The sequence below is a fragment of the Thalassophryne amazonica genome, chromosome 9 (genome assembly GCF_902500255.1).
Source record: "Thalassophryne amazonica chromosome 9, fThaAma1.1, whole genome shotgun sequence".
NCBI classification, from domain to species: domain Eukaryota; kingdom Metazoa; phylum Chordata; class Actinopteri; order Batrachoidiformes; family Batrachoididae; genus Thalassophryne; species Thalassophryne amazonica.
In genome coordinates this window covers 62,887,201-63,031,379 of record NC_047111.1, presented here as the reverse complement: position 1 = coordinate 63,031,379, position 144,179 = coordinate 62,887,201, and the positions used below count along the sequence as shown (strand labels likewise).

General features: G+C 40.0%; 2 protein-coding genes across 4 annotated transcripts; one reads left to right on the top strand and one right to left on the bottom strand.

The window, feature by feature from the left end:
• Positions 1 to 23,120: 23,120 nt before the first annotated feature.
• On the bottom strand, positions 23,121 to 36,459 carry smyd4 (SET and MYND domain containing 4). The gene is made up of 10 exons (XM_034178206.1): positions 36,302 to 36,459; positions 35,640 to 35,784; positions 34,064 to 34,153; positions 30,627 to 31,623; positions 28,623 to 28,889; positions 27,256 to 27,431; positions 27,040 to 27,184; positions 26,001 to 26,117; positions 23,415 to 23,538; positions 23,121 to 23,278 (listed from the first exon to the last, which is right to left on the bottom strand). Exons 1-10 carry the CDS (start codon positions 36,433 to 36,435, stop codon positions 23,155 to 23,157), a joined length of 2,319 nt encoding a protein of 772 aa, XP_034034097.1. The 5' UTR covers positions 36,436 to 36,459; the 3' UTR covers positions 23,121 to 23,154.
• Positions 36,460 to 36,980: 521 nt separating this feature from the next.
• LOC117517262 (replication protein A 70 kDa DNA-binding subunit-like) lies at positions 36,981 to 120,867 on the top strand. Of its 3 annotated transcripts, none has more exons than XM_034178209.1 (17): positions 36,981 to 37,097; positions 37,229 to 37,276; positions 51,462 to 51,540; positions 56,332 to 56,425; positions 56,522 to 56,613; positions 56,912 to 57,007; positions 68,349 to 68,478; positions 76,540 to 76,642; positions 76,765 to 76,833; positions 83,460 to 83,652; positions 93,029 to 93,165; positions 93,746 to 93,894; positions 96,120 to 96,249; positions 110,908 to 111,084; positions 111,210 to 111,317; positions 111,916 to 112,002; positions 120,190 to 120,867. In XM_034178209.1, exons 1-17 carry the CDS (start codon positions 37,065 to 37,067, stop codon positions 120,298 to 120,300), a joined length of 1,836 nt encoding a protein of 611 aa, XP_034034100.1. In that variant the 5' UTR covers positions 36,981 to 37,064; the 3' UTR covers positions 120,301 to 120,867. The 3 variants fall into 3 exon arrangements, with proteins under 3 accessions (XP_034034100.1, XP_034034099.1, XP_034034098.1); XM_034178208.1 differs by having other exon boundaries at positions 68,346 to 68,478; XM_034178207.1 differs by having other exon boundaries at positions 56,912 to 57,022.
• The last annotated feature ends 23,312 nt before the right edge of the window (positions 120,868 to 144,179 follow it).

Genomic DNA, 144,179 nt, shown 5'->3' with positions numbered 1-144,179 from the left:
AAAAAAGAAAACAACCAAAGCAAATCACAGTAACCCCTGAGACGATGGTGATAGTGTTTAGGCTTTGGCTGGAAACACTTCTTTTGACCTTTGACCCCAATGAAATGGATTCATTGGGGTCAAAGGGGGGGGGGGGTGCTTGAGCCTATCCCAGCAGTCATAGAGCATGAGTCAGGGTACACCCTGGACAGGACGCTGCTCTATTGCAGGACCACAGGACCACGGCGTACCCAGAAAGTATTCACAGCACTTCACTTTTACCACATTTTGTTATGTTACAGCTTTTCTCAAAATGGATGAAATTATTATTTTTTCCTGATTCTACAGACAATAGTCCATAATGACAACTTTTTTTTTAATTTGCAAATTTGTTAAAAATTTAAAAAACTAAGAAATCACACGTACACAAGTATTCACAGCCTTTACCATGAAGTTCAAAATTGAACTCGGGTGCATCCTGTTTCCACTGATCATCCTTGAGATGTTTCTACAGCTTAATTGGAGTCCACCTGGGTTCATACAGTTCATTGAGCATGATTTGGAAAAGCAGATCTACAACCCCAATTCCAATGAAGTTGGGACATTGTGTAAAATGTAAATAAAAACAGAATACAACAATTTGCAAATCCTCTTCAGTATATATTCAAATGAATACACCACAGACAAGATATTCAATGTTCAAACTGATAAATGTGATTGTTTTGTGCAAATATTTGCTCATGTTGAAATGGATGCCTGCAACACATTTCAAAAAAGCTGGGACAGTGGTATGTTTACCACTGTGTTACATCACCTTTCCTTAAAACAACAGTCAATAAGCGCAACAGTCTAGGGCCTCCGTTGTCGTATTTTGAGCTTCATAATCCGCCACACATTGGCATTGTCTTGCTGAAATAAGCAGGGACGTCCCTGAAAAAGACGTTGCCTGGATGGCAGTATGTGTTGCTCCAAAACCTGGATGTACCTTTCAACATTGATGGTGCCATCACAGATGTGTAAGTTGCTCATGCCATGGGCACTAACATACCTCCATACCATCACAGATGTGGCTTTTGAACTTTGCACTGGTAACAATGTGGATGGTCTTTTTCCTCTTTTGTCCAGAGGACACAACTTCCATGATTTCCAAAAACAATTTGAAATGTGGACTCATCAGACCACAGCACACTTTTCCACTTTGCGTCTGTCCATTTCAAATGAGCTCGGCCCAGAGAACGCAACGGTGTTTCTGGATGTTGTTGATGTATGGGTTTTGCTTTGCATGAAAATTCAGTAAGGTAAATGTTATATATTATATTCCAGTTCTAAGGTGGAACTATGCTAGTATACTAAGGTATATCTAAATATCTAAAAAGGAAGAGTAAAATAGAAGAGTAGAAAAGAGTACAGTAGAACCACTTAGGTAGAGTGTTAGAGTTTTAACTTGCACTTGTAGATGTAGCAATGAACTGTGTTAACTGACAGTGGTTTTCTGAAGTGTTCCTGAGCCCACGCGGTAAGATCCTTTACACAATGTTGGTTTTTAATGTAGTGCCGCCTGAAGGATTAAAGGTCACAGGCATTCAGTGTTGGTTTTCGGCCTTGCCACTTACAGTACGTGCAGAAAGTTCTCTAGATTCTCTGAATCTTCTGATTATATTATGGACTGTAGATGATGGAATCCCTAATTCCTTGCAATTGAACATTGTTCTCAAACTGTTGGACTATTTTTTCATGCAGTTGCTCACAAAGTGGTGATCCACGCCCCATCTTTGCTTGTGAATGGCTGAGCCTTTTGGGGTGGTCCTTTTATACACAATCTTGACACTCACCTGTTTCCAGTTATGTGTTCTTTAGCATTCATCAACTCCCAGTCTTTTGTTGCCCCATCCCAACTTTGTTGAAACGTGTTGCAGGCATCCATTTCAAAATGAACAAATATTTGCACAAAAACAACAAAGTTTATCACTTTAAACATTAAATATCTTGTCTTTGTGGTGTATTCAATTGAATATAGGTTGAAGAGGATTTGCAAATCATTGCATTCTGTTTTTATTTACATTTTGCACAACATCCCAACTTCACTGGAATTGGGGTTGTACATATCTGTATAATATAAAAATATAGCCAGCAACACTCAAGTGTCCTTCTTAATAAACGTTTTAATGACTCACGGCAAGATGACAGGATCAGGATCACAGACGCGTTTCGACTAGGTCTTCATCAGTGTGACACACTGATGAAGACCTAGTCGTCTTGCCGTGAGTCATTAAAACTTTTATTAAGAAGGACACTTGAGTGTTGCTGACTTAGTTTTTGAGCCGTGCACCTCCACTCCTGGTCCCTGTGAGTGCTCGTTTTTTTCTTTGCTTTGGTTGTACATATCTGTCCCACATACATAAGGTCCCACAGTTGACAGTGCATGTCAGAGCACAAACCAACATGAAGTCAAAGGAATTGTCTGTAGACTTCCAAGACAAGATTGTCTCAAGGCACAAATCTGGGGAAGGATACAGAAACATTTCTGCTGCTTTGGAGGTCTCAATGAGCACAGTGGCTTCCATCATCTGTAAATGGAAGAAGTTGGGATTCACCAGGACTCTTCCTAGAGTTGGCCACCCGTCTAAACTGAGCAATCGGGGGAGAAGGGCCTTAATCAGGGAGGTGACCAAAAACCTGATGGTCACTCTGTCAGAGCTCCAGCATTCCTCTATGGAGAGAGGAAACCTTCCAGATGGACAACCATCTCTGCAAAAATCCATCAATCAGGCCTTTATGGTAGAGGTGCCAGACGTAAGCCACTCCTTAGTAAAAGGCACATGACAGCCCACCAGGAGTTTGCCAAAAGGCACCTGAAGGACTCTCAGACCATGAGAAACAAAACTATCTGGTCTGATGAGACAAAGAATGGCAGGCATCCCAACAGTGAAGCATGGTGGTGGCAGTATCATGTTGTGGGGATGTTTTTCAGGATTGATGGAGGGCTGAATAAAGCAATGTACAGAGACATCCTGGATGAAAACCTGCTCCAAAGTGCTTTTGACCTCAGACAGGGGTGACAGTTCATCTTTCAGCAGGACAACAACCCTAAGCACACAGCCAAGATATGAAAGGAGTGTCTTCACGACAACTCTATGAATGTCCTTGAGTGGCCCAGCCAGAGCCCAGACCTGAATCTAATTTAACATCACTGGAGACATCTGAAAATGTCTGTGCACCAACGCTCTCCATCCATCTTGATGGCACTTAAGAGGTGCTGCAAAGAGGAACGGGCAAAACTGCCCAAAGATAGGTGCGCCAAGCTTGTGGCTTGAATACTTATGTACATGTGATTTCTTAGTTGTTGTTTTGTTTTTTGTTGTTTTTTTATAAATTTGAAAAAAATTTAAAAAATCTTTTTTCATTTTGTCATTATTTGGTGTTGCGACTGGAATTTTGAGGGAAAAATGAATTAACTGTAACATAAAATGTGGAAAAAGTGAAGTGCTGTGAATACTTTCCGGATCCACTGAATAGACAAACAAGCACATTCACAACTGCACGCACACCTACGGTCAATTTTAAAGTTTCCAATTCACCTCACCTGCATGTCTTTGGATGTGGAACAAAGCCGAAGCACCTGGAAGTAACCCACGCAAACATGAGGAGAACATGAAACTCCACACAGAAAGGCCCCAAGTGGGAAGCGATCCCACCACCTTCTTGCTGTGAGGCAACAGTGTGTACCACTAAATCACCAATGAAATACACATATGCTGTTTTTAGTAACCACTGAGGCTGGAGAACAGAGTTATATGACACAGAGGACTGTCGTTTCCATTTACAAGACTGAAACTTTTTTTTTTCTGAAAATGACTGCAAATGCCTGTTTTAACCTTTAACCCAAATTAAATCACCTCAGTAACTACCAAAGCTAGACCACAGAGTATGGCCTTAATGTCATAGATGCCAAGTTTGTGTTTGATCCAATTTAACTTTTTTTAATTCGTGCAAATGTTCCATTAAAGAGATCAACTTATGTAAATACCTATTCTTCAAATTATGGTGATGTAATTCATAAGCAAAATTATTAATGTGACAACAAACTCACAACTATACAACCAGCTCAAAAATCTGCTTGGGGTGCGGATTGCAATAAAGCGGGTAGCTGACTGTTTAAAAAATGCCTGGTTCAAACATTAATATCTGTTTAGCTGCTAAGTGGACCTGCTTGATTATGGCAAACATCATAATCATTAAAGGTATAGTCAGTGATGCCGGTAACGCGGTAACAGGTAACAGTGATGCCGGTAACCGGCAACTTAGTAATGCGTTAACAGTCAGATCCCAACCAGTCAGATTACAGTAACACGTTACTGTAATCTGACCCCTATTTTTAGTAACGAGTAATCTAACGTGTTAATCTTCCCAAATCAATAATCAAATTAAAGATACTTCTCCAAGTCACTGTGCGTTACTATTATTTTTGCATTGTGGGTCGATTGCAGCAATAAACTTGTTCCGTGGGCAGGGGGTCGGGGGTCGACTGAACTGCCCACTTTAAGCATGCTGTGAGCTTTTCATCTGCGGTTTTCTGCAGCAGCTACGACTCGTCCTCACCTCTTAAAGCGCGGTGACAACAGCACACCTGCACTGAGCTTTACAAAGACATTTTATACTTTTTTCTCCTTTATTTAGAATTCTGAGCTGAGCCACTGTATCTGCTCATTAAAAACAGCTGATCCTCCGCGACGCGTCAACAACTAATGTATTTTCCACTCAAATGCACCTAAACTCTCTTTCTGAGGACCACATGATGTGAAAACGCAATAAAACTTTCTTACCTGTACATCTGGTCATGTTTTCTGCATAAATAAATGTTATCCATTCTTTGTGCTCAAACACCAAAGCAGGGGCGAATCCAGATGGAAAGGGGGCATGGGGCAAGGATGTGCCCCCCCAACACCCCTAGATTAAAGGTCCAGTTTTGAAGCCTTTTTTTTTTTTACTACAACTACTAATACTACTTATAATAATAATAATTTTGACAAGTAAAATGTTTAGAGAGAACTTAAATGTTAGAAAAATGTTAGAAAGAATTTAATAGTTGCATTATAAACAATGTAGGTTAGAAAGTTTTACTGTTACAGTGCTGTCAACAGTTAAATATGAGGTCAAGAACGAGGTCTTTATTGTACTTTTTATAAAACAAGTATTTGTTTTCATTGAAGTCAAGAAAGGGTGACTAAAGTGAGTTTTGGCAAAACAGGTATCATTGTCATGTTGAGGTGGCAGAGGGTTGTTGTTGGCAGCTGGGGAAAGTAACTAAAAAAGTAACTAGTAATCTAACTTATACTCAACAAAAATATAAACGCAACACTTTTGGTTTTGCTCCCATTTTGTATGAGATGAACTCAAAGATCTAAAACTTTTTCCACATACACAATATCACCATTTCCCTCAAATATTGTTCACAAACCAGTCTAAATCTGTGATAGTGAGCACTTCTCCTTTGCTGAGATAATCCATCCCACCTCACAGGTGTGCCATACCAAGATGCTGATTAGACACCATGATTAGTGCACAGGTGTGCCTTAGACTGCCCACAATAAAAGGCCACTCTGAAAGGTGCAGTTTTATCACACGGCACAATGCCACAGATGTCGCAAGATTTGAGGGAGCATGCTATTGGCATGCTGACAGCAGGAATGTCAACCAGAGCTGTTGCTTGTGTATTGAATGTTCATGTCTCTACCATAAGCCGTCTCCAAAGGCGTTTCAGAGAATTTGGCAGTACATCCAACCAGTCTCACAACCGCAGACCACGTGTAACCACACCAGCCCAGGACCTCCACATCCAGCATGTTCACCTCCAAGATCATCTGAGACCAGCCACTCGGACAGCTGCTGAAACAATCGGTTTGCATAACCAAAGAATTTCTGCACAAACTGTCAGAAACCGTCTCAGGGAAGCTCATCTGCATGCTCGTCGTCCTCATCGGGGTCTTGACCTGACTCCAGTTCGTCGTCGTAACCGACTTGAGTGGGCAAATGCTCACATTCGCTGGTGTTTGGCACGTTGGAGAGGTGTTCTCTTCACGGATGATGCAAAGGAGATGTGTTGCACTGCATGAGGCAAATGGTGGTCACACCAGATACTGACTGGTATCCCCCCATGAAACAAAACTGCACCTTTCAGAGTGGCCTTTTATTGTGGACAGTCTAAGGCACACCTGTGCACTAATCATGGTGTCTAATCAGCATCTTGGTATGGCACACCTGTGAGGTGGGATGGATTATCTCAGCAAATGAGAAGTGCTCACTATCACAGATTTAGACTGGTTTGTGAACAATATTTGAGGGAAATGGTGATATTGTGTATGTGGAAAAAGTTTTAGATCTTTGAGTTCATCTCATACAAAATGGGAGCAAAACCAAAAGTGTTGCGTTTATATTTTTGTTGAGTGTATTTACTTTTACAATTGAGTAATCAGTAAAGTAACTAAGTTACTTTTTCAAGGAGTAATCAGTAATCAGTAATTGGATTACTTTTTCAAAGTAACTGTGGCAACACTGGGTATAGTGCCATTGGGTTTTTTTAAGATTTAAGTCATACAAATAATTTTCTTTGGCACCACTATAATTTTATTCCTTAGCATTTAGATAAGGGATTCATAATGTGATATTGCTAATAAGACCAAAATTCATGCTGTCTTGAAACAATTTAGAATTTTAACCCCTGAGGAGGAGACGTTCAAGGGATCAGATGCTGTGACCAACATTTCGGAGATTTGGAAGTGATTTAAAAGAAATCTTATGGATATTAAAAATGGGTCACAGGTAAGCTTAAAACCTCATATATGCGCACATGCACTTCCTCCTGTAGTTAGTCTGCATGCTGGCAATGAAGAAAAAGACCATATTTACTGTGGAATTTTCCCCCAGGTAAATATGTCCTCTATTAAAATTATCTGTAATTTTGCAACATGTTACAAAAATAAACCTACATTATAATGCTTGGATTTCTGTAGAAACTAAATTTTAGCTTTAAAATAAAATTTCACTTGAAGGAATTTGAGCAGTGAAAATAATGTAGGCCCATATTTTTTTCTTAAAGAAATTGCAGGATGGAAACAATTGCTTTGGGCCAGTAGCAGTAGTCAGGAGGAGGAGTTCACATCACTGTTTACTTACAGCAGTGCACAGACTTCTGAGAGACTGTAATAATAAATAATTGTTTAATTATTCTGTTAAGAATGTTTAATGCTGGTTCTTGTGGTGAGCTTGTTGAAGTTATGTAGATAAGTATAGTGAACAAACATATAAATACAACATTTTTGTTTTTGCTCCCATTTTTCATGAGCTGAACTCAAAGATCTAAAACATTTTCTATGTACACAAAAGACCTATTTCTCTCAAATATTGTTCACAAATCTGCCTAAATCTGTGTTAGTGAGCACTTCACCATTGCCAAGATAATCCATCCCACCTCACAGGCGTGGCATATCAAGATGCTGGTTAGACCACATGATTAGTGCACAGGTGTGCCTTTGGCTGGCCACAATAAAAGGCCACTCTGAAATGTCCAGTTTTATCACACAGCACAATGCACATCCATTCCACCTCACAGGTGGGATGGATGTGCGTATTTATTTATTTATTCATTTTTGGTAATATTTCCCATTATATGCGTCACTTAATAACATAAAATAGAAAAAAGTGCAAGTAAAAAAAAAAATCCCCCCTCATTTTGGGTCCACTCTATGGGGTTGTTGAGCATTTGTCTTTATTGCCTATGTGGCAGGCTGACTCTGTCCAGCCTAACCATAAATGTGTAAAAGGGGGGGAAGACCCACAGGATGAATGGAGCTCAATCATTCCACCCATCTCTTCACAAACAAGGCAAACAGACTAACTTTGGTTTGGGTGTTTGATTAATGGATATTTTCACATGGTGGTGGTTTTCATACTAGGTACTGTTTCAACAACTATGACACCATCATCATAGTAAATGTCACCAAGCTACCATTCATTCAATCATTCTAATTTTCTGCTGATTACCTGGGTCTGGGTTACGGTGGCAATCGACCAAAGCTCATCACATACTTCACTATCTTCGACCTCTCCCTGGGGGATCCCAAGGTGTTCCCAAGATGTCTTGAAAATATAATCCCTCTAGCATATCCTGGGTCTTCTCTGGTGCCTCCCCCTGGTTGAATGTGCCTGAAACACCTCCCTAGGGAGATAACCAGGGTGCATATTCACCAGATGCCCAAACCACCTCAGCTGGCTCCTTTCAATGCACTATGGCTGCTCAAAGTCCCTTCTTGATATTCAAGCTTCTCACCCTGTCCATGGGCGTAAGCCCAGATAGCGAACAGAGGAACCCCATTACATTTCCATCACTTGCATCCTCAACCTTATTCTTAAAAATCAGGACCATCGGTGCGGATAGAAACATAAACTGACTTGTAAATCTAGAGCATTCTGTGTGCGCTCTTTCTTCAACACAACAGTCTGGTTAAAAGCATCCACAGGACCTCAGACACAGACAATCTGTCTGTCAATCTCACACTATTTGACCATCACTCATGAACAAGACACCAAAATACTTGAATTCCTCCACTTGGTCAATAACTTTCCCCTGACTCAGAGGGGACGATCCACCCTTTTCCAACAGAGAACCATGGTCTCTGGTTTGGAGGTGCAATGTTTTTACAGGCAAAAAAACAAACAAAAAAACACGGACCCTAGAGGGCGCTCATGTAAAGCCCAACCTCGAGAATAGCAGAAGATGGTATTAGCAGTGGCCATCTACACCCAGCACGCACAAACATGTGCACACCAGAGGTTGCCGATTTGATTTATTGCACATGGCAAAAGTATCACTGCAAAAAGGAAAGCAGCAAATCAATCATTTTATCTCTATTAAGTTATTTTTGGAATTGTTGGAAGCCAAAATCATAACTGAAATTAAAACTCAAAGCTGAGAGAGACATGTGATGATCAAACTCCAGGTCTCTGCATGAGAAAAGGTGGAAGTTAACAAGAAGTAGCCTGCGAGATAACCAGCTGTCCAGTCTCACTGAAGAATTGTGCAATCTTTACAGAAATGAGCTCAGTGGGAAAGGCTGCATGTGATTTGTGGTGGGAAAAATCATCAAGCACTCACACATGCCTTGTGCTTGCTGGTGTTGATGTGGTAGTTTATAAGAATATCTACAATATAATTAGACCACTTGTCAACAGGAGGTTGCAGTAATTATCAGCACTGCTCAAGTGTCCTTGACCCAGACGATGAATCAGTAGCTTCCGTGGAGCTGATTCCGCACTGTGAAGGAGGACAGCAAAGTGAAAAGTTCCCTAGAGACCCATAAAATATCACATTACATTAGAGCGAGGGATAACTGATGAACGAGAAGCAGGAGCAGGGATCAGAGCAAATGTCTTCATCAAACATTCACATTTCATCACTGAGCTGAAAATACTTTGCCATTATGTCTGAGAGCAGAACAGGACATTTGCAGAGAAGAACAGTGGATAGATGAATGAGGAGGAAGAGATTATCTTACATTTATTATGGTGGAGCAAATTAAGAAAGGGAGGCCATTATTTTTATGTGCAGAGTACAGTCAGAGGCACATTGGTCTATTATTAGCTCTCACCCTGGGGCTGAGAGACAAGACAGATCTACAGTTTTATGTGAACCCGTGTTAGAACTTTACATCTGACTCCTCCAAACCACGTGGTTCACTGAGAAAGAATAAAAAAGAACAAAAAACAAGAAAATATATGCTACATATTTATTCATCGTCAACTTAATAAACCGTTATGACAGTTATAAGAAAAAAGCCGCTGGGCTTTCACAGGGGACAGAAGAAGAAATGTGCCGACAGCACAGAATATAAAGTGAGTAAGTAAATAAATAAATTTCCCCAAGGGTAACTTTCTGCTCAATATTTTTATTAGCTTTGTGATTTTTGGAACCGTGTCATGAGGGATACATTGTTCCCCGGAGTGGGATGAATAATGGCAGCAATATTCAGCAGTCACATCTGGGAGTATAATAAAAAGAGAGTCATGGAGGGGAAAGCATTCCTCCGCAATGCCCTTCTACATGGAGGATAATGTGACAATGTGTTGACAGAAATATGTCAAACGAAAACCTTGTCAGGTCTGAGAGCATGAGTTGGTGGAGAGTATCACCACATCCTCCAAACTACAGAACCACCTTCTGTCCTGAATGATAGCCACCCAAACAGACAGCTGGTCCATCCCCACCTATCTGCTACACCCCAGTGAAACCTGAGCATCCCACTGGCCTTCTTCAGTCATTGGGTTCCTCAACACTGAGGCCCTTGTATGTTGGATCATTCCAAGAGAAATGACACATCGATAAAATGTGCCCTCACAATGAAAGTGATACTCCTCAACTGAGTCTCCCTACGTAATATCTCTTTTACACAAATTCACTCCAGGGGTACCCAAGGATCCTCCAAAAGACCAAGAACCAAAGACATTCTGTCATTGCCTTTGGTCATTGGTTAGCGTTCAATACTTACAACCATATAATAGGACTGGAAGCACTAGAACCCTGGCTGCTTGAACCTCCTGCAAATATATTGGGATCTTCAAATAGCGCTGTCTAGAGACCTCATGCCTCAATAAGCTCTTCCCAGTGATCTTTCCATTTTAAAAGACATACAGTTACCAGTACATCCAGCAAGTATTCACAGTGCTTCATTTTTTCTGCATTTTATGTTACAGCCTTATTCCAAAATGGAGTAGATTAATTTTTCCTCAGAATTCTACACACAACACCCCATAATAACATGAAAACAGTTTTTTGTTAATTTGTCCAAGTTTATTAAAAACTAGAAGCACTCAGAGAGTGCACCCTCCACCAAGGCCATGGGGTCACTGACGCCATAACATCTACACGCCGTGGAATCATTGAACCTAAAAAAGTCTAACAATGGTGTTTGCTCAGTAGTAAAAAAAAAGTTTCATCTGCTGTGACTGGGTAGCATGTATCCTTAGCGCTTGGCATCACAGTTTATTGCCACTTGCACCTTTCCCAGAAGCTATTGTCATCTGAGCACTGATATTGATATTACATGTGCTTATAGACAAAAACAAATAAGAGACAAAATTCAATTTATTATTCAACTCAACTGCAAATATATGAATTTTTTAACATTTATGAAACACTTCTCTAAACAAGGCCATAGGGTCATTGACCCTAAAGAGATTCCCTCCTTGGCACAGTGATCTATTTCTTTTTGTGTCTTTCTCTAAAATTGTACATAATAATCATTAGATTATTAATATATAAACAAAAATAAATTTAAGAAATATTACAATTTGAAAACAAATGCACCCGAACGTGATGACAGCTGCAACTGCTTAATGCTAACTTTTAACATTGAAAATGCTATAGACATGCTAACGCGTTAGCATCGGGATCTGGATTGTGATCCGGATCACCACTAAAATTTAATCACTTGTTCCTCTTGTCATTTCCAACCACTCCACAAAATTTCATCAAAATCCGTTCAAACAAACGCGACCGAAAACATAACCTCCTGGGCGGAGGTAATAAAAGGCGAAGAAATCACATGAACATCAGTATTCACAGCCTTTGCTCAATACTTTATTCATGCACCTTTGGCACCAATTGCAGCCTCAAGTCTTCTTGAATATGATGTCACAAGCTTGGCACACCTATGTTTGAGCAGTTTTGCCCATTCCTCTTTGCAGCACCTCTTAAGCTCCTTCAGGTTGAATGGGGGAGCGTCGGTGCACAGCCATTTTTCAGATCTCTTCAGACATGTTCAATCAGATTCAGGTCTGGGCTCTGGCTGGGCCACTCAAGGACATTCACAGACTTGTCCTGAAGCCACTCCTTTGATATCTTGGCCCCAGTCTGAGGTCAAGAGTTTGTGCTCTGACTGTCAACTGTGGGACCTTACATGTAGACAGAGGTGGATTGGCCATTGAGAGTACCGGTACTTTTCTTGGTGGGCCGATCAATAAATGGGCTGATGGTTGCCCGGTGTAACAGTATAGCTTCCCCCTGGGTGGGGAAGATATCTCCACCCCACCCTGGAAATAGAACACACAGTAGTGTGCATGCACACACACACACACACACACACACACACACACACACACACACACACACACACACACACACACACACACACACACACACACACACACACACACACACACACACACAATAATATGCAAAGAAACATAATAAAAATGAGGGGCCTATAATGTCTGCCACCTTTCTGAAATCTCTTTTGTACAAACTTGGTCATAAATATAAAGTGTTGCAGATAGGAATCAACAGAACCTTGACCTTGATCCTTTTGTGTACTGAAAGGTACCTTACTAGGGCTGCTTATATGTTAACTTGTAAACTGTGTGCTGCACAGCGAGTTAAAGGTGAAAAATGCAATGATTACAAACGAACAAAACACATATTGACAAACATATCTTGCAAAACTTCATTTTGGCAAGATATTGGGGTGGGGGGGAAGATATCCTAGGACACCCCCCCACCCCGGGGGGGAAGATATCCACAGGTTACACATTTTTTTTTAATTTTCATGGTAATAAAACAAACTTTCTTTTGCTTTGCTTTTATTTATCATTATGTTGTATGGGGATTAATTTTGGCATGTTGGTGTTGCTGTAGGACAGGAGGTGCGAGGTACATGCCCCCACCTATACATGTGTGGTTAAAGCGGGAACGCGCAAAAAAGGAGCCAGCCATTTTGCTGCGCTCGAACGGTTTTCAGTTGTTCCGTGTTTTAATGTTCAACACGCCTTCACAAACCCTCATCGGGGGTGTGATTTCTTTCTTTTTTTAAAATACATTTGCCATAATCTCAAAAAAAAAAAACTTTTTCACATTGTCATTATGGGGTATTGTGTGTAGAATTTTGAGGAAAAAAATAATTTATTCCATTTTGGAATAAGGCTGTAACATAACAAAATGTGGAAAAAGTGAAGCCTTGTGAATGCTTTCTGGATGCACTGTACACTTCTGTTGGCTGTATCCAGCAAGTAATTGAAAGTGTGAATCTTAGCCTTAATCCAGGAAAACTGAAAACCCAGATTTACCAGTTCCAATAAAAATGACACTTATTTAAATACAAGTTTGGAAAACTTCAGGATTGATAGACAAGAATAAGCTGGAAGAAATGTTAAATGTGTCCTGCCAAACTCAAGTGCAAAGACAGAAAATGCTCAAGGTTGGAATGCCAATCATACACGGTTAAAGCTGCTTAGCCATAACATATGTGTGACAGCATTCCAGCAAAGAGCGATTGCCAGAGGGTTCACCAGCCAGACCAACCCTCACCTTGTCCATCAGCATGCACAGTTCTCATGCACGTGTCAAACATAATAATCACCTCTGTGCAACTAAAATGACATCAGATGGAATGCGATTCCATTTTTAAAGCCTCTCTAATCATACAAATGGTTCAATTTTGACCTAGACATGTAAGGGGGAAAAAATGCAGATATTTCTAATTTTGCTCCGGTGAAAGTGGAAAACCCCTTGCTGTTTTTCAAAATGTCATCTGATTTTAATACCCCGCTGTTTTCTTGAGTGACTATGATTTACTGTTTGTGCGTAATAACCTTGCCTGTATGAGAGAATGATGGTGATTTTATTTTTTCATGAGCCTGCATTATCATTGTCAGCATCATGTATCAGGTGTCCTTCCTCTTAGAGAGATGGGCTGAAAGACAAAGCAATGACTAAATGTTCAAGTCCACTTACATAAAGGTAACTGCAGCTGTTCGAGAACTTGAGAGGCTAAGAGTGAAAAGTGAGGGTCTTGTGTAAAAGGGTTATTAAGGCCAATAAAGGAGAGTCAGAGACCCATCAAAGGAGGCCAGCATAGGAGATTTCAATATAATGACAGGAGCTATGAAATTATTACCTCCATTGAAGAGGTCAGATTTTATTATTATTCATCTATCTGTCTGCAGGATATCTCAAACGGACATGAACAGACTTTAGAGCAACTTGGTGGTAAAGTAAACTTTGGATCAAAGAAGACTTGATTGCTGTATTTCCCGGAGTATAAGTCACACCAGAGAATAAATTGCAGTTTTTTTCTGCATTTGGAACTCACTTTGTAACAGAGTATTTCTCTGGGTAAGAGTTTAGCAATGGACAGGACCTCAGTGAAGCACATGTGCACACAACAGTTTGTGCTGTTACTTAACATAAGGACTTTTAAACTCCAAAAATAAGCAAGATGGACAAATAAAAATGTGCTGGACAACATTAGATGTTATTTGACACAGTTCAGACAAAAATTGTGAGATGGACAAGTGTCACTGGCCCACAACCTTGCTTTGTTCAAGGTCAAATTAATCAGGATCTAAATAAAGTGATCAGGATAAAAGACTCAGGATCAAACATTACATTTCAATCAAGATTATGGAGAAGATCTAGATCTACATCAAAATGTAATCAAATCTCCTTTGATCTGAGACCTATCTTGCTGCAGAATTTCATGTTAAACTGTCTATGACTTTTTGAGGTTGTTATAGTTAGGGGTCCGGATGGGACAGTACTTGGTGATGGATTTAAACGCTGGGAGCAAGGAACAGAACTGGTTGTGAACAAAAAGAGATTTATTTAAAACAGAGGTGAGGGCTTGCACCTGTAACACTGAAGCCTTTAACAACAAGCAGTTCACTGTAGGCTTAAAACAGGAATGTTCAATGTTCTGGAAATAATATCCACAGTCTAGGAAATAGGGTTTGCTGTTCAGAAATCGTTCACAGTTCATGAGTATCTTCAGAGGTCAGAGGTCAAGTGCTGTGCGTCTGGACGCAGTTCCAGTTAAGCAGGACTTGACTTTAGAAACAACTTGGAAAGTTCTTAGTGGTTCAATATCAGAGCTCATATAGTTTTAGGAAAACAGTTCTTGGAACCAGTTCTTAGTCAAGCACAGTCACTGACAGGAACAGTAAGAGTGGGATCTCACAGAACATGAAGGAACTTAACTGAAGTGTGGCAGAGCTACACGCTCTGTAGGTGAGAGCCGAAGAATTCCACAGTGACGTGGTGCAGATGGTCGTGGAGCCAGGAGCATATCTGACATGAAAGCCACGCAGGAAAGTGTCTAGAAGCACCAGAGAAATCAACAAGCTCTAATACGGGAATTAGAGTTGGCAAGCTTACCTTGAAATGAGCTGCGGAAAGCTACCATGTCTGAGCACATGGAAGTGGCAGGAAAGATGAGGTCAAGGTCATGGAATCTCATGCAGGATGCGATGCAAGAATCTGGCTTCATGGCATGAAAAAACAAGAATCCGACAGTGAATAAGCTGAAAGCCTGGGTTTAAGTAACCCCCTGCTGATGAGCCACTCATGCACATCAGGTGTGTGGCGGCGTTGAGCAGCAGGTGTTCCTCGGAACTGCAGCGCGCCATCTGGGGGAAAAACTCACAAACTACACAAAGTTAAAAACAGACAGAAAAGGGAGGCAGACAAAGGCAGACCATGACAGAGGTATCCTGATGATATCAATTTCAGTATATTTTAACAATTATTGTAGTTATGGTACTCTATTGCACAGTTCTTCAACATTTAAATGCCTGAAACTCAATTTTCCAGGTCACTTATTGTGTAACTAGCTAGTGCCAAGTGTCATGTCCAAAAACAAGAAGGGCGGATATAATTCTGTTTCCAATAAACAGCATTAACAACACAAATGAAGCAGAGCAGAGAAGAGCCAAAAAAATCAAGATCAAAGATCACAAACAAGATCCACATAAATGGTAAAAGGATGAAAGATTGTCTATCCATATATGTACTTTGGTCAAGATAAAGAAAATAATGTAGATTTGGTAGAGAATGGTCCATTATAGTGGACAAAGGTTGTGGAATGTGGTTTGGGCTTAGATTAGATTAGATTAGATTAAACTTTATTGTCCACCTCAGTGGAAACTTGTCTTTGGTTCACCACAAAAAAAGTTTAGACAATCACAAAACATAACAGTTAATATACAATAGATAAAATTACAATAAATAATGGTTTCATAAAAATTCATCCAATTTCATGTGCTGCATAACTTCACTAGCACCTGTTCAGTAGACTGACTGCATTAGGCACAAATGCAGTCAGTCTATACACCTACACACCTATACACCTTCTTTGTTGCAAAAGGCATTCTGTAACGGCGCCCAGAGGGCATCAGTTCAAACTCCTCAAACAAAGGATGGTCCTTGTCACTGATGATGGATTTCGTCATTCTCTGCAAAGCTGCCTGGTAAAGAACATCCAGTGACTTTTGCTCCTGTCCAATCACCTTCACTGCATTTTTAACAATTTTGCTCAGTTTGTTCTTGTTTACAACTGTGAGATGCCCAAACCATACAGTTATATTGAACACAAGAACACTTTCAATGAGACTAACATAGACTTTCTGAAGAGTCTGTGAGCTCACACCAAAGCCAATGAGTTTCCGAATCAGTAATAGTCTCTGGTTGGCTTTCTTATAAATCTCGTCCACATTTTGTGAAAAACTGAGCTTGTTATCTATGAGGGTACCTAAGTACTTAAAACTGCTCACAACCTCAACTGGCTGGTCAGAGACAGACAAGGACTGAGTAGGACCAGAGTCACTCAGGATTAGCTCCTTAATCTTATTTACATTGATAATCAGTGAATGCTGCCTACACCACTGTTCAGCCATATGCACTTGAGCCTCATAGCTGCAGGTAGCATTCTTTTTAAAAAGACCCACAATCGCCATGTCATAAGCATATTAAAAAAATAAATAAATAAAACTATGAGGCACTTGTAGCTATCAAATTTTGAAACATAAACAGTGCTTTCATTTTTGTTTGCAATTTTGGTTGACCATCTTCTACAGTGCATGATTTTAGTGTCAAGTTACTCCAAAGAAGACAAAACTATTTCTTTCTACATCAACTTATGAAAAGCTGAAAGCTTAATATTCTGTGGGGAAATTAGTTCTATTCTGACAGGTTTATCTTTTCAGTGGGACTAATACTGCCAGAGGTGGACACTCTAGTGTTTGCCTTGGTCTTGATATAATTATGTTCTGGATTATACAACCCCCATTCCAAAGAAGTTGGGATGTTGTGTAAAATGTAAATTAAAACAGAATACAGTGATTTGCAAATCCTCTTCAACCTATATTCAATTAAATACACAATTAAATTGTGTACAATTCAATTAAAGACAAGATATTTAATGTTTAAACTGATAAACTTGATTGTTTTTGTGCAAATATTTGCTCATTTTGAAATGGATGCCTGCAACACATTTCAAAAAAGCTGGAACAGTGGTATGTTTACTACTGTGTTACATCACCTTTCCTTCTAACAACACTCAACAAGCATTTGGGAACTGAAGACACTAATTGTTGAAGCTTTGTAGGTGGAATTCTTTCCCATTCTTGCTTGATGTACAACTTCAGTTGTTCAACAGTCCGGGTTCTCCATTGTCGTATTTTGCGCTTCATAATGCATCCACCCTCCAAAACCTGGATGAACATTTCAGCACTGATGGTGCCATCACAGATGTGCAAGTTGCCCATGCCATGGGCACTAACACACCCCCATACCATCACAGATGCTGGCTTTTGAACTTTGCGCTGGTAGCAATCTGGATGGTTGTTTTCCTCTTTTCTCCAGAGGACACGACGTCTATGACTTCCAAAAACAATTTGAAATGTGGACTCATCAGACCACAGCACACTTTTCCACTTTGGGTCTGTCCATTTCAAATGAGCTCGGGCCCAGAAAAGGTGGTGGCGTTTCTGGATGTTGTTGATGAATGGCTTTCGCTTTGAATGGTAGAGTTTTAACTTGCACTTGTAGATTTAGCGACAAACTGTGTTAACTGACAATGGTTTTCTGAAGTGTTCCTGAGCCCACCGCGGTAAGATCCTTTCCATAGGTGTCAAACTGATTCCAGAAAGGGCCAAGAGGGTGCAGGTTTTCTTTGTAACCACCGACTCCACCAGGTGATTTCATTGATGAACTCATTCCATCTGCTCAAAGTTGTTAATCAGTGAAATCACCTGGTGGAGTTGGTGGTTGCAAAGAAAACCTGCACCCTCTTGGCCCTTTCTGGAATCAGTTTGACACCTATGCACAATATCGGTTTTTAATGCAGTGCCGCCTGAAGGATCGAAGGTCACGGGCATTCAATGTTGGTTTTTGGCCTTGCCACTTACGTGTAGAAAGTTCTCCAGATTCTCTGAATCTTCTGATTATTTTATGGACTGTAGATGATGGAATCCCTAAATTCCTTGCAATTGAACGTTGAGAAACATTGTTCTTAACTGTTGGACTATTTTTCACGCAGTTGTTCACAAAGTGGTGATCACAAAGTGGCCTTGCCACTTACGTGTAGAAAGTTCTCCGGATTCTCTGAATCTTCTGATTATTTTATGGACTGCAGATGATGGAATCCCTAAATTCCTTGCAATTGAACGTTGAGAAACATTGTTCTTAAACTGTTGGACTATTTTTCACGCAGTTGTTCACAAAGTGGTGATCCTCACCCCATCTTTGCTTGTGAACGGCTGAGCCTTTTTGAGATGCTCCTTTTATACCCAATCATGACACTCACCTGTTTCCAAATAGGTGTTCTTTGAGCATTCATCAACTTTCCCCAAGTCTTTTGTTGCCCCGTCCCAACATTTTTGAAATGTGTTTGGCATCCATTTCAAAATGAGCAGATATTTGCACAAAAACAATAAAGTTTATCAGTTTGAACATTAAATATCTTGTCTTTGTGGTGTATTCAATTGAATATAGGTTGAAGAGGATTTGCAAATCATTGTATTCTGTTTTTATTTATATTTTACACAACATCCCAACCTCATTGGAATTGGGGTTGTAAGTTGTTGTTTTTTTTTTTTGGGGGGGGGGGGGGGGGGGGTTACTAGTTTGAAAAGTCCTCCGACTTATACTCTGGTGTGAGATTATGTGCTGAAAAATCACACATTCCTTACTAAGTATAATTATAACTGTTTCTGTAGGACTTTCTCAGGAATCAAAGCACTAAACAAAAGAAACTAATAATTAAAGAATAAATGTCAGTAATAAAGAATACGCAATAACAATGCACAGCAAGTCCCTTTGGCTGCGCCCTTGTTTTCACTCGAGATCCAAGGTGGATCTGCATGTTGAATTGGCATGTTTTACGCCGAATGCCCTTCCTGACGCAACTCATTGCATGGAGAAATGTAGGAGGGGTGGGATTTGAACCTTGAACCTTCTGCACTGAAATCAAGCGCACCACCCCTACGCTACAATGCACAAAATTCCCAAATTAGAGAGGTGATAATTCTGGAAAGAAGTGATTTCTGCCACCTGATTCTGTTTTTTTTTTTTTTTTTTGTTCTGTTTGAGATGGGGCTCCATCCAGAAGTGGCAGTGGGTGTGTTTTTCTGCAGGCTTCCTGTCCTGTACACCAGACTTCCCAAAATTTCCCATATATTTGTATTGTCAAGTGTGTCTGTAGCATAGCCCAAGCAGAGGTTCACCCCTTTGAGTCTGGTCTGCTTGAGGTTTCTTCCTCAGATCATCAGAGGGAGTTTTATTTTACCACTGTCACCTGTGTGCTTGCTCTGGGGGTTGGTGAGGTTAGACCTTACTTGTGTGAAGCACCTTTAAGCAGCTCTTTTGTGATTTGGCGCTATATAAATGAAATGAAATGAAAATTTATACTCCGTTGTGACCTACACCAGCTGTTCCACATTTGGATATTTAAAGCTTGAAAGGCTTGTCATAAGACATGATGTGATATACTGTATACAGCAGCAATCTACAAGATGCCAAGAGATGTTTGTGGTGAAATACTCGAGTTTAAAAATTCATTGTTTACGACAGGACATCATCATGGCTTCAGGCCATTTTCTTTCTTTTTTTAACTGAGCTGCAGGTGTTTAACATTAATGAATTATTTTAAATGCCTTCTGTAGATTAGACAGTCAAATTCTACTGGGCCTGAAATCTGGTGAAAAAACCTTACATATTCTCCATATTATTTACAATTACATAACTGACTGGCTTCACTTGAATGTTTTTGTTTTTTAAATGTATGTTTTGCTATCATGTGTTAAGTATTACTTTACGTAACGTACAATATTTAAAAACTTTTAATTTTATAGTAATTTTCTCTGTTTTAAGATGCGCTTTGTATTTTTTATTGTTCTGATTTTGCAAAGCAACACATAAAACTACCACAAATAAAATTATTATTATTACTTTTATAAAGGGCACAACTTGTGTTATTTCATTTAGGTTCTAAAACCACAAACCTGAAAGTAATTTAGCAGTCCCTGAAAATAAAAATGTCAACTGTACAAAAAAAAAGTGTATTTAAAAAAACATATTTTGGACAAAAACTCAGTTTGTATTTAAAAATTCTAAAGAGATTTCTCATTGATTTTGGAAAAGCCTGTCCCTGTAAAATGTATGAGTGAATGAACAGACAGATAAATGTGAACATCCCTTGCAGCTTAACACAATAACTCAAAAAACAAACAAACAAACAAACAAAAACAAAAAACAAACAAAAAAAAAAAAAAAAACTAAAAACCACATGCTACAATCTTGTCTCCATATTAAAATTGTCACATAATGAGGATAAAGGTTGGTTAAGTTGGATGCACCACATTAACAAAAGCAAAAACAAAAACTATTCCAGAGGTCCTAACCAATTATTATTACAAATAATAATAATATAATTATAATCATTAATATAATAATAATAATAATAATCATTTTGGTCTATATAAATGGTCAAGCTTCCAATTTTAAATTTTGAAAGCAGAACTGCCAATACTGTATTTTCCCAAATCCCAAGGTGGTCGTGCTTTTATATCAGCAACACAGCTGTTTTTTGTTTGTTCCAAACACAGTATCACAACACAAAATATGCTTCAGTGAATATCTCTTAATTTTCCGACCTTGTTTGGTCCCACTGCTGCGTCAGCCTTAAGCAACAATCGTAAAGACATCATTCTGTGCAGCCTTTCAGATTTACTGTCGGTTCCATGGGGTGTGTCTCCAGCTGGTACGAGTTTGTCTCGACCTTCACATTCTGCATGTATTTACATCTGTCAGGTTGGATGCCCTCCAGATACCAGAGATGTCTACAAACTGGCAGATACCTCATGACTTCTAGCTGTGATTGAGACTTTAAGGTCTTTGCTCAGCAGGACTATGAAAACCAGTGAACTTTAAAATTGGACCTGACACTGACATTTACAGTGTACCTTTTTTTCTAGTAGTATATCTGGTACAGCTGTACCATCTATAACCTTGAAGATTAAGTCCAAAACAGGGCCCAACGTCATCAGTACTGGTGCATATCCCTGATTCCATAGCATAAAGTGGATGAAAGTCTACAACTCCCTCTGGATGGGATAACAGTCATAGTCCTACACAGGCCCTGAGTCCCATCACATTGATGCTTATCTCCGCATTCTATAGCATGAACGGATGGTAAACTAACCCATCACAGGTTATTTCCCCAGCCAAAAATGGTACCCATTTACAACTGGGTGGATTGAGACAATGTAGGGTCATGTCCAAAAGGCACAGACTGGTAGTGAGATTGGGAACTGAGCCAAGGCCTACATATTGTCAGTCCAACTTATCACAATGAGCTACCTTCTTTAGGTTACTAACTGGAGAGAGGAATAAAAAGTATTTACAAACCTCAAAAGGCCAAAAGTAGACTTTCAATTTTAAGGTGCAGAGGATGTAAATACTATCAATTCACAAGCGGTACATCCTACTTCCCAAGCAACTGTTCATGAAATTGAATTTGTCAGTAGATAACTGCTGCCACCTAAAGGTCAGAGAGCTTCATTTATATACAAGTAATAGAGAGAGACAGATTGTAAAGACTGAGTTGTTAATGTGCAACAATGAAATGCTCTAAAGACAACAAGGAAAATATTCAAATAAAATATTAAATGGTAAATGGACTGCATTTACGATATATAGGTCGTATATAGCGCTTTTCCATCTGCATCAGACGCTCAAAGCGCTTTACAAATAATTGCCTCACATTCACCCCGATGTGAGGGTGCTGCCATACAAGGTGCTCACTACACACCGGGAGCAACTGGGGATTAAAAATCTTGCCCAAGGGGCCTTAGTGATATTCCAGTCAGGATCTTCTGGTCTCAAGCCCAACACCTTAACCACTAGGCCATCACCTCCCCTAAATAAAACATACACATTTAGAGAAGCAACTAAGAAACACCTGATTAGTTGCTTCAAAATCAAAACTGACCAATGACATATGACTTTGAAATAATGGATGGATACATTCTCACATTGGAAGGACAGAGATATGACCAACTGGGACCATATGGAAGTTTCACACACCTGCATGTTGATTCTTATACATTATATGTGTTTATATAGGACAAGAGAAAAAGGACATTATTGTCACTGTACATAGATGAATACATACAATAAAATTTGTCCTTTGCATTTATCCCATCCCAATTACAGGTAGACACAGTCCAACCAGTAGGAGCATTAGGCAGCCACAGTCCAGCACCTGGGGACCAACTCTGGATGTAGAGATGCTGCCTTGGTCAGGGACAGAGAGGGAGCAGACCCCAAATAAGAATGTTTTTATAGTTGAAGGAAACCGGAGTGCTCAGATGAAACCCACATAGACACGGAGAGAACATGCAAACTTCACACAGAATGGACCAGGTGGAAAGGAAACCAAGGACCTTCTTGCTGTGAGCCAACAGTGCTACCCATTAAGCCACTGTAGACATTAGATCTTACATGGAATTTGACATAGGTTTTATGATGGACAACTCTTCCTGACACAGCTCCAGTTCTACATGGAAAAATGTGTGTGGCTGCTGGTGCTCCTAAGCAGTCTCAAGTACTAATCAGCACCTCTTCTCCTTCTGAGTTCTGACAGGATCAGGTGTGCACAGAGTGGCACCATTGCACATATCAGTGCTTATCCATAGTATATTCATTTTGTATTATGCAAAACAGACATTTGCAAAAGAAGATAAAATGGCAGTAATCAGAAAATGGCACAGTCCATACATTTTAATTCCAATTTTCCAAATTGACAAACTTACACATTTTATGGAAAACTGTCTTACTATTGCAGTTATATAAGACTACCCTTGCAGACAGTCCTCCATGGCCTGCAGCTCATGGAATTCAAGACAGTGAGGACCACAGTGAAGGCAGAGGAGCCGTTTGGCCTTAGGGATAACTGACAGAGCCTGGCTTCTGGCACCACTGTCATGGAAGAGAAGAAAAAGACAAAAAAAAGTAATAAAACCATTTTGACATTGGATGCTGAAAAGCAGCATGCTCTGAAGTGTCTCCTCAGGCCACACTGCAGATAGCAACCATGCACACCCGACTTACTCACCCATTGAAATGTAACTGAGCTAATTTGAAGAGCTGGCGACCCAATTCAATACTGTCTTCTCCGTACTGGGAGCAAATAGCTACAGCGCTACGCTCCAGTTGGGATGCGGCGTTATTCCAGTCCCCTTTAGCACAGAGGAAATAAGGCAGTGAGAGTGCTGCTAAGATTAAGGCTATGCCCACAACTTTAATCACTCTGCATGGGAAGTAGTAAAGATAAAAAAAAGTCATAGATAAGAAAACCAGCAATAACTGAAAAATGCTTTCACTGATCTGAAATGGAACGTAGTGTACTTACCCTTTAAAATGTTAATCATGTCACCCAAATATTACTAAAGGTGGCCACCCAACACTGAACTTGTTCAACAGATCTTACGACTCCCCTTTACAACTCCACCAAGTTTTAAAACTATTATCCCGAGGTTGAGTGTGAGACCACATAATGTTAACAGAACATCTGTATAAATGTTTTTTTCTCTGAATATTATAGATACGGATCATGAATATGTTTTAAAGTAGGAAACAAACTTGAATTAGGTTTTCAGGAGGACTGATATTCAGTTTGCTTTACGTTTGCTTTATAGTCAGTTAACCTTGAAATTCAGTTCACTTCTCAAATATCTTCGTATTGAGTTTCGTTTTGATTCAGTTTGGTTAGCACTGGTACCACAGTCTCTTATACAAAGAGAATGGTAGCGTGTTTTTGAAAACATGGCTGTGATTGGTCCATCTGACACGTCGGCCGCTAATGGCTATCACGCGCTCTGTGATTGGCGGTGGCGGAACCACCGAAAATGTAAGTTGGTTCCACTCTTCCAGAGACTGTGGTACCAGTGCTTCGTTGTAAACAAAGGCTGCAGTCAATCAGAGAGCGGAGTGTCTCAGCCAATCAGCAAAATCTCAGAATCCTGACTAAAAGTCACGTGACCAAATAACCCAATACCGACTCCTTTGCATTGGCTGGAGGAGTGGAACCAACTTACAGTTTGGTTAGCATTAATTTGCTTTATAGTTAGCTTTGTTCTCTGTTAGCTATCTATTCAGTTGTATATTTAGTTCACATTATGTTCAGGTCATTCTAGAGTCATTTCTTTTTAAATTAAGTTCACAGTTAATTGTAGATTTAGTTAGCTTTATGTTCAATTCACTTTAGATTGTTAGTTTAGAATTAATTGGCTTTTTAGTAGTTAGCTTCATTTTCTGTTAGCTATCTATTCAGTTGTATATTCAGTTAGCATTATATTCAGGTCATCCTAGATTCATTTATTTTTCAAATAAGTTCACGGTTAATTGTAGATTTAGTTAGCTTTATGTTCAATTAACTTTAGCTTGTTAGTTTAGAATTAATTGGCTTTTTAGTAGTTAGCTTCATTTTCTGTTAGCTATCTATTCAGTTGTATATTCAGTTAGCATTATATTCAGGTCATCCTAGACAAATTTATTTTTCAAAGACGTTCACGGTTAATGTAGATTTAATTAGCTTTATGTTCAATTAACTTTAGATTGTTAGTTTAGAATTAATTGGCTTTTAAATAGTTATCTTCATTTTCTGTCAGCCTCATTCTGCACCAATTTTATTTTATTTTTTGCCATTTTGTAATGACATTGTTTTTTGTTTGTTTTTGTTGTTGTTTTTACAGTAGATTAGTTTGACATGAGCATTAATGGGAATTCCATTTTATCTGTGAGTCTGACCATAATCAAACATATGAGAGTGCCATCACCGCAATCATTTGTATCAACTTTTCTGTTCGTGTCATATTCTGTGAGCTTTACACCCAGTTTCAGAAAGATTTATATTAATTTATCTTTACAGTCAGTTATCTTTTCATTAAGTTAGCATTATTCAGTAAACTTTAGATTGATGAGATCGGGTTTCTTTTAGATAATTTTTGCTTTTTGCTTTGTTCTAGTCTGCTATCTTTATATTAGAAAAATTAGAAAAGAAGCCCCAGAGCAAGAAGGTTATGAGTTCTATTCCACCAAAGCTGGTTACTTTCTGTGTGGAATTTGAATGTTCTCCTTGTATCTGTTTGGGTTCATTCATGACACTCCTGTTTCCTCCCACCATTAAAACATGAACATTACATGGATCGATCAACAAAGTTTGGCAGTAGAACTAACACTCCTGGTCCTGAAAAAATATATCCTTATAGGAATATGATGTCAACATACAACTCCAGATGCTCTCCTCACTCTGATCTAATCAGGCTGAGTGTTCTACTGTATGCCTGACCTGAATAAGCTCTCTTTCTTGACATTATTGAAGAATTGGGTTTCTTTCCAGAAATTAAAGCATCTAACATTTAGTTACATGAGATGTTAATAGATGCTAAACAACACAGTAACAGTCAGGTCTACTGGGGGTCCATATCTAGTCATTGTGCCTCGCTTTCTGTAAACCTATTAAGATACTGTAAGCTTTTAATGAAAAAAGACATCAAACAAACAAATCAGGGACAAACACAGCCTGTCTCAAGCTGGTAAAAGTAAAAAAAAAAAATACCATAGTGGATTGCAGCTCATGACACAACAAAGCCGTTTAAACCTGTGAATGCCCCACATGAAAATATTTGTCCATTCTTACCCACTGTTGCATAAGCTCTGGCCATCGCATCTGACAGCTCCCCCTGCAATGGATGTGTCTCTGCGAGGATCAGGCCAGTCTGAGACTGTGTCTTTTTCAGAATCCTCATTGCTTCATCTGAGGGCAGGCAGAGCATAGGCACATAGGCGATTTTTTTGTATACAAAAGACAATGTTAGGGCTATGTGCACAGACTGCAGCAGCATTTAAAGGAAAGTTAATTTTTATGCTTTTTTTTGTTTGTTTTCCAACCCTAGTCATATTAAAACATTGTCAGCAAACAAGCCTTGAAGTGCTCTACTCACTTCGAATGATTGCTTTGTTTGTGTGAAATTGTTTTTCAAAAATTAGCTTAGGAAATGAATCCATGAAAATGAACCAGGAATTAAAAATACACAGTACATTGCTGACGGAACCTAAGACAACAATACCGGTAGCGGTCATTGTTAATCTGGGATCAACCGATTCAGTAAGGACATTTGATTTCTGATCTGTATGTTTGGTTTGGCAAATTTTATGGCAAATGCCATTCTTGACACAATCATTTATCAATTATCTAGGCTTGGGACCAGCACAAAGAATGCATTCGCCATTTGGCTGAGTTTACAACCTACTTTTTCAAAGAAATCTTCAACGCATTAGTCGTACAAAATACACACAGAAATATGGCCAACCTGCTGAATTTTTTTCCAATGTATCAGTTTATATCAACCCTGTGCCCGTCTTATAATACAGTTCCATTTTGTATACCACTGATCATCAATACACTTAGTCAACAATCATAAAATACAGGAACCTACACTATGCAATAATAAAGTTCAGATAAGCATTTTGAATTGATATGGAGGTCTACTAAAGGCGCCGTACTGATACCCATGTATTTCCTTTTCAGGCATTTTTTGAAAATGAGATTTCTCTCAGTCAGAGGTGTGGAGAGGACTGAGAGGCCTAACTGTAACAATGGTTTAAGATAACTACGAATGTGAAAAAGAGAACTTGTTCTTTATACACACACAAGAATTTCTTTTTTTAACAGCCACCTGGTCTTTCTTGTTCCATGAGTTCCACAGCTGTCTGAAGATCAGCCCTGATCTCCTGTAACCTGTGGTACACTTCAGCATACGACATCCGAAGACTGCAGGACTGCGGACAAATAAATTCTGTCCCTCTGTCCTTGTTGCTTTTCTGAAAATTCACAGAATGAATGTAGAATTCGAAATAAAACTGAAATTACAAGTTCAGTAATGAAGACCTACTTTGAGAGGCCCTTTACACTTTCCACACAGGATTCCAGAATCATCTGTCCCGTCCTCGACCACCTCCTCTTGCTGCTGCTCCTGCATCACGCAAGCCTCACATGTACACAGAAAATAGTACTGTTCCTCCAAGAGTCGCCTGCGTTCCCAGAACTCCATTCTACTGCTATGAGGCCCTGAAGGAGGGGTAGAGAAAAGTAACAAAAGTAAATCAGAAGACAACTGCTAGATTATACAACAATAATGCAAACTGGACAAATTACAAAGCCATTTATTTCAATGGTGCACTAGAGATAGGTCTGGGAGCATACGCTTGATTTGCGCTTTGGCATATCTACCACACTATGGGTGGCAACCATGACCATAAGTAGTGGGGTGAAGGCGCCAATAAGTCCATTCCCGAATCCCAAAAGTAGCCATCCATTTGCCAGCCGGGTGATACGTGGACTTTTCTAATCAATGGAGTTGTCAGCACTGAGACACCTGCACACTGGATCATGCCCAGAGAAGGGCCCATAATGCAAGTGGTATGCCTCATCTGAGTTTCCCTAATTAACCACTGTTTGACACACAGTCATTCCAGTGGTTATCACGAATCCTCTGAATAGACGTAGCACCTACAGACATATAGTAAGACATGAAGCACCAGAAACCTAAAAGCCTACACCTTCTTCTATTGCAAAGGTATCTGCACCTCTGTCCACGGACCTCATGACTCTCATCTCAAAGACAAATGTCACAGCAAAGATAACTCACTCTCTTGGCAAGTTGGACACTTTCACTGCATACATGTAGAATTCTGATGGCTGAGTCCAGGAAGTCATGTAATAACTGGAGCTTGGATCCAGAGCAATTGCAAACCCAGACACCCCAGCTCTTCACTCTGCTTTTCAAATGCTACAATAAGGCCATCCACTGATTCCACTGATGACACTTTCCTCACCTACAAAGGTGCCTAAGTCATTGGACTCAATTTTACTCAACTCCCAGTCCATACAAGTACTGCGAAGTGTAGCAGCCAAAATACATCCCTGACAAACTCCAGAATTCACTGAAAGGGGGAAAAACAAAACTTGCAATAGCTTAATATAAAATGCAATGTTTTAGGGATGAGTACCAATAATTCACAACAAATTCACAAACAGTTTTTGGCCAAATAATCATTACATTCATTAACAACAAGATACAAGGAAATATGTTCTCTTATTTAACACTATATTATAGTATATCAATACATTCCCAGAATGTGTAACCAAAAATATCCTATTTCCAAGTATTATATGGTGAGCTCTGTTCTGCTGTGAACCACAATGTCTTAAAATAATGATAATAATAAAACAAATAATAATAAAAACTGTAGTTTTTACCATAGCAATGTAGAATCTCTTGTCCAGGAGAAATTACTCTGGCAGCTCTGACAGTCACTGTAACACCACAAGTAGATCGACTGTCCTCAGCTCCACTTTCACTAAAGTCAGCAGACAGCTCTGGGCCCCATGAACCAGGACTGGTTCCAGTGCTAAATACCAGGCTGGTGTTAGGACAGCAGGAGTGATTCAGGAGGCTAAGAGTCGGGAATATTGCTGTAGCAATCCGTACTTCACGGCTGGACTGCACCGAGGAGTCTGTTGCTCCTGTAAAAAAAGCAAGAAGGTTCAGAAACATCCTCAAGAACACTGACATCTAACTATGCAACTATTAAATCTGATAAAGTTGGCATAACTTAAAAACATGAGACAAATGATTGCCTCAATTTTCATAAACTTACCACCTCAAAACTAGCAATATATGAGAATGTCAATATTAGTTGTACATATAGAGTATATTTTGATTGCAGCTAAAGTAAATTATTCAGATTAATATAACTTAATTTTAAGTACAAAATTGTATTCAATAAGCAGAACTGCAGATCGAACATGGAGTAAGCACACTGTTCCTAAATGGGGTTGGGACTTGAGTATATTGAGGGTGAGTGTCTTTTTTCAAATTCACTTTGAAAAGTCAAGTCTTCCAAAACATGATTTTGGATCGCCACAACTCTGGATCCAGCTGAACCATCTTGAAAAGATTCATGATATCTCGAGACTTTACATCTTTGAGGAAGGATGACCAAATTAACAAGCAGTAATTAACAAATTTTGTTCTAAATGTGAATCAGAGTCTCAGTGTCACAATGTAAGAACTAACAGAGTTGGAGGCATCAGACTGAAATGCACCATAATCCATCCTAAATAAAAGCATTCTATCACCAATGCTGTCAACCAAGCAGGAAGCAACTAATCGAAGATGAACACAACAATTGACTACAAAAGGCCTGCCTTTGTCTTGGTGTTCAATTGTGAACTTTTTATCTTATGTACCATTAAAAGAGGCAGTCATGTTTGTGTATGTAACTGGTTAAGTACATAAGTAAACTCTGGACAAGTCCTGAGGCCTATTAGGTTGGTGTTTACAAAACTCCTTGTGGATGGGACACCAATACATGGCTAGTTACTTTCCCAAGCAAGGCTAGTACCCATTTACAGCTGTGTGGATCAAAGCCCGGTCTCTACGTTGGGAGCCCAGACTCCTACACCACACAGCCATTTGCACTGCAAACTGATGACCTCCTGAAAATCTGACAGTAAAAAAAAAAATTGTCTCATAAAAATTATTTTTAAATAACTTCGTATGGTAATAAAGTGGGCACTCTAATTGACTTCACACGTATGATATTGTTTGATAAACTGGAATTGAGTTGAGCTAACCAAGGTGTATGTAAACTTCTGTCTGCAACTCTACATGCTCCCTGACTGGCCCAGCCTAGTTATTACCCTGCACATTGGCAAAAGTGCCAATAGCAGGGTATTGTTTTCACTGGTGTGTGTGTGTGTGTGTGTGTGTGTGTGGAAAAGATCTCAAAAACAGATGGATGGATATCCTTCAAACTTGGTGGGGATATTAGTCAAAAAGATATCGAGAGGCGATTAGATTTTGTTGTAGTTTGACCAAAGATCAATGTCAAGGACAACACGGTCCTTTTTTGTATATCTCTATAACCAAGAAGCCTGGAAGGCTCAACCTTGGTGGGAATATTAATTGGATAGATATCGACAGACGATTAGATTTTGGAGTAGTTTGGTCAAAAAGAAAAAGACCTTTTTTGTATCTCTCTACAACCAAGAAACCTATGTGGATGATCTAATGAATATATTAATCAGCAAACTATTTGTGATTGATTGGTATGAATGACTTCATAATGAAATCAGACAGATGGCATATGCTGATGTCTTACATAGTCAACAACACCATGTATATTGACTTGTACATTTACATTGTGGCATGTAGAGCGCACAGGGTATAGCACCAGCCCTCTGAAACCTTTCATTTACCTGTGTGTTGGACGGTGAGGACAGCCTGGGCGTTACACCTCAGCTGCAGCAGATGTTTCAGAACGGTACTTCCCACTGGCCACAAGTCGGGACTCCAACCCGAGACACCTCCCTCCTCGTCTGGTCCCTGTGATTGGCTGGATTCTGACTGTCGACATGATGCAGGCGGAGGACTTGCCTTGCTGAGTTTTCGATAGAGTGTTGCTATGGTAACCGCATACAGGAAACGCAGACTTGGACTGTGACGATTGAAATGATGCAGTAAGCGGCACACGCTGAGGTATGAGTCACCAAACTGTAAAGCAGAAGGTTCAATTTTTTTTCTCTGACGCTGAGAGGAATCACTGCAGTCGTCGCTTTGTCCTGAACTGTCCCCGTCTCTAATGAGCTCCCTGGACTTTTGTATGTTTTTTAGCCCTGCCTTCAGTGTTACCCTCAGAGCGAGGTGGGCCATTACACCCATCACAATCAGATCTGCTCCAAGTGGACACTCCCAGCAGTGATGTTCATCCCAGGCTTCTTTCCGACAGAGGGTTGAACAGTAACAGCTGTAGCCACACCCCTCACATGGCACAGGACACAATGTTTCAATCAAACATCTGTGACAGTGTCTGTGCTGTGTTCCAAACACTCCTTTCTCTTTGTCACACCTCATTTCATTCCCTTTCACTTCTGCAATCCCGGGTATTAGGACGCAGCCGTACGGCCTGTCATGAAGGATCACCTCACCAGCTGCTATTTTCTCTGTAGCCACCAGATGTCGGCCTTGCTCTAGGTTGAACTTAATGGAGGCTCGAGGACAAACCCCGAATGCAGAATGTGATACGCTTGTAGTTTTCATGCTGCTTGGACTTTTATGGCACTTGGTTGTAGAGTGGTCTTGATCCAGGTTAGGAGTTTGATGGCTTAGACACTGTCTGCGACGGCTCTGGAGTTTATGTAAGAGATGTGAGGGGTAGCCAGTCCTCAGAGCCTGGTCAATGTCATCAAGGGATTGCTGAGAACACACACAGAAAACAAAAGCAGACAGAGAAAAATACACTGAAATGATAAATATGTCACTTTTGCCAAATTAAATGATAAAATTCTTCAGACAAATGGATCATTAATGTCTCATGATCTGACGCAAGCCCTTTGTGCCGCAGCAGTTTGATGTGAAGAAGTTGTACTAGTCCAGTAATTCTTCTCGGGTGACCAAAGCAGAGCCGATATTCATCTGCATGTTGACTTGGCAAACCAGATGTCTTTCCTCATGCAACTCCAGATGTACATGAAGAATGTGCACAGGTGGTTTTGAACTGGCAACCTTCTGTTTTAGAAGTAACACTAACCACTTGTATTTCAATACCATCTGCAACTGCTGAAAAAAATAAAGAAAAGCTAATGAGATTGCATGACCAAGCCCAGCACTGTCTAAGATTCTTTGCCCACTTACTTGAAAAATCAAAACCATAACCGGTGTCACCAACCGAACGACCCCACCCCTAAAAAATCAGTCTGCCCTTCCTTTACTGCACATGTGTCATTTCGGAGCTCAGGATCATCATTTCTAAGCGTCAGTTGCGATCCACAGATTATCACCTCATTTCTGCTTAAAACTGCACTCCAGACCAGTCATCATCTGTCTCAGCGACAAATATCTGAAGCTTTTGTGCAACAATCATTTCCACATAAATTCAGCATTATTTCGTAGTAAAAGACGGCAGACGTCTGCTGCGCCTATGTCATTTTGGTGTGTCAGTAGTGAAATGAGGCAATTATCGCCTCGTTTCTGCTTAAAACTCACTTTATATACACATATATATACATACATGCAACGAAATTTGTTTATCCAAATTACAGTTAGACACAATCCAACCAATAGGAGCAGTGGGCAGCCACAGTCCGGCGCCCGGGGACCAACTCCAGATGTAGAGATGCTGCCTTGGTCAGGGGCAGAGAAAGAAACAGACCTTAAATAAGCATGTCTGTGATTGTGGGAGGAAACCCAGACAGACACGGGGAGAACATGCAAACTCCACACAGAAAGTGTGGAAATTGATGCAACAACGTTCTTGCTGTGATGCATCAGTGCTAACCACTAAGCCACCGTGCTACCATTCAGCAAATAAATTCCTCTTAAACATTCATTTTCAATACCTGCTTGAATTTGAGTTCAAGGGTCACGGGGAGGCTGGAGTCGATCCCAGCAGCCATACATTTACTAAAAATAAATATAATCATGCAGCTACTCCAATGCTCTATTTTCTAGTTTACCGCAGTCCAGCATTTAGGGTCTCGAATTGGTTCAAAATGCTGCTGCCAGACTTTTGACAGGAAGCAGAAAGTTTGACCACATTACACCTATTTTGGCATCTCTTCACTGGCTTCCTGTCCCTGTGAGATCAGATTTTAAGTTCTGCTACTAACCTATAAAATTGTTCACAGACTGGCACCTCCCTACTTAGCTGACCTAATTCAACGCTACATACCGGCCCGGGCTTTGTGTTCTCAGGGTGTAGGACTACTTTGTGTCCCTAGGGTGAATATGAAGTCTGCAGGTCACAGAGCTTTTTCTTATCATGCCCCTGTTCTGTGGAATGATCTCCCTGCCTCAATAAAACAGTCAGATTCTGTGGAGACTTTCAAGTCCAGACTTAAGATGCATTTATTTTCCCTTTTGTATGGCTAGCATACTGGCATAGTATGTTACTATGCTTTTTACTCTTTTAATTAATTTTATTAGGAAACGGAGCGGGCTACGGCCTCATCTTTATCTAAATTCTGGGTCTTTTAGTGAACATTTCCTCTATATTGGTTTGTGAATTGTTTTGTAATTTGTGTTGGTAGCATGGCCCAAGCAGAGGGTCACCCCTTTGAGTCTGATCTGCTTGAGGTTACTTCCTCAGAGGGAGTTTTTCTTACTACTATCTCGTGGGTGCTTGCTCTTGGGGTTGGTAAGGTTAGACCTTACTTGTGTGAAGCACCTTGAGGCAACTTTGTTGTGATTTGGTGCTATATAAATGAAAATAAATTGAAATTGAAAAAAATAAGCAAACTTGCAAATGCCATTAAACGGCTTGGTAGCGGTAACCAGGGTAAAACTGAAAACCTACTTATTACTTATGAAGTAATTTATTTTGGCTTCTCCCATTTTTCCTTAGGGTTGCTACATCAGATGTGGGAGAGAGCTACATGTTGATTTGGCACAAGTTTTACACCCAATGCTTTTCCTGACACAACTCCAAATGTAAATGGCGAATGGGATGCTCCTGTTTTATAGGCTAGTGCACTGGCCTCTTGCAACACCGTGCTGCACCGATGCAATGCCATCAATACAAGTAATGAAATGCCTCAATATCACAAAGAGTACCTTAGAATAGCTTTCTTATCAGGATGTGACAGTATGAAAATTACATCACTACATTATTTAATTGCTGAACACTGAGAACTCTCACCTGGTAGTACTGCAGATGGTAGAGGGCAGCAGAACGGTTTGCATAACACAGAGACAGCTGCTCTGACTTTGGGGGAGCAAAACATATGCCCTATGATGGCAAGAGACAAAGAAGACAGATGTTGATGTGATAAATGCATACTGAATACAAAATACACAGTACAAAAATCTTTGTACACTGTACACCAGAGGTGCCCAACCTTTTTTGAACCAAGATATACTTTTAAAGTTGATAGTGTACCGAGATCTACCAAGCCATATCAAAAGCCATAGCGTAGCATTATTGTGCACCAATATAATAACACAGTTTTCTGGCACCAAGACCAAGTTTAATAATATATTATTGAAGTAAACGTGCGTGGTGCAAAGAATACACACAAGTAGGCCTAGGACTGGCCCGTAACAACACAACAACAAACAACCCAAATAATATAATGCCTAATTCAAGTTGGAAATGTTGTACTCCATAGTGGGACTTCTGGCACTGACAGTTGTTCTCTCATAGTCCTGACAGTAGGAGCTGAGTGTCAGTCGTAGGCAGGCTGCAAGGTGGTCATCAGTCATGATGGATCAGTATTTTGACTTGATGATTTTCATATATGAAAAGGCAGACTCACACAAATATGCTGATCTAAAAAGTGTAGTCAAATTCTGTGCAGTTTGTCTGAGGTTGGGGTACTTCTCTTTCTGCATTAGATTCCAGAATTGGACGTTCATGTCAGGTGTTGCTCTGGATTTGAGTTCAATGTCATTTTTCAGTGTGAGGATCTCAGTCTCAATAGCACAGCTGTCCAGGTTGATGCCATGTTGGATGTTACACAACCCACATCTATATTTTCCCCAAAGTGAAAACAGAGAAAACTGATAACAGGCTCAATAGAAGCAAAGTCAGTAAAGCACCTGTGATATTCTGACAAGATGCTCTGCACTTGATCATCATAACGTGCACTCTCAAGCTCCGCACAGTCTTTGCCCTGATGCTTAAGTTCTGTGTCCATGTGTGGAAAGTTCCGCAGGTCATGCTGCTGCAATCTGTTTGATAACAGGTGTAATTTGCTGTTAAACATGTTCATGGAGCTGATCATGTTGATTATGTGTTTGCCCTTTCCCTGCAGCTCTAGATTCAAGTTTTTGAGCTTGTCAGTCAGATTGGTAAGAAAGGCGAAATCCAAGAGCCTGTCTCCTCCAGCTGTGCATGAAATAATCACTTCTGCAGACTGTATTTTTATATTTAGAGAGTACCAAGCCATTGGCTTCATTGGTGCACTGCTACATAGAAAATGGACTAAAGTGAAATGTCTATTGGCAAGTTAACAGATTTGAGCAAATGCTTCACAGTGCACCAGTGAAGTCATTGCACCGATCTGCTGCGTGTCAGGAATAAATTCTTGGTTTAAGTTGGAAGGACATAAGGCAGAAGATCCAAGGTTAGTGTTAATTTGTTTTGAGGGCACTGAGCAAACAAAACGGGACACACTGAACAAAATAAAAAGCTCTGTATCAATGTGAATGGACAACTTCACAGTCTTCTTTTTTTTCTTGTACTGTGTCTTGCATAGAGCTAAATAAGCGTTCACCTGTGAGTAATGCAGAGCGGCTGCAGTGTAGTTTCCGGACTTGAAGCTGGTGTTGCCTCTCTGCCTGTATTTGATGGCTTGTTCTGTGTCCTTCTGTATAGAGTATTCTGATGAGAGGCACTGCATGAAGTCCACATCCTGCTGTCTATAAATACATATTGTCTTAAAAAATATTTATCCACAATCGGCAATGCAACAAGCAAGTGTATAGTTTAATGGCAGTGGCTACAGGCACAGAAGACAATATGCCTCTGATTGGCTGATCGCTGTCACATGACAATCCTCATGCCATCTGATTTGTCAACCTTAACCCTAACTGGAGTCCCAACCTACTGCAGATCCAAAGGACTTGAAATTAATTTCTTGCAGCTGTTTACTTCTCATACTGTACCTGTAGACACTTGGCCATTAAATATCACTCTCAGTACCTTTTTTAAAGAATAATGTACTCAAGGCACTGGCTGTGACACGATTTCATGGAATAACTTGGCAAAGTGGATTGCAACAAAGATTTATGAAAATGTAAAATGGAATTAAACAACTAGTCCACATCCAGTGGTTGTGTAAAAGGATTTCTCCACTGACCGACTGATCGTTACTCCAACGTCATTTAAATGCTTTTAACCCATGTTGTGCATTCAGAACATTAACAATCTACTCACGCTGTCACAGTTAAGACGAATTTGAAAACATCATCGATAACATTTAAAGACACAAAATGTTCCCTCAGCTCGGAATCGAGTGTGATCCATTTCTGTGCGACGTGATCCTGCCAGGAAGCACAAGGTAGATCCATCACAAACAAGAAAAAGAAGGGGAAAAAAAACAAAGACAAAACATCCTGATCCGGTGTAACAAAAAACTCTGATACCCTTCAGATTATGAGACTGCATCATGAATTTGAAAATGAAAAATAGGTTTTTATGTTTTCTTGCTTTGTCTTTTGCGTGGGTGTCTTGAAAGCGCAAAACAAATAGTCAACAGCTTTATCTAAATGGCTATGGATTATTATTTTGATGATAGTTATATTATAGTTGTAAAATGTGAGGGGTAACAGAATTTAGCACAACACCTCTTGCAGGGCAGCGCTTACCGGGTCTTTCAAGATAAAATCCCTGTCGAAATTGAAGTAATTCAATAAACATATCGTATTATATTATTAATACGCTTATATAATATATACGTTGTATTTGCTTTTTCAAAAAAAATGATAGCAACAAATCGTTAATGGTGCTTAATTATTGTGTTACTCGACGCATTCTAACTGTAATTATTCTCTTATTTTGAAATCTATTACAAGCATATCCGGTGTACCCGATTGAAGCAAGTGGGTGTAGTCTCTCGCGATATGATGATCTGAGCGTTTGCCACAACAACGCACCAGAAATCACGAAAACATCCGCTTGCTTTTTGGTAAACTTTACCATGGATGTAAAACTCACACAAGGGGCAGTTGAAGTGAGTTTAAAGAATGCTTTGCTCTGTATATCATATAATTATAATGATAATTCTCTTAATGCTTTTGCTTCGAAATGTGTAGGCCACAGCTTTTTCTGAGGTAAATAAATGATTGTGTGTTACATTTATAGGCCTTGCTTGGTGGATCAGTGGTAACAAATCCTGTGCTACAACTTCTGGTAAGTGCTTTACACGGTATATAGGGATAGATTGATTGAATTTATTTTGTAAAATAATGCACAAAATACATATGTACAGACGGTTGCCCAGTTCCGGATCACCTTTTTTACGGAGCCATAATGCATCTGAATGTCCTTTATTGTGTATTGTTGTATTGGGTATTTGGATGTTATTTAGCTGAAAAAGTCTGGGTGGGGTAGCGCTTCTACTTAAAGTGTGAAGCCACATTATGTGTGGTGCAGATATTTGCCAGAAATGGATCACTTTTGCCAGTTCCGGATCACGACACTCTGTCACTTTGAGGTCATTCCTGGCATCTGGCTGGAGCCCTTCTAATGCAGAATGATACACACTGTACCCGAGAATGTGTTTTGAACACAAAATGATAGAAATTATACTTATTTAAATGAGACTTTACTTAGTTTCGAAAGGCGCCGAGCAAAAAATGAAGTGTGGAGGTGAGATTTCTCCCGAATTAAAAAGTAAAAGCCCCCACATTCATGCCCATTTGTGATGTTGAGATGAGCCCCAAAGTCCACAAGGCTCACAACTACAGACACGAGGCTGCTGCTTCAGTGATCCGCAACCGGCAAATTTTCGCGTCTGAGATAAATGCGCGCAGCAATTAAACAGCAAGACAACACACTGACATTTTCTGCCAAAGTAAGTAAGTATTTTCCCACTCTAGAACCAAAAACACTGAATGTCTAACTCACCTTTGCTACGTCTTAGAGATCGTTACTTTAAAACTTGCAGGAATGAGTGAATGAGAAAAAGCGCACACACCGCAGACACCGGGATGTTTTGATTCTTCTGCTGATCACAAGGACGGCTGGATCCGGTCGAGCTTGTGGTCGTTTGTAGACAAAACATCAATCTTTCCATTGGTACCAAGTATTAGCTTATTCGTGCTGATTACGAGAAACGGCGGTGCAAAAACGACAGCAGTGATCCGGAACTGGCAATGATCCGGAACTGGGCAAGTGACTGTAATTGTCCATTAAAATACACAGATAGCACAAGAAGAATTTAATTCATTTATTGTCATTGCACAAGAAGCACAATGAAATTCAAAAACGGCAGCCCTCGAAGACAGAGCAAAGATTAAAGTGCAGTAAATGCATAAAATAGATAAAAACAATTAGAAAAAGACTGATAAAAACATATTGCACATTAAGTTACTCTGCAGTGTTCAGGGCAGCAACAGCTCTAGCATAAAAACTGTTCTTTAGTCTGTTTGTTCTGAATAAACACAGAGACCAGATAGACAGGAGACGGAGACAAGAAGAAGAGTGTCTCTCCCTTATTTAGCAGGTGTAGGGGAAAAACTACAGAGGATCTTCAGACAGCACAAAATCCCAGTTTACTTTAAACCAGTCAACACCTTGAGACAGAAATTAGTTCACCCTAAGGACAGGATCCCTAGTTACAAACAGAGCAATGTAGTGTATCATATCAGATGTCAGGAAAACTGTAATGAACACTACATAGGTGAGACGAAGCAACTTTTACACAAGAGGCTATACCAGCACCGCAGAGAGGTCGCCAGTGGACCTCAGTCTGCAGTTCATCTCCACCTGAAAGACACTAACCACACGTTTGAGGACAAGGAAGTTAAAATCTTAGCCAGAGAGAAGAAATGGTTTGAGAGAGGTGTCAAGGAAGCATTCTTTGTAAAATAGTTGAAACCCAGCCTTAACCGCGGAGCGGGTCTCAGACACGCTTTGTCCCCTGTTTACAATGTGGTACTCAGGTCAAAGCAGTTTCAGTGTTTTGTTCATGGTAATGAGTCATTCACGTCATCAGGAGAGAGTCGTCAAGGGAGCCATCAGGGGAGGCTTCCGTCCTGTCATTAGGAGAGTGCTAACTAGAGCACAATAGGTGCTAATTAGAGCTATTGTTTAGTCACTAGCCTATAGCAGTCAGCCTCTCGGTAGGTGGGGTCTGGTTAGGTTAAAAAAAAACTCCAGCTTTTGTTGGCTTCTGGTTTATTCTTCTCTACAAGAGTCAAGACAGAAGTCAGACTGCCAGAGCAAGAATTTTAGCTGAGGAAGCTTCTGTGATTTGAAGCGAAACGTCCTCACGTCAAGCAACCCAGTCCAGTCGAAGCTTCAAGCTTCTCTACTCTGTTTGTTCTGCTCTTTATTGCCCTGAAATGCCTCCTTGAGGGTAAAAGTTCAAAAAGATGGTGACCGCGATGTGAGGGGTCCCTAATGATACTATGGGCTCTCCAAAGGCAGCGGGTCTTGTAGATCTCCTCCAGAGATGGAAGATAGCAGCCAGTCAGTCTCTGGGCAGTGTTTATAACCCTCTGGAGCGGCTTCCTCTCTGCTGCAGTGCAGCTGGAGAACCACAGCCAAATGCCGTGGCTCAGCACCGAGTCCACCGAGCAGTGGCAGAAAGACACCAAGAGCTCAGTTCTCAGGCTGTTCTTCCTGAGCACCCTCAGGAAATAAAGTCTCTGCTGTGCCTTCTTCAGGACTGAGGTGGAGTTTACAGTCCAGGTCAGGTCTTCACTGATGTAAGTGCCCAGGAACCTGAAGTCTGACACCATCTCCGCCTTGTCCCTGTTGTTGGGCTGTATATCTGATTTACACCTCATAAAGTCCACAATCAGTTCTTTAGACTTGGATGTATTAAGGATGAGATTGTTGGTGGTGCGCCAGACAGACAGTTTCTCCACCTCCGCTCTGTAGGCAGTCTCATCTCCGGAGCATATGACACCCACCACTGTTGTGTCTTCCGCATACTGTATGATGGTATTGTTCGGGTGGGTGGGGGTACAGTCGTGGGTGTAGAGGGTGTAGTGCAGGGGGCTTAGCACACAGCCCTGTGGAGAGTTGGTGCTGGTGCTCAGTGCTGAGGACAGTTGGGATCCTACTCTCACCCTCTGAGGGTGGTCTGTCAGATACTCCATAATCCAACAGCAGATGTTACGGAAGAGACCCAAGTCCCCCCGCTTAGTCGCCAGTCTGCTCAGGATGATGGTATTAAAGGCTGAGCTAAAGTCCAGGAAGAGCAGCCTCGCTTAGCTCCCTGTGTGCTCTGTGTGTTAGAGTGGTGTGGAGAATGGTGGCGATGGCGTCCTCCATAGACCTATTTGCTCTGTAGGCAAACTGGTGGGGGTCAAGTGTGGGGGGGCAAACATGAAGTAATATGATCACGAACCAGTTTTTCAAAGCACTTTATAACGATGGGGGTTAGTGCCACTGGCCTGTGGTCATTGAGACCCTTTATATTATTCCTTTTTGGCAGTGGGATAATAGTGGAGGACTTTAAGCAGGGTGGGATGGAGCACTGGGTGAGGGACTGGTTAAAGATACTGGTGAAGACCCCAGCTAGCTGGTCAGCACAGTCCCTCAATACCCTCCCCGTCACACCGGCAGGTCCGGCAGCTTTCTGGGGGTTCATGGTCCTCAAGGTTCTCCTCGCTTCCTCCACCTGCACAGTGAAAGACTGACTGTGGAGGGATGAGGGCTGCAGTGTGGACCTTGATAGTGAGTCAGCCTCGAAATGGGCAAAGAAGTGGTTAAGCTCCTCTGCTAGTAACGCATCCCTGGACGGTGCCATGGTGCTGGTGGATCTGAAGTTGGTAATGTGCTGGACCCCTTGCCACACCTGCAGGGTGTTGTTACGACTGAAGTCCTCTTCAATCCTCTGCTTGTACTTTGCCTTGGCCTTCCTGATGCCTCCCTTCAGAGCAGCACGAGCACAGCTGTACATATCCCTGTCCCTAAACCTGAAAGCGATGTTTCTCTCCCTCAGCAGTTCCTTGATCTCCCTGTTCACCCAGGGCTTCTGGTTGGGAAACACCCGGATGTGTCTGTCCACAGTGATGGTATTTACACAGTGTTGGATATAGCCGAGTACTGCTAAAGTAAACACCTCCAGGTCCTGGTGGCAGAAAATGTCCCAGTTGGTGCTTAAAAAACAGTTCTGCAACTGCTGAGTTAGCATCATCAGGCCAAGATTTCACAGTCTTTGTTATGGGGGAGCTTGCTTTCTCACTGGTTTATATGCTGGAATAAGAAGCAGCAACATGTGGTCAGAAGAGCCCAGATGAGGCAACATAACAAAGGTCTAAATGGATAATTATGACAAATTATATAAAATAAAAAACACAAAGTAATGCAGAACATAAAGTAACAATGATACAAATATTTAACCTAAATAACAGTTACTAAAAATTAGGGATGTCCCGATCCGATCACGTGATCAGAAATCGGGCCTGATCACGTGGTTTCAGACTTGATCGAAATCGGACGTTGCATCCTGATCAGGAATCTGATATAGATTTTATCCTCATTATTTTGATCAGCGCTATTTCAGGCTCATTATTGCAGATTAATGGGCCTTTCATGCGTCAGAAGCGTCACTTAGCTCGGCTTTTGACGTGACGTTTCTGACTGGAGCGTGCATTGCCGCATGTTGGCAGGCTGACACGGTCAAAGTTCAACCCAATCTTTTTTTTTTTTTTTTTATTGAACAAAAGAAAAAACATAAATTCAACCTGACAGAGGTGGGGGGAGTTCCACGCGCAAAGTTTCTTTCGCAGAACTGCTGTTTATGTGTTTATGCGCTCAGCCTGACGATTCGATGGAATGACAAGAGAATGATGGACACTTTCCCACCGAAACTCTTGCTCAGTCATCCTTCAGTGCACAGCAGGACCCGGTGCTGTCCAAGTCCTCAGGATGACGAGCTGTCATCTGATTAACAAAAAGAAAAAAACTAACTGTCCTGTGATCGTTAGTCTGCAAAACGGAGCGAGAGATGGTCTGCGCACGAGCGACGTGCGCACTCATCACATTTAGGAGCGCGTCTTAAAGAGCTTCCGTCTTCATTCACGTTCACTGCGCTGCTCTGAACTTGTTGAACACTGATAAAGCATCAGAGGGGTACACTGAGGACTGTCAGGACGCAAATGTAAGTTTTTTTGTTTGTTTTTTTTTACTTTTACTTTTCAAGTTGACTTTTGAACTTTCGACGCTCTGAGCTGTGACGTAGCTTCGCGCTGTCCAATAGGAACGACACGTCGGGCCAAAACACGGAAGACTAGTGGCAGAAACCACTGATCTGTACAAATGGTAAATGGACTGCATTTATAAAGTGCTTTTCCATCTGTATCAGACCAATGCGCTTTACAATTATGCCTCACATTCACCCAGATGTCAGGGTGCTGCCATACAAGGCGCTCACTACACACCGGGAGCAATAGGGGATTAAAGACCTTGCCCAAGGGCCCTTAGTGATTTTCCAGTCAGGCGGGGATTTGAACCACAGATCAGTGCAGAAACCACGTGTCTGAAGAAAAATTCTTGGAAATGTTTTTTGTTGTTGTTTGTTACCTCAAAATTTCTGATTACAGTTTAAAAAAGTTTAGAATACTTGTAATTAAAATAGCTAAATCAATAAATGGTTCTTTAAAAACCTTTCATCTATAAATTAAAACCACCTGTTATTTCAGATTACATAATTTCTTGTTTAACATAAGGAACCTTTGTCATTTATTTTTAGACAAATAAAATAACATGGAAATTTGTACATTTTTTAAGTCTGGTAGATTATTACTTGATTGCACTTCTCCTAGCTTGAACACTGTTTAAGTGATAAATAATAAAATAAGGTGATTAAAATGAAATTATTATATACTTAGCATTTGTTCATTGTTCATTCAGTTTTTTAAAGTATCGGATCGGGACTCGGTATCGGCAGATACTCAAAATCAGATGACTCGGAATCGGATCGGGGCCAAAAAAACCTGATCGGGACATCCCTACTAAAATATTGATAGAATAAATAATACTAAGTAACAATACTGTTATCTAAGCAATAAAAATAACAAACGTGTTGACAAAATGAAGAACAAACAGTAAAACAATAAAATAAAGATAAATACACTAAAATAGAATAAAAGGGTTACATGACTGTTGATAAAACTAATCATATTAAAACATTTCACCCCTTTTTACAAAGCACATTTGGACTCAGTTGACTGGATATGACTAGGTAACTCATTCCAGGCAATGATACCGGTGTATTTAAAAGTAGAGTGCTTTGATTAGAGAGTGGCGTCAACTCAGAACATGGCGCTATTTTGGGTCTAACTGCGCTGAACTACTGAATGGACCTTTTATGTTTTCAACATTTTTTTTAATCATTTAACCACATACAGCAACACATCCAGGTACAGGTGCTATCAAAATAAATATAAAAATAGTTAAGCTATCAAATTTACATACATTTACAATGTTTGATGATTTATGTAATTAATTTAATGCCTGATTTATGCAGCTGCTGCTCTTTAATTCTGTGTCATGCAATGACGTGTGTGACAGTTTTAAAGTTCCCTGTCTCTGGATTATGCTTTATTCTGGACTAATTTGACCCTCAGCAGGCTTTTCTTTCTACACTCATCACCTCCAAATCAAAGGTAAGCTGTACATTTTCCTCTTTTACCGACTTTGTGCTGTAAATGTGATGCAGACTTTTCTGATCCATTTATCAGCATGCGCTCTGTAAAAACTGTTATAATATGATGGCAGATGAAGGATTAAAAGCAGAAAAGTGTCAAATCACAGTCTTTTGTGTTTGATCTAACAGGTGCACATCCAGGCTATGGGTCCCAGTCTGAACACCATTTGAAAAAACTAAACGGTCTGACTTTTAATCACAGAAATGATTCCTCTCCCACTTTCCACAAATCGGCGAGTGTCAGAGCTGAACTTTAATTTGTACCTCTGCACATCCAGATCCAGACTGCTCTGAGTTTTTAATGGAAATACATTGTCTAAGTGATTGGTCAAGTTCAACACCGAGGTACTTAACGCAACCAGTCTACGTTTAGAGCCAAAAAGAATAGATTTGGTTTTACCAAGATGTAATGATAGCTTATTTTTAATTAGCCAGTCATTGACCAATTCAAGTTCACATGATAAAGGCTGCTGTATATCCACAGTATTTTTGCCAGTTGAATGCTCCGACCAATTCTGATACTGATCAGCCTTGTGTGCCGATCACCGATACTGATCTCAAGGATTGGCTGTAAATTTTTCAATTTAGTTATGATGATTCTACTGGCTACATGATCTGGAAAAAAGGAACCATAAAATCACCTTAATTTAGACAAAAACATGTTTTTACTTACTTCTTCAAGAGAATACGGTACATACAAAAAACTTACAGGCACAATGCAGCAACTATTAAGTCAAAAGGACAACTGAAAACCACCTAAATTTATCTGCTATCTGTAACACAAGCTTTAACAGATTGAAAACATCAAGGCTCTCAAAAAGTGCAGAAACTCAAATAAATAAAAGGCGATATATCTCACAACATTGCATAAATGAAACAAGAGCAAGCCAAGGTTTCTGACACCCGCGAATCCGGATTAGGATCACCTCCAAAATTCAGTGGCGTCTTCCATGCCCTGATATCTCTGTGGTGCAAATTTGGTTAGAATCCTTGAAGTATTTTTTTTTTTTTTAAGTAATCCTTCAAAATCTATATGAAGTGAAATCTTGATCCACAACCGGATCACCTCCAAAATTTTATGGAGTCTTTCATGGCCTAATATCTATCTGTGATGAAAATGTTGTCTAAATCCGTGTAGTAGTTTTGACGTAATCCTGCTAACAGACAGACAAATAAATAAAGGCAGATGATTTTATTACATTCTTGGCCGACGTAATAATGTCAAGTAAAAACGGATATATTCAAAGTCAAATGCAGATTGCATTCAAATAAACTATCATAAGTTACTAAAGCGGAAATACCTGTGCATGGCTTACTGTTTTGTGTATGAGTAAACTCTGTTGTACATTGTCAAAGAAAAAAACAAATGTTTACTTTTCTTACGTCCCGGTAGCACATAGTGTGGCTCCAAGTGAGAGAACAGTCGGCAGAACCCGGTGTCTTCCATCACTGAGAAAGGCTGGTCATCTAACCCGATGAATTCAACTATTTTTCAAGTTATTTGCTCAGCCTTCTGACTGTCACGCTCATAAGGGCGAGTGTTGCTAAGCATGGGCTGCGTTAACTGCCGTCTGAGCGTTGCTGCTCTGGTTGTCTTCTTTTCCTTCTGTGCCGTGAGCCGCCAAAACTCACCCTACTCCGACAAGTGTTTGTTCTTTTCTGTCTGATTTAAATTTGTTGCATTGAAGCATTTTATCGTACTTCCCCCATGAGGATGGAAACTTTCCATCACTCTCACAGACAGTATAAATGTTCCACACAGCAGGCATGTTTGTTGTGGTTTGCTGTCACGCCTGTGCAGTGTGAAGGAAACGGGGGACACTACACTGCACACAGGGCCTCTACTGGCTGCAAAGTATGAGCTACAGGCGATCAGTTTTTGTGATCAGCAATGAAAGTCATTGATCAACATACGCCAATCACATACTTTTTCATGGAAATTGACCGATAATGATTGGTGGCTGGTAGATCGGAGCACCAGTAGTTATAAACAAACATCCTGTCACTGTATGATTTCAGCAATGTAAACAGTTAGAAGTGCCCACATTATTAACCCTTAATTCTATTTGTACATAGTGCTATATACCAATAGAAGTTTACGGCACGAATACGGCTAGATAAGCAGGGGCGTACATAACTTTTTCAGTGGGTTACTCAGGTGAATACCAGGAGATGGTGTTTGGTACTCAGTCCATATCAGAATCAGAATCTGAATCGCCTTTATTGTCATTGTAATTTGCATTACAACCAGATTTGAGTGCATCTCCAAAAAGGTGCTTTCTGTGGTGCGAGTAATTTTTATCCAAATAAAAGATAGTGAAATTTAACAGTAACTTATTCAGAGTATATGTACAACTAATATAAACATAAGTTAAAATAAAATAAAATGAAATGTGGACTAATTAATGTAAAACGAGAATTATATACAACTGTGGAATCATATTGCACGGGAATATTGCACATGGTTTACAGATATTGCACAAGAAACTTGAAGGTGCGGATTAGAGTGATTTGTTTTTGTTCAGCGCAGTGATCGCTCTGGGAAGAAAGCTGTCCCTAAGTATGTTTGTCCTAGTTTTGATTGACCTATACCGTCGGCCAAAGGGTGGTAGGTCAAACAGGTGGTTGCTGGGGTGGAATGTGTCTTTGCTGATGCTGGCAGCTCTGCTGAGGTAGTGAGAGCTGGCAATGTCTTCCAGGCTGGGCAGAGAGCAGCCAGTGATCCCCTGGGCCGTTTTGTTCACCCTCTGCAGCGCTGTCCTGTCTGCTGCTGAGCATCCCCCGTACCACACTGTGATGCAGTACATCAGGATGCTCTTGATGGTGGCTCTGTAGAACAGCACCAGCAGCTTCTCCTCCAGATTGTTTCTCCTGAGCACCCTCAGGAAGTGGAGTTGCTGCTGGGCTTTCTTCACCACCACTGTGGTGTTGGCAGTCCAGGAGAGGCTGTCCGAGAGCTGCACTCCCAGGAACCTGGTGGAGCTGACCCTTTCCACACAGTCCCCTTGGATGTAGAGCAGGGCTGGTTCAGCCCTGTTCTTCCTGAAGTCCAGGATTATTTCGTTTGTTTTTGTGGTGTTCGGTCTCATCCCCCCGAGATGAGCCCAATCACGGTGGTATTGTCCGCAAACTTTATGATGGTGTTTGTGGGATGGGTCGGAGAGCAGTCGTGCGTGTAAAGGGTGAACAGGAGGGGGCTCAGTTTCATGGACTGTGGGTGGTTTGTGAGGAAGTCCTTGATCCACTCGCAGATGGGGTGGAGATGCCCAGATGTGTCAGTTTCTGTACCAGGATCTCCGGGATGATGTGGTTGAAGGCTGAGCTGAAGTCCAGGAAGAGCATCCTCACATAGCTCCCCTGGTGCTCCAGGTGGCTCAGCGCGGTGTGGAGAGCTGTGGTGATAGCATCCTCTGTGGAGCGGTTTGCCCTGTAGGCAAACTGGTGGGGGTCCAGAGTGGGAGGCAGACAGGCTCTGATGTGCTGAGAGACCAGTCTTTCAAAGCACTTCATGACCACAGGCATAAGTGCAACAGGCCTGTAGTCATTTATGCTCTCCACTGCTGACTTCTTTGGGACTGGAATGATGGTGGAGGATTTGAGGCAGGGTGGAATGATGGCCTGCGACAGGTACAGGTTGAAGATGCAGGTGAACGCACACGCAGGTGAAAGCACACTGAAAGCACACGCTTTCAGTACCTTTCCAGGTACACCACCCGGGCCAGCCGCCTTTCTGGGGTTCACCGACTTCAGCACACGTCTCACTTCATGTTCCTGAAGTGTTACCGTGCTAGTGCTGGAGGGTGGTGGATGTGGAGCTACTTCTGGTCTGTCTGCTTCGAAGCGGGCAGGGAAGCATATGTGGTAAGCATATGTAGCGTGGTCTTAATAAGTGCAGTCTTCCTCAGTGTTGCCTCCACTGTCCTCTGCTTCAGCTTCCTACATGGTAGATGATGAAGATGCAAGATGAAACTCAACCCTTTTATTTCCTTTTTATTATGTAATTTTTTTAATGTGTTGATTTTCATTTTGTGACGAAAATCAGCACCTCCAAATCTGAGGCCATGGTTCTCGACCGGAAAAAGGTGCTTTGCCCTCTTCAGGTCGGTGGAGTGTCCTTGCCTCAAGTGGAGGAGTTTAAGTATCTCGGGGTCTTGTTCACGAGTGAGGGACGGATGGAGCGTTAGATCGATAGACGGATCAGTGCAGCATCTGCAGTGATGCGGTTGCTGTATCGGACCGTCGTGGTGAAGAGAGAGCTGAGTAGGGGGGCAAAGCTCTCAATTTACCGATCGATCTACGTTCCGATCCTCATCTATGGTCATGAGATTTGGCTCATGACCGAAAGAACGAGAACGCGAGTACAAGCAGCCGAGATGAGTTTCATCTGCAGGGTGGCTGGGCGCTCCCTTAGAGATAGGGTGAGGAGCTCGGTCACTCGGGAGGAGCTCGGAGTCGAGCCGCTGCTCCTCCACGTCGAAAGGAGTCAGCTGAGGTGACTCTGGCATCTTTTCTGGATGCCCCCTGGACGCCTCACTGGAGAGGTGTTCCGGGCATGTCCCATTGGGAGGAGGCCCCGGGGAAGATCCAGGACTCGCTGGAGGGACTACGTCTCTCAGCTGGCTTGGGAATGCCTTGGGGTTCCCCCGGAGGAGCTGGGGGAGGTGTGTGTGGATCGGGAGGTCTGGGCGGCTTTGCTTGAGCTGCTGCCTCCGCGACCCGACTCCGGATAAAGTGGAAGAAAATGGATGGATGGATTTTTAAATGTTAATTTCAATTTATTTATTTATTTATTTTCATTTATGTAGCGCCAAATCACAACAAAGTTGCCTCAAGGTGCTTCACACAAGTAAGGTCTAACCTTACCCACCCCCAGAGCAAGCACACAGGAGACAGTGGTAAGGAAAAACTACCTCTGAGGAAGAAACCTCAAGCAGACCAGACTCAAAGGGGTGACCCTCTGCTTGGGCCACACTACAGACACAAATTACAAAACGATTCACAAAACGAATATACAGGAAATATTGCCAGTGCACAGGACATGGTGGTTTTAGAAACAGACACCACACCCATCTCTGGATGGAGCCGCACCTCAAACAGAGAGGAAAAAAAAACAGAATCAGGCATCAGAAAGACAACAAATACAATATAATTTGTCAGCATTAAGCAACAAGAAGAACAAAAGAAATACTAAGGTGATCGCCGGCCACTAGCCCTAAGCTTCACTAAAAGACCCAGAATTTAGATACAGTTGAGGCCGCGACCCACTCCGTTTCCTATTAGAAAGAATTGAAAAGAGTAAAAAGCATAGCAACATACTATGCCAGTATGCTAGCCATACAAAGGGAAAATAAGTGCTTCTTAAGTCTGTAAATAAATGGTAAATGGACTGCATTTATATAGCGCTTTTCCATCTGCATCAGATGCTCAAAGCGCTTTACAATTATGCCTCACATTCACCACCATGTCAGGGTGCTGCCATACAAGGCGCTCACTACACACAGGGAGCAGTAGGGGATTAAAGGCCTTGCCCAAGGGCCCTTAGTGATTTTCCAGTCAGGCGGGATTTAAACCCATGATCTTCTGGACTCAAGCCCAACACCTTAACCACTAGACCATCACCTCCCCTAATCACTGTCCGCACTGACAATCCCTCCCAGAAATTGTCAAATCAAAATGGACTTTTATGGATTGTCTAAATTTTTGGGGTCCACAACTTGACCGCGAGTAAAACCAAACTGCAACTTACATGTGCGCAAGTTAACAGGGCTCACCTAGTAATGCAAATTGGCTCTCTGTCTGATGATTGTGGCAGCCGATGATGCGATAATAATTTGTCGTGACAGCATTTGAATGCTAAAAATAGATGCAGGTATAAATAGAATGGATAGTGGCATACCGCTAAGATGGCCATTTCTGGGTTCGTGACATCACATGAAAACACTCTATTCACAATGTTTTTCTGCTCAGCACCAAGTAGTACTGCAGCCTGTTTTTAATAACAGTAATTGCAGTTAATGGTTGGCAGAGGTGGTGGCCAAGTGGTTAGTACTCTTGGTTTCAGTGTGGAAGGTTCCCGGTTCAAACTCCACTCCTGCCACATTTCTCCATGTAATGTGGAGTTGTATCAGGAATGGCGTCCAGCGTAAATCTTGTCAATCAACAAATCAACATGCAGATCCACCTTGGATCTGCTGTGGCAACCCTGAGTGACAACAAGGGAGCAGTCGTAGGGACTCACAGTTAATGGTTAAAGGAGATGTTACATGTAATTTAACATCCCGGTTAGCAATATAACATCACAGTATTCATGATTGCAAGTCTATCTGCGCATATGCCGTAATAATTTCTGGTTGCTGATGTATTTTATTGCTAAATATCTCTCTCACTCAGCGAGTCAGCAGGTGCATTTCTGGAAAATGTCTTACTCAGCATTTCTTGGCGTGTGACATACATTTTAACAAATGGAGAAACCTCCTGATAACTGACAGAGTGAAACGAACGCTTCTTCGTCATCTGCATGACACTGTTTTTACAGGATGCCTGAACATGCAGATGTTTTTCTTAAATTGGAAAAAGTCAGAATAAGTTATTTTCAGGAGATAATGAACTTTCTGTCTAGCGTGCCAGAATCGTGAGAGAAATGCACGTGTGGACCTGGACATTATTCTCCTGCTGGCAGTTGCACGTGATCCCTACATAACTTCTTTGATGTGTGGACTTTACATATTTCATTTTGGAAATCATTCTACAAGTGGGTAATTGCCCTGTTCAGTTTTTTTCCTTTTGTATTTTGTTCTCCTCAGTGGAGCTGGTAGGCTTCGTTAATTTTATTTCATTTTGAGAGAGTCTGTTGGATTTTGGATTTCAATGTTTAGGAGTCTGTTTTCTGTACCAAAGCAGCACACTGTTTTAACCCCGTTATGGCTACTACCGTGAACCTGCATGCGGAAATCGCCGCCATTTTTCATGCTGCCTGATCACACAGATGTATTTCTTAGATTTTTCACAGTTATATCTATATATCTATATATATGACAACACTTATAAGTGTGCACAAAGCTGAACCTCTAGCAAAGACTGTTTTTGACAGGCTTGATGGATGTGCACGCTCACCAAGTCTTCTCACAGTGGAGAATGGCTGCTGCTTTTACCTTGACTGCATCAAAATGAACAGTTATCACTTAAAACAAATCATCATAACACGACATCACACTTATGTAAACTTTGCAATTAATCTGCGGTTGCATTCTTAATGTTAGCAGCTACATTACTTTCAAAAGCGTGCAGGAACGTTTCCTCAAAGATACATAAACGCTGTCAGAAATACGAGGAAAAATGTAGTCACGAGTGCTCTGTTTTCAGCAGTTTTCGTAGTTGTTTGTTGCAAATGCCGTATGCTTTGAGACCAGTCATGGAAGTGTACAAAGTAATCACTGGCGTATCATCGTATGGTCACTAACAGCCAAAATCTAAGTTATGATTTCTGTACGACATGTCCTTTAAGAAGTTATCACATGTAATTGAAATGTAGCGTAGCTCAAGTTCTACGAGGAAGACTCAGTTTTCAAGTGTTGATTCAGGTTTGCCTAATTAGTAACAGCCATTGTCAGGGAGTGAGATGACCGCCATACTTTATTAACAAAGTACATCCTTGTACCTCTTGTCTCTGTGCATTTGCTTACACAAATCTTGTTCTTTGCATGTTTTCAGGCCATTCGTAAGCTCAGTAATGACTCCAGTCCACCCAGATACCGACTCTTTATGAGTGATGGCGTGCATTCTCAGTCTTGTAAGTATCTGAGTTTTGGTTTTACTTGTACACATAAAAGTGTTAGGCTCCATCTGTAGCACTGAACCAAATACAGCTAAACCCTGTTAACTCGCGTATGTGTAACTCACGGTTTGGCTTTACTCACGGTTGATTTGTGGACCCTGAAAATTTAGACTACTGTATAAAGACTACTGTATGTTTTTGGTCAACCTCATTAACTTCTGGTTTCAGATAACTCGCAGTTTGATTTTTGTGGACCCCAACTTGCACGAGTTAATGAGGTTCACCTGTAGTGGTATTGCCATTGTTCACACAGTATGTGCAGGTGAAACTTGGAAATGCTGGACAATGTCAGAAGCACCAACAATTTAGTTCCCCTTGCCATCTTGCAGGTGTGTTATGGGATCATATTGCCTTCACAATACAAGTCGGTCATGCGAGTTTCTAATTAAGCACTCTTTGATACCAAGTCATTCCAGCACTACCTCAGGATCATCCAAAGAGACCTAGTACCAAAGACATCCAGTCATCACAATTGCATCCAAGTTTCATAATTGTACTGTAAGAAAGGAAGTACTAGCACTAGCATGAGACTTGGGCTTGCTTTGTTCCACAAAGGTGTCCACATTAACTATCTCTGTACAGTGACATCATGACTTCATAAGCTCTTTCTAGGTGTCATTTAATTTCAAAAGTTGAGGACCCAGCAACATGATTTCCCTGAAGAGATAAGCGAATGCCTCTCCAGTTTGACACTTTCCCAGCAGACACAGTTCTGATGGCTGAATCCAGGAAGTTATTAAAAGTCTGGATCTTTACCTTGATCAAGGACAATTGCAAATGCAGGCACTCTGATTCCTCACTCAGCTTCTCAAGTGCTGTGACTAGACGATTAGACACAAAAATGATGTCTAATTTGTCTAATTGTGATTAGACATAAAACCCACAGTTCAAATTGGATAAGGATTTTAAGCCACGGACCGGATCATTTTTCAGATCTGCAAAAAAAACAAAAAACAAAACTACTTCGCTTTTCATTTTCAGGCATGAGAATGACAAATCGGGCCTTATTTTGGCCTCCATAAACATTAGAAAACAAAAAAAAAAACACTTTATACATTCATATAATCTGTAGATGGAAATCATCTGAAAACACAGATACTGATTTGCAAGAGTTATTTATAGGTGAACTTCCGTAACTCGTGCAAATTGAGGTCCACAAACTCAAACTGTCAGTTATTTGAAACCCAGAGTTAATGAGGTTGACCATAAACGTACAGTAGTCTTTATACAGTAGTCTAACTTTTTGGGAGGTCCACAAATCGACTGTGAGTAAAATCGAAACGTGAGTTATGCATACGTGAGTTATTGGGGTTCATCTGTATTACCAATAGAACATGTGATTGCACAAAGTCTTCTGGCCATAGCTGTGGAATGTCAGCCAGCTTGGCTGTGCATGCTCGAGTCAGTGGGCTCAGACATTCAGTCAAAACCATTCTAGGTTTCAAAGTCAGCATGGTTCAAACTACATTACTTTATTGTTAAATATTACAAATAGTAAGTTGTTATTATTATTACTTTTATTGTTATGTGAAATAATATTTTTCAAATTAGTAGGATGTGGTTAATATTGTTATGCGCAAAAAATGTCTTTAAAACATCTTCAAAAGTGAATGTGAGGCATTATTGTAAAGCCCTTTGAGCGTCTGATGCAGATGGAAAAGCGTTATATAAATGCAATCTATTTACCATTTAAAAGTGGGCCTTTTAAGGGGTTTTTGGGGGCCTTTCCTGTTGTTCTATCCTCCGACAGTAGATGAAAGTTTAGGGTTCAGGTAACAATTGCAGTGATTGGGAGTGAACTGGGACAATAAATATGTGACCTGACCTACTTGGACTGAACAAGTATTTCCTTCCACTTGCTGTTAATTCACACACGGGGACAGTGTTGTCGGCTGGCTTTCGATTCAGTGAGGCAGATGGTGTCCAGGAAGGGTTGGGAAAATGTTGGTGGTGAGATAAATCTGCCTCAAGGTGTCTTTTTATGTCTTTGTTTAATAAGCTCTAATTTAAAAGACAAATTTTCTTTTTATGTCAGTCTTCAGGGTTTTTGCATAGCTATGACCAGTGATGCCAGTAATCGTTAAGCCCTGGTCCCATCAAGTAATGATGAATAATGAGCCACATAGTATGTTTTTTTGGTATGAGTCCAGTTATTCAACAATCGTGGGAGACTAGTGGCTCCGAGAGGCTCTTAGAGGCAGAACATTCAGCTAAGGAGGCTCATCTCTGAGCATGGCATTCACAATTTAGCAGCAACATCGTGGAGCAGTTTGTGTTCTACGAGGACAAATGAGGATTTTAGAGGCATGTTTGTAGTGAGGAGGAGGCTGTTAAAAGCCCATTATCCCAGCACCTGGCGGCTATTTTGGACAGGCTATTTTGGCTCCGCTCTCTCGCGCACTTCTTCGTGAAAATCCCACCTGCTTTGTGCACTGGACACTGTATATAAAGTAATTATTTTGTAGCAGATTAATCATTTTCTGTCAGAGTTTAGATGTTGACAACAGCTCTAATCGTTTGTGGAATGACAGAGAAGTCTTCTACCGGGACCCTTTTTTCCTGTCTCTCATGTGCTCCATGAGGTGGAGAATGTATTTGGAATAACCTAAAAGGCAATTATTTGTCATGTTTATATTGTCATGGTTTGGTAAAACAGTTGCATGTGCATTCCTTCTTTATAAGCAGCTGTAAAAGTATGTTTATGATAGATTTAATATCTTGTTATAATAGCTCACACAAGCTCCGCTGTGTGCGCACTGACGCAATCGCTCACACTCGAGACAAGCATTTACGCAGAACGTGAGTGCAACAAAGAACGATTTTGCAGACAATAACGGATGAACACAAAGTTAAAAGTTGGGTCACTGGTGTCAAAATGACTGTAAGCCACGGAAGAAATAAAGCACAGAGGCCACTGTCCAAGAATCGGTGATTCAGTTCTAGCTGGTCTGCTTATGGATGTGTTTTGGGTTTTTTTGGTAAGTGATCCACAAAGTTGCAGGTGTACATAATTAAAGCAGCCACCTCATTGTGGTGTCTTTTTTTTTTTTTTTTTTTGGTCACAGAGAGCTGGGTGAACATGCAGAACTGCTGCATTTAATGACTCTGTAACACAAGATGCATGATGCACAGATGCGCACACTGGCGAGACTGTGCAGGAGCATCTTTTTTTGGACTGTGTTTAAAAAAAAATGTGACATCTTGAATGGATGCTGTGAATTGAAAACCCACACTTTAAAGGGACAAGTGTGGGAGGTGTGGAGGTTGGACCAGTCCCGCACCTAAATGTGCACCAACGTCGCATTACATGACGCTACATATGTGGCTTGACGTGGATCATGAGCCATTCAAGGCTGGACAGCGCTCAAATGACAGGTCAGTCGTAGCTAATACCTGGCACATGGCACATGTGAGGTACAGAGAGGCACATAGAGGCTTCTTCATAGCGGATACATGATAGATTTATACGTGGATCATTATTTGAATAATCACTGACAAATCCATACGTGGCTCATTATTCATGGCTTTATTATTTGGTGGGACCAATGCTTTACTTAGTAAGGCGTTACTCTAATCTGACCACTTTTTTCAGTAATGAGTAATCTAGCACGTTAATCTAGCACGTTAAAGCTCAGTGATGCTCAGAATTATGGTTTTACAAAGACATTTTTCTTTTTTTTTCTTTAAAACTGTCCTCGCTAAAAACAGCTGAGCCACGATGCTCAAATAGTATTTTTTTATTTTTCCACCCAAATGCACCCAAGTCTCTTTCTGAGGATGACATGATGTTAAAAAATGCAGATTAAAAACTTTCTTACCTGTCAGTCTGGTCATGTTTTCTGCATAAATAAACGTTATCCATTCTTCATGCTCAAACAGCAAGCCAGGGGCGAATCCATGTGGGAAGGGAACATGGGTGGGCGGGGAGGCTCCCCACAACAGCCCTAGATTAAAGGTCCACTTTTCAAAACTTTTTTTCATACTGTTGCTACTATTAATACTACTTATAATAATAATAACAATAATAATCATAATTTCAACAACTAAAATGTTTAGAAAGAATTTAAATGTTCGAAAGAATTCAATAGTTGCATTTCTCAACAATGTAGGTTAGGAACTGTAAGTTTTACTGTTACAGTGCTGTCAACAGTTAAATATGGGGTCGAGAAAGATGTTTTTATTTTTTTATAAAACAAGTATTTATGTTCATTGAAGTCAATAAAGGGTGACTATAAAGTGAGCATTAGCAATACAGGTTATCATTTTCATGTTGAGGTGGAGGGGGGTGTTGTCGGCAGCTACTGAAAGTAACTAGTAATCTAACGTAGTAGAGAAGCTTGAATCTTCAACTGGACTGGGTTGCTTGACGCGAGGACGTTTTGCTTCAAATCGCAGAAGCTTCCTCAGCTAAAATTCTTGCTCTGGTAGTCTGACTTCTATCTGACCCTTGTCGAGAATCTAACTTTGTCTAGTAATCTAACTTTGTTACTTTTAAAATTTAGTAATCAGTAAAGTAACTAAGTTACTTGTTCAAGGAGTAATCAGTAATTGGATTACTTTTTTAAAGTAACTGTGGCAACACTGGCTATGACAAAGATCTGAAGGAGGTAAAAGTTAGAAATCTGTAACCATCACCCTCTTACTGTTGTCAGAGGTGATTCTTACCCTTTATGAGGCATGCTCCCTAAAATGAAACATCTAGTTCTGATTTTATCTTAGATGCACATGTGTGTGTTTTACATATAGCTTTCTTGTTGGCTTCTGAGCCTGAGGAGAATCTGGTGCCCAACTCTGTATGTATGCTGAAGCATACCAAGGTTGACCTCATGCGGGATGGCAGGTAGAGTTTTTTTTCTCCCCTTCTTTTCTATTAGTCCTTTTATTTGCTGTCTGTAACAATCTATGACATTATTTTTACTTTCTTCTTGTTGTCCAGACCTGTGGTGATTGTGTTAGAAATGGAGATCGTGAAATCAGCCAAGGAAATTGGAGGGAAAATTGGACATCCAACTACATATTATTTAGATGGTAGAGTTCTGATAAAATATTTACACCAGTGACACAAAGTCTCTTCAGGTGCCTTGTTGTGTTTAAGTTGATCCCAAACCTAGTGCTAAAGTACCACTAACCTACAGATTTTTCATCTCTTCCTGCTCTGCCTGAAGCTGAGAAGCTCATTCAAGTGTACTTTGCCCATCGAGTACTAACAGACACCTGAATGAGCTAATCAGCTTGTAGCAGAGCAGGGAGAGATGAAAAATGTGTTTGTTTGATGCTATGTGAGGACTAGGTTAAGAACTATTGTTCTGTTTGTTGAACTTTGCAGGAACAAAATCTCCTCAGAAACCAGCCTCCACTCCACCGGTCCCAGCATCCCCCCCTCTTGGTGCAGTTGCTGGACCCTCCCATAAGTATAGCAGTGGTAAGTATCTCATCAGTGATATTATATATGCCTCTTGTGTTTTTGTCTGTCATTAAATGACTGTCCACTCGGTTAGTACATGGGATTATTCCACTTACTCTCTTAACAGGGGATCTCCTCCTTGGCCAAGTCCTGTAACTGTTCCTGGTGTACCCAGGGAAGAGTTACCGGACTTGGCTGAGGATAGGGAAATGTGGGATGAGCTGCTTGGTCTGCTGCCACTGTGACCCAGACCTGTATAAAATGAATGAATAAATGATTATTACACTTAAATGAGGATGAGCTCATCTCCTTGCCTACACATTTATTGTTATTATTCGTTTTATTTCTTTGAGACCAATGCTGTAGTTGATTTTGAAACTTTCCATTGTGCCTTGTGCACACACACTAGTTCTGGGATGGCAGTTTGAGAGCATGTGTCATCCCGTGGGATTTAAGGCATTGAAAATGCTTGTTTTGCAGGATTATGTTATTCTTGCCTGTGGCTAAGGGCATTTTTTCAATTCACACAGAGAGGGATTAATTTAAGAAATAAAAATAATATAAACATAACATTAAAGTGTTCACTGTACATCCTCTTCAACTCCAGTCCTCGTTTATATGTGTCACTGCTTCAACACACCTGAGTCAGTTAATGAGGTTATTAGCAGCACTCGGGAGAACTTGACTACATACTGAGGAGGTAATTCAGCCATTTGAGTCAGGTGTGATGGACCAGGGACACATCTAAAAGTTGCAGGACACTGGCCCTCAAGGACTGGAGTTGAATACCCCTGCTTGATTGCTTTTGAAAGCGTCCATGGTGTCCTCTTTGCCACATTCTTGTGGATTACTTTCAAACAAAATTTGTTTTGGTACTCAATCCTAAGAAGTCTGTACGTTACCTTCTTTTCTTGCACCACACATTTCATTTGTGAATTGCTACATTGAGGCAAAGAACAAAAGTCACCTCCTGACCTTTTATTTATTTATTTATTGACTATTTCTAATATTGTTCATTTTTACACAAGGCCATCAAATATGGCCATCGGGTATTTCGAAGACTTTTCGTCCGTATGTCTGTCTGTCCGTCTGTCGGTGCTCAGCACAAGTCCAGTCCTATTACTGCCAGAGTCTTCAAATTCAAAGGGAATATTTTTGGGACATAGACCTTGGACAAGTTCAAAGATGACTAACCGTTACCTATTTTAAGTGGTTAAAAAGTCACATTCTGTTCATATTTTTATGGAATGATCACATGGATATTAGCGTGGTAATTTCACTTCCTGGTGTCGCTAGCTGCTAACTTCGCTTCATTTTTGGCTAAATATAACACCTTTATCATATATTATGTAAAAGCTAACGAGAAATAAACCCTTGTAAAACTAAAACACTGTTTTTGGAACCTGACAACACCTGTGGAAGGATTTACAAAACATTTAGCGGACGTTAGCGTGGTGACGCCACTTACTGGTTTCACTAGCTGCTAACTTTGCTTTGTTTTTGACTAGAAATAACATCTTTCTCGTGTATTATGTAAAAACCCGCGAGAAGTAAACACTTCTAAAACTGAAAATGCTATTTTTGTAACCTGATAACACCTCTGGAGTCATTTACAAGACATTTTGCAGATGTGTGCACGCTAACTCAAAGCTAACTTTATATTTGTCTCATTAATATCTGCAAATGCACAGAGGGTGATCTACAAATAATCCTTAATTTGCACAACTTCACCTCTTGTCAAAAGCTCATTACACGCAGATGCAGTGCCTCCTGCAGACACCATTAAAAGTTACATATTGTTTTTGATTGATTGAGAGAGAGAGGGGCTTTATTGAACATGTACAACTTGTATGGAAGACAGTAGGATCTTAATTAGTTAATTAAACAACTGCAAATCATAAAGAACACAATGCTTATACAGTCAAGAGTATTTTAGCATTGCGTTGTATTTTTAATACGCTGAAGCTCTTTTAAACTGGTCAGTCATTTTATGGTATGAGTGCCTTGTGACACAAGTGGAGGCACTGAGGTGAAATGGGCAGAATTTTTAATGCCATCTTTCTTTCCCAGTTGTTTTATATTTGTCATGATATTTGATATGTGTTGACATCATATTTTACGTATTAGCAGCACATGTAGTTTTTATGTGGATGCTGTATGTGTTGTGTCTGAGAGCTTTATCGGTGTCTTTAAAGGGCATATCTCACTCCTTTCAACACTACCTTTTAAAAAATATTATGTACCCAATAAAAATAATTACTTCTAACTCACTAACTTGTGTGGGCGCTAATATAGCTGATAACAGTTAACTTAGCCAGAGTGTGTCAGAAAAATGCATGCTAGATTAATAGATTAACATTAAAATTGAGTGAATGAATGAATTTATTTGGCACACAATTCAACAATAACAAAACAACTCTGCAATGATCCCGCATCACCCCTAAGGGTGAGGGCAAAAGCAAAGCTTAAATACCCACCCCTTATACTATAAATATATGAAATATATACATACATGCACACAAACACAATTTCATAAATACATATATATGCATACATACATACATACCTACTTATACACACACCCATGATGACAAATACAAAAGAATGTGCAAAATTAGTCATTGAACTCAAATTTACAAAATACAACCAGACAAACACTGGCACACAACACACAATCCCAAAAGCAATAACGAAATCAACTAGGACTGCAAGCAGTCATATACGGGTGCTTGTGTCCACGCCACTGCCTCTGGGCCAGGGCATCCCCATGTGATCAGATGTGGGCAGGTGCATACAGGGGCAGACATTCATCACACAGTTCAAGTTTCAAGCAAATCAGAATATGCATGGAGTAGTTCTGACAAGTTGATGGTTCATCCACTAGGGGGTGCTCAGGGCATAAACAGAGGGGGCAGGTGTGTTCTGGGGCCAACCCTTATCACACATGTGGAGTTTCAAGTCATTCAGACAAATCATGAAGGAGTTATCATGACTTGATGTTCCATGGGGAAGGGTCAAAATGGTGGCACCATAGCGGCCACACCCTTCGACATACAACCCCTGGCAAAAATTATGGAATCACCGGCCTCGGAGGATGTTCATTCAGTTGTTTAATTTTGTAGAAAAAAAAGCAGATCACAGACATGACACAAAACTAAAGTCATTTCAAATGGCAACTTTCTGGCTTTAAGAAACACTATAAGAATTCAGGAAAAAAAAATTGTGGCAGTCAGTAACGGTTACTTTTTTAGACCAAGCAGAGGGAAAAAAAATATGGAATCACTCAATTCTGAGGAAAAAATTATGGAATCATGAAAAACAAAAGAACGCTCCAACACATCCCTAGTATTTTGTTGCACCACCTCTGGCTTTTATAACAGCTTGCAGTCTCTGAGGCATGGACTTAATGAGTGACAAACAGTACTCTTCATCAATCTGGCTCCAACTTTCTCTGATTGCTGTTGCCAGATCAGCTTTGCAGGTTGGAGCCTTGTCATGGACCATTTTCTTCAACTTCCACCAAAGATTTTCAATTGGATTAAGATCCGGACTATTTGCAGGCCATAACATTGACCCTATGTGTCTTTTTGCAAGGAATGTTTTCACAGTTTTTGCTCTATGGCAAGATGCATTATCATCTTGAAAAATGATTTCATCATCCCCAAACATCCTTTCAATTGATGGGATAAGAAAAGTGTCCAAAATATCAATGTAAACTTGTGCATTTATTGATGATGTAATGACAGCCATCTCCCCAGTGCCTTTACCTGACATGCAGCCCCATATCATCAATGACTGTGGAAATTTACATGTTCTCTTCAGGCAGTCATCTTTATAAATCTCATTGGAACGGCACCAAACAAAAGTTCCAGCATCATCACCTTGCCCAATGCAGATTCGAGATTCATCACTGAATATGACTTTCATCCAGTCATCCACAGTCCACGATTGCTTTTCCTTAGCCCATTGTAACCTTGTTTTTTTCTGTTTAGGTGTTAATGATGGCTTTCGTTTAGCTTTTCTGTATGTAAATCCCATTTCCTTTAGGCGGTTTCTTACAGTTCGGTCATAGACGTTGACTCCAGTTTCCTCCTATTCGTTCCTCATTTGTTTTGTTGTGCATTTTTGATTTTTGAGACATGCTGCTTTAAGTTTTCTGTCTTAACGCTTTGATGTCTTCCTTGGTCTACCAGTATGTTTGCCTTTAACAACCTTCCCATGTTGTTTGTATTTGGTCCAGAGTTTAGACACAGCTGACTGTGAACAACCAACATCTTTTGCAACATTGCGTGATGATTTACCCTCTTTTAAGAGTTTGATAATCCTCTCCTTTGTTTCAATTGACATCTCTCATGTTGGAGCCATGATTCATGTCAGTCCACCTGGTGCAACAGCTCTCCAAGGTGTGATCACTCCTTTTTAGATGCAGACTAACGAGCAGATCTGATTTGATGCAGGTGTTAGTTTTGGGGATGAAAATTTACAGGGTGATTCCATAATTTATTCCTCAGAATTGAGTGAGTCCATATTTTTTTCCCTCTGCTTGGTCTAAAAAAGTAACCGTTACTGACTGCCACAATTTTTTTTCCTGATTTCTTATAGTGTTTCTTAAAGCCAGAAAGTTGCCATTTGAAATGACTTTAGTTTTGTGTCATGTCTGTGATCTGCTTTTTTCTACAAAATTAAACAACTGAATGAACATCCTCCGAGGCCGGTGATTCCATAATTATTGCCAGGGGTTGTAGAAAAAGCTTTTGCTAACTTTTGATCAGTATAGTCTCTGGATGATCTGAAAGAAATTTGCAGTGCATTGGACAAAATCTGGAGGAGGAGTTCACTCAAATACAACGTGTGGAAATCATGCCAAAATGACATGAAAATTCAAAATGACCAACTTCCTGTTTGGAGTAGACCAATGGTGTGAGAGACTTTTGTACATCTATGCAAGTCACACGTGTGCCAATTTTCATCTCCCTACTCTAAAAACAAACAAACAAAAAAAGCCCTATGGGAAGGGGTTTTTGAAAGTTGCAAGGGGGCGCTATAGAGGCATTTTGCTACGCCCATGGGTATCACCCCTATGACCTGTAAGAGGTTGTCATTGTTGATCTGTGTATCAATTTTCATGATAATACGAAAAAATTAAAGCCATCAAAAGGAACAATGTAATTTCATGGCGATGGGTCATTATTCGGCACGCCGCCACATGGACGCCGTTACTCGTAGCTTCACAGCAATCATCGCCTATGTTCACCAACTTGTTCTGCATGTTTTAGAAGTGGAATGAAGTTGATGGAGTTAACTATGTGACATCAGTACCTGTAACGTATAAATAGGACATTTCCTGTTACCACCGGGGGGCGCTATGACTTAGGCGGGAAGTTAATATATAAGGCTGTTCAAGGCAGATCCCTCATCATGTTCAGCAAGTTTGAAGGGTCTACAATGAAATATGTGGGCGTGATGAATGCATGACAGGTTGTAGCTGTTACTTCATTTCAAGTGTCATGTGTCCTTTTAATATATTTACTACTGCTGTCTGAGTTGACATCCACTTGTTACCTGCTGGATACAGCAGCTGGTGGAGTTTTATTTTTTTGCATGAGTACTGGGTGCCTTGTGGAAGCTACAGTACAAGTTTTGTTGCCCTCACATTTATGGTCTCTGAGCAAAAAATTGTATTAGTGAAGCATAGGAAGTACTCAAAATGGCTGCAAAGCTAGAAAATGGATGTAGGCGGGGCCAACATGGCTAGATGCGCCTGAGCACAAGGAACACCAGAAAAAGAACTGTGATTCTAGAGTTCATTAGTTACTGCCAAAATTCTACTGTGGTGGTCATAACACCCCCATCAGGTTGCTTAAGGTATCAGTTTTCAAAGAAGGCCATACTGATCATGTCCCAAAACTTTGACTTCAAAACAGTAATTTCTTCATGAGCTAGACCACATTTAATGAATTAGGCCACACAGACTCAACTTTGGCAGCCAGTAGCAGTAGAACAAAAAGAAAGCTCAAAAAGCAATGTGATAGCTTTTGTGTGGCTTGGCCCAAACACGGTATGTGTCCAATAGTATGTAGATTGAACAAAAATAGTAGGAGTAGGGAGTTGTTTTTTTGTTTTTTTAATTTCTTTACTCCGCAACACCCTTTTATCTCATTCTGAGAAATATTGTGATGCTTTAATATCCTGAGATCTCCCATGATCAGTGTCACATAGCCCCAAAACTGCAGGTGTGGTCCCAGTGTTACATTGTTACCTGCTGGATACAGCAGCTGGTGGAGTCTGTCATTCCTCCTTCTGTTTTACAATGGACCATATTTTTATAATGGAATTGGACTTCCACATAGGGTTTGCCTACTTGCCAAAATGGTTGGTGCAGTGTATTGCACCTAAAGCAGCATGTGTTTTATTGATGCTTCCTTTATTATATTAGCCTTTTGTTGACTTGCTTGTTTTATAGCACCAACTGTTTGCAGGAGCCACATAGATTTGTTTTTGCATTTATTAGGCAGAAAATTCCAGAAGGCTTCAGTGGAGGATGTACAGTATGCATGTGGGTGGATAATAAGTGCTTTGTATATGTTTTGTCTGTGCACTGTGTGCATGTGAGGATGCTGAGTTTACAGCTTCATGAATTATGTGTTGTGATCTGAATTTTGTCTTATAGTGTTGCAGATAGTCTAGTAACATGACTCAGCGAAGATGAGGCTCTGTGTTAAGTAATTCATTGCAATCTTTAGGGCCTCTTTTGATCCATGTTGCCTCAGAGATATTGGCAGAAACAGAAAACCTGTTGGTTTTTTCATTGTTCTGTTGATTAAATGGTGTGTATTCATCCTTAGAACAAAAATATGCCTAAAGTGTGGTTCTCTCTCTCTCTCTCTCCTGGATTTAGTGAAAGTGTTTAATTACATTCAAGTATTTTCAAACTACAAAATGCTCCAAATGAATCATTTTCAAGGTGCATCGGGTATCTATCTTCTTCTATCTATGAAGCAAGATGCGCTTGTGTGTGTGTATCTGGCTCACATATATCTCTGTTTGTCAGATCAGCCTGTTTTCTGATGTTTTAATTTAATTTAGCCTTTATTTCACCAGTTAGTCCCATTGAGATCAAGACCTCTTTTCAAGGGAGACCTGGGCAATTATGACATTTCCAATTCACCTAATCTGCATGTCTTTAAATGTGGGAGGAAGCCGGAGCACCAGGAAGAAACCCATGCAAACACGGGGAGAAGATGCAAACTCCACATGCACATGGCACGATGATGTGCATCCTTTATTATGAAAATTTTTAGGATACATTTTCAAAGCCTTTTACTCGTATTTTGAAGTCATCGTTATTGGCACAAGGCGCAATGTTCTCACATGTCACCTTCAACTGAGATTGTCAACAAAGCTCCTACTTTTCTATCAGAATACATACTTTCTATGGGCACTGCACTTGTTGTAATAACAATGGAAGCTGCTGTTTATCCTACTGATGAGTCTTTGAGCAAGACACAGCTTCCTCACCGGCTCCAGGCATGCAGGCAAATACATCTTAGATCATGAGGGGTTGGATAGGAGAGATGCTCAAAATGGATTTGAACATGGATCTTTTTTTTTTTTTTTTTTTAGCATTTCTGATTAGCTTCATGTCATTCACAATTGGCTGAGTGCCAACATGTTCTTAAAAGCAAGAACCTGAATTTAAATTATATAAATTCATCTCTTTAGAAGGAAGGTGTCTCTTTGGTGTGAAGTCAGAAGTCACAAAAAAGCAGTCACAGAAAGATTTCTGTTCACATTTAAATATTCATCAACAACTATGACTTGAAACGAACTCTCTTCAAACCGCTATGTGGAAGATCTGCAGTTGGTGAAGTGCAGTTAAGAAATATTTATTCATCACTAACCGTTCTCTGCAGGTTTCCTTTGTCCTCACTCCTCTTTTACTGATCTTTCTTCTTTTCCTCTCTCCACCTATCTCTCCAAAATATATTTTGACTCTTAACTGTCTGGCTTGACTTACTGTTTATGGGCATGCTGCTACTCAGCTGTGGGAGGTGAGTTGACACCTTGTGGATTTGTGGGCTGATATAAAGTGTGACATTTTCTCACAGTTGAAAGTGTTTAAAGTAATTACATCTCAGCTTTGTTCTTTTATCAACAGTGGAAACTTTAAGTGTCCTTGTGCAATTTTATTTTATGTAAGAGCTGACTGGAGTGCAGACAGATTTTCTTCTGTGAGGGTGAAAAGTTTTGCTCAGTCAGTTCTGGAGTCTGTTGTAGCCCTAATCAAAACTTCACACGGGGCCCATCCAACCAGCATTCATCACAGTTATGTTATAAATGAAGCTGTATGTCTTTTATCCTCCACCATTATGTTGTTACCTCTATCTTTTTTTTTAAATATTTACTGTTAAATGGTCCTGCAATAGTATCAGAATAGTATTAGTAAATAAAAAAATGTAAGTTAAAAACGTTCTCTTATGAAGGGCACCACTGTGCATTATTGTTGCCCCGAGCATTTGCGTAAACAACGTGACAGGCGGCTGTGGCTGTTGTTTAAAGTTTGTTAGCTCTTGTGGCCCTGTAGTAGCCATGGGCCCCAAGCAGTTGCCTGCCTTGTCTGTTGGCAAGCATCTGAAAAGGCACTGGCATCACAGTAAATTTCTGAAAAGTTTAAAGTTTTTTGACATGAAGTGGTTGGAATAGCCGCAAAAACAAACAAATAATAATACCGTATTTTCCGGAGTGTAAATTGCACCAGATTATAACTCGCCCCTTTTTCTGTGTTATGAGCTTCTTAACTTGGGATTTTTGTGCATTGTTGTAGTGTCTTTTTTTATTAGTGGCATTTATTGTTTTATTCTTGGAATTTATTTTGTTTAGTGGTTTGATTCTTGGGAAATGTGTATATAACTAGTCATTATAATTACTGTTATGAAGAACAGACTTGTGAATTTTTGGTATACAAGTCCCACCGGAGTGAAAGATCAAAAATCCATGAACTAAGTTGTGTGTGGCTTGGTCCAAACATGGCGTGTGCCAAATATTATGAAGATTGAAGAAAAATTGTAGGCGTCGTCGTAAAAAAACAACTCAAAATTGTGGGAAACGGCCCAGGCAAATGGGCAGTGTTGTTAAGTGCAGGGCACTCAAAAAACTGTATAAAGATTTATTCTATATCTTACGGCTCACGGGTAATTAGCCAAAAGGAAAATAGGGGTATTATAGCACAATCATGTGGTTTGTAAGTGTATTTTTATTTTTTTGCATGAGTACTGGGTGCCTTGTGGAAGCTACAGTACAAGTTTTGTTGCCCTCACATTTATGGTCTCTGAGCAAAAAATTGTATTAGTGAAGCATAGGAAGTACTCAAAATGGCTGCAAAGCTAGAAAATGGATGTAGGCGGGGCCAACATGGCTAGATGCGCCTGAGCACAAGGAACACCAGAAAAAGAACTGTGATTCTAGAGTTCATTAGTTACTGCCAAAATTCTACTGTGGTGGTCATAACACCCCCATCAGGTTGCTTAAGGTGTCAGTTTTCAAAGAAGGCCATACTGATCATGTCCCAAAACTTTGACTTCAAAACAGTAATTTCTTCATGAGCTAGACCACATTTAATGAATTAGGCCACACAGACTCAACTTTGGCAGCCAGTAGCAGTAGAACAAAAAGAAAGCTCAAAAAGCAATGTGATAGCTTTTGTGTGGCTTGGCCCAAACACGGTATGTGTCCAATAGTATGTAGATTGAACAAAAATAGTAGGAGTAGGGAGTTGTTTTTTTGTTTTTTTTTTTATTTCTTTACTCCGCAAACACCCTTTTATCTCATTCTGAGAAATATTGTGATGCTTTAATATCCTGAGATCTCCCATGATCAGTGTCACATAGCCCCAAAACTGCAGGTGTGGTCCCAGTGTTACATTGGGGGCTCAAAGGCATACCAACTCCGCAGGGCATAGCGTGCCCCATGGGGGAGGTGACATGCACAATGATGGGATCAAATATTCTACACTATCATTAGGTGAGGATTGACAGCAGGGAATGCAGACCAGCCACCCAGTGAGACAGTGCACCCCACAGGCTGGAGCCATGAGAGCATGCAGCATAGGACACAGACCCTAGTCTCAATACTAGATAGGGTCCAAAGCCTCATGTAGAGAGCAGGCTAATGCTCCAGTGGTTTGTGAGTCGGCAGCACCCCCAAGCACTACCATGTCCCATGGGGATGAGGTACCCACAATGAAACCACAGTGTCCCTCCTGCCCCTTTTTAATAATATATTTTGTTCTACACACAGTAGCTGCAGTAGCAAATTAGGAGTTGATTGCTTGTTTGTTTTCCTTGAAGATGGTAAACTATGGACTCTTGAGTGGACCCACACACACACACACACACACACACACACATAGATGCATTCTAAATTTTCTATCAGAAACAGCACAAACAATTTTTGTGACATTAACAGAGAAAATTGACAGTGCAAAGTTATGAAAGGTCAGTTCTGTAAATGCGCACACAAAGTAATTGGATAATCATTTAATTAAGCAAAATACTGGCTGCCAAGTTGCCATAGTAACATTGCAGTGTATACTGTCATTGTCTCCCACTGTGGTTAACAGTAATTCACCTGTAGCCAGTCAGACAGCTATTCTATTATTAATGTGGGAATGCAGTTTTCAGCATACAGTAGGTTGTATTTTAAAATATAATTGATTAGTTTGCAGAATATCCATAACTAAAACGATGTCCTAAGTTGCGTTATTCATATATCTTAGCACTGTCCAATTAAATTAATTACTGTATCTAAAATATGCATTTTACAAATTACCTGCAAAACTCTTTCACTGTGGATAAATTTAAAGTATTTGCAGATTATATTTCAAATTACTGTTTTAGCCAGAAAACAATATGCCTTATCTACAGTATTATATTTTTTACTAAATGACAGAAATGTAGTAATGATCAACAGCTGGCACAGTGATGCTGACTGGGAATTAATAATCCCACTGAGTCACACAGTGAAAACAGCTGTTATCACACATTTGATCATTTTTGGCAGCTTTTCACATCCAAACATAGTTCTACTCATAATGTGTTATAACTAATAAAATCAGTACTGGTAGGATGTTTTCTGTTCTACCCCGTCCATGGTATTTCACTTTGTAGAGTGCGTCACCTGCCAATTTAACATGAAATTTGAACAATGCATATATATATATATATATTTTTTTTATAGGTTTTACTAGATTGGTGATAAAAGTCCAGATGCCTCCATGTGCCAGATATGGGCACATATTGGCTGACACTTGAAGCTACTATCTTGCTGCTTTCCTCTAACTATTTACTTTGTTTCCCAACAGCCATTTCTTCTCCAAAAGACTGTGGTAAAGAGTTGGCGAAAAAGACGCCCACAGGGACTGCCAATGTTTCTCCAACTGCTTCACCAACAAAGACGTTTTCTATTAGTAGTCTGAACCCCTATCAAAGCAAGTGAGTTAAACTTTCTGTATGTGCATAATGTTTTATAAATGTATAACATAAAAAATAGACTTTAATTCTGAGTTGAATTCACTGTCTGTTAATCTTTTGATTGCTTTTTTGTATGTATATGATTAATTCATGAAGCAGATATGTGAAAAATGTTCTTCAAAGTTTGCCAGTCTTATACATAAATTGGGAAGGGCACAGGCCTTGTGCCATTGTTGCATTAAATTGGAAAAATTCCCCATTGGTTTCCTCCTCTCTGGCACCACCTATCTCAACAGTTTTTCTTCTACAATAAGCTGCAAAATGATTAATACACTTATTTAGTAGGTGCACATTTTTGGCTGGCCTTGGCAACTTAAAACTCCTGCTGTCCACTTCAAATGATGGCAGAGCTTTCACCAGAAGACGTCAGAATCTGACATCTACCCCACAGCTTTAGTCATAAAAAAGTTGGACCATCTTCAAAGCTATTTTTACACTGCACTCAGTTTTTTCCAGCAAACACTCGCTCACACTTTCTGCGATCTGTTTGTGTGTTAAAACTATTTTTCAGTAACTCCTGTTTCACACAAGACAACTTTGCTGCTGAAGTCTGCTTTGTGATTCTTAACGTGGTCTGCATGATGATCTATCAAACAGCACCTTGGCTGCTGTGCTGGGCATGAATGAGTGTTAACTGGCACCCCGACATTTAGTACTGCCTCTTTTTGTGTGGACATGATTCATCAAGGTGCCTGGACTCAATCTTTGGAGGGAAAAAAGTGGGTGCAAAGCACCCAGAGATCTGTCAGTGATGACTGGGAGGTAAGCCTTTTTTTAAATAGTATGACAGTGGTTGGATTACATACTTAATGTTCCCGCTTACTCCACTGGACAGGATGCCAGTCTATCACAGGGCCACATATAGACAGAATAACATATTCACAACCGCACGCACACCTACGGTCCATTTAAAGTTTCCAGTCCACCTAATCTGCATGTCTTTGGATGTTGGAGGAAGCCAGAGCACCCAGCGGGAACCCACGCAAACATGGGGAGAACATGCAAACTCCACACAGAAAGGCCCCAGGTGGGAAGCGATCCCATGACCACCTTGCTACAGTGCTAACCACCAAACCATTGTGCTGTCCTAATGTGCATATTTGCATATTACTTAATTTTAGTAAGTAGAATGACAATTAATGTATTTTAATGTGTTATGTGTGTCTGTGTGTGAAGACTAAATTATTATTATAAATTTGTTGCCACAATATTTGACAGTTGTTTCATTGTAAATGAAATTGTCCCATTATGGTTCCACAAAATGGGGACAATTTATTGGCTTCTATTGCCTTCCTGCTCACTGCTAAAGTGATTTTCATCAATGACTGTCGGTTATTAATAAAAACATGTTCACTTTAAAGTTCAGCCCCAATCACACGGCACTAATAAAAAACAACGAAGCCCAAACAAAACAAGAAATCTGGACTTACTTTGACTTTTGGAGGCATTGTTTAACCGTCGTCCAGCTTCCTTCCTACAGCTGCCGGTTCATCAGAATTTTCAAACTGTTGAAAAATGTGAACGAATCCCGACGACAACCTCAATTTGTCTGTGTTCTCTTTTGCTGTCTGTCTTGACGGTCATAGTTGCTGTGATGTCAGCGTTCATGCAACCTCCCAGGTCCAGCATAATGCACGAATGTTGACGATATCTGAACAGATCAGTAACTAAAGCTCTTACTCTCGCTATCACTGATGACTCGTCCGTATGGGACGAAAAGCATTGTTGTCATACAGAAACGATAGCGATAAGAACGTTTTATCAACTACTTTAATTATGCATATTCCAACCATTTGTGGCTGGTCTGCGTGTGCACACACGTTGTTGTGAAGACGAACAGCATCTTTCACCTGTTGTCAAGACATCCAAATCCCGCACCTGCAAGTGCTGCAGACATGAGGAAGAAGCTGGCTGTGCTCGGTCTCATACCCGCTGTCGGTCAAGTCATTGTGAATGTTTCATTTTGATTTTGCTTAAAGCAGGGGTTTTTAAAGTGTGGGAGAGCGAGCTCTCCCTCAGAGAACAAATGAATAGCTGCGCCTCCACCCCCCACCGACACACATACATAAAATTTCAGTATCTTTGTGTGCTTCTTTTTATTTTTTTTTACACATCTTAAACATATTTTAACAGTATTTGTGTGTTTTTAAGGAACTGTGTATGCAGTTACACATTTTACAGCCCTTTCAAACATTTTAAATATGTTTTTTAAAAACTTTCTATTCTATTTTTATCTTTTGTCATATTTTAAACATCATTTTGTAAACATTTAAACATCTGTGTTTTTAAACATCTTTGTCATAACTAACACATTTTAACATAAATAATATTGGGTGGGTATTGATAAGATTTTATCTATCGATTCCGTTTATCAATCCGATTCCTTAGCGATTCCGCTTATCAACACCTCCTGTGAATTTTCTGTGTACTAAAAGTAGGCTTTACAGGTTTTCTATGTCAATAACATTTTATTGAGTCTTAAAGTAAATAAATATGAAATTGGTCACTGGATCCTTGATCTCTGGTCATAAATAAAAATAAACAAAATCGATAGTTTTTCTCAAAAGCATTTCCTTTCAGACATTAATGGCATGAATGTCACTCCATACCAGTGAGCTGAGCTCTTACAGCCGGCTCTGCTGCAAGTCAACATCAATGTAATTCATAAAGAATGCAGGACGTCTCATTTTGTGAGGAAAAAACGAAGCAGTGGGTCGGAGCACTGCTTCATTGTTTCAAGCTTCAAAGTGGAGCCGTTACAGAAGCGGGTGATTACAGACCCGCTGCAGAGTCTGTAATCAACATAAAGAAATGATCGTTTTCCCAATAAAACACCCTCAAAAACAATGGCTGCTCTGAAGGACCGATAAGAGACTCGTTAAGCAAAAAGGCTATTGATGTCGATATCACATCATTTCTTAATGATTCTCGAAAATAACCGGTTCATGATACCCATCCCTTGCGCCCCCTTGAAGAACTCTGACGCCCCCCAGAAGGTGCGTGCCTCACAGCTTGAAATCCACTGGTTTAAAGCATCGAGGTCGACGTTTGCTTTGTTTTTCTTTCATTAGTTTCAGTTTTGTTCCTTTTTGCGCTGTTGATTCGCAGGCTTTTCCGTGATGGGAAAGTTTCAGGATCATTCGTCCACCTTTTCCTGACGATTTGTGACTTCTTGACTATTTATCCTTTGTTCAGCTGCTGCCATGTGACTGGGCCCTTAGATGAAATAGAGAAAAGCAGAAAATAGTCACATTGTTGACTAATCATAGGTTTTCCTTGGAAAAAATGTACAACAGAACAGAGTAGGCTGTGTGGAATATTTAAATGTCCATGATGGCATGATTAATTTTACAAGTAGTGTTTACTCTTCTGAACAGTTAAAAACAAATACAGATTAATGATTCAAAAAAATATAGCGCCCAATGCAATGTAAGTCAGTACAAGGGTGCATAGTCTTTAACATAATGCCTCTAAATTATTACTTTTAAGGCCAGATTGTTTTATAGTCAGATGTTGAATACAATAACATTTTCAACCTTTTAAAAAGTTACTGAATATTGTTTGGAGCTCATGTAAATCAGTCGTAATAAAAATAAAAGGTGTCCTTGTTCATGACAGTTTTCTTTAGCACAGTATCACTTCAAAAACTGATAGTAAGTGAAGCTTCTGTCAAACAGATGACATCTTTGAAGGAGTTACAAGCACCTGTAGGTGCTGTTAGAGACTCTTTTGTTTGTTGCTTCACCAGTGACAGCTTAATGATAGAGTGGCACAAAGGAGGGTTTTTATTATTGTTATTATGATTTTGATTAATAGTACAAGAAATCGGGGATTAAACGTTTGCTGTGCCTTCTATTAAACGATTGCTAAAATTTCACGTCTTTTTTTTTTTCCCCCATCAACCAAGTCCTTGTTTGTGCCACTCTGCCATGAAGCTGTCACTGGTGAAGCAAGTGGTCACAGTTGCCCTATGTCCCATTTCTTCAGTCACATCCACATAATCATGTAACTCCTTCAAGTTTGTCTTTGGGGACTTGGAAGCTATGACGCGAGGCTGCTCTAAACCAGTGTTTCTAAAACATTTTCAGACCAAAGACCACTTAACCAATAAACCAACACCTCACAGGCCGTGGAACTCCCCAAATATCCACAACAATAGGTCTGCTTATCACCAAAACGGTATAGTAAAACAGTATAATACTATCTATTAACCTTTTAAACTTTAATATTTTGAGAAAGACTTAAATTAAATCATATTAGTCTGAAATGGCATTTTAACAATATACTCGGGGACCAGTAGGGGTCAATCACAGACCACCAATGGTCCACAGGCCACTATTTGAAAAAGCTGCTCTAAAGTAAGCAATCTTCAAATACACCTTGCAGTGGAAATCATACTGTTATCGTACTGTTTCAGATTTATTACTGATTGGTTTAAATGAACTCCAAGAAATATGTTTTATTTTAGAAATGCCCTTGAATCATCCCCTTACTTGGGTTTAATAAAAGCTGGCTGTAAGAATTAAGTCCCTTCAGCTGCTCCAAGGTGGATCTGCATATTGATTTAGCACATGGAGAAATGTGGCAGGGGTGGGGTTTGAACCAGGAACTTTCTGCACTGAAACCAAGTGCACTAACCACTTGGCTACCACCCCTGCTTTAATAAGCTGGCTGTAAAAGGGACATTTTTTTTGTTTCCAATCTACATCAGAATCGGAGCTGAGCTGCTTGCTCTGCCGCCACCGCGACCCGGACCTGGATAAGTGTGTGAAGATAAATGATGAACTTTTGTTTCTACTTTAGAGCCTGTATTTTCAGTACTTCAGTCTTTATGAAGTATTTGTTTTTGAATGTTCATAAGAGGAAACACTTGACTTGTCATTTTATGGCATAATGTAGTTTTGAGAGGTGATTAAATAATTAATTGACCAACACTACAAGTTGGTGTTCTACCAGAACAACAGAAAAGGTGGACGGGTTTTTGGATGAGTGCACTTAACAACACTGACAGCTGACGCAAAGCGACGTACTAACATTTCACCTTAGGTGGTGCATCGTGGCTGCTACCACCCTGATCATTATGTACGTTTAGAATTTCATCTTTATTTTTTTTTTGTCCTTTTCTCACATCTGCTCATTCCTTAGATAAACTTTCTCCTCTCGTGCTGTGACTCTTATTTCCCATTTGCTGCCTTTTTACAAGTAGCACTTTGAGGCATCTATGAGTGTGTGTTTGTGTACATGCATGAGCATTCTTCTTCTTTTATGTCTGTGTATGTGAGTGTGTGTGGATTTGTACCTGCTTGTTGGGCCATTTGAATGGAAATGAAATGACCAATCTTGCCTGAGAAATGAACAATTAAGAGAAAGTACTGCTGGGTTTTTATGGTGGGGTGCTCTTTGGCCCAGTGGGGATTTGGTCCAACTTGCCTTTTCCTCCTTCTGTCTCAGTCTTAAAGTACTCCAAACTTCCATTTTACTCCTGCGCCCCTCCTTTTTGTCATTTCATCTTATAATTAGGGTAGAATCAATGTTTTTGACCCAAATTTGGCCATAAAAAGACAAAACTGCATAGAAAGATGTTTATTTAGATTAGAAGTGTTCAAAAACAAAACCATGTTCTCTGAGCTCTGAGAACATAGCCTTGTTTGAAATTGTAAGCTGTAAAAATAACTATGCCTTTAGGTGTTGTAATAAACTGATGACTGCTCTAACTTTGAGTTGGGGAGGAGCTGCAGTGAGTAAAACAGATGACTGCAGCTGCTGTGCTTCAATAGATTTCAGCATGAAATTAAAATAGTGGGTCTCTGTGTGTGGCAGTGAGCACTACATACACCGTGGAACTGACTACGTATATGGGCACACTGTCTTTTATGTGTTTGCATGGCTCTCTCTCATCCTATTCTGCTGGTGTTAAGTAATAGCATCTCAAGCAGACTAATTGGCTTTTGGCTGCCATAAACCTTGGAGTAGCAGTCTTATCCATACTGAGCAGGGAATGGGTTCACTGTGGGCCAGCAGCTGCTCTCATGATAGGGGATTTAATTGCAGTCATAGGTATGTTATGAATATACTCCGCTGCGCAATTATCAACACAGTCAAACAGCTCACTGCTGCATACACTACTGTGCTTGGCTGGCTGTTGTTAAAAACGGAACATAGAGCACGTTTTAAATACATCCAGGAGCTGGCAGATGTATAGCTCTGAGTTCAGCCTTTGAAAGGAAAGTTGCTCAATGTTTTTTTTTTTCCCCTGTGTACTTTAAAATGACTGAAAAGAAACTCATCCAATTTTCATGGGATTTATTTATTTACTTATTTATTGCTTATTGATTTTGTTCACAGCTCTATTTCACTTCAGTGACTGACGTGAGCTGTGTTGCGACGCTCATTAACAAAAAGGGAGCCTCTTAAGTTGCCTCGGCACCATTCTTTGTTGGGTAACTGTTGACCTTGGAACAAAACGAAATCGGTAACAGCAGTATCGATACCATCTCAGGGCCGGTCAGACCTGCTACAATCTTGGAACAGCTATGTTCTCTGAACTAGTACAATCACAGTGCCATATGTATTGATCCACCACGAACCACAACAATCTCAGAAACACTGCAATTTCAGAAACCGCTGCTCTCCTGGGGTCACTTGGTTCCAAGGTCCAGTTACCATTTCATAGGCATCTCGGGAACCTCTGCTGTCCCGGTGAACCGCTGCAGGGTGCAATTGAAACGTAAATGCAATTGTTCTTTATGGCTGCTTTTTATAATTATTATTTATTTTATATATGAATTAATTATTTTTTTTTTTTTTTACAAATTGGAACCCGTTTTTAGTGACCGGTTTTGTGGCGGTGACTCTGTGCCGGCGGTGACCTTTGGTGGAGCACTTTAAAGCTCCTTAGTGACACTGACGTTAGTTGTGCATTTATACCTTCAGTGTGCTGGTGATAAAATTTAATACATGATTCTTGAAGAGAATTACGTGATGAACACATGAAATAAATTACCACGATACGGGAAATGTGGACTAAAAACTATAATGACATTTCTGGACTATTTACTCATTCAATAAAATTTAACATTTCCGTTAGAGTAAAATTAGAGTAAGAGTAAAATGAAATTTTTGGGCTATTTATAGGACAAAAACGTATGACATTAATGCATGTGGTACCGTGGCTGTAGCGTTCTGAGGTCGCAGTGGGTTAATAAATTCTTACCGGGATCGTACTGGTTTCAAGATCCTAGTGGTTCCATGATTGTAGTGGTTCCAAGACCGTATTGGGTAATGAGATCGCTGGTCCCGTGGTCGTTTCGTTACGAGGTCTCTAGGAAGTAGGAACCCTTTGTTGCTTCTGATCGACCTTTACACTGCAACCTTTTCCATGTTCTTTCTTATGAATTTAGGCAACAAAAAGACAACTACAGAGTCAGGCTACTATTCGTAGCATGGAATAACAACAGAAATATCAGATTCAGGAAATTTACCTCTTTGTCTTTCTTCTTTCATATGTTTTGGCAAAACTTTAGGCATCCTGGAGTTTTCATAAAATGTTTTTCCAAGGTGTTTTTTTTTTCCTCTCTCTGTATATCAGTGGGTCAAATAAAATGAAATTTGTCATGTCCAAGCATTGATTCTTCAATAAAACTAAAGAATTTTAGTTTTTGAATTTTTGAGCAGACACAGAAATTATATTAAAGACGGTATCTTGAGCAGAGGGGAAATTCTGATAAGCAGTTTATTTTTCAGCAGTATTTCCTTGTACCTGATTAAAAAATGAATAGTTAAGAGTCTTTATTGGAAATAATAATGTGAAACCAGTTACCAGACAAGTGTATTCATATTTACCAAAGCTCAGCCACATATATGCTCAGAGGCACTTTACATTCACATTTATGTGTAAAGAATTGTTAGTTAACAAATCATTATTATGGTGCCTTGTAAAAACTCCCTTGGCTTTTACATGTTCGTATGGGAATAAGTATTTTTTTTTTGAGCATGTGATATCTTATTATTTTGGGTTCTTAGATGGACCATCAAAGCCAGAGTTATGAACAAGTCCAACATCCGCACCTGGAGTAACTCCAGAGGAGAGGGCAAGCTGTTCTCATTTGAAGCTTTGGATGACAGTGTGAGTGGAATATTACAAAATTTACAGTGACAGTGTTATGTGCACACCCTGTTGGATTGTCATTTTATCTATGAATGTCTACCAATGTCTACATTGTTTAATGGAATTTGACTTAACTGCAGGGAGAAATCAGGATCACAGCCTTCAACAATGAAGTAGACAAGTTTTTCTCTCTGGTGGAGCAAGGCAAGGTAAAAAAAAAATCCCGGGCATTTATGTCCATCAGTACTTATGTTACTGTAATCTGTTTTTTAATGCATTACATACACTATATGCATGCATCTTTTGTAAAATTATATCTATTCAAGGAAATCACTTCTGCAAAAATTGTGTTATCTTCAAGACTTCAATTTGATGAATGATGCAGATGTGAGCATAGGAGCATTTTATAGGAGGGATTTATAGTCTGGTCCATAAATATTTGGATATTGATGCAATTTTTGAAATTTTACCTCTGCATACCACAACAATGGAATTGAAACAATCAAGATGGGCTTGTAGTGTAGACTGTCAGCTTTAATTATGGTGCAGTGGAGGTTAGCAGATATATCATATGAACCATTTAGGAATTAAAGCCATGTCATACATAGTCCCTCCATTTTCAGAGGCCATAAATAATTGGACAACTTAAATACAAGAAATATCATTAGTACACATCATTACTTTTACATCCCATTTTCTTTAGACAAATCAGGGGATGATGCATGAACATTCCAAGTCACCAGATATATTTGTTTTCATCAGTCTTTAAGAAATACTAATAATATGTGTGATGTAACAATGCCAACCTTTATCAATATCAGTTTTCATAGTAGGTCATAGTTACTCGAACCTCTGCACTCAGTGGTAGTCACCCCCAGAAGTAGAGAACATACAGTCCTCTATCATCATCAATTTCATACTAATTCAAACACAGTTTAATCTCTGTAGTTAACAGTAGTCACGCTGAAGCAAGTCTACTGAACCTCTGCTGGTCTCAGTGCTAGTTATAAGTAGTAAATATGAAGTGCATGAAGTGAGTCACGATGAGTTATTATTTATTTATTTTAATTGTATATATTGTTTGTGTTACGGTGGATTTAATTGATCAGTCTGAAAACCCAGCACATCCTTGTGCGTGCTCCTTTTTAGCTGTGCAATTACCGATGGGTCAAACACATTGAATCTCTTGCTCAACTCAGTCTGGCCCACAGAGCAATATCACTCAATTAACCCGGACATCATTTTGCTCATCACATTGGCTCAGGTAGCAGCCACCAGCAGTGACTCCCATCACATCACCAATCCAATTTGTGCCCTCTGACCCCCAAAGATAAATAAGGGAATGAATCCGTATTCTCTTCGTGATCTGAGTGTTGATGGAACAGCGAGTGGGTGTGACTGGCTCTAAGCGGCCAGAAGGCTTATCACATTAGTTTCATGCTCCCATCACCATGTGGGGTAAATCAGAGGGAGCACAGGGGGATAGGGGCGGGGGATGGTGGGAACAGGGGAAGAGAATAAGCAATCCAGGCAAGGATAGAGAGGGAGGATATTGAAAGTAAATGAAGAAGTGTGCCTTGCAGATTGAGTTTAAATTGTGCTGTTTAACAGACTTGCTTTCAGCTGCTTCTTATTTTCTGGTGAATTAGAGAACTGATGGGCTGATATGACACCACATCTTAATGAGACCTGAAGGTTTTTTTCTATTCTCATGAAGAGGGTTTGGTGAAACACAATCTCACACACATACTCACACACTCAACTTCAACTGCTTAGTCCAATTAAGGGTCACGGGGGCTGGAGCCTATCCCAGCAGTCATAGTGTGTGAGGCAGGGGTCACCCAGGACAGGACGCCAGTCTGTCAAAGGGCCACAAACAGACAAACAAACACACACACACACACCTACGGACAATTTAAAGATTCCAATCCACCTAACTCGCATGTCTTTGGATGTTGGAGGAAACTGGATCACCCGGAGGAAACCCACGCAAACATGGGGAGAACATGCAAACTCCACACAGAAAGGCCACAGGCAGGAATTGAACCCATGACCTTCTCGCTGTGAGGCAACAGTGCTAATCACAGCCACCGTGCTGCCCAGAAACACAATCTGTATTGTAATAATTTCTATATCTGGATCAATATATTGTCATTCAATACATCATTTGATTGTTGTTCCTCAGTGTTTACAGGAAATAAGCACTTTTATTATGTCTAATTATATAATTCTAGCACACATTGTTGCACACCAGAGCCACTGGTGGTTGGCTCTCACTGCGGTATTGTATCACTTCCTGTTCCGGAGCACAGCGGTGTTTTTCTGTATCTGTTAGCTGTTTAATCTGCGCAGTTAGATTGATCTAGTTATCTAGATTACGATTTGTTTCCCAGTGTAATCTTTACGTGCCTTAACTAAAGCACTCCTTCTGCTGAATCACCTCTAAATTATTTACACATTATTCACTTTGCGTGTTTTTAGGAATCCGCTAGCTTAGCGTAGCTACTAGCTCTTAGCCGATTTAGCATGGCGGCTTCTCCTGTCTCTCCCGCACTTTTCTGCTCTGGGTGTGAAATGTTTAGTTATTCCTCGGCCTCCTTTAGCAGTAATGGTACTTGTAATAAGTGTAGCTTATTCGTAGCTTTGGAGGCCAGGCTGGGCGAATTGGAGACTCGGCTCCGCACCGTGGAAAATTCTACAGCTAGCAAGGCCCCTGTAGTCGGTGCGGACCAAGGTAGCTTAGCCGCCGTTAGTTCCCCCCTGGCAGATCCCGAGCAGCCGGGAAAGCAGGCCGACTGGGTGACTGTGAGGAGGAAGCGTAGCCCTAAACAGAAGCCCCGTGTACACTGCCAACCCGTTCACATCTCTAACCGTTTTTTCCCACTCGACGACACACCCGCCGAGGATCAAACTCTGGTTATTGGCGACTCTGTTTTGAGAAATGTGAAGTTAGCGACACCAGCAACCATAGTCAATTGTCTTCCGGGGGCCAGAGCAGGCGACATTGAAGGAAATTTGAAACTGCTGGCTAAGGCTAAGCGTAAATTTGGTAAGATTGTAATTCACGTCGGCAGTAATGACACCCGGTTACGCCAATCGGAGGTCACTAAAATTAACATTAAATCGGTGTGTAACTTTGCAAAAACAATGTCGGACTCTGTAGTTTTCTCTGGGCCCCTCCCCAATCGGACCGGGAGTGACATGTTTAGCCGCATGTTCTCCTTGAATTGCTGGCTGTCTGAGTGGTGTCCAAAAATGAGGTGGGCTTCATAGATAATTGGCAAAGCTTCTGGGGAAAACCTGGTCTTGTTAGGAGAGACGGCATCCATCCCACTTTGGATGGAGCAGCTCTCATTTCTAGAAATCTGGCCAATTTTCTTAAATCCTCCAAACCGTGACTATCCAGGGTTGGGACCAGGAAGCAGAGTTGTAGTCTTACACACCTCTCTGCAGCTTCTCTCCCCCTGCCATCCCCTCATTACCCCATCCCCGTAGAGACGGTGCCTGCTCCCAGACTACCAATAACCAGCAAAAATCTATTTAAGCATAAAAATTCAAAAGAAAAAATAATATAGCACCTTCAACTGCACCACAGACTAAAACAGTTAAATGTGGTCTATTAAACATTAGGTCTCTCTCTTTTAAGTCCCTGTTGGTAAATGATATAATAATTGATCAACATATTGATTTATTCTGCCTAACAGAAACCTGGTTACAGCAGGATGAATATGTTAGTTTAAATGAGTCAACACCCCCGAGTCACACTAACTGTCAGAATGCTCGTAGCACGGGCCGGGGTGGAGGATTAGCAGCAATCTTCCATTCCAGCTTATTAATTAATCCAAAACCCAGACAGAGCTTTAATTCATTTGAAAGCTTGTCTCTTAGTCTTGTCCATCCAAATTGGAAGTCCCAAAAACCAGTTTTATTTGTTATTATCTATCGTCCACCTGGTCGTTACTGTGAGTTTCTCTGTGAATTTTCAGACCTTTTGTCTGACTTAGTGCTTAGCTCAGATAAGATAATTATAGTGGGCGATTTTAACATCCACACAGATGCTGAGAATGACAGCCTCAACACTGCATTTAATCTATTATTAGACTCTATTGGCTTTGCTCAAAAAGTAAATGAGTCCACCCACCACTTTAATCATATCTTAGATCTTGTTCTGACTTATGGTATGGAAATAGAAGACTTAACAGTATTCCCTGAAAACTCCCTTCTGTCTGATCATTTCTTAATAACATTTACATTTACTCTGATGGACTACCCAGCAGTGGGGAATAAGTTTCATTACACTAGAAGTCTTTCAGAAAGCGCTGTAACTAGGTTTAAGGATATGATTCCTTCTTTATGTTCTCTAATGCCATATACCAACACAGTGCAGAGTAGCTACCTAAACTCTGTAAGGGAGATAGAGTATCTCGTCAATAGTTTTACATCCTCATTGAAGACAACTTTGGATGCTGTAGCTCCTCTGAAAAAGAGAGCTTTAAATCAGAAGTGTCTGACTCCGTGGTATAACTCACAAACTCGTAGCTTAAAGCAGATAACCCGTAAGTTGGAGAGGAAATGGCGTCTCACTAATTTAGAAGATCTTCACTTAGCCTGGAAAAAGAGTCTGTTGCTCTATAAAAAAGCCCTCCGTAAAGCTAGGACATCTTTCTACTCATCACTAATTGAAGAAAATAAGAACAATCCCAGGTTTCTTTTCAGCACTGTAGCCAGGCTGACAGAGTCAGAGCTCTATTGAGCTGAGTATTCCATTAACTTTAACTAGTAATGACTTCATGACTTTCTTTGCTAACAAAATTTTAACTATTGCCAAATACCGGCATCAGTGATGCCGGTATTTGGTTAGACTCTTTCTCTCCGATTGTTCTGTCTGAGTTATTCTCATTAGTTACTTCATCCAAACCATCAACATGTTTATTAGACCCCATTCCTACCAGGCTGCTCAAGGAAGCCCTACCATTATTTAATGCTTCGATCTTAAATATGATCAATCTATCTTTGTTAGTTGGCTATGTACCACAGGCTTTTAAGGTGGCAGTAATTAAACCATTACTTAAAAAGCCATCACTTGACCCAGCTATCTTAGCTAATTATAGGCCAATCTCCAACCTTCCTTTTCTCTCAAAAATTCTTGAAAGGGTAGTTGTAAAACAGCTAACTGATCATCTGCAGAGGAATGGTCTATTTGAAGAGTTTCAGTCAGGTTTTAGAATTCATCATAGTACAGAAACAGCATTAGTGAAGGTTACAAATGATCTTCTTATGGCCTCAGACAGTGGACTCATCTCTGTGCTTGTTCTGTTAGACCAGAGATTAGAGCATGCCATAGGTATTAAAGGCACTGCGCTGCGGTGGTTTGAATCATATTTGTCTAATAGATTACAATTTGTTCATGTAAATGGGGAATCTTCTTCACAGACTAAAGTTAATTATGGAGTTCCACAAGGTTCTGTGCTAGGACCAATTTTATTCACTTTATACATGCTTCCCTTAGGTAGTATTATTAGACGGTATTGCTTAAATTTTCATTGTTACGCAGATGATACACAGCTTTATCTATCCATGAAGCCAGAGGACACACACCAATTAGCTAAACTGCAGGATTGTCTTACAGACATAAAGACATGGATGACCTCTAATTTCCTGCTTTTAAACTCAGATAAAACTGAAGTTATTGTACTTGGCCCCACAAATCTTAGAAACATGGTGTCTAACCAGATCCTTACTCTGGATGGCATTACCCTGACCTCTAGTAATACTGTGAGAAATCTTGGAGTCATTTTTGATCAGGATATGTCATTCAAAGCGCATATTAAACAAATATGTAGGACTGCTTTTTTGCATTTACGCAATATCTCTAAAATCAGAAAGGTCTTGTCTCAGAGTGATGCTGAAAAACTAATTCATGCATTTATTTCCTCTAGGCTGGACTATTGTAATTCATTATTATCAGGTTGTCCTAAAAGTTCCCTAAAAAGCCTTCAGTTAATTCAAAATGCTGCAGCTAGAGTACTGACGGGGACTAGAAGGAGAGAGCATATCTCACCCATATTGGCCTCTCTTCATTGGCTTCCTGTTAATTCTAGAATAGAATTTAAAATTCTTCTTCTTACTTATAAGGTTTTGAATAATCAGGTCCCATCTTATCTTAGGGACCTCGTAGTACCATATCACCCCAATAGAGCGCTTCGCTCTCAGACTGCAGGCTTACTTGTAGTTCCTAGGGTTTGTAAGAGTAGAATGGGAGGCAGAGCCTTCAGCTTTCAGGCTCCTCTCCTGTGGAACCAGCTCCCAATTCAGATCAGGGAGACAGACACCCTCTCTACTTTTAAGATTAGGCTTAAAACTTTCCTTTTTGCTAAAGCTTATAGTTAGGGCTGGATCAGGTGACCCTGAACCATCCCTTAGTTATGCTGCTATAGACGTAGACTGCTGGGGGGTTCCCATGATGCACTGTTTCTTTCTCTTTTTGCTCTGTATGCACCACTCTGCATTTAATCATTAGTGATCGATCTCTGCTCCCCTCCACAGCATGTCTTTTTCTTGGTTCTCTCCCTCAGCCCCAACCAGTCCCAGCAGAAGACTGCCCCTCCCTGAGCCTGGTTCTGCTGGAGGTTTCTTCCTGTTAAAAGGGAGTTTTTCCTTCCCACTGTAGCCAAGTGCTTGCTCACAGGGGGTCGTTTTGACCGTTGGGGTTTTACATAATTATTGTATGGCCTTGCCTTACAATATAAAGCGCCTTGTGGCAACTGTTTGTTGTGATTTGGCGCTATATAAAAAAATTGATTGATTGATTGACATTGCTCTCCATTCTCTTCAGGTTTACTACATCTCTAAGGCCACACTGAAGCCAGCCAACAAACAGTACACAAGAGTGAAGAATGACTATGAGATGACCCTCCATTCTCAAACCAGCATTGTACCCTGTGATGAGAGTGACGACATCCCCATGGTGCAGTATGACTTTCTGCCCATTGCAGAGCTGGAGAACCAAAACAAGGATGCCATCATTGGTAGGAGGAAAAAGTTGTGAGGATAATTTATTTGTGCATGATTTGCCACATTTCTAAAAGAACTACAATTGCACTCACGTACAATCCTATGCCTGAAAGTCCTGATTTTGCTGACAGTTTCACATTCCATGATTTCAGCATGCTGACTCATCAGTGGATTGGCTAATCTGCATCACGCAGGTTCTTGTCCTGCAACTGCTAAACAAGCACCTTATAGCCTTTAATGTTTATTTGTTTATTTATTAGGATCCCCATTAGCTGCAGCAAGCTGCAGCAAGCTGCAGCTACTGTTCCTGGGGTCCACACAAAACAACAACCAAAATATACAATAATCAAAAAAATCAAAAATGCATATATATATATATATATATATATATATATATATACATACGAGGTCTGTTAGAAAAGTATCCGACCTTTTTATTTTTTTCAAAAACCATATGGATTTGAATCACGTGTGATTGCATCAGCCAAGCTTGAACCTTCGTGCGCATGTGTGAGTTTTTTACGCCTGTTGTGAAACTGTGAGAGACCTGTCCTGTGAGGCTTCATCATGGCGTTGCTTTGCGCCATGCGGCACCGCCGCGATGCGCGGAATTCCTCCGCTCCTCTTTCCATGACAAAAACTCCAGTAACAGTGGAATGTGCTGTTCATTTCCAAACTGGACGCTGTGTTTTATCCGGGACGTCCTCTGACTAGCACAGGAATTGCGGAAGACGTGGACATCAGCACTTTTTCGGCACATTGAGACAGACGTGCGGAGGAATTCCGCGCGTCGCGGTGAAGCTGCATGGCGCAAAGCAACGCCGTGATGAAGCCTCACAGGACATGTTCTGGCATGTCCAGGCTCATCCACAATTTCTCGGTTAGTCACACGACTGAAAACCCACCGACAGCCGTCTGAAAGCCATCTCAAAGCCGTCCTGTGAGACCAACACGGAGGTGGTTTTGTGCCGCGCCATGAGCAACACGGTGGCGTATCCGTCCGCTTTTCTTTCCATGAAAAAAACTCCTGTAACAGTGGAATGTGCCGAAAAAGTACTGATGTCCACATCTCCTGCCATTTTTGTGTAAGTCAGACGACGTCCCGGATCAACAAAGCCTTCACATTGGAAATGATCTGGTTGTTTCAGCGGGGTTTCAGCCTGTCGATCGGCACTCGGAGCGCGGCGCGCTCTCAGCAGCTGTGGCCGGTCTTTAAACCGGCTGGAGCACTGCTTAATCTGTGTAATCCCCATAAAATCGTCCCTCAAAGCCATTTGAATTTTCCGAATGGTTACCACCTGGAGGTCTCTCACAGTTTCTGGAAAAAATTGATGCAGCAAAGCTCGAAATCGTTCAGACATTTATTCGCAATAAAAATCCGACAAGCGGGGTGGACCACTGCTCACAGGCGAATGATGCAACCGACAGGCGTGAAAAAACTCACGCATGCGCATGAAGGTTCAAGCTTGGCTGATGCAATCACACGTGATTCAAATCCATATGGTTTCTGAAAAAAATAAAAAGGTCAGATACTTTTCTAACAGACCTCGTATATGTATATGTGTGTATATATATATATATATATATATATATATATATATATATATATAAAATAAAGGAACAAAAACAAAACCAATCAGCTTCCATTCGCATTAATCATCACATCTGGTTAATCAATATTCACAAAAACTTGTCTGAAAAAGAAGAAGAAGAAAAAAACCCAGATTGCTCACTACGTTAGTAAATACTGCTGCAGAAGTTCCCTAAATGAACATTCATTTGCAGTAAATTTAATACATTCCAGCAATGAATTCCATTCCTTCATACCCCTAAATAAGACAGTGTTTTTTATGGCATTAGTCCTGGCCACAGGTAACGTAAAATTTCCCACCACAGCATGTCTGGTTATGTATCTTTGATTTTCTGAACTGAAGGAGAAATTCCCGAACAAAATACGAGGTAACTTAGTGACAATAATCTTTCTAGTAAAAATAATCAGTGAATATTAACGTCTGTCTTTAACTAACAGCCAGTTTAAACTTTTATGCATTGTAATAATGTTGGTCCTGTAATTCCATTTAAGTGCTATACGAGCAGCCCTATTTTGAATAATGTGTAATTTATTAATCATTTCACCAGAAGCATTTGATCAAACTGCTGGGCAATAATCCAGGTATACTAGTAATAATGATTTGATAGTGTAATTCAATGTTGTACAACTTAAAAACCTTGCATGTCTCCTCATAATCAATATACCCCTGCTCACTTTTACAAAATATTATTTATATGTTTTTCCATGATAATTTAGAATCTACCGTTACACCCAGCAGCTTAGTCTCCTGTACCTGATTTATTCTCATATTATTAATTCTAATGTTTAATACAGGATTTTTCATAATAACACTACTAGAGCCACTACTACTAGAGAACGGAATTTTCCTATTTTTCAGTAATGGAATAGTTTTAGCCTGTTTCCACACTTGCGGACATGTGTTGCAAGCAAAACTGAGATTTATTATATGAGCTAAAACAGGAGCAGTACAATCGGCTGCCAGTCTGAGAAGCCTATTGTCAAGACCGTCAACACCCGGGGGCTTGTCTTTACAGGATTTCAAATAATCCTTTACCTTATTTATACTTACGTCTTCAAATTTAAACCTGATGTTTTTATTATTCATAATTTTATTCCTTATCAGTAAATAGCATTTAACATTACTCAGATTAGGCATATTTTGTCTTAATTTATCTCGTTTGCTTATAATCATGAATATAATTAGCAATATCTACTGGCTTAGTTATGAATTTATTATTTACCTCAAGAAAAGACGACTTTATTCTATTTTTCTTACTGATTTAAAACATTCCATATTTTTTTGCTATCAGTTCCAGCTTTCTGAACTCGATCCTCAAAAAACATTTTCTTTTTCTTTCTAGTCAGTTTAGTAACAGAATTCCTCATTTTACGATAAAGATCCGTCAGATTTATTTCCTGTTATAATTGCCGTTTTTTTTTTTTTTCCATCTTATCTCTTATTTTAATAGTCTTTAATTTCATCATCCATCCAGGGCGTGACGATGTTCCTGACAGTAAACTTCCTCAAAGGGGCATGAATTTCCACTAAAGGCATGAATAAACTATTAAATCTTGCAAATGCAATTTCAGAATTATGAATAGATAACACCTCAGACCAACGAATAGCTTTCACATCATCAACAAATTTCACATTATAAAACCTTTTATATGACCTTTTAAATGTTACTGTGGGTCCAGGTCCACCTACCATTGTGGCTAATACAATTATGATCAGGTTATGATCACTACAGCCAATGGGAACAGAAATTGCTTTACTGCACCGCTCAGGAGAATTGGTAAAAATATGATCAATACATGTTGATATTCTGTTACTATCATTCTTAACATGTATTCTTGTGGGTTCATTAATGACCTGAGTAAATCCACATGTAACAGCGACAGTAAACAACTTATTTCTTAAAGGGCAGTTTTTAGCAAACCAGTCAATGTTGAAATCACCCATAAGGTACATATCATGACCCACAGCAGCATGGATGTCCAACATTTCACATGTATCTAAATATTCACAATTAACATTTGGTGGTCGGTAACAACAACCCAGCAAAATAGACTTACGGTGAGGTAAATAAACTTGCAGCCATAACACTTCAGAAATGATATGATGAAATTTAATATTGAATTGTGTTGGTAAGTGATCTTGAAAAATATATATGTAAAAAGCAACTCCACCACCAAATCCATTTCTATCATTTCTGTAAATATTGTAGCCGTCAATATGTAACTCAGTGTCATCAAAAGAAGAATCCAGATGAGTTTCTGAAATAGCAAGTACATGTAATTTATATTTACACAGCAGATTAGTTACCTCACCAATTTTCTTTCTCAGACTATTAATGTTAATATGCGCAATTCTGAACCCCCTCTTCAGTAATCCATGTTGTAGCGTGATTGTATCAGTCATATAAAGAAAAGGAAAAAAAAAAAAACACACCTTTTTTATGGCATCATGACCTTGAAGTTCCAAGATTACTCAAGTGCTGGAATGAGGACAGATGATGAGCTTATCATGTCTGAGATAAGCAATCTCACCTCTTTCCCATGCAGCTTTCAGTTTTGGCATTAATTCTTTTCTTTTTAAACGTACAGCGTCCGTATAATCTTCATTAATAAACATCTTTGTACCTCTGAGATTCTTTGCACGCTGTAAAACTGCAGCTTTATCCTTGAAATGCAGGAATTTGACGACAATAGGTTGTCTGTCTCCAGAGACTCCTATTTTACCTGTGCGATGTACACGCTCCACCTCCATCTCCCTCTGTAACTGCAGTTTCTGCTTAAAAATGTCTCTTACTTGTGAATCCATCCAGGATTCACCCGGCGAGTCAGGGATGCTTTCAATGACAATGTTATTTCACCTAGATTGACCTTCTAGGTATTCCTGCTTGTCAAGAATGACCTGTTGACTCTAACTCATTTTAACCATTTCATTTTCAATGATCTTAAGATGTTCAGACTGTTTGGTTTGATTGATTTTATGATCATCTACATCCTTCTGAGTGTATTGGATACTGGCTTTCAGATCTTGAATTTCTTTAGTTAAAGCATCAACTCTGGTGTTGGTTGAGTCCATGATAACTTTAACACATTCATTAAAAATTTGCTGCTGCTGCTGTAACAGAGCAGTAAACATGTCCGTCTGTTGATGCAGCACATCATTTACCTGAGTCAAAGATATATACTTTTCCTCAGTATTTCTCTGTTTGGGTGGCATTTTGTCAGTGGCTAGCTCGCCTGCGGGCCTGGTAGTGGCCCTAACTGACGGCGCGGGCCTGGTTGCTGTCCCCTCCGATGCCGCAGGCCTGGTACCGCCTAAAAAAAAAGCCAGTTCTGCTCCGATTTGCTCCTGAAATAAAAATTGGTGATTCCTCCACTAAAGCACCAACTGCGCAGTTAGCGGTTCAAAAAAAATCGTAAAAATTTCACCAGCAACTCCAGTCGTACGTGTGTGCTCCTGTGCAATTTGTAATTATTACTGAAATCTCATCACTTGGACAAGCTACTTTGATTACCAGAGGCCAAAATGTGGCCATCGGGCATTGCGAAAGCTGTCCGTCCGTCCGTCCGTCTGTCTGTCTGTGCTCATCGTATGTTCAGTCCTATTACTTACTGCTAGTGTGTTGAAATTCACAGGGAACATTCTTGGCAGGCGGAGTCACCTCTAGTTTTTAAATTTTGTCTTAAAACATGTTTGTTTTCTTTGGCTTTTGACTAGAGGGTTGATGATTTTACTGTTTTAAAAACTTTTATTGTTGCCACTGTTATTTATCGTGTGATTATTTATTTATTTATTGATTGATTTATTTTATGTCTTTGTACAGCGCTTTGGTCAACTTTGTTGTTTTTAAATGTGCTCTATAAATAAACTGGATTGGATTGGATTGGAACACAGACCTTGGACGAGTTCAAAGGTGGGGAACCTCGATGTATTTTAAGAGGTTAAAAAGTCATATTCTGTATAAATCTGATCTGCTTTGTTTTTGAGTGACGTGGGTGACAGCCTATCAGAGTAGAACTGCACTGTAACGTCAGTCGCTGGTCTCTCTTTCTCATATATTATGTAAAAGATAGTGAGAAATAAACACATCTAAAACTGAAACTGTTTGAGGAGCAATGTCTGTTTTTAGGTAAAGAAGCTGGATGAGGTAGCCCTGGGCTGGAGTTACCTGTGGTCTGCATCTGTGAGGCCAGTTGGATGCACTGTCATATTCTCAGAAACAACGGTGACTTATGGAAGTGAATTGAACATTCACTTCATGGGAAACGGCTCTGGTGGATGTTCCTGCAGTCAGCATTGCAGTTACAAGCTCCCTCAAAACTTGTGACAGCTGTGGCTTTGTGTTGTGTGATAAGGCTGCACATCTCAGTGTGGTCCTTTTTTTTGTGACCAGTACAAGGCACCATCTTGATATGTCACACCAGCTGAGCAAAAATACCAGAAGACAAAAATAAGTGTATTGGTTTATACTGTATATAAAGTGCATTGTATGAGTTTCTTAACATAACCTATGATTACTGCAAGTCAGCAAGCAACATTTTGCAGTCAAGACATTCGTGAGTTTACCTTAAATTGTATTTGGTCAGTGTGCGGCAGCATATGTCCTGTATGTCATCGCCCCATTTGCTCTCTCCTCATTCTCTGTGTTCTCTCTTTTGTTAAAAAAGGATTATAACATGGTAATGAGAATTGTCAATCTGTTCCTGTGGTGATAATGGAGTTCAGAGGTGGCTGACATAGTCTCAGTCATAATGGAATTAAGGAGAGCTGAGGAAGCAGACAGTCCAAGTCAGCAACAGGGCAGAAGGGGTGGAGGAAGAGTTTGGAAACAGGCTAGTAGAATATGGGGGGTACTGTTCAAAGAATGCCTCATGCTTATGTTATGATTCTGTTCAGTTGTTTCATTAAAAGTATCCACAGGTAGGCTGTCAAATGAATATTCACTTACTTTGTCAAGTAATGGCAATTTTGATTTTGTTTATGTAACCATCCTTATATATATATATATATATATATATATATATATATATAATATGCTTTTATGTATTGCACATCCAGAGAAATAAAAAAAAATAGCTTTTAGACTGTCAAACAAGGAATTTGTACCTTTTGGCCACATTCTTAATTGTTACACAAGGAGTGTTTTATAAAGTTGAAGTGGTTCTGATTTAAGTTTAATATTGCTTGTGGTTGGCCATGATCCTCATTTACCCATCTTCAGCATCAAGTGCTCTTCAGCACAGTATTCTTGAATTAAGTGTTTAGGCCTTGACCATAGTAATGTGCATGAATAAAAGGGAGTGTATTCACTGTTTGTGATCAAGACCTAAGTGTTAACTCAACTGTTAGCGTTTGCTTTTGAGTTGATAGTGTTCAAGAAGTGTCGCCTCGATATATTGTACACTCTTTTACTTCTTTTGACATGATTCAGGATGCTTTGATCAAATGTTTTCTTTCCTGATTCTAATTTTAATACCTATAGTCAAAGTATGGACTTACCAAGAACATTTTGACACAAGTTGAACTGCATACGTTCCTTAGACAGGAACTGACAAGCCTTATAACTGTATATTCTCACAACTTCCTTAAAATTGTATGACGGTCAGCGGTCACTGTAAGGTTTTTATTTTTCTTCACTTTTCAAGGGTTTGCAATTGCTACAAGTCTTTATGGTCATGTTACTTCCTGTCTTAGGCCCACTTTACACAGGACGGCAGCAGTTGTGAGTCTGTATTGAGGCTTAAAACGCATCTGATCCGAAGAGGGAATGCGAAAACACATATCTGTGTAACCGCTTCAGCAGCCTTTGTGCGTGTTGTTGTCTCACATGGAGGCTGTGCACTACATATGACGTCACATTTCCATGGACGTCTGCTGGTTTTTTGATATATATGCTGGATTCAAAAAGAGTTTTTTAAACCATTGCAGGAACTGAAAAAAGTCACATGACTGTTGTCCTCTTCAGAAAACTCACTTTTTTCTTCTTGCTGTTCTGTGAATTAAACTGGATTATTCAATTCATGGAAGAAAAGACAAATCTGTGGTGAGTCCACAATAGGGATGGGTATTGAAAACCAGTTCCTCTTAAGAATCGATAAGAAATGATTCGATCCACTGACATCATTATCCTTTTTGCTTATTGATTCCCTTGCCTGTTAAGATCACATTACGCCGGAGCGGCGTGTGTTTTTAAGCGTGTTTATCAGGAAAATTATCATTTCTCTACATTGATTGCGGAGTGCGGACCGGCTGTTTCAGAGAAGCTGTGAAGCGAAGCAGCAGGTCGCAGCGAAAGCTGCGAAGCAGCCTCCAAAACAACAAAGCGATTCAAAGCACTGAAGTGATTCGCTGCTTCTCTGTGAGGTGCTTTTGCATGTCCTATGTGGTATTTGTACGTCTTCCGGGCTTGCCGACTCTTCTGTGGAAATTAGGTGCAGCTTCATACTTCACGGCAATCATGGCGGTTTGTGAGAGAATACACAGCGGAGGGGAGGTGATGGTCTAGTGGTTAAGGTGTTGGGCTTGAGTCCAGAAGATCATGGGTTCAAATCCCCGCCTGACTGGAAAATCACTAAGGACCCTTGGGCAAGGACTTTAATCTCCCGGTGTGTAGTGAGCGCCTTGTATGGCAGCACCCTGACATTGGGGTGAATGTGAGGCATAATTGTAAAGCTCTTTGAGCGTCTGATGCAGATGGAAAAGCGCTATATAAATGCAGTCCATTTACCATTTACCTCATAAGGTCTTGGCGGCAGTTGCGGCATCTCTTTGGCATCATGCATTCGGTGCAGTTTCATGACCGCACAAGGACCACTGGAGAGACCCAGTCCCTGTGTAAAAGGGATTTTACTGAATGGTTGAGAGACGGATGCTAACAAGTCACCTAAGGTTTTGATTAGATGTTTTTACTTCTTGATCTCTTTAGGGAATCCTTGGGTATTGCTCAAATAAATTTATGTCAGACAAACAGTAAGTTAGGGAGTCTACAATGAGGAGTACTACTCACATTATGAAGGATCGCTCCCTATATGTTTTTGGCCTTGTGGTGCACTTCTCTGGGAGTGATCTAGACCACGGGTGCCTCAGTGTTCAGGAACCCAGTGAGTGGAGAAGGCCAAAGGGAAGTCCACACTTTATTAGATTGCAACAGATAGATGGCTGCATTCAAGAGGAAGGGACAGACGTTGCTTGCTATCAACGACCCAAGACTGTTCTGTAGTTTGGAGGTTGCAGTGATGCACAGCATCAGTGTATGTTCTGCACCTCATCTGACTTTCACCTGCTCCCCTTAGGCATCGCCACATTGTATCGCCTTATACTGTTTTTTGTTATTGTTGTTGGCCAACCTCTTGGTCCTTATACTTTCTCGTACTTCCTTATTCCACCACCGAGTCTCCTTTCCTCTCTCTTGGAATAATAGACTTTATAGAGTGATGTTCTTGCAAGTGTTGGGTATACATTTTGTTTATATTATTTAAACAAATTACATTGTTTATTGACAGTAACTGGCCATATAAAATGTGGAGTGGTCATACTTCAACTATACTCAAGATAAGCTCAGTATCAGCACCAACACAATGCGTCTTTCTCTCATAGCTCACACACACACACACTACACTTAGAATTTGTTCATCCCCGGATGTTGTATACATTGCCTTGTATAGGGATCACTTTAAACCATAGAGACTTTTGCCAATGTCCGCCTGAAAAATAGCATTGTTTTAGTGAACTAATTATGGTTGCTTGTCTGTACATAACAGCTGTGTAGATTGAGATTTAAAATAATTCTCTTTGTCTGTAGATGTAATTGGAGTGTGCACAAGTGCAGAGGATGTGTCCCATATTATCACTAGGACCAGCAGGGAAGTCTCTAAGAGAGCCCTCCAGTTAATGGACACATCTGGTAAAGTGGTGACGGTGGCACTGTGGGGACAGGAGGTAATAACTATTTCTGCCTTTTTTTTTTTCTATCCAGGAATAGATTTTCAGTTTATCTTAAAACCATGTAGAGCAGGATGCAAATAATCATGTTTTCACAGTGGCATTCATGCGTGCATGTGCATACGCAACTGTGCCAGGGCATGCCTGCTTGAAAACAGATCTGTGGCTGCTCTTGCATATAGAGCCTTTTAAATAGGTTTTCTGAGCTGTAAAATTTGGATCACCTGAATTACTCCTGTTACCTTCAGGGACATTTGGACCAGATTTCCTGATTGGAAACTGAAGGCTAAATAAACCCTGAATGTGCATGAAATGGCACGATTCTTCTCTAAGATCATCCGGTCTCAAAGAGCTTATTGGTTCTCTTTGCCAAAATACAGAAAAAATTATTTTTGTATTAATTTATCCAATCATAAAATCTAACTATACTCAGTTCTGCTTTTTGGACACGTGTGTTACTGATATTGCTTACAAATAGACATCAAGTTGAGGCTTTTTTTTTTAAAGCTACATCTTGTTCTGTGTTTCTCTGCACATTTACTGCTCCTTGTTTTTAAACCGTTTATTCATTCTCCAGGCTGAGAGGTTTGACGGCTCTGGGCAGCCTATAATTGCCATCAAAGGAGCTCGCATGTCTGACTTTGGGGGCATTTCTCTGTCTGTCCTGTCCAGCTCAACAGTCACTGTCAACCCAGATATACCACAGGCCTTCAGACTGAGGGCTTGGTGAGTCATACTCCTATGCAAGCATCCATTTACATACACAGATATTGACGAATGCGAATGGAATTATCCACGTCAGAATCAGGCTCACTCCCAAGATGCACTCATTGTAAACACATTTGTCTCCCCATAAATGTGTTCCTCCTAATTTTTTGTTGATGTAGTGTGTATGTATAGATGTAATCATTCAAAAAGGGACTCGCCCATACTCATCAGTAAAGGAGTACAAATTAAAAACTCTGTTAATCACGTGTCAGGAGGATGGGAGCATGTGCTTCTCCAGTCCCAGCAGGATACTCTAGACAGGATGGAGACATGATTGGAAGGAGGGAATAGCAGGATGGAGACATGATTGGAAGGTGGGAATAGCAGAAAAAGAGAGCAGTTATTTCTGGATTCCAGCTCTCAAAAGCTACTGCATGCATGCACAAAGATAGACACAGGATGAGCAGCATCAAACTGAATTCTTACTAGTAGTTTCTGAATTTGAATTATGACTTATTCTCTCATTAATGTCTGTTCTACGTTTAGCCTGTGTTAAAATATTAAAACATATATTTCTGCTGCTGTACGTAACAATGCTTTACTGCTCATTGCCTCTTTGTTGCAGAGAGCTGTTTTTGACACCAACTAGTTTTATGGCAAAGCTTCAAAATGTGATTGGAATAAGTAAGGGGATCTGTGCCGCATGTTGGAACCCAAGTGTTTTATTTTTCTTACTTCTCAGGTGGTGGAAACTAATTTGCTAATGATTTCTGAACAGTAGATCTAATTTTGTGGGCATTTCATTAGATTATATGAACCACCTAGACTCCCTGAGGTGAAGCACTATGGTGAAATTTTGTATTGTTCATTGATTGTTTACTTTTATTTTGTTAAATGTTAATTTTAAATCCAGTTTTGTTGTGTATCCAGACAGTGTATATGGGCAGCATGGTGGCAAAGTAGTTAGTGCACTTGCTTTCAAAACAGAATGTTACCAGTTCAAGACCACCCTTGTCTATTCTCCATGCAATGTGGAGTTGTGTCAAGAAGGCCATCCAACATAAAAAATTTGTGCCAAATCAACATGCAGATCCATATCTGATCCGATGTCACAATCCTGAAAAAAAATGGAGAAGCTGAAAGAATTTGCTTTTACAGATAGGGTGTACATGTTTCTTGAACTTGCTTATGTAAGATGCATCTAAATATACTGCCATTTTAGTACTACAGTTACATTAGGATTACATTGCATTATAACCAGTGGTGGGCACAACTAACCAAAATGTTTGCTTCGATAACCTCTAATCTGCTAACTGAAAAGTTAACTTTTATAATGCTAAACCGATAAACCACGAAAACATTTAGTGGAAGGTACAGCTAACCGCTAACTTTCAGTACACTCTCAGCTACTGACAAGCCAGTTTTGAGTTTAAGCACCGCCAATGCTTCTCATTAGAATCAAAGAAACACAAACCCAACAACCAACGAGTCAGCGCTTGTCTTTCTGCGCCCTGCCCACTGCTGTAAGGAAGAGTCATTTACACTCAACATACAATGGTCCACATGTGAGGCAGAAGTCATGAGAAGCAAGTTTGACTTATGGTTTTGATTTATAAACCAAATTTATCCAGATAGTTTATCTAGATTAATGTCAACTCTGTCATTTTTACAAAGTGAAAATACAGTGCATATCTTTTAATTTTAAAATACTGCACTAATTTTGAAGGTTTGAACACACACACATGCCAAAAGGCATTATGGGAAAATGAGTCTCTGCTCATCACTGATTGGTTGATTTATTATGCATAAAACCAACACACGTTACTGTGTGTGTTGGTTTTACAAATAAATGTGTACTGTTAAAATGTCGTTTTTTCAATTGTAAAAAAAAAAGGCATTTACAAAACTGAGAATTCTGTTTAAGTGTGATTCTTCAGTGCAATGACCGTGTGATATTTGGGTGGGCGCTATTCACACTGCCATCCAGTAGATGGGTCAAAATGCATAGAACACTGCCATCTACTGGATGGCAGTGTGAATCGCGCCCACCCAGATATCACACGGCCGTTGAGCTGAATCACACTTAACAAACAGAATTTTCAGTTGAACATACATGATTTGCACGTATGTTGGTTTGGACCCGGAAGTGAAATTTATGTGCAGAGTGACGGCATGATTTAGCAAGAAGGTAGGGTGCATTAGTTTGTACCAGAGTAATATATGTGTTAATGTGTGTACTATAGGTATGACCAGAAAGGCTGTGTTATGGCCAGCCAATCCCTGACGCAGACTAGTTCACTGGGCAGTGGATCAGCTATGAACTGGAAAACATTGAGTGACATCAAGGATGAGCACATGGGACATGGTGAGAAGGTATAATGCATACTACCCTCTCTGAAATCATGTGATCATGTCCATGTCAGCACCTCACCTCTGCATTCCTTCACTGTGCATCTTCTGCATGCAAAACATAAAGCAACATCTTAAATATAAAGTCAATGGAATGTGACACCTTTTGTTTTATGCTTATATGAGAGGTCTTTAGCACACAGGCAAAGCACACCACTGAACAGAGTCCTAAGCTCCCCCCCCCCCCCCAAAAAAAAAAACAAGAAACCAAGATGAAGTTCAAAGATAACTTAATTCCTTATTGACAATGGATTTGTTCAGTTACAGAGCAGAGACCACACAAATGAAGAAAGAAAAAGCGTAGATGTCCTGTAGTAAAATAACATTTCTCCACCGCCATATATAAAACTAATCCTGGTCAAATACGACTCAATAAGTGGATGTTGCACATAATTTTCCATGCTTTTGAATTAAAGAAGACTGCATGGATCCAGAATTTGCTACTGACAAACATTTAATCTAATTAATTAAATTCATCTTCACATACTTCCCTTCATATCACGTGTAAGTCGTAAATGACTTACGGGTTTCTTCAACATCATTTTCAATTCTAATAGTAATTTCTAATTTTCTGGTGCAGGAAGCCCCCGCGATCCAATCCCAGATAAGTGGTTGAAGATGAGTGAGTGGGTGAGGAAGCCTATAGGGCATAATATTACCAGAAGGGAAGTAGAATGGATGGAAATCATAGGAAGTAAAGCAACCTAAGTTTCATATCACTTACAGGCCCATGTAGAATGGGAGGGAAAAGGCTGTTTCGGGGTGGGGCAAGGCGCATGAAAGTATTGTGTCAAAAAGAAAATTAACACTAAGACACTCAGAAATAGATATCTAAAGTAGGTGTTAACTGATAAATGTGCAAAAGGGCACTGAAAGATCAGAATGGAAATAATTAAAGCTCAGATTTTTTTCTTCCTTTCCATTTTGTCTTCTACTCTTTTCTCGCTGCCTTGTGAATCTCACTCATTTCTGTAATGAAACACTTTAAGGATGTTGTGTCACACCCTGCAAGGCACATATGCTTTGGTAATAATAATGGAATGCCAGTCATTATGCTACACTGTGAAGTAGTCTAATTTAGCAGTCTACCTGTTGTGTGTGTTTGAGGTTTTAGGACAAGTATTGAAATCGTACCATTCAGCGAGCCTCGTTGAATGGTACATTCCAGCTTTCACCTCATGAAATATTCATTCCATTGAAAGGATGGAAAAAAATGTTCATTGCTTGTTTTATATAACGGCTAAAATAGATCCTTGTCATTTGATATTTATTTATTTTGATATTTATTTATTTATTTATAAACAACAGAAAAGGGGCTTACATTTGGTGTTCCACTGGTGCTTAACAGTCAAACACGAACTTTCTAATTGGAGTCCAAAATATATGTAGTCTGTGATGCCGTGCACTGAAATTATGTACTTCCAAAAAGAAAGACTTTGTCTCGTTCCTCAGTCCAGTGAAAAATCACACCAGAAATTTGTCCAGCTTTTCAAACTTTTCATCTTCATCCTAACAGCTCTTCATGCCTCCAGGCGGCTTACAACGTAGTGGATTTGTTTTTGTTTTGGTTTTGTTTTTTGTTTTTTTGTGATACAAGAATTAGCAACGTCAGTTAACTCCTTCAAATCGTTGTCCATCAGCAAAACAAACTCCACTATGTTTAGTTAAACACCGCCCCCGGGAGTGTGAGCATGCGCGGCGGTCGGGGCATGCAATAGTATATTTCATATAGCACCAAAATTGCCCGCTAAAAAAGAACTATTGCACAGCCAATGTAAAATGGTATGAATAATCCATGTCACGTGACATACAAGGCACCAATCAAATGACAAGGATACACTCAGCTGTTATATAATATTCTCTTTCCCAATCCAACAACAATAAAAATGTGAAGTGATGCAGTGGGGAAATATTGGCATGATCCCAAAGAAGGATTAATGCAGTGGTGCTAACTGAGAATAGACTTATTTATTTCCTTTGGCGCTGGGACCCACCTAATTTTGGTAACAACATTATAGGCACATGCCTGAATAGTTCATAGGTTTAGTGTTTTGCCTTAAATTGAAAGAACTTCAAGTTAGTGTGCAGTGGAAATGGTGTTAGCTGCTAAGTGCTACCATTAGCATTTCTCATCTTGCATTGACTGTTCATCTGTGTAGATACAATGGAGTGTGATACTACTGTTCGTGTGCAATTAGCTGAAGGAGGGTGGTGACTGAGCAAGAAAGACATCAGTTTTGGATTGCTATTTTTTGTTGAATTTCTTACAGTATATGATTTGATTTCAGTATATCCTCCTGAGACCCAGCCCATTCATTATGTCCTCAGTAGTGGACAAAAAAGTTAAATTGAAAGATAATTTTTTTTTTTTCACCCCTTGGTTCTCAGGAGAATATAATCATTTATACACATTATATTGTGTAATATTAACGCAACGTCATGCACTTTGGCTGCTAGCTGTGCAAATCAGATGTGAGGCCACACATACACTCAACAAAAATATAAATGCAACACTTTTGGTTTTGCTCCCATTTTGTATGAGATTAACTCAAAGATCTAAAACTTTTTCACATACACAATATCACCATTTCCCTCAAATATTGTTCACAAACCAGTCTAAATCTGTGATAGTGAGCACTTCTCCTTTGCTGAGATAATCCATCCCACCTCACAGGTGTGCCATATCAAGATGCTGATTAGACACCATGATTAGTGCACAGGTGTGGCTTAGACTGCCCACAATAAAAGGCCACTCTGAAAGGTGCAGTTTTGTTTTATTGGGGGGGGATACCAGTCAGTATCTGGTGTGACCACCATTTGCCTCATGCAGTACAACACATCTCCTTCGCGTAGAGTTGAAGACAACACCTCTCCAACGTGCCAAATGCCAGCGAATGTGAGCATTTGCCCACTCAAGTCGGTTACGACGACAAACTGGAGTCAGGTTGAGACCCCGATGAGGACGACGAGCATGCAGATGAGCTTCCCTGAGACGGTTTCTGACAGTTTGTACAGAAATTCTTTGGTTATGCAAACCGATTGTTTCAGCAGCTGTCCGAGTGGCTGGTCTCAGGCAATCTTGGAGGTGAACATGCTGGATGTGGAGGTCCTGGGCTGGTGTGGTTACACGTGGTCTGCGGTTATGAGGCTGGTTGGATGTACTGCCAAATTCTCTGAAACGCCTTTGGAGATGGCTTATGGTAGAGACATGAACATTCAATACACGAACAACAGCTCTGGTTGACATTCCTGCTGTCAGCATGCCAATTGCACGCTCCCTCAAATCTTGCGACATCTGTGGCATTGTGCTGTGTGATAAAACTGCACCTTTCAGAGTGGCCTTTTATTGTGGGCAGTCTAAGGCACACCTGTGCACTAATCATGGTGTCTAATCAGCATCTTGGTATGGCACACCTGTGAGGTGGGATGGATTATCTCAGCAAAGGAGAAGTGCTCACTATCACAGATTTAGACTGCTTTGTGAACAATATTTGAGGGAAATGATGATGTGTATGTGGGAAAAAGTTTTAGATCTTTGAGTTCATCTCATACAAAATGGGAGCAAAACCAAAAGTGTTGCGTTTATATTTTTGTTGAGTATATGTACCAGAATACCACTTATGTGGACTGATATTTCTCTGTTTTTGTGTATATATCTCAGTTCTTTCTTGTGCTTTATTATAATTTTGACAGTGTGCTTAACTATACATTGTTGCCGCAAGGCTAATGTTTCCAAACTAGAATACACAGACAGAGATGTGACATGATGCAGACGGGCAAAATGATGTTAAACACAGGAGGGATTTCTGCTACGCTTTGTAGCATCTGCCTCAACATGTCCCCAAATGTCTCAGCTACGTTTCTTCTTGTTGCATCCACCCTCTTCCTACCTTCCTGCCTTTCCATCCTTGCAGCCCTCTAATCTAGAGGTGGGCGATACCGGGAATTTTGGTATTGATCCGATACCAAGTAAATACAGGCCCAGTATCACCGATACCGATACTTTTGCATATTTAAGCTTCAAAGAGCCAAAGGATCCAAAAGACCTAGGATAGAATTTCGCCAAACATTGTATGTGACAACAAAATACTTGATTTATCGCAATCAACGTTTTTGTTTAAAAAATATCACTCAACACAACTTAAAACAAAATCTCCTGAGGTAGAGGGCTGACTCGGGGAGAGCGCTGAGTGGGCGGGCCAGCTTGAGCCTACCTGGATGGCTGTTGGCTGGCGCTGCTGAGCCACGTGATGGCGCAACAACAAAAGACCAGAGGGGGGAGGGTGCGCTGCTCCGTGTTGTGTGACACAGCGCAGCGCTGCTCTTACAGACAGAGAGTAGACTTTGATGAATCTGTGTGTGCAGCAGTCAGTGTGTGCGGGAGAGGAAAAAAAGCTTGAGTATCGATCTTTTTACACGAGGATCGTTCAGTATCAATACCAGCGTTGGTATCGATATTATCGATATTAGGATCGATCCGCCCACCTCTACTCTAATCTACCCACATTTGCAAAATGTGATGAGGCAGGCATGAGGACGGAAATGTGTGAGTGAAGTGTGGAGAAGGAGAGGGCTGTTGCTAACGGGAGAAATTCTTCTAATTTAAAAAAAAAAACATTCTTGGTAATTGTTTTGGAGGCATTCTTGTTTCATAGCATGGGTAGTGCTGGGGTAGATGAAATGGGTCGACGCATTATGAGGTTGTGAATCAGTCTTGGCTAGAGGGATGAAAGTATCAATGATCTTTATTTCGGACAGATAGCGTCTGTATTGTCATGAGCACAGGGGTACAATCAAGCATCCCACCAGCCTTTTTGCATTAACTGTGTTCGTGGAAGATTTTACAAAAAAAAAAAACGTGGGTTGTAAATCATTTTTCAGTAAATCTGACTTCTGCCAGAATCCTAGCACATCTTTGATGCTCATTTACAGTAAGACAACATTTTTAATGAGTCTGGCCCTGTTTTAGTTTGAATTTGTAGTTTATGGTGCATTTCAAATTCTGGCTGCAGTTCTGACATCTTGTTTAAAAGCTGTTCTCCTGGTAGGAAAAAATATCCTCCGCTGAGGCTGTGAGGTGGACAAAAAATCTGAGTAGTTGCTTGCACTTTCAGCTCTGTGAATGCATTTATGTTCGCGTATGTCTGTCTATCTTCCGAATGAGATGCAGTTCATCTCCCGCATGCTTTCTTTTTATTTATATTTATGGAAATGGGCTGCTGTGGTTCTCCACAGGATGACAGAATTGCTGTTTTCTCCCAGAATTAGCATTTCTTTCTTTTTTTAGTATTTGATTTTTACCAGTGTGAGTTCTGCTGCCTAAGGTGCTAATATTTGTTTAAATTACCACAACTTCACTGTATTATAATTTGTGTTGTTTTTGACTGTGCATACTTCACTTAAAATTTAGAGAAGTTTTGCTCCTTGTATCTGTATTGCAAACATGTAACTTTGGGTCTTGCATATAACCTTTCTTGTTTTTTCTCTCTCTCTCTGTGTGTGTGTGTGTGTGTGTGTGTGTGTGTGTGTGTGTGTGTGTGTGTGTGTGTGTGTGTGTGTGTGTGTGTGTGTGTGTGTGTGTGTGTGTGTGTGTGTGTGTGTGTGTGTGTGTGTGTGTGTGTGTGTGTGTGTGTGTGTGTGTGTGTGTGTGTGTGTGTGTGTGTGTGTAGATGAACACAATTTATATATAGACAAATAGCTTCATCCTTACATTCTAGCACATAATTCTCACACTTTTCTTGTCTTTCTGTTAACCATTCCAAGAATGTTAGAACCAGTGGTGAGCACAGTTCCACTACCCGCTAATTAGCAATGCTAACTTTTTCATTAGCAGATTACTTTTTCAGCTAATTTTGAAAACCGTTAGAGGATTAATTAACGTCTGCTAAATTTTGTCCCATTAACTTTCAGTCCATTAACATTTGTTTGCTGGCATAGTGAGTAAGACCAAATGGTCAAAAATGTTTGTAAACCCTAAAATCAAACGTTAATTCTAATCTGTTGGGTGTTTGGCAACAGCCAGGCTGCCATAAGGAATTCTGCCCCTCTGCAGAGTTACTGTTAATGTGTTGATAAACTGTCCAGAATTAGTCTGTTTATAAATGAAACCATGAGTGAAAGTGCCTTGCATTTTATCTACACTGCCACCGTGAAATGGAAGCGAGGCATTTTTGCTGCAGCCGGCAGGATGTTTAAAGACACAAGTGCTGCATTGAATTTACTCAGAAGCCTCTGCAATGCTAAAAGGCACTGACAGTGTGCCAAGTCAATGCTGAAAGTTAGCTGTTAGCGGTTAGCTGTAACTGCGGGTAGTTAGTTAGCAGATTAGTGGTTATCGAAGCTAACGTTTTGGTTAGCTGTGGCCACCACTGGTTAGAGCCAAAACAGAGATATGTAAAAATAGCATCCACCTTCCACTTACACACATAGTACTCATTGGCAACAGACGATGTCAAGTTTGATCTGAGTTTATTTCATGTTTATTCTTCACTCAGCCGCTTATTTACGTTGATCATGTTTATGATGTTTATGGATATCTGTTTTTGTGCTTTCTTAGGTTTGGTGAGCTTTTCCGCCATTTATAGACATTAGTGCGGCATCTGGTTAGTACTTGGATGGGAGACCTCTTTGGAACACCAGCGGCTGTGTGTGTTTCTCCAGGTGACACTGGAGTTGCGTCAGGAAGGGCATCCGGCGTAAAACTTATGCCAATTACCAATGCGGATCTATCTGCTGTGGCGACCCCGAACAAAACAATGGGAGCAGCCGAATGAACAACAACATAGACATTATGTACCATTACGATAGTAGTCAATAAAATGAAAATTTAAAGACATCAAACTGCATCTTGCACATACATTTGAATGAGGACAGTGCATTTGCTTAAACTTGGTGTGAAATGTGTTTTTTATAATGAGGCTTCATTTCAATGCTGTTTATTTACACTATCACAAGAAAATGCAGGTAGCAGTAAATCACTTGAATACACACTAAGGCATGTAACGTCTAGCTATACATTTTTAATATCTTATAATGAGATGGTAAGCAATCAGTGCAGTGCTATATCAAAACGGTACCAGTGCGCCACCTACCGTCGTTCCACTGCAACTGACACCGTGGCATGCTGTTTCATTATAGGGCTTTAAGGTACTACATTGTAGTGCACATAGAAATAAGAATGACTCGATCACATGTAAACCTTTTTAATACACATGTAATGCAAAGCCAGCATCTGTGATGTGTTGAGAGGGGAACACTTAGATAATATGTGGATGTAAACGACACCATCCCGTTTTGTACAGTTAAAAAAATGTTATGTTATGAACCATGTGACAGTTTATTCAATTTGTGTATGATGCAATAAGCAACCCTTAATTGTGATAGTAAAAGTTACCAGAACATGATCAAAAAAGGCCTAATGAGTAATATTTTATGACAAATAAATTTTTCCAAGGCTTAAGAAATAGAATGACTAATGTTGTGCTTCCTTTGCTTCATTTAATGAAAATAATTAATTGTAAACTGTATCTACCTTGCTGGTTTTTTGGGGGGTGGGGGGTTTCGGCAAATGCAACAGCTTGCAGCTTGTAGCTTTGTCTCAATGGTGTAGGAACTGTACTTCCTTTTTATAACATCACTGGTAGGAAGAGTCGCTCCCTGACTAGTCAAATTACCGGGATATTGTACATCAGCACACACTCTCGAGCAGGATGTTGCCATTTGGACCCGCAACTGCTCATACTGATAGTCAGCCAGGCAGCAACGTCTGGAGGCCAACATAGGTGACCCAGCCTTTAAACAAGACCGGCGCATATTTAAGACAGGTGTTTATTTTTTTGCTGTGGAGTTTTGACCCGGCAATTAAATGGGGCAGGCCCATATTTAAGGTCAGGTGTTTAATCAAGGAAGAAGACAATATTTAATGTGTGTAGCCAACAAAAGCGCAAAGCTTGTTTGGTATGTTTGGTTTTGTAGTGGTACAATTGCCCAATGCAAACATCTTTGTTGGAAACAAATGCCAAGAGAGTATTTTGTGCATGGTCCTGCATAGTCCTTCTTGTTTTGTTTGTTTGTTTGTTAATCCACATAAGGCACAAATGCATTCTTTGTCCGGACATTGGCTGTCGAAAATTATGGTTTGTGGTGTTGTTCTTGTGACTACACAATGTGTTCAGCCCAAACCAACGAGGATCTTGTTGATCTAGTGGCCCTGCCACATAGCAGTTTTAAGAGGTGTAATGTTTGGAGCCATTTGTTTTACACCATTTAAAAAGACTGCTTTTGAAAAGGTCAAGGATTCCTCAGTTTTAGTGATGCTTCCATAGTATCCACAAACAGGCCAGTTACATTAACAATTTTTGTTTGACAGTGTACTTTCCCTGACACAATGGTAGTAAATAGTATGATTGTCATCAACTCTTAAGGATATTCAGACAGTGTTGGAATGTGTGAAAAATATTAAAACATCTCAAGTAAATAAAAAAAAAAACCCACACTAAAATTGGCTCAATACTCTCACTCATCTTATTCCGTCATCATTCACACAGCATAGCTGTGGAAACAAAGTCCATTTGGTCAAATTCCTACAAATTTTCTGTCTGGTATTATGCATGCTCACCATCACTTGGTGTGCGTGCGTGCGCGGGTGTGTGTGAGAGAGAACAAAAACTGTCAAATTGGTGATTGTGTCTAAAGCCCCTTTCACTCCGGGGAGTTTGGCAGGAATGCACGTAGGGGGGAGAAGCTTGGCTCCATGATGCTGTTTTTACAGACTGCCTCGACACGCAGATGGATTTGATACACTGGAAAAAGTCAGAATACATTATTTCTGGGAATTAATGGACTTTAGTTTATGTCATAATCGTGAAAGAACTTTAGATGGTGAAGAGGGAGCTGCGCTTTCACTGGCGATCTCTCCGTGAAGATATTTAGTGGACGTGGACATGGACATGCCGTCTCGCTGGCTAAAAGCTTCACTGTCGGCAGAGTCCAGCGGGATGAATAAAATCTAGCAGTGCAAGTATGTGCTGATTAAAAAAAAAAAAAAAAAAACCTATAAGGATTTTTCACCAGACTCGCGTAGGGTTGTGTACAATTTCGGAGGCATGATGTACAGTAGTGCAGTGTTCCATAGACTTACAAACAGTAGAGGAGTGTTGTGTAGACTTGCATAGAGCACTGAGTTCGGTGCTCTGTGCCAAAAGTCAGGGAAAAAATTAAACAGGTTTAAAATTATACCTGTTTAATTTTTTGCGTCAATTTTGTGGACCTCTTTGCGTCTGTCAGCGTACTGCCATGTAGGGCTGCATAAACCCAGTGTAGGGCTGCATAAGCTCAGTGTAGTTGACACACCACAGTACACAACTCTACATTGGCCCAGTATGAAAGGGGCTTACTGGAGAAAGTTCCTCTGGCATGTTTAATTTGTTTTTATTATTATTCTAGGAAGAAACCTCAAGCTGACGAGGCTCAGTGGGGTGACAGTCTGCATCGAGCATACTAACTAATTAAACAACACTGGCACATTTCTTTATGCACGAGCCAGCGCCTAGGTACCCAAGTGCTGAGGAGCCCAGTGACTGCAGACCCAAGGGGAGACCCACACTTGACATGGATGTGGCAGATAGTCATTTTAGAGATGTGGGATGAGCCATCTGTCTGAGAGGGTGATTGGCATACAGGGCCCAAGGCAGTTCCATGATGTAGTGGATGCGGTGAAGTGCAGTACCTGCACGTGCTGCCAGTCAACTGGTTAGAGCAAACTTTCCACTTGTTGTTTTTGTTACTGTTATTCCAAATAGCAAAATCCTTCAGTGATACATTTCTGTAGTCATATTTATTATTGATGCATCATAGGCCAGGGGTGGGCAGTCATGTGCCATGAAGGGCTGAGACACTGCAGGTCTCAACAGTTGATTCCATTGATGATCAGGTGTTTATGTAAATGCACTGCATTTATAAGTCGCAAATGGACTGCATTTATGTAGCACTTTTCTATCTGCATCAGATGCTCAAACTGCTTTACAATTATGCCTCATATTCACCCATTCACACAAACACACTCACACACTGATGTCAAGGAGCTGCCATGCAAGGCACTGGCTACACACACGGAGCAACTTGGGGATTAAGGACCTTGCCCAAGGGCCCTTAGTGATTTTCTGGTCAGGTTGGGGTTTGAACCAAGGATCCTCTGGTCTCAAGCCCAACTCTTAACCACTTGACCCCCCCCCCCCCCCCCATGTTCAGGGGAGAAGCTCATCAGCAACCCACCTGCTGAGGTGATTGGTTACAAGGAAAATGTGCAGTGTCTCGGCCTTCTTTGCCCACCCCTGGACTAGGCCATGCATGTTTTGGTAACACAATGTGGCCCAGGGATACACCTAATCATCTAATAACATATATTTTACATTGCAATTACTAGTATCCATGCCTATGCCGAGGCCCCAACCACACACATTTTTGTAGTTATTGTAATTTTTTTTATTATTGGTAACTTTGATCTTTTATCCAAGTATTTTCAATATTTTGGTTCCTTTACCAGTCTGTGTCCATCCTGTTGCCAAGTTTGACAAATATTTCTAACAGTCATAAATTTCATTTTTTTTCTTCCTGTCTGAATGTGTTGTCATTTTCTTTCTTTCTTGAAGGGTGATGGCTGTGTGCCAGGCCTGTTTATTGAATATCCACTCCCATCTCTGTCATTTACAACAAGCTATCTTATACTGTGCAAATTAGCCATTAACATTACAGATGCGCTCTGGTAATATTACAATATTCCACCTCTCCTTATAAAACTAGTCATGTCAGAACAAGACTTTAGAGTGCAAACTCTGCAGTAACATTCAGTGTGCTTTTTCACACAAAATAAACTGCATGCATCAGAGGTTTAAAAACATTTAGTACTGAAGTCATCTACTTTCAGATGACCTCAATATTAGCACTTTCATGAAAAAGCCTGACGACTGCTGTTACACAAACAAAATTCAAGAAACGAGTAGTTAATTTCACAGTAAAGTAACATGTCATACTGTTCAAAATGTATTCAACATTTCCTGCAGCTGCAATTTTATTTGGGCCTGTTCAAAAATGTAGCTTATTTTCAAGGCCAGCTCCACTCTTTTTAAGTTTGTTGATGATTCGTTTGGCAGTATTTCACTAAACCCCAAAACAAGCAACAGATTGGCGTAGGTGAAAATAAAATGTCCTTGCTGGGGCCAATAACATAGTTACAGTGTAGCGATGTAGTAAAATACTTTGACTGACTTACAATCCCAATTCCAATGAAGCTGGGACATTGTGTGAAATGTAAATAAAAACAGAATGCAATGATTTGCAAATCCTCTTCAACCTACAGTGAGGAAAATAATTATTTGAACACCCTGCAATTTTGCAAGTTCTCCCACTTAGAAATCATGGAGTGGTCTGAAATTTTCATCTTAGGTGCATGTCCACTGTGAGAGACATAATCTAAAAAAAAAAAAAAAAATCTGGTATGCACAATGTATCCACAATGTATAATTTTTTTAAATAATTTGTTTGTATGTTACTGCTGCAAATAAGTATTTCAACACCTGTGAAAATCAATGTTAATATTTGGTACAGTAGCCTTTGTTTGCAGTTACAGAGGTCAAACGTTTCCTGTAGTTTTTCACCAGGTTTGCACACACTGCATCAGGGATTTTGGCCCATTTCTCCACACAGATCTTCTCTAGATCAGCCAGGTTACTGGGCTGTCGCTGAGAAACATGGAGTTTGAGCTCCCTCCAAAGATTTTCTATTGGGTTTAGGTCTGGAGACTGGCTAGGCCACTCCAGAACCTTGATATGCTTCTTACGGAGCCACTCCTTGGTTATCCTGGCTGTGTGCTTCGGGTCATTGTCATGTTGGAAGACCCATCCACGACCCATCTTCAATGCTCTAACTGAGGGAAAGAGGTTGTTCCCCAAAATCTCGCAATACATGGCCCCGGTCATCCTCTCCTTAATACAGTGCAGTCGTCCTGTCCCATGTGCAGAAAAACACCCCCAAAACATGATGCTTTCCACCCCCATGCTTCACAGTAGGGACGGTGTTTTTGGGATGGTACTCAGCATTCTTCTTCCTCCAAACACAGCGAGTAGAATTAAGACCAAAAAGTTCTATTTTGGTCTCATCTGACCACATAACTTTCTCCTATAACTCCTCTGGATCATCCAAATGGTCATGGGCAAACTTAAGATGGGCCTGGATGTGTGCTGATTTAAGCAGGGGAACCTTCCGTGCCATGCATGATTTTAACCCATGACGTCTTAGTGTATTACCCACAGTAACCTTGGAAACAGTGGTGCCAGCTCTCTTCAGGTCATTGACCAGCTCCTCCCGTGCATTTCTGGGCTGATTCCTCACCTTTCTTAGGATCATTGATACGCCACGAGGTGGGATCTTGCATGGAGCCCCAGTCTGAGGGAGATTGACAGTCATGTTTAGCTTCTTCCATTTTCTAATAATTGCTCCAACAGTTGATCTTTTTTCACCAAGCTGCTTGGCAATTGCCCCGTAGCCTTTTCCAGCCTTGTGGAGGTCTACAATTTTATCTCTGGTGTCTTTGGGCAGCTCTTTGGTCTTAGCCATGTTAGTAGTTGGAGTCTTACTGATTGTATGGGGTGGACAGGTGTCTTTATGCCGTGAACGACCTCAAATAGGTGCTTCTAATTTGGAATAATAAGTGGAGTGGAGGTGGACTTTTTAGAGGCGGACTAGCAGGTCATTGAGGGCCAGAATTTTTGCTGATTGGCAGGTGTTGAAATACTTATTTGCAGCAGTAACATGCAAATAAATTATTAACAAAATCATACATTGTGCTTTCCGGATTTTTTTTTTTTTTTTTTTTTTTTTTTTGGATTATGTCTCACAGTAGACATGGACCTACGATGAAAATTTCAGACCCATCCATGATTTCTAAGTGGGAGAACTTGCAAAATCGCAGGGTGTTCAAATACTTATTTTCCTCACTGTATATTCAATTGAATACATCACAAAGACAAGATATTTAATGTTCAAACTAATAAACTTTGTTTTTGTGCAAACATTTGCTGATTTGGAAATGGACTCCTGTAACACGTTTCAAAAAAGCTGGGACAGTGGTATGTTTACCACTGTGATACATCACCATCACCTTTCCTTCTAACAACACTCAATAAGCATTTGGGAACTGAGGACACTAATTGTTGAAGCTTTGTAGGTGGAATTCTTTCCCATTCTTGCTTGATGTACGACTTCAGTTCTACAGTCCGGCGTCTCCGTTGTCGTATTTTGCACTTCATAATGCGCCACACATTTTCAATGGGCGACAGGTCTGGACTGCAGGCATGCCAGTCTAGTACCCGCACTCTTTTACTACGAAGCCACACTGTTGTAACACGTGCAGAATGTGGCTTGGCATTGTCTTGCTGAAATAAGCAGGGACATTCCTGAAAAAGATGTTGCTTGGATGGCAGCATGTGTTGCTCCAAAACCTGGATGTACCTCAACATTGATGGTGCCATCACAGATGTGTAAGTTGCCCATGCCATGGGCACTAACACACCCCATACCATCACAGATGCTGGCTTTTGAACTTTGCGCTGGTAACAATCTGGATGGTCTTTTTCCTCTTTTGTCCGGAGGACACGACATCCATGATTACCAAAAACAATTTGAACTGTGGACTAATCAGACCACAGCACACTTTTCCACTTTGCATCTGTCCATTTCAAATGAGCTCGGACCCAGAGAAGGCGGCGGCATTTCTGGATATTATTAATGTATGGCTTTCGCTTTGCATGGTAGAGTTTTAACTTGCACTTGTAGATGTAGCGACGAACTGTGTTAACTGACAATGGTTTTCTGAAGTGTTCCTGAGCCCACGCGGTAAGATCCTTTACACAGTGATGTCTGTCTTTAATGCAGTGCCGTCTGAGGCACTGCATTAAAAGGTCACGGGCATTCAGTTGGTTTTCGGCCTACTAGAAAGTTCTCCAGATTCTCTGAAACTTCTGATTATATTATGAACTGTAGATGATGGAATCCCTAAATTCCTTGCAAGTGAACATTGAGAAACATTGTTCTTAAACTGTTGGACTATTTTATCATGCTGTTGTTCACAAAGTGATGATCCTCGCCCCATCTTTGCTTGTGAGAACGGCTGAGCCTTTTGGGGATGCTCCTTTTATACCCAATCATGACACTCACAGTTAATGTCCTCAGTTCCCAAATGCTTATTAAGTGTTGTTAGAAGGAAAGGTGATGTAACACAGTGGTAAACATACCACTGTCCCAGCTTTTTTAAAACGTGTTGCAGGCATTCATTTCAAAATGAGCAAATATTTGCACAAAAACAATAAAGTTTATCAGTTTGAACAGTAAATATGAATATAGGTTGAAGAGGATTTGCAAATCATTGTATTATGTTTTTATTTACATTTCACATAATGTCCCAGCTTCATTGGAATTGGGGTTGTAGAAAGACTGTCTGAATGTTGAAATTGAAGAACTGGCAAATAATGAACAACAACCTGCAAACATTTACTGGGTTCAAATTGCTATACTTAGTTTGATGCTTTTGGTATTGTTTTCCTCTCCAATTTGTCAATGTTTTGTCAGGCAGACTATTTCAGCTGTGTGGCGACAGTTGTGTTCATTCGTAAGGAAACTTGTTTGTACCAGTCGTGTCCATCTGGAGACTGCAAGAAAAAAGTTATAGACCAACACAATGGACGGTACCGCTGTGAGAAATGTAACAGAGAGTTCCCCAACTTTAAATACCGACTCTTGCTCTCTGTAAGTATGAAGTGCACACAGTGTACATTGTTCAGGCTTGTTTGCTGCTGATGCCCTTACTTTAATGACTGTCAAACACCTGTCGATACTGCCTCAACCCCTCATCATTTTTATCCATCTCACAGGCCAACTTAGCAGACTTTGGGGATAACCAATGGGTGACTTGCTTCGAGGAGACCGCTGAAGTCCTGCTGGGTCACAATGCCGTAACACTGGGACATCTTCGGGACACAGTGAGACATCTATATTTACACTAGACACATACGGGATCATTCCATATGAAAGCAACCAGTTTTTGAGAAATTTCTTAGGTCACCCTCTGAGTGTTCTGAAAGAAAAAAGTCATAATCACAATTGCCCACCAATCAGTTTTATGGGCAAATCACAAATTTTTGTCCGCATTTATTTCTTGTGAAAATACATTTTTGTCCAGCTTTGACCTGTTATTGCTTTATAGCTTATGCCTGTAGAGGTTAGAAATGTACTTTCTATGGGTCAACTGTTTCCATAGAATGTGATAGTTTCATCAAATTCAACCATGCTGTCACAATGTGTGTCTAAAAACGATAAAATAAACCTGATTTGCCCATAGAATGGGCAGGTGTGTATGCAACTATATGAATTTCTTCACAAAAATCGGAAACTGATAGCCTGTGGTTGGTTACATGTTGAATGACCCAACAGTAGTTCTTACATTTTCTGCAATGAGCAAGAAAATCACATATTAATTTATTTCTTAAGTTTAACATCAACTAGCTACATCCTACAAATAAGTGTATTTAATGTTCCTGCATTTGTATTTACTTTGTAATGTCTGTGTGTCTTCCCAAGGACGAGGATGCATTTAATGAGGTTTTCCAGAAAGTAAACTTCAGTAATCACATCTTTAAGAACAGAGTCAAGCTGGAGACATACAATGTAAGTATACAAAGACTTTAGTACAATGGATGATGAATGATTATTCTCAAAAAATAAATTAACAGCACTGATTTAACAGTGGCATCCCATCATCACATTAGTGTTTTTAGGGGAGAGGGAACTTTTGGGACCTTTGTCATACAAGAATACTCAACTTTGATTAGTGTGTTTTAGCACCTATTTTGCCACATTTATGAATAAGTAACCCTGTTACTTCTGACATATGCTTAAATTATGGCTTCTGAGATATAAGTATTATGGTGTTTGTATGTGTACACACACACACACACACACACACACACACACACATATATATATATATATATATATATATATATATATATATATATATATATATATATATAAAATTAGACTTTTGGTGATTTCACAATCAAATTGTGTAAATCAATCAAATCAATTAATTTAATTCACATTACTGTAACAAAAAAATTCTTTGTGTGCATCATTACAAAAGAGACAAATCAGCTATTAGATCCATGTATCACTTTATGATATCCAGATAAATATTTTGGCGTTTCCATCTTGATTGTTTGTTTGTTAATTTGGCATATTTACATGTTAGCAGAAAGCTGTAGATTATCAGGCACACATATCATGTGTTTTTCATTTGTAACAGATTCTAGTTATATTCCAAAAGTCATTAAATTTTTTGTGCTCCATGTTAAGTAGCTACTGGTTGTAAAACATGATTCATTACAACACATTGTTTTATATCATCTGTGAATGGGTCGCAACCAGAAACACGTCTGTTTTCTCCCACAGTTCAGTTTCGAGGCAGATAAGACCAGAAACCAAGAATGCACAATATAATCATAACCCACCATCAGTCACTCTGCATGAATATGAACACATTTCAATTAGTGTACTAGTGACAGAGGAGCTGTAATATAGCCACTGCACTTTGGATAATAAGAAACGAATACAGCTGTGGATTCATTTCTCTTAATTAGGCACTAATTATCATTTAGCTATTGTCTATCTAAGCCTAATTAGTAGAATTATTTGAAGACTAATTTGTTACTAAGGACAAATACCGAGAGTCTGACTGAGATTTAGTTGGAGCTTTTCTGACCTGAAGAAATATTGGAGGAGAATGTGACACAGTGCTTCTAAGATAATCTGCAAAGAGTTTAAAATGCTGAAAACTCATCAGATGTTTGTGTGGGACATCAACAGCTCAAATGGCTTTTACATTCCATACTGATTTTTTTATTGGAGCTTTAAGAGTAAAAGACCAAAGAATGAGTCAATATTACGTTTCTCCAAATACATATTTAATTATAATAATAAAAACCTTCATTTAACCAGGTAGAATTCCATTGATATCCAAACCTCTTTTACAAAGATGACCTGGCCAAGAAAGGCGGCCGCACACATCATAATGGACAGGTTAGCATCAACATGAGAATATTGGTAATAAATAAAATACAATCATCTTGGTTGTAGTAACATTGCAAATGATGGAAAGTCTCAAACAGATTAAGATTTAGAAACATAGGCATTTGCAAAAGAATCTCATTGGCGATCTTGAAAAATAGACTGGAAGGTGTGCAAAGAAGTCAGTCTAGACAGTTTTATTTAACTAGGGGATTAAGGACGTTGCCCAAGAGCTCTTAGTGATTTTCCGGTCAGGCTAGGATTGAACTAAGGATCCTCTGGTCTCAGGCCCAACGCTTTAACCGCTAGACCATCACCTCCCGTGTGTGTGTGTGTGTGTGTGTGTGTGTGTGTGTGTGTGTGTGTGTGTGTGTGTGTGTGTGTGTGTGTGTGTGTGTGTGTGTGTGTGTGTAACAAGACAAAAAATGTCTGTCAGTGTTTTCATATAAATAGAGCATTGAAATGTATCTGAGTTTAAAATGATTTATGAACTTAATAAACATTTGTGTTGTCATTTTTCATATCAAGGATGGAAAGAGCGACCGTGGTTAAGATAACATTTTAGAATTGCTGAATTGCTCTTGCATATCTGAGTTTGTGTTATTTAGGGCATGAGCAAAGATGATAAACTACCACCTTTTACTCTTAACAAGCACAATGCACTCAAAGGTTTTTTTCTCTTCATTCCACTTTAACAGTGGGCTACACAATTGTACAACTTAACATTACTACCACCGAAAACATCTGCATAAGCTCACCAAACTGTCAGACTGTCAGCTGATCACTGGGAACACAAAGTACAAGGACAAGTCTCTGTTCTGTTACAAAAAGATTCAAAGCTCACAAATTCCAGTTTTAGTTTTTGCTGTCAAATGTAAAAAAAAATGTGAAAATTACCGTTGGCAGAGATGGATAAACATTTGAACTGACAGACAAAGATGGCATATTTCTTAAACATTGTCTGATGTAGCCATCATCTTCGATTAAAATGAAGCCTTGCTGACTGCTTACATATACACCAAGGAAATGCATCAATCAAATTAAAGCTGTACGGCCTTTCAAATTTCACAAAACTGGCAACATTTAGTTTCTACTTAAATCCAAGCATTACATCACCACAGAGGAATCCTGGAGCACTAAGAGTGACCTTCAGGTTCTTGGTCAGCTCCCCCAAACTCTCAGTTTAGACAAGCGGCCAGCTCCAGGAAGAGCCCTGTTGGATCCATCCTTCTTCCATTTACTGTTGATAGAGGCCACCGTGCTCATTGGGACCTTCAAAGCAGCAGAAATGTTTCTGTACCCTTCCCCAGATTTGTGCCTCGAGACAATCCTGTCTGAGGTCTACAGACAATTCCTTTGACTTCATGTTTGGTTTGTGCTCTGACATGCACTGTCAACTGTGGGACCTTATATGTAGACAGGTGTGTGTCTTTCCAAATCATGTTCATTCAGCTGAATTTACCCCAGGTGGACTCTGATTAAGCTGTAGAAACATTTCAAAGATGATCAGTGGAAACACGATGCACCTGAGCACAATTTTGAGCTTCATGGCAAAGGTTGTGAATACTTGTGTACATATGATTTCTTAGGGTTTTTTTTTTTTTTTTTCAAAAAAATTGCTAAAATCTCAAAAAAAAAAAAAAAATCTTTCACGTTGTCATTATGGTGGTAAAGTTTTGAGGGAAAATGATTTTCATCCATTTTAGAATAAGGCTGTAACATAAGAAAATGTGGAAAAAGTGAGGCGCTGTGAATATTTTTGAATGCACCGTATTATATGTCTACAGGTGCAGAATTGAGCAAACTGCAATCTCATATTCCACCCATCTCTCTTCGTGGAGGAAATAAAAAGCATTTTCACAAATAAATCAGCTTAGTGAAGATGTGGTCTCGCAGCTTAGTTGCCATTAATAGAATCCAAACAACACTGAAGATCAGATTTAACCTGTATATTTCAGCGTGTTAAGCCTTAGCTAAGTGTATTATTTGTATAAACATATAATTTGTATGCTTAATGCATTTAAAATTTTGGAAGGGTTTCCACACACAAACTAGATATGTGGAGTGTTCTTCTCTTTTATAAATCAGCTCCACGATAAATGGTTGTTGCTATTTGTCATCTGTAATACTTATGTGCATACTGTACAGTAAAAAGTTATTTGTGGTTGTGGACTGCACTCTGGAGGAGTGTACTGACAACCCAGTCTGACATTTTTTTTTTCGTGCTCCCGTGACGAAATTAGTCAAATTTTCGTGATGGGTTTTTTTTAACTCACTATTACTAACCCTACTCCTACCCCCAACCCTAACGTTATCCACCCCGACTCCCCCGCTTCACTTTTAATTTTGTGCAGCAATCACTGAATGAATTAGAATGAATTTGTGCTGCTGTGATGAAAATGAGGTGCTTTTCGTCACAATATCACAAACCAATAGATAATGTATATTTTGTGCTGCTGAATCACGACTTGCCATGAGACTGGGTTGGTACTGAATATGTGCAGATATCATTTGCCATCGTCAGTCTGCAGTGAATGAATTGATTTTATTTCAGTGAATACATTATTGTCAGCATCAGCTTTTCATTGTGCCAACAGAGAGGTCACTAAGAGCTCCTCGGGTATGTCTTTCTTTACATCCTCAGTCTACACAGTTAATATTCAGCGCTGTTCACTGGAAAAGGTTTAATTTTTAGATTGCTGTTTTGAACACATATGTGAAGGCTACACATAAAAATCACTCATATGCCCATAAATCCATGTGGGTATACTAAATTCTATAAATTAGTTGTTGAGGCTATGTGCCGTCAGTATGCGAAATGTAATATACGGATATATATATAGAAAAGAGTGTTCAACTTTTCAAAACAATAAGACAATAAGAGTACTATGTAGGACTATTTAAAAAAAAAAAAGAGGGCTGCTATGTTCCCCACCCCTACCCCCAATTTAGTAGGCAGACTTACTCAACAAAAATATAAACGCAACACTTTTGGTTTTGCTCTCATTTTGTATGAGATGAACTCAAAGATCTAAAACTTTTTCCACATACACAATATCACCATTTCCCTCAAATATTGTTCACAAACCAGTCTAAATCTGTGATAGTGAGCACTTCTCCTTTGCTGAGATAATCCATCCCACCTCACAGGTGTGCCATATCAAGATGCTGATTAGACACCATGATTAGTGCACAGGTGTGCCTTAGACTGCCCACAATAAAAGGCCACTCTGAAAGGTGCAGTTTTATCACACAGCACAATGCCACAGATGTCACAAGATTTGAGGGAGCGTGCAATTGGCATGCTGACAGCAGGAATGTCAACCAGAGCTGTTGCTTGTGTATTGAATGTTCATTTCTCTACCATAAGCCGTCTCCAAAGGCGTTTCAGAGAATTTGGCAGTATATCCAACCAGCCTCACAACCGCAGAGCACGTGTAACCACACCAGCCCAGGACCTCCACATCCAGCATGTTCACCTCCAAGATCGTCTGAGACCAGCCACTCGGACAGCTGCTGAAACAATCGGTTTGCATAACCAAAGAATTTCTGCACAAACTGTCAGAAACCGTCTCAGGGAAGGTCATCTGCATGCTCGTCGTCCTCATCGGGGTCTCGACCTGACTCCAGTTCGTCGTCGTAACCGACTTAAGTGGGCAAATGCTCACATTCGCTGGCGTTTGGCATGTTGGAGAGGTGTTCTCTTCATGGATGATGCGAAGGAGATGTGTTGTACTGCATGAGGCAAATGGTGGTCACACCAGATACTGACTGGTATCCCCCCCCCAATAAAACAAAACTGCACCTTTCAGAGTGGCCTTTTATTGTGGGCAGTCTAAGGCACACCTGTGCACTAATCATGGTGTCTAATCAGCATCTTGATATGGCACACCTGTGAGGTGGGATGGATTATCTCAGCAAAGGAGAAGTGCTCACTATCACAGATTTAGACTGGTTTGTGAACAATATTTGAGAGAAATGGTGATATTGTGTATGTGGAAAAAGTTTTAGATCTTTGAGTTCATCTCATACAAAATGGGAGCAAACCCAAAAGTGTTGCGTTTATATTTTTGTTGAGTATATGACAGTGTCACTGGTCCCATGTAATTGTAATAGGAAAAACCTCTACCCTCTTGCAAAATTGAATTTGAGAATGGATGAATATAATTGGTTTCTCCAGATTTGATTGGATGTTGCTGTAACCACATGAAATTTATAGGCTTTGCTCATGCAGTACTCCATTCTTTGGAAGGCTGTTGTTCTTGAGTAAGTTCTCACATTTGTCTTGACGCCCCCCGTGTTGCTTAATTCCCCTACTGTTCTTGAATAGATGCAAATTGAAAATATTTATGGGGATGTTGACTCACATATGCGATAATGTGCAAATGTAAGATGCTTGTTGCTGTTTATATCAATTGATTTTAAGGCATTAATGCAGTGACTGTGATTGTAATGAAAGCATTTTTTTTTTTTTTTTTTGGCTTTTGTTTCAGTGACAAACCCATTCTTTATTTGGTGTAACTGTATGTTTGCAGTTGTGGCCAGGAGTTTACATGCAGTGGGGTACATACATATTTTGAAAGTGACACAATGTTTGTGTCACTGTCTATACACTGAAAGTGTAGCCTTTCAGGTTTAATATAAAAATGCTGCATTAACCATTAAGGAATTACAGCCATCTTTATGCATACACCCTCCATTTTCAGAGGCCAGAAACACTAAAATGATTCTAACTATAAGGATAACTGTTAATACTAACAATCCTTTGCAGCCAGTGACTGTCTGAAATCTGGAACCCATGGATGTCATCAAATAGAGTTTCTTCCCTTGAAATGCTTTGCCAAGCCTTTATCGCAGCCTACATCAGTTGCTGCTTGCTTGTGGGTCTTTCTGCTTTTAGTTTTGTCTTCAGTAAGTGAAAAGCAGCTCTATTGGGTTGAGGTCAGGTGACTGAACTGACCTTTGAAGAATGTTCCATTTCTTTTAATTGAGGAGTGCTTGGCTGCCTTGGTAGTATGTTTTAATTCATGATCAACCACAAAGCACTACTGTGCTAACTGCATTGGATAATAGCAGCCTTTTGGAGGAAGCTTTTATGGTCAATGAGACAATGACTGACTGGTTTGGCCACAGTAACTTATCTGGATTTTTGAAAGATTAAAAGTGAGGCATTTGAACCCAAAAATACTGTATCAAGTCTTCAGCACGGTAGCGGTAACATCACACTCTGATGCTGTTTTGCTGCCAGTGTAAGTGGTGAGTTGCACAACGTGGGCGGGGAAATGGACGACTTCTTCAGCGAAACCTCAAGTCATCAGTTCGACAGTTGAAGCTCGGCCACTGTTGGGGATTCCACCGGGTCAAAGGCCCTGAGCACATAGTAAAGCTGGTTCTGTACTGGATACAGCAGGCTAATGTTCAGCTTTTGGAATGGCCTTCACAAAGTCCTGAGCTCAGCCATATTGAAAATATTTGGTCTGTGCTAAAAAAAAAAATGGGTCTGTGCCAGGAAATCAATGAATTTAACTGAACTTTGCAATCCCTATTCTGTCAAGAATAGTGGTCAAATGTCCAAACAGAATTTTACCAGAAACATTTTTGAAAAGTTACCACAAGCGTCTGGTCAAGCTGAAACTTGCTAAGAGACATTGAACCAAATATTAGGTATGCTGTATTGATTTAAGAAAACTCATTTTTACAGAAAAAGTGCAGCTCAAATAAATCATTGAATGCTAAATATGTGTGCACACACACACATACACTCCGAAGCCCAAACAAAAAAGAAATCTGGACTTACATTGACTTTCTGAGGTATCGTTTAACCGTCATCCAGCTTCGTTCCTGTAGCTGGCGCTTCATCAGAATTTTCAAACTGTTGAAAAATGTGAATGAATCTTGGCGACATCCTCAATTCTTCCATATTCCGTTTTGCTGTCTCTCTTGACAGTTCCTTATCGTTTGCGTAGTTTCCATAACATCAGCGTTTTGTCTGACTGTCGTCCAACTTCGTTCAACCTCCCAAGTCCGATGTCTTGTACGAACGTTGACGATATCTGAACAGATCAGTAACTAAAGCTCAGACGAGCTGAACATAATATCCTCGTATCGCTGATGATTCGTCAATGTGTGGGACAAAAAGCAACGTTGTCATTCAGAAACGGTAGCGGTAAGAACGTTTTATCGACTTTAGATAATTATGCACGTTCCAACTGTTAGTGGCTGGCGTGCGTGTGCATACACGTTGTTGTTGTGAAGACAAACAACATCTCTCACCTGTTATCAAGATAACAAATTCTGCAGACATAAGGACAAGGTTGGCTGCGCTCAGCCTCATACACACTATTGGACAGGTCATCGTGAATGTTTTGTTTTGATTTCATTAAGAGCACCAAGATCGACGTTCACTTTGTTTTTCTGTCGTCAGTTTCGGTTTTATTTTGTGCTTTTTTTGTGGTCATGATTTGCAGCCTTTTCGGTGATGGGAACGGTGCAGGATCATTTGTCCACCTTTACTCGACGATTTGTGACTTTTTTTTCCTTCATTCAGCTGTCGCCGTGTGACCGGCCCTAAGTTTCACCTGTCAAAAATGCCTCTTGAAAAGGAAATACATAAAAGTCAATCTTTTAAAATATGGACGTGGTAACAACGATATGACAGCTGGGTTAGTTTTATTGATTTTTTTTTTTTTTTATGTTTTTAGTGTTAATCTTTGTTCTACAGTCCATTCTTGATTGATGCTGATGTCAAAGAGTTTCGCTTGATGACTTTTATTTTTCTTCCTTCTTCAGGATGAAGGTCGTGTGAAAGTTACTGTGGTGGATATCCAACCCATCAACCACAGACACTACAGCAGGCGACTCATAAGTAACATCCGCAAACTGGCCATCCAGTCTAATTAGTCTGTGACCGGTGTTGGACCCTGATGAGATAACTGCATATCTGACTGAGGAAACAGAGGAGCAGGCGGTGATTCACCAAATTCAGTGACAGCCAAACAAATATTTGCAGAAGTTCTCTTCAAATAAGCAAACTATGGAAAACCAGTTCTGATCAACTGGCTGTTTCATGTCAATGACTGACTTTTAATATAATCACGCAAATAATTTATTGTGGCTACAGAAATCCGTAGCGTAAATCCCATATTTAAATTTTTTATCTTATTGTTTTGTGTTGGGGTTTTCTTTTCATGACTCTCTTTATTGCAAACATTTTGATGTAGAAAAGCTTCTGCTTGGAGTTGAACTAGAGATAATTGTACTTAATCTGAGAACAGGTCAGATTATTTTTCTTTTGTCTTTTAAAACGGTGTGGAGTAAGTGCACGTGAGATGCACTTTTATTTGCGCTTTACATAATTAACAGTGTGTAAAATCTGTCAAAATGAGTGAAGAAAATGCAAGTGTTGACTTTTCTTTCTGGCTTCTTGAATTTCCATCAAGATAACAGTAAAAACACTTCATTACTGCCTCTTGTGGGTTTTGTTTGTTTGCACTGTTTTTAAGAATGAATACAGTAATCATTCTGGATTCCCTTTGTACATGTGCACACACAGCTGATGTGGATTAAACCTGTAAATGAGTGTGTGGGTGAACATTCTCAGCAGTCAGTTGGGTTTTACTGACTGCACATTCTGACACCAAAAAGCAAGGACAGCGTTTGAGTGTCACGCTCTTCTACTAAGGTGTGGCTCAAGGGCATGACGCTGATTTATGGTGGCAACACACCACCTGCTCTCTTCACTCTGAGCACCAGTGGCACCATCTCTTGCCATGCCGTCTGTAGAGGTTTGCTTTGTGTGGATCACAAACATGCTGATGTTTTTCATCCCAGTGTCACTTTTCCCTCAGCACTTTCTTACCACCTCCTGCGAGAGAGGAGACTTTTTGTTCAGTTTGTGTTCAGGAAAACTTCTGAATTTATGTATTCTCCACATTCTAGATGGTTGTTTTTCTTTTCTTTTTCCTCTTCGATTATCAGTTTGCCTCTGAGCTACAAAGATAACTCCAGCTTTCAGCTCACTCAAAGCAGTTTCTTCCATGTAATGCCCCACAAACAGACCTGCACCCAAAGTATCTTGTTCAGACAGTACAGCCCCAGTATACCAGGACCTTCACACAGATGTCCATGAGTGATAGTTATAGCCAAGTAGGGGTCACTATAAAAATAGTGGGGAAAAAAAACTCCAGCCTTGCTCAGTATACAACTTTGATCATAACAATTACAAAAAGATATTGTTTTGACTACTTAGGACCAAAACTAATGGAGTAAAGACAGCACAAATGTGATAACACTAATTTTCATTTGTACACAGGTGAAAAAATAGTTATTCAAATTTTGACTAAAAGTGATACAAATTATTGGTTGGCAAAACAGATAAAAAAAAAAACAGAACAGTTTTGACTGAAGTGCTTTCTCACAAAAGAAACAGTCGAACAAGGTCCACTGGATTCCATTACATACATACAGTAGTGTTCAGAATAATATAGTGCTATGTGACTAAAAAGATTAATCCAGGTTTTGAGTATATTTCTTATTGTTACATGGGAAACAAGGTACCAGTAGATTCAGTAGATTTACACAAATTCAACAAGACCAAGCATTCATGATATGCACACTCTTAAGGCTATGAAATTGGGCTATTAGTAAAAAAAAAAAAGTAGAAAAGGGGGTGTTCACAATAATAGTAGTGTGGCATTCAGTCAGTGAGTTTGTCAATTTTGTGGAATAAACAGGTGTGAATCAGGTGTCCCCTATGTAAGGATGAAGCCAGCACCTGTTGAACATGCTTTTCTCTTTGAAAGCCTGAGGTAAATGGGACGTTCAAGACATTGTTCAGAAGAACAGCGTAGTTTGATTAAAAAATTGATTGGAGAGGGGAAAACCTATACGCAGGTGCAAAAAATTATAGGCTGTTCATCTACAATGATCTCCAATGCTTTAAAATGGACAAAAAAAAAACCACATGGAAGAAAATGGAAAACAACCATCAAAATGGATAGAAGAATAACCAGAATGGCAAAGGCTCACCCATTGATCAGCTCCAGGATGATCAAAGACAGTCTGGAGTTATCTGTAAGTGCTGTGACAGTTAGAAGACACCTGTGTGAAGCTAATTTATTTGCAAGAATCCCTCGCAACGTCCCTCTGTTAAACAAAAGACGTGCAGAAGAGGTTACAATTTGCCAAAGAACACATCAACTGGCCTAAAGAGAAATGGAGGAATATTTTTTGGACTGATGTGAGTAAAACTGTTCTTTTTGGGTCCAAGGGCTGCAGACAGTTTGTGAAACGACCCCCAAACTCTGAATTCAAGCAACAGTTCACAGTGAAGACAGTGAAGCATGGTGGTGCAAGCATCATGATATGGGCATGTTTCTCCTACTATGGTGTTGGCAGTGGTGGGCACATTTCGGATAATCCAATAACAATTATCGAAGATAATGTTTTCATTATCAGATTTATCTTTTTAGATAAATTTAAAAAACATCGTCAGGCTATTTATCTTCCAATGAATTATCGTCTGATAACTTTTGGACCAATAACATACAAAACTAAAAGTGAAAAACTTTTTTAAAACTTGAAATTTACCTGATAAAAGTTTCCTAGGAGGCATGTTGTTCTAACCTCTCTAATCAGAAACCACTTTACTGTCTGTAAGTAAAGAAAAACTGGTGACCAAAAAAAAGCATTTCCTTTAACACCATACTAATGTAATTGCAATGTCACCAAGTCATCCAGAGGCATACATGTTTAACTTATGGTTCAAATTTTAACCACTAATTTTAGACAAGTTATTTAAAATTATGGTCATGTCTGAAGTTTATAAAGTGAAAATATCAGATATATGTTTTCGTTTTAAAGTAATGTGCTAATTTTTAAGGTTTTGTGAGCACATGCTGTGCCAGGCAGCAATGCATTATGGGTATCATAAGGTAATCTCAGACGTTCACGACAGGACAAAAGCATTTCAGACACTCTGTTCAGGGTCCACAGATAACAGCATTAAACTCTAGTGCCTAAAACTCTCGTGAATATATTCTCTGGGTTTATAGACGTTAGTGTATTTGCGTTTGTTAAACTCCACGCATCTTAAATGTAGCAGACACAGATTATCTGGAATTTTGTTTGACATTTTTTTAAGGCCGCTACTGCCATCTACTGGCCAGGAGTGTTCATGGCAGTATTAAACGTCTGGGTACCTGGCTGCTCTCAAAGTGTTGGTATTGTCCATTGTCCGGGTGCTTTTTGTGTGCATATATGTTAACTTTGTATTCTAAAACTACGGTTAGAATTAATTCCGACTCCTTATCGGTCCACACGAACAAGGTTGGCGTCATGTTTTTAGTTTTTGTGGAAGTGACGACAAGAGAATAAGGCTCCTGATTGGATAGAATTTTAATCAGTACCGCCACCCAAAGGTTTGGCAGACTAATTACAACCCATTTATACGGTTCGATGTGGATGGATTTTTTTTTTTTTAAACGACGTAGTGTGGATGAAGTTTTTTCCCCAAACTGAAAGGGTAAGATATTCGGTTTTACAAATACCCGACAACGTGTGTACATGGCCTTATGTCTGTGAAAGGCACTATATAAATACATTTACTTACTTACTAATATTGAGTGCACGTTTTACAACATCATAAAAGGTTTAAAACATGCAACTGCGATGACACTTCCAGGGCTCCGTAAAAATGCCTGTTTTTACAAATAAAAATGGAATATTTTACAAAAGCACATTTATCTTTAAACCAACACACGTCACATTAACGTGTTGGTTTACATAATGGATTACTGAACCAATCACTGTTTAGCACTTTTACCCAGAATGCTTTGCGGTCTGTGTTTGTTACAAAACCTCAGAATTAGTGCCTTATAGTTTTTAACACTTGAAACACAACTTGAGCAGCATTAGGAGCCACTCTTGCTTGCCTCTACTGGTGGTTGGCTCTCACTGCGGTATTGTATCACTTCCTGTTCCGGAGCACAGCTGTGTTTTTCTGTATCTGTTAGCTGTTTAATCTGCGCAGTTAGATTGATCTAGTTATCTAGATTACGATTTGTTTCCCAGTGTAATCTTTACGTGCCTTAACTAAAGCACTCCTTCTGCTGAATCACCTCTAAATTATTTACACATTATTCACTTTGCGTGTTTTTAGGAATCCGCTAGCTTAGCGTAGCTACTAGCTCTTAGCCGATTTAGCATGGCGGCTTCTCCTGTCTCTCCCGCACTTTTCTGCTCTGGGTGTGAAATGTTTAGTTATTCCTCGGCCTCCTTTAGCAGTAATGGTACTTGTAATAAGTGTAGCTTATTCGTAGCTTTGGAGGCCAGGCTGGGCGAATTGGAGACTCGGCTCCGCACCGTGGAAAATTCTACAGCTAGCCAGGCCCCTGTAGTCGGTGCGGACCAAGGTAGCTTAGCCGCCGTTAGTTACCCCCTGGCAGGTCCCGAGCAGCCGGGAAAGCAGGCCGACTGGGTGACTGTGAGGAGGAAGCGTAGCCCTAAACAGAAGCCCCGTGTACACGCCAACCCGTTCACATCTCTAACCGTTTTTCCCCACTCGACGACACACCCGCCGAGGATCAAACTGTGGTTATTGGCGACTCTGTTTTGAGAAATGTGAAGTTAGCGACACCAGCAACCATAGTCAATTGTCTTCCGGGGGCCAGAGCAGGCGACATTGAGGGAAATTTGAAACTGCTGGCTAAGGCTAAGCATAAATTTGGTAAGATTGTAATTCACGTCAGCAGTAATGACACCCGGTTACGCCAATCGGAGGTCACTAAAATTAACATTAAATCGGTGTGTAACTTTGCAAAAACAATGTTGGACTCTGTAGTTTTCTCTGGGCCCCTCCCCAATCGGACCGGGAGTGACATGTTTAGCCGCATGTTCTCCTTGAATTGCTGGCTGTCTGAGTGGTGTCCAAAAAATGAGGTGGGCTTCATAGATAATTGGCAAAGCTTCTGGGGAAAACCTGGTCTTGTTAGGAGAGACGGCATCCATCCCACTTTGGATGGAGCAGCTCTCATTTCTAGAAATCTGGCTAATTTTCTTAAATCCTCCAAACCGTGACTATCCACGGTTGGGACCAGGAAGCAGAGTTGTAATCTTACACACCTCTCTGCAGCTTCTCTCCCCCTGCCATCCCCTCATTACCCCATCCCCGTAGAGACGCTGCCTGCTCCCAGACTACCAATAACCAGCAAAAATCTATTTAAGCATAAAAATTCAAAAAGAAAAAATAATATAGCACCTTCAACTGCACCACAGACTAAAACAGTTAAATGTGGTCTATTAAACATTAGGTCTCTCTCTTCTAAGTCCCTGTTGGTAAATGATATAATAATTGATCAACATATTGATTTATTCTGCCTTACAGAAACCTGGTTACAGCAGGATGAATATGTTAGTTTAAATGAGTCAACACCCCCGAGTCACACTAACTGTCAGAATGCTCGTAGCACGGGCCGGGGCAGAGGATTAGCAGCAATCTTCCATTCCAGCTTATTAATTAATCAAAAACCCAGACAGAGCTTTAATTCATTTGAAAGCTTGTCTCTTAGTCTTGTCCATCCAAATTGGAAGTCCCAAAAAACAGTTTTATTGTTATTATCTATCGTCCACCTGGTCGTTACTGTGAGTTTCTCTGTGAATTTTCAGACCTTTTGTCTGACTTAGTGCTTAGCTCAGATAAGATAATTATAGTGGGCGATTTTAACATCCACACAGATGCTGAGAATGACAGCCTCAACACTGCATTTAATCTATTATTAGACTCTATTGGCTTTGCTCAAAAAGTAAATGAGTCCACCCACCACTTTAATCATATCTTAGATCTTGTTCTGACTTATGGTATGGAAATAGAAGACTTAACAGTATTCCCTGAAAACTCCCTTCTGTCTGATCATTTCTTAATAACATTTACATTTACTCTGATGGACTACCCAGCAGTGGGGAATAAGTTTCATTACACTAGAAGTCTTTCAGAAAGCGCTGTAACTAGGTTTAAGGATATGATTCCTTCTTTATGTTCTCTAATGCCATATACCAACACAGTGCAGAGTAGCTACCTAAACTCTGTAAGGGAGATAGAGTATCTCGTCAATAGTTTTACATCCTCATTGAAGACAACTTTGGATGCTGTAGCTCCTCTGAAAAAGAGAGCTTTAAATCAGAAGTGTCTGACTCCGTGGTATAACTCACAAACTCGTAGCTTAAAGCAGATAACCCGTAAGTTGGAGAGGAAATGGCGTCTCACTAATTTAGAAGATCTTCACTTAGCCTGGAAAAAGAGTCTGTTGCTCTATAAAAAAGCCCTCCGTAAAGCTAGGACATCTTTCTACTCATCACTAATTGAAGAAAATAAGAACAACCCCAGGTTTCTTTTCAGCACTGTAGCCAGGCTGACAAAGAGTCAGAGCTCTATTGAGCTGAGTAGTCCATTAACTTTAACTAGTAATGACTTCATGACTTTCTTTGCTAACAAAATTTTAACTATTAGAGAAAAAATTACTCATAACCATCCCAAAGACGTATCGTTATCTTTGGCTGCTTTCAGTGATGCCGGTATTTGGTTAGACTCTTTCTCTCCGATTGTTCTGTCTGAGTTATTTTCATTAGTTACTTCATCCAAACCATCAACATGTTTATTAGACCCCATTCCTACCAGGCTGCTCAAGGAAGCCCTACCATTATTTAATGCTTCGATCTTAAATATGATCAATCTATCTTTGTTAGTTGGCTATGTACCACAGGCTTTTAAGGTGGCAGTAATTAAACCATTACTTAAAAAGCCATCACTTGACCCAGCTATCTTAGCTAATTATAGGCCAATCTCCAACCTTCCTTTTCTATCAAAAATTCTTGAAAGGGTAGTTGTAAAACAGCTAACTGATCATCTGCAGAGGAATGGTCTATTTGAAGAGTTTCAGTCAGGTTTTAGAATTCATCATAGTACAGAAACAGCATTAGTGAAGGTTACAAATGATCTTCTTATGGCCTCGGACAGTGGACTTATCTCTGTGCTTGTTCTGTTAGATCTCAGTGCTGCTTTTGATACTGTTGACCATAAAATTTTATTACAGAGATTAGAGCATGCCATAGGTATTAAAGGCACTGCGCTGCGGTGGTTTGAATCATATTTGTCTAATAGATTACAATTTGTTCATGTAAATGGGGAATCTTCTTCACAGACTAAAGTTAATTATGGAGTTCCACAAGGTTCTGTGCTAGGACCAATTTTATTCACTTTATACATGCTTCCCTTAGGCAGTATTATTAGACGGTATTGCTTAAATTTTCATTGTTACGCAGATGATACCCAGCTTTATCTATCCATGAAGCCAGAGGACACACACCAATTAGCTAAACTGCAGGATTGTCTTACAGACATAAAGACATGGATGACCTCTAATTTCCTGCTTTTAAACTCAGATAAAACTGAAGTTATTGTACTTGGCCCCACAAATCTTAGAAACATGGTGTCTAACCAGATCCTTACTCTGGATGGCATTACCCTGACCTCTAGTAATACTGTGAGAAATCTTGGAGTCATTTTTGATCAGGATATGTCATTCAAAGCGCATATTAAACAAATATGTAGGACTGCTTTTTTGCATTTACGCAATATCTGTAAAATCAGAAAGGTCTTGTCTCAGAGTGATGCTGAAAAACTAATTCATGCATTTATTTCCTCTAGGCTGGACTATTGTAATTCATTATTATCAGGTTGTCCTAAAAGTTCCCTAAAAAGTCTTCAGTTAATTCAAAATGCTGCAGCTAGAGTACTGACGGGGACTAGAAGGAGAGAGCATATCTCACCCATATTGGCCTCTCTTCATTGGCTTCCTGTTAATTCTAGAATAGAATTTAAAATTCTTCTTCTTACTTATAAGGTTTTGAATAATCAGGTCCCATCTTATCTTAGGGACCTCGTAGTACCATATCACCCCAATAGAGCGCTTCGCTCTCAGACTGCAGGCTTACTTGTAGTTCCTAGGGTTTGTAAGAGTAGAATGGGAGGCAGAGCCTTCAGCTTTCAGGCTCCTCTCCTGTGGAACCAGCTCCCAATTCAGATCAGGGAGACAGACACCCTCTCTACTTTTAAGATTAGGCTTAAAACTTTCCTTTTTGCTAAAGCTTATAGTTAGGGCTGGATCAGGTGACCCTGAACCATCCCTTAGTTATGCTGCTATAGACGTAGACTGCTGGGGGGTTCCCATGATGCACTGTTTCTTTCTCTTTTTGCTCTGTATGCACCACTCTGCATTTAATCATTAGTGATCGATCTCTGCTCCCCTCCACAGCATGTCGTTTTCCTGGTTCTCTCCCTCAGCCCCAACCAGTCCCAGCAGAAGACTGCCCCTCCCTGAGCCTGGTTCTGCTGGAGGTTTCTTCCTGTTAAAAGGGAGTTTTTCCTTCCCACTGTAGCCAAGTGCTTGCTCACAGAGGGTCGTTTTGACCGTTGGGGTTTTACATAATTATTGTATGGCCTTGCCTTACAATATAAAGCGCCTTGGGGCAACTGTTTGTTGTGATTTGGCGCTATATAAAAAAAATTGATTGATTGATTGATTATTCAACACTAAAAGATATATGTTATATTGTAACTTTGTACAAATGATAGAACTGACATTAATGGAGTTATTCTATCAGTATTTTCAAAAAACCATAAGTTAGTATGACTTTATTTTTCAAGAACTCCGCCTGACTGGAATATTAAAACTAATAGAGTTGGTCTTGTGATTTCTTTTGGTTTGTATCTGTTGGGAGAGTGCTGTTGTAAACAAGAGCTTCCAGCAGGAGCAGAATGTTGAAAGAAAAATGATTATAATTAGTAAAGTATTCATTTCGTGGGTGTTCTCAGGATTTGTCTGTGCTGCTTCCTGCAGGGGGCAGCATGGTCAAACATTCTTGCTAATTCTTTACGTCTTTTACTGCTTTTGATGCTTTCAAAAGCGATCGAGTTAAAAATCAATTTTAGCTCTTTAGTATCTGCAAATGTCCCATAGACAACACCAGAATTTATCGGTTATCAATTATCTGTAACTTCCGATACATTTTTGGGTGGTTTATCGGTTTATCTTTATCAAAGATAACTTTTCAGTTATCTTATTATCTGTTATCGAAGTTAATGTTTTGGTTATCTGTGCCCACCACTGGGTGTTGGGCCTATATATCACATACCAGGTATCATGGATCAGTTTGGATATGTCAAAATACTTGAAGAGGTCATGTTGTCTTATGCTGAAGAGGACATGCCCTTGAAATGGGTGTTTCAACAAGACAATGACCCCAAGCACACTAGTAAACGAGCAAAATCTTGGTTCCAAACCAACAAATTTAATGCCTTGCAGAGTGAAGAAATCATGAAAAACTGTGGTTATACAACTAAATACTAGTTTTGTGATTCACAGAACTGCTAAAAAAGCAGTTTGAACATAATAGTTTTGAGTTTGTAGCGTCAACAGCAGTTGCTACTATTATTGTGAACACCCCCTTTTCTACTTTTTTTTTTACTAATAGCCCAATTTCATAGCCTTAAGAGTGTGCATATCATGAATGCTTGGTCTTGTTGGATTTGTGAGAATCTATTGAATCTACTGGTACCTTGTTTCCCATGTAACAATAAGAAATACTCAAAACCTGGATTCATCTTTTTAGTCACATAGCACTATTATTATTCTGAACACTACTGTAAATGGTACAAACGGTTACTTTTTAAAATCCTAATGGTGCCACAAATTACACTGGTCAACAATTTTTTTTTTTCTTGCATGGACTTTGAGAACTGATCTAGGGTCATTTTGGGGTGCTGAACCGAATCTGAGGTCAGATTTCCTCTATCACATGTTTTTTTTGCAATTTGTATCTTCCGTATTGATGGATTACGCACAAGTTGCTCATTCCACGGGTTTGATGCCACTAATCATGCACAAAAGCAGCTTCAAACGCATAGTTTTTCAACCAGGTTCACGAAATGTGAACAAGAGCCGTAATATAGTTTCTGGCTCTGAAGAGGTATGCAAGACTAGCTTTTGCTTCAATGCTTGATACGAGAAATATGTTTTCATATCTCAAAAACATGATGTGATTGGCAAAAACTAACACCAGATTTAGTGCCCCCAAATTAGCCCAAATCCATTGAAAAACTCCACGCAAGAAAAATTGTGTTGATCAGTGTAAATTGCGTAACTTTTTACCTAAATTGGAGCAACTTTCAATTTTGACCACTGTACAAACTGAAACTTTGTCCCCAGTTTTGTTATTTCTCCATAACTCCAACCATAAAGTTTTGGTCATAGATAGTCCAATATCTTGATAAATCCTTATCGGAGAAATAATGTAGTATACTTTTTGATATGATTAGTTAATTTTTCCCGCGACCCCGTCCCGGATAAGTGGTTGAAGATGAGTGAGTGAGCGGATCTTTTTTAAACTTTAACCTCTGTCATCTTTCATTCACCTCTACCTGGCAACAGCTACCACTCTGAGCTGGTTATCATACAGTTATGTGCAGGCTATAGTATACTAAGCCTGGATTCTAAGTGTTTTTTTAATGGTCCTAGGTGGTACTGAAAACCTTAGCCCATGGACAGCATAGCAGGTGTGAGAAATGTTACTATTCTGTTCAGCAAATCTAAAAAGACTGAATCAGAAAGTAATTTTCAACTTAAAGTCTTGGCGCAGATTGATATTCAAAATGGAGATTCACCAGTCCACAGGCCTGGGCAGCCCCAAGGCATTATGGGACAGAGAAGGGCATAGTGAAAAGATTAACAGAAATACATTTGCTTTGTCCTCTGAGAACTTAATCAAAATGTAGCTCGCTAAGCAGTGGTGAACTGAATTACTGGTAAAGGTTGTCATAAATTCTTTCTAGGAATGTGTGATTTTTCGGTGTTGGGACATTCAGTGTGGTGAATGTGCAGTTTCCGTCTGTAGCTGCTATCTGCAGAATGTGTGTGAGCACGACAAGGACAGCAAATGGAAATGAGCTGTGGTTATCACAGAGGTCACAGCCCTGATCACAGTCTGTCCACAGTCTTATCTTACAACATACTGCAGTTCACTAAAGCCCAGAGTGAGTGAGTGAGTGAGTGTGTGTGTGTGTGTGTGTGTGTGTGTGTGTGTGTGTGTGTGTGTGTGTGTGTGTGTGTGTGTGTGTGTGTGTGTGTGTGTGTGTGTGTGTGTGTGTGTGTGTGTGTGTGTGTGTGTGTGTGATAGAGACAGCTCCATAGTCTGTTAACAGTATATTTAATGCCTACATAAGTGGTGGGCACAGATAACCAAAAAATTTACTTCAGTAACAGATAATCAGATAACTGAAAAGTTATCTTTGATAAAGTTAAAACGATAAACCACCCAAAAATGTATCAGAAGTTACAGATAACCGATAAATTCCAGTATTGTCTCCAGTACACTTGCAACTATTAACAAGCTGATTTTGAGCACGATCACTTTTAAAAGCATCAAAGGCGACCACAGACCCAAACAGCGAGTCAGCAATTCTGCCTTTGAGTATCCTACGCTCTGCTGGAAGCTCCAGTTTACTACATAGCTTTCCACACAAACATAGCTGAGAGGAGGCATAAAGCTCACATCTCTACCCAATTACAATGCTGCCGTCAGGCCAAGGTCTTGGAAAATAAAGCAGTGCTGAGTTATGGTTTGGTGTATAAATAAAATGAATACTGATAGAATAACTCCATTAATGTCAATTCTGTCATTTGTGCAAAATTAAGATATAACATATATCTTTTAATATTGAATAATGCACTAATTCCTAAGTTTTGTAACAAACACAGACAGACTGCATTCTGGGTAAAATGTGACTCCGCTCACTGATTGGTTATGTAAACCAACACATTAATGTGAGGTGTGTCGTGTATTGGTGTTTACAGATAAATGTGCTTTTGTAAAATATACCATTTTTATTTGTTAAAAAAAACGGCATTTTCAAAAAAAAAAAAAAATGTTGTAATTAGATAATTGTCTGATATAACCGGTGTCAAAATAAACAGAACACTGCCATGAGCTACTGGTGCCAGTGTGAGTTTTGGCCCTTTTTCAGTTGATTTTTCATTGGTGCGAGAATTTTTTGGATCGCACTGAGTTTCAGATTAATTGCGCGTCCTGCATCGTTTAATATGGAGTAACAAGCTGCGTTTAACATCTCACGACCACCTCTCGCACTGTGCCTGTGCAAACACCGCAGACCTGTCTTGTAATGTTTTTGTTTTGTTTTGTTTTTAAACTTTGATGTCTCCCATCGAGAGTTTTTGTAAATTGAGTTTGAAAAAAAAGCTTATGTTTACGTTTTGCTTCTGGAAACACGAGTCTAACGTGTGGTTTTTGAACATACAATGTGTGTGAGAATATAAATCATGCACTCTGAACTTTTATACCGTGCAGTTCTGTGGTGCAGCTGAGCTGGAACCTACAATGATTGAAAATATTATCCCAGCTTCAGTTTGAATACTGCCATGAACACTACTGGCCAGTAGATGGCAGTAGAGACTTGCCAAAACAAAGTTCCAGATAATCTGTGTCTGCTGCTACTCTGCTACGTTTAAGATGCGTGGAATTTAATAAACGCAAACACAGTAACGTCTATAAAGCCAGAGAATATATTCACGAGAGTTTTAGGCACTAGAGTTTAATGCTGTTATCACTGGAGCCTGATCAGAGTGTCTCAAATGCATTCTCCTGTTGTGAATGTACTGAGATTACCCTATCCTACCCATAATGCACCCGGACACAGCATGTCCCCCACTAAAATCTGAAAAATTAGCGCATTACTTTAAAACTAAAACATATATCTGATATTTTCACTTTATAAAACTTCAGACGTGACATTAATTTAAATAACTTGTCCAAAATTAGTTTGGTTAAAATTTGAACCATAAATTAAAAATGTATTCCACTGGATGACTTGGGTGATATTGCCGTCATATTAGTATGGGATTAAAAGAATTTTTTTTTTTTTTTGTGACCAGTTCTCCTTTCCTTGTAGAGGATAGAGTGGTTTCTTCTAGAAGCGGCTCTCCTCTTTTTGCATAGAGTAGAACTACACTTCCGCTACAAAATGTTTAACAGGTAGGTGCTCAACTGAATTTGAATTTTATAAATGTTTGTAGCTATTCAGCTTTGTTTACCATGTTAACGGTCTCGGATAAATATTTATCGGAAGATAATTAGTCCGATAATGGTTTTCAGAGTTATTTGAAAAGGTAATCCAATAATGAAAACGTTATTTTCGATAATTATCGGATTATCGGAACTGTGCCCACCACTGGCCTACATGCAATACAGTCACACATGTAGGAGTTTGCAACCATGTACACTGGAGACACAGCAGGCTTTCAACAATTACTGCATGTGTAACTTTGGATTACTGGCATTCATTTACTTCCTGAAAAATTATAGCCATGCTGTATACACACTAGATTTATTATGTATAGTTTACACAATTAAAATGTTACTGGGAAATTTCCTGAGTGACTTCAATAGAAAAATGCTTAAGAATGTATCATTGATTTCCAGGGTCTATGTGTAATTCCATAGTATCCAAGCAAATATGCAGTTGTGTTCAAAGTAGTGGTGTATTAAAAAGTGAGTAAAGCTCAGTATCCTCATAATAGTTTTTATTTCCATACACACAAATGCCATGGGAACACTTCACATTATATTCCAAATCAAAACATAAAGAAAAAAATTGTCAAATTTATTATTTTACAGAAAGTGAAGAAAAATTAATATTCGGTTATTCAAAAAAATTATATAGCAGTCTGCAGTTTTCTTCAAACTCAAACGTTATAAACTGAAAAACTAAGAGAGACTTAAATATAATTCTCACCTTTCCTGCAACAGCAACTCACACCTGAACTCAAGTGACCACCAGTGACTTAAATTTCTGTGCATCACTGCAACATTAGTGACTGAACAAAGAATACATTTTTGAGGCTCACGACTTGAACTTATGAAGCTTTTTGGACAAAGAGTGAAATGTTGTCAAGGAACTAAATTCCAGTTGACCTGACTGAATGTTGTACTTGAATACCATGGCTGTGATGACTGAGAATCTCCACAGACGTAGCGAGGGGAAATGCAGATTGAAATATTGTTTTAATCTTGGGGAATCTATACGGAGAGCTGTGGTTAAAAGTATGATGAAACAAAACCAAATGAAGTTGAAGGGATTGTTTGCCGAGTGGGGGGGGGAGGGGGTGTAAATAAACCATCACTGCAAACGGCAATTTATCACAAACTTGTGTCTTTCTGCAAGCTCTTTCCTTTATGCAGCTTGAAGAAAACTGAATGTGTGAACATAAAAGTGCTTCATAGGGTCAGCTTTAATTTTGCGAAAAGTGAATTCGCCCTGCATCCTGTCAGCTATCTGCATGGGCTTTGATGTGCATAATTTAAAATTTGTGTTAAATCCACAACACGCATCTGTTGGTGTGAAAATGAAATTGTGTTTTCCTCAAAGCTCAGTGAGCTCAGTCCACACAGAGCTTTGCCAGCTCCATGGCTGAGTAGTTTATAGACTGACTGTTTCTGCTGAAAGACTTTTAAGTGTTATCAAGGACGCTTGTCTTTCAGAAGGATGTTTATTGGCACGTGATTTCCATGTATGAGCTCCGTGTGTGTGTGATCTCTGTTATCCCAGATGACAGAGCTCCAGAGGCAGCAGCGTGTACTGTATGTGTTCTTTTCATCTTACACGCTCAGAGCAGGATGCTGTAGGTGCACATTTCTGCTTCTCTTGTCAGAGGATGTTCTTTTCTTTTGTCCGCCCCTCCTTAACGTAAACCAATCCCTGACTCCTTCCATGATTCTCCTCATCTGTCTTTTGCTTTTTTGCCCACCAACAATGTTATTTTTCTGTTGCCACAGAATGATGTTCATCATGTCTCTGAGATCTCATTGATTTCTTCCTCCTCACTCCTGCACATCGTCTCCTCTGTTTTTCTCTTCTTGTAACCGCTTCAAATAAATCTTCTGACTTTAGACAGTGACCCAATTTATTTATTGTTTTAATAATGTTGTCACTGTATGTTACGACTCGGCTCACAAGCTGCAACAAAAACTGAGGCACACACGGAAACGAGTTCTTTAAAACCAATAACAAATATTTATTATTAAAATAAAAGAAAAGGAAACAAAAGAGAAAAAAATAGCCTGATGACAAAAGAACCAGGCCGGAACCAAAGCAGAAACCCCTCCTTTTATACTCCCAGGCAGGAAGCCCCAATCAGCTCCTCTCAGCTGTCCGAGACCTACGAAACACAAACATATTAGGACAGTAACATAAACACATTAGGATGGCCACAAGGGGGCTGTCACACTGTACACCACCACAATGAAGATGAAATGAAACTATAAAGATGTGCTTGTAGTGTAGAGTTTCATGTTAATAAAAAAAAAAACAACAGCATTGCATTAACCATGTGGAAATTACAGCATTTATGTTTTTGGAGTGGGCAGCACGGTGGATTAGTGGTTGCCACTGTTGCCTCACAGCAAGAAGGTCATGGGTTCGACTCCCGATTATGGCCTTTCTGTATGGAGTTTGCATGTTCTTCCTGTGTTTGCGTGGGTTCCCTCCAGGTGCTCCGGCTTCCTTCCACATCCACAGACCTGCAAGTTAGATGAACTGTAAAATTTAAATTGTCCATAGGTGTGAATGTGTTTGTTTGTCTTTATGTGGCCCTGCGACAGACTGGCATTCTGTGCAGGGCGTACCGCGTGTCATGCCGTATGACCGCAGGGATAGGCTCCAGCCCACCTGTGACCCTTAACTGGAATAAGTGGGTATAGAAAGTGGATTTTTTTCAGAGTCAAATCTGGGAGCATGTACTGGTGCCTTGAATCACTGCGTCCACCACACCACAGAACGTCCCGGCTCTCGCCAGCCACCCAGGCAGAAAACTGGTGGATATTTCCAGAGGCTGTAAGTAACTGGACACATTCAGATATTAAATGTTCACTAGCGTGTTGCCCATGTGTATCCATGGGCTCTAGATTGGGTACTGTTTATAAAATAGGTAGCTGACATTTTTCAAGGGTGGAATAAATTATGCAAAGTTTGAGTGAGTTGGAATGGTGTGTGAGTCCAGAATGTTTTTAGGACCTTTGACCTCAACATTTAGAGGAAGAACTCAACCCTTTTATTTCCTGTTAATTACATGGCCAAGTGGTAACTGGTTAGTCACTTGGTTTTAGTGTGGAAGGTTCTGGTTTTAACCCCAACCCTGCCACATTCCTCCAGGTAATGTAGAGATGCATCATGGACCACAGCTCGGCGATGGTTGATGTGATGAGCACTAAGGGATTTCTTCAACCAATCCTTTTACAGTATCTAGTCTTTGGTGCCCCCTGTCACTATGGCAAGTGGACAGCTCGCCATGTCAGATGATCTTGGGGAGGGGATGGTCCTCCATTGAGGAGATGTGCCCTGCACATTGTGGCTGTGACATCAACAATGTGGCCTCTATGCTGGTGACCTCCGCCTGTTTGAGGACTTAAATATTTGCTATGAAGTCACTCCATTTGATGTTGAGGATGGTCCGGAGGCAGCGCTGGTGGAAGTACTCAAGTGATAGGTGGTAATGGTGGGTAGCCCGTAACTCAGCCATACAGGAGAGTGGTAAGAACAGGGCTCTGTACACACTGATCTTGGTGGCGTTTTTGAAATGTTTGTTATTCCACAATCTGCCAAATGCACTATTAGCCTTTGCCAGTCATCATTGTCTCTGTCAATCTTGACATCTGATGAGATGACGCGCCCCAGAGGTGTTGTTCCTGGGGTGCAGGCTGATGAGGACCTCCATCTTATTAAAGCTGACTTCCAACCCAAAGAGCTGGGCAGCCTCTGTGAAGCAGGAAGTAATGCACTGCAAGCAGTGGTGGGCACAGCGAACCAAAAAGTTAGCTTTGATAACAGCTAATCAGCTAAGTGAAAAGTTATCTTTTATAAAGCTAAATGGATAAACGACTCAAAAATTTATCAGAAGCTACAGCTAACCGATAACTTTCAAAATTAAGTTTTAACACCACGATCACAAACCCAAACAATGAATCACCACTTCTGTATTTGTGCGCTGTTCCCCCCTGCTGGAAGCTCCTGTTTAATTATGTATTTACTCTAACACACACACAACACACACACACACACACACACACACACACACACACCACACACACCACACACACACACACAACACACACACACACACACTTATTCCTTAACTGCATACAGCAGTTCTACTGTGAGGCAGAGGTCTTGGAAAATAAGGATGTTTTGACTTTTGGTTTTGATTTATAAATGAAGTTATTCTGTATACAACCCCTGGCAATAATTATGGAATCACCGGCCTTGGAGGATGTTCATTCAGTTGTTTAATTTTGTAGAAAAAAAGCAGATCACAGGCATGACACAAAACTAAAGTCATTTCAAATGGCAACTTTCTGGCTTTAAGAAACACTATAAGAAATCAGGAAAAAAATTGTGGCAGTCAGTAACGGTTACTTTTTTAGACCAAGCAGAGGGAAAAAAAAATATGGACTCACTCAATTCTGAGGACATAAATTATGGAATCACCCTGTAAATTTTCATCCCCAAAACTAACATTTGCATCAAATCAGATCTGCTCATTAGTCTGCATCTAAAAAGGAGTGATCACACCTTGGAGAGCTGTTGCACCAAGTGGACTGACATGAATCATGGCTCCAACACGAGAGATGTCAATTGAAACAAAGGAGAGGATTATCAAACTCTTAAAAGAGGGTAAATCATCACGCAATGTTGCAAAAGATGTTGGTTGTTCACAGTCAGCTGTGTCTAAACTCTGGACCAAATACAAACAACATGGGAAGGTTGTTAAAGGCAAACATACTGGTAGACCAAGGAAGACATCAAAGCGTCAAGACAGAAAACTTAAAGCAATATGTCTCAAAAATCGAAAATGCACAACAAAACAAATGAGGAACGAATGGGATTAAACTGGAATCAACGTCTGTGACCGAACTGTAAGAAACCGCCTAAAGGAAATGGATTTACATACAGAAAAGCTAAACGAAAACCATCATTAACACCTAAACAAAAAAAAACAAGGTTACAGTGGGCTAAGGAAAAGCAATCGTGGACTGTGGATGACTGGATGAAAGTCATATTCAGTGATGAATCTCAAATCTGCATTGGGCAAGGTGATGATGCTGGAAACTTTTGTTTGGTGCCGTTCCAATGAGATTTATAAAGATGACTGCCTGAAGAGAACATGTAAATTTCCATAGTCATTGATGATATGGGGCTGCATGTCAGGTAAAGGCACTGGGGAGATGGCTGTCATTACATCATCAATAAATGCACAAGTTTACGTTGATATTTTGGACACTTTTCTTATCCCATCAATTGAAAGGATGTTTGGGGATGATGAAATCATTTTTCAGATGATAATGCGTCTTGCCATAGAGCAAAAACTGTGAAAACATTCCTTGCAAAAACACACATAGGGTCAATGTCATGGCCTGCAAATAGTCCGGATCTTAATCCAATTGAAAATCTTTGGTGGAAGTTGAAGAAAATGGTCCATGACAAGGCTCCAACTTGCAAAGCTGATCTGGCAACAGCAATCAGAGAAAGTTGGAGCCAGATTGATGAAGAGTACTGTTTGTCACTCATTAAGTCCATGCCTCAGAGACTGCAAGCTGTTATAAAAGCCAGAGGTGGTGCAACAAAATACTAGTGATGTGTTGGAGCGTTCTTTTGTTTTTCATGATTCCATAATTTTTTCCTCTGAATTGAGTGATTCCATATTTTTTCCCTCTGCTTGGTCTAAAAAAGTAACCGTTACTGACTGCCACAATTTTTTTTTTCCTGATTTCTTAATCTCGTTCACATAAAATCCTTAGAAGATTGCCTTGCAGCAGTGAGAAGTTGGATTTCTCGAAACTTCTACGTTTAAACTCTGATAAGACTGAAATGATGGTTCTTGATCCAGTGAGACATCGGCATCAATTTGACCAGTTAACGCTCAGCCTTGCCTTGTGTGTCATAACATCACACTGACAAAGTGAGGAACCTTGGGGTAATTTTTGATCCTTTGTTGTCCTTGGCCTCCACATTAGAAATATTACTAGGACTTGCTTTCTTCCACCTGCGAAATATAGCGAAGATTCGTCCCATCATGTCTATGGCTGATGCTGAGACCCTGATCCGTGCATTTATCTCTTCTAGATTGGACTACTGCAATGTTCTATTTTCTGGTTTACCGCAGTGTAGCATTAGGGGTCTCCAGTTGTTTCAAAATGCTGCTGAAAGTACAACCACATTACACCCATTTTGGCATCCCTTCACTGGCTTCCTGTCCCAGTGAGATCAGATTTAAGGTTTTGCTACTAACCTATAAAATTATTCATGGACTGACACCTCCCTACCTAGCTGACCTAATTAAACCTTACATACCGGCCGGGCTTTACGTTCTCAGGGTGCAGGACTACTTTGTTGTTCCTACGTGAATAAGAAGTCTGCGGGTCACAGAGGCTTCTCTTGTCATGCCTCTGTTCTGTGGAATGATCTCCCTGCGTCAATAAAACAGTCAGATTCTGTGGAGATTTTCAAGTCCACACTTAAGATGCACTTATTTTCCCTTTCATATGGCTAGCATACTGGTACAGTTTTGTTTTACGCTTTTTACTCTTTTATTCATTTATTAGTAATTGGAGCGGGCTGCGGCCTCAACTTTACCTAAATTCTGGGTCTTTTTAGTGATGGTTTAGGGTGAGTGGCCGGCGATCACCTTAGTATTTCTTGTTTTTCTTGTTGCTGGCAAATTATACAGTATTTTTTGTCTTTCTGATGGCTGATTCTGTTTTTTCTCTGTTTAAGGTGCAGCTCCATCCAGAGATGGGAGTTTGTATTCATTTTTGGCGATCCTCCTGTCCTGTGCGCCAATAGCATTTCTTGTATATTCGTCTGTGAATTGTTCTGTGATTTGTGTTTGCGGCGTGGCCCGGCGGGGGGGTCACCCCTTTGGGTCTGGTCTGCTTGAGCTTTCTTCCTCAGAGGGAGTTTTTCCTTACCACTGTGCTCTGGGGTGGTAAGGTTAGACCTTACCTGTGGAAGTGCTTTGAGGCAACTTTGTTGTGATTTGGCGCTATATAAATGAAAATAAATTGAAATTGAAAATTGAAATTTATGGTGTATTCAGCTGAACAGGTTGAAGAGGATTTGTAAATCATTGCATTCTGTTTTATTTACATTTCACACAATGTCCCAACTTCACTGGAATTGGGGTTGTAGCTTAGAAAGCTTGAAAGGGTCCCGAACATGAAAAATGCCACTCTTTTATAGAACACCATGTGTTACGTAATCAGTACAGCAGCAGCACACAATAGTGTGCAGATATGAATGATTTTAAAATGAAATTTAATTTTTTTTGTCCATGCTGTAACCGCACCACTGTGTTGATGTTGTCAGTCATTCGAGATGACACAGTGGTCTGTGTGCACCAGCAATGTGTGCAGGATGAGCCTGTGAAGATAAATCCTAAGCCATTGCCTTCATAACTGGTAATCTCATCATAGAGGGATACAGCCGTGATAATTCTCCCTTGTCTGCATCTCTGATCTGCTGCATTCAAGGAACATATTGGGATTCTTCTGCACATTGTGCTTTTCCATTACAGGGTTAACCAGATGGAAAAGAGTTCTGGCTTTGTAATGAACACTTTAGGTTTAGCGTTTCATGAATTTATTATATGTGCCATAAAATTGTGTACGAATTAAACTATTTTAAGGGATAGTTTTGCTCTTTTACAAACCTAGTCATATATTGTAAATGGACTGCATTTACATAGTGCTTTCATGGTTAAAGCGCGTTTACAATGAATGAACGAATTTATTTGGCACACAGAACAACAACACAAACAATAACACATTTATAAATTGAAGAACATACAATAAATCCATGTAGCTGAAAGGGTGAAGGCAGAAGCAAAGCTTATAGATACACTCCCCTTATACCATAAAAAATAAAGTAAAGAAGGTATACATATACATATGAGGAAATTTATGGTTTTGACGATACCGGATTTTTCATCTGGATTCCCCACATATAAACATATATACTCATAAAAACAGTACAAAAGAAATGTGCACAAACAAAACAGAATTTTAAAACATAACCAAACGAGCAAGAGTACATAAACGCAAGCACAACAACAAAATGCTAAACCTAATTTTCCAAACTATAACACGTAAGTATACTATTTTTGAAGCTTTTAAAGCTGACTAAGGTACCAAGTAACTTAATATTATCAGGACACTTATTCCAAATATCAACACCCTGATCAACCTATCAACAGTTCTGATCCTTGGTTTTTCAAATACTAATGTCTGTCTCAAATTGTAGCAGGAATCCCTCATTTTAAACAGATCCTGGACATGTTTAGGCAAGAGGGTTTTTTTTTTTTTTACTTTATACATAATTTAAATTGTGATATAATCAACAAAGCCCCAGAATTTTAAAGTCTGGAAACCAATAAATAACGGATTTGTTGGCTCACGATATGGCTTATTACTGATAATTCTTATAGCTTTCTTTTGCAATAGAAATATTGAATTAGTATTGGTTCTATGTGTGTTTCCCCAAACCTCAACACAGTATGTCATATATGGAACAAGTAATGCATGATACAAAATAGCCGAAGAATGTTGGGAGAGGAAGTCTTGTACTTTATGCAGAATTGCAATGACTTTTGACATTTTAGATTTAACATAGTTAATATGCATTTTCCAGCTTAATTTATCATCAATATAAACACCAAGAAATTTTGTACTTGTTACAATTTCAATTTCAGTATCATGTAATAATAAATTTCTATTTACGTTCCTGGGCTTATTACCAAATATGATACACTTAGTTTTACCATAATGGAGCGATAATTTGTTTGAATCGAACCACAGTTTAAATTTATGTAATTCATTCTCCATTTTGTCCAGGAGCTGTCCCAAATGATCCCCACTACAAAACACAGTTGTATCATCAGCAAACAAATACAACAAATACAACTAGCAGACTTGGAAACCTAACATATACAACCCCTGGCAAAAATTATGGAATCACCGGCCTCGGAGGATGTTCATTCAGTTGTTTAATTTTGTAGAAAAAACTTAAATATGATCAATCTATCTTTGTTAGTTGGCTATGTACCACAGGCTTTTAAGGTGGCAGTAATTAAACCATTACTTAAAAAGCCATCACTGACCCAGCTATCTTAGCTAATTATAGGCCAATCTCCAACCTTCCTTTTCTCTCAAAAATTCTTGAAAGGGTAGTTGTAAAACAGCTAACTGATCATCTGCAGAGGAATGGTCTATTTGAAGAGTTTCAGTCAGGTTTTAGAATTCATCATAGTACAGAAACAGCATTAGTGAAGGTTACAAATGATCTTCTTATGGCCTCGGACAGTGGACTTATCTCTGTGCTTGTTCTGTTAAATCTCAGTGCTGCTTTTGATACTGTTGACCATAAAATTTTATTACAGAGATTAGAGCATGCCATAGGTATTAAAGGCACTGCGCTGCGGTGGTTTGAATCATATTTGTCTAATAGATTACAATTTGTTCATGTAATTGGGGAATCTTCTTCACAGACTAAAGTTAATTATGGAGTTCCACAAGGTTCTGTGCTAGGACCAATTTTATTCACTTTATACATGCTTCCCTTAGGCAGTATTATTAGACGGTATTGCTTAAATTTTCATTGTTACGCAGATGATACCCAGCTTTATCTATCCATGAAGCCAGAGGACACACACCAATTAGCTAAACTGCAGGATTGTCTTACAGACATAAAGACATGGATGACCTCTAATTTCCTGCTTTTAAACTCAGATAAAACTGAAGTTATTGTACTTGGCCCCACAAATCTTAGAAACATGGTGTCTAACCAGATCCTTACTCTGGATGGCATTACCCTGACCTCTAGTAATACTGTGAGAAATCTTGGAGTCATTTTGATCAGGATATGTCATTCAAGCGCATATTAAACAAATATGTAGGACTGCTTTTTTTGCATTTACGCAATATCTCTAAAATCAGAAAGGTCTTGTCTCAGAGTGATGCTGAAAAACTAATTCATGCATTTATTTCCTCTATGCTGGACTATTGTAATTCATTATTATCAGGTTGTCCTAAAAGTTCCCTAAAAAGTCTTCAGTTAATTCAAAATGCTGCAGCTAGAGTACTGACGGGGACTAGAAGGAGAGAGCATATCTCACCCATATTGGCCTCTCTTCATTGGCTTCCTGTAATTCTAGAATAGAATTTAAAATTCTTCTTCTTACTTATAAGGTTTTGAATAATCAGGTCCCATCTTATCTTAGGGACCTCGTAGTACCATATCACCCAATAGAGCGCTTCGCTCTCAGACTGCAGGCTTACTTGTAGTTCCTAGGGTTTGTAAGAGTAGAATGGGAGGCAGAGCCTTCAGCTTTCAGGCTCCTCTCCTGTGGAACCAGCTCCCAATTCAGATCAGGGAGACAGACACCCTCTCTACTTTTAAGATTAGGCTTAAAACTTTCCTTTTTGCTAAAGCTTATAGTTAGGGCTGGATCAGGTGACCCTGAACCATCCCTTAGTTATGCTGCTATAGACGTAGACTGCTGGGGGGTTCCCATGATGCACTGTTTCTTTCTCTTTTTGCTCTGTATGCACCACTCTGCATTTAATCATTAGTGATCGATCTCTGCTCCCCTCCACAGCATGTCGTT

What these genes read in the sequence shown, in the direction of transcription:
- smyd4 (XM_034178206.1), bottom strand. Translation starts at nt 36,435, where the DNA reads ATGGATCTACCTTGTGCTTCCTGGCAGGATCACGTCGCACAGAAATGG. An exon ending in CCGCTCTGCATTACTCACAG is followed by an intron (nt 34,154 to 35,639) that starts GTGAACGCTTAT and finishes TTGCCATCATAG; the next exon opens with GGCATATGTTTTGCTCCCCC. An exon ending in CAGAGCTTATGCAACAGTGG is followed by an intron (nt 23,539 to 26,000) that starts GTAAGAATGGAC and finishes TCTGTGCTAAAG; the next exon opens with GGGACTGGAATAACGCCGCA.
- LOC117517262 (XM_034178207.1), top strand. Translation starts at nt 37,065, where the DNA reads ATGGATGTAAAACTCACACAAGGGGCAGTTGAA. An exon ending in AACTACATATTATTTAGATG is followed by an intron (nt 56,614 to 56,911) that starts GTAGAGTTCTGA and finishes TGAACTTTGCAG; the next exon opens with GAACAAAATCTCCTCAGAAA. An exon ending in CTGAACCCCTATCAAAGCAA is followed by an intron (nt 68,479 to 76,539) that starts GTGAGTTAAACT and finishes TTGGGTTCTTAG; the next exon opens with ATGGACCATCAAAGCCAGAG.